The 124696-nt window shown below is 29.6% G+C and overlaps 12 protein-coding genes across 24 annotated transcripts in view; 7 read left to right on the forward strand and 5 right to left on the reverse strand.

The window, feature by feature from the left end:
* Nucleotides 1–10876, reverse strand: part of LOC106772511 (protein RST1) — a 12621-nt gene extending 1745 nt beyond the window's left edge. The window contains exons 1-23 of one of the 4 annotated variants that reach the window (XM_022781305.1): nucleotides 10442–10876; nucleotides 9579–9863; nucleotides 9374–9457; nucleotides 8982–9258; nucleotides 8361–8626; nucleotides 7954–8137; nucleotides 7677–7864; nucleotides 7462–7562; nucleotides 7287–7362; nucleotides 6224–6355; nucleotides 6061–6142; nucleotides 5857–5929; nucleotides 5368–5527; nucleotides 5128–5258; nucleotides 4947–5038; nucleotides 4651–4769; nucleotides 4361–4576; nucleotides 4166–4243; nucleotides 3769–3951; nucleotides 2457–3350; nucleotides 2055–2351; nucleotides 206–865; nucleotides 1–75 (exon numbers count right to left, since the gene is read on the reverse strand). The exon at nucleotides 1–75 is cut by the window's left edge and continues 76 nt beyond it. In XM_022781305.1, the coding sequence (XP_022637026.1) occupies nucleotides 1–75; nucleotides 206–865; nucleotides 2055–2351; nucleotides 2457–3350; nucleotides 3769–3951; nucleotides 4166–4243; nucleotides 4361–4576; nucleotides 4651–4769; nucleotides 4947–5038; nucleotides 5128–5258; nucleotides 5368–5527; nucleotides 5857–5929; nucleotides 6061–6142; nucleotides 6224–6355; nucleotides 7287–7362; nucleotides 7462–7562; nucleotides 7677–7864; nucleotides 7954–8137; nucleotides 8361–8626; nucleotides 8982–9258; nucleotides 9374–9457; nucleotides 9579–9863; nucleotides 10442–10837 (5049 nt within the window). In that variant the 5' untranslated portion in view covers nucleotides 10838–10876. Of the gene's footprint in view, nucleotides 76–205; nucleotides 866–2054; nucleotides 2352–2456; nucleotides 3351–3768; nucleotides 3952–4165; nucleotides 4244–4360; nucleotides 4577–4650; nucleotides 4770–4946; nucleotides 5039–5127; nucleotides 5259–5367; nucleotides 5528–5856; nucleotides 5930–6060; nucleotides 6143–6223; nucleotides 6356–7286; nucleotides 7363–7461; nucleotides 7563–7676; nucleotides 7865–7953; nucleotides 8138–8360; nucleotides 8627–8981; nucleotides 9262–9373; nucleotides 9458–9578; nucleotides 9864–10441 lie in introns of all 4 variants that reach the window. The other 3 variants (XM_022781309.1, XM_022781314.1, XM_022781302.1) reach the window with 3 other exon arrangements.
* A 16499-nt stretch (nucleotides 10877–27375) lies between these two features.
* On the reverse strand, nucleotides 27376–29191 carry LOC106768361 (LOB domain-containing protein 25). Its single transcript, XM_014653477.2, has 2 exons — nucleotides 28868–29191; nucleotides 27376–27984 (listed from the first exon to the last, which is right to left on the reverse strand). Exon 2 carries the CDS (start codon nucleotides 27982–27984, stop codon nucleotides 27457–27459), a length of 528 nt encoding a protein of 175 aa, XP_014508963.1. The 5' UTR covers nucleotides 28868–29191; the 3' UTR covers nucleotides 27376–27456.
* A 4369-nt stretch (nucleotides 29192–33560) lies between these two features.
* LOC106763944 (mitogen-activated protein kinase kinase 3) lies at nucleotides 33561–37468 on the forward strand. Its single transcript, XM_014648129.2, has 9 exons — nucleotides 33561–33893; nucleotides 34016–34273; nucleotides 34581–34799; nucleotides 34891–35028; nucleotides 35174–35341; nucleotides 35655–35768; nucleotides 36015–36122; nucleotides 36496–36587; nucleotides 36951–37468. The coding sequence occupies exons 1-9, from the start codon at nucleotides 33792–33794 to the stop codon at nucleotides 37309–37311; spliced, it is 1560 nt and encodes a 519-aa protein (XP_014503615.1). The 5' UTR covers nucleotides 33561–33791; the 3' UTR covers nucleotides 37312–37468.
* Nucleotides 37469–38215: 747 nt separating this feature from the next.
* LOC106765486 (denticleless protein homolog) lies at nucleotides 38216–42531 on the reverse strand. 3 transcript variants are annotated; one of them, XR_001376036.2, is made up of 17 exons: nucleotides 42251–42530; nucleotides 42066–42178; nucleotides 41239–41347; nucleotides 41066–41127; nucleotides 40932–40970; nucleotides 40739–40835; nucleotides 40541–40628; nucleotides 40350–40413; nucleotides 40202–40278; nucleotides 40050–40128; nucleotides 39720–39796; nucleotides 39543–39627; nucleotides 39393–39464; nucleotides 39242–39309; nucleotides 39125–39173; nucleotides 38518–38992; nucleotides 38216–38433 (listed from the first exon to the last, which is right to left on the reverse strand). XR_001376036.2 is itself a non-coding variant. In XM_022781318.1 (16 exons), the coding sequence occupies exons 1-16, from the start codon at nucleotides 42315–42317 to the stop codon at nucleotides 38612–38614; spliced, it is 1524 nt and encodes a 507-aa protein (XP_022637039.1). In that variant the 5' UTR covers nucleotides 42318–42531; the 3' UTR covers nucleotides 38216–38611. The 3 variants fall into 3 exon arrangements, 2 of the variants coding, with proteins under 2 accessions (XP_022637039.1, XP_014505621.1); XM_022781318.1 differs by having other exon boundaries at nucleotides 38216–38992; nucleotides 41066–41124; nucleotides 42251–42531; XM_014650135.2 differs by having other exon boundaries at nucleotides 38216–38992.
* A 1441-nt stretch (nucleotides 42532–43972) lies between these two features.
* LOC106777462 (polynucleotide 5'-hydroxyl-kinase NOL9) lies at nucleotides 43973–49767 on the forward strand. Of its 4 annotated transcripts, XM_022781324.1 has the most exons (11): nucleotides 43973–44043; nucleotides 45253–45300; nucleotides 46382–46650; nucleotides 46739–46772; nucleotides 47320–47489; nucleotides 47626–47809; nucleotides 47903–48083; nucleotides 48322–48421; nucleotides 48981–49108; nucleotides 49392–49493; nucleotides 49637–49767. In XM_022781324.1, the coding sequence occupies exons 3-10, from the start codon at nucleotides 46392–46394 to the stop codon at nucleotides 49443–49445; spliced, it is 1110 nt and encodes a 369-aa protein (XP_022637045.1). In that variant the 5' UTR covers nucleotides 43973–44043; nucleotides 45253–45300; nucleotides 46382–46391; the 3' UTR covers nucleotides 49446–49493; nucleotides 49637–49767. The 4 variants fall into 4 exon arrangements, with proteins under 4 accessions (XP_022637045.1, XP_022637041.1, XP_022637048.1 ...); XM_022781320.1 differs by having other exon boundaries at nucleotides 49392–49641; XM_022781327.1 differs by having other exon boundaries at nucleotides 48981–49057; nucleotides 49392–49641.
* Nucleotides 49768–56440: 6673 nt separating this feature from the next.
* Nucleotides 56441–57492, forward strand: LOC106767329 (cyclin-dependent protein kinase inhibitor SMR6). Its single transcript, XM_014652194.2, has one exon. It carries the CDS (start codon nucleotides 56685–56687, stop codon nucleotides 56991–56993), a length of 309 nt encoding a protein of 102 aa, XP_014507680.1. The 5' UTR covers nucleotides 56441–56684; the 3' UTR covers nucleotides 56994–57492.
* A 16860-nt stretch (nucleotides 57493–74352) lies between these two features.
* On the forward strand, nucleotides 74353–77025 carry LOC106765513 (sirohydrochlorin ferrochelatase, chloroplastic-like). 3 transcript variants are annotated; one of them, XM_022781345.1, is made up of 7 exons: nucleotides 74353–74428; nucleotides 74782–74857; nucleotides 74981–75198; nucleotides 75302–75363; nucleotides 75822–75932; nucleotides 76032–76144; nucleotides 76508–77025. In XM_022781345.1, the coding sequence occupies exons 2-6, from the start codon at nucleotides 74817–74819 to the stop codon at nucleotides 76128–76130; spliced, it is 531 nt and encodes a 176-aa protein (XP_022637066.1). In that variant the 5' UTR covers nucleotides 74353–74428; nucleotides 74782–74816; the 3' UTR covers nucleotides 76131–76144; nucleotides 76508–77025. The 3 variants fall into 3 exon arrangements, with proteins under 3 accessions (XP_022637066.1, XP_014505658.1, XP_014505665.1); XM_014650172.2 differs by having other exon boundaries at nucleotides 76032–76124; XM_014650179.2 differs by having other exon boundaries at nucleotides 74357–74428; nucleotides 74782–74853; nucleotides 74961–75198; nucleotides 76032–76124.
* Nucleotides 77026–77412: 387 nt separating this feature from the next.
* Nucleotides 77413–81166, forward strand: LOC106766940. Its single transcript, XM_014651738.2, has 7 exons — nucleotides 77413–77586; nucleotides 77677–77817; nucleotides 79079–79153; nucleotides 79277–79503; nucleotides 79798–79845; nucleotides 80481–80676; nucleotides 80763–81166. The coding sequence occupies exons 1-6, from the start codon at nucleotides 77469–77471 to the stop codon at nucleotides 80670–80672; spliced, it is 801 nt and encodes a 266-aa protein (XP_014507224.1). The 5' UTR covers nucleotides 77413–77468; the 3' UTR covers nucleotides 80673–80676; nucleotides 80763–81166.
* A 1308-nt stretch (nucleotides 81167–82474) lies between these two features.
* Nucleotides 82475–86842, reverse strand: LOC106776537 (cysteine-rich receptor-like protein kinase 42). The gene is made up of 6 exons (XM_014664053.2): nucleotides 85582–86842; nucleotides 85213–85320; nucleotides 84739–85086; nucleotides 84053–84287; nucleotides 83661–83805; nucleotides 82475–83099 (listed from the first exon to the last, which is right to left on the reverse strand). The coding sequence occupies exons 1-6, from the start codon at nucleotides 86366–86368 to the stop codon at nucleotides 82722–82724; spliced, it is 2001 nt and encodes a 666-aa protein (XP_014519539.1). The 5' UTR covers nucleotides 86369–86842; the 3' UTR covers nucleotides 82475–82721.
* Nucleotides 86843–90401: 3559 nt separating this feature from the next.
* On the reverse strand, nucleotides 90402–99673 carry LOC106774062 (polyribonucleotide nucleotidyltransferase 2, mitochondrial). Of its 2 annotated transcripts, XR_002667984.1 has the most exons (17): nucleotides 99264–99673; nucleotides 99019–99174; nucleotides 97781–97951; nucleotides 97469–97594; nucleotides 97230–97391; nucleotides 96954–97073; nucleotides 96532–96669; nucleotides 96244–96406; nucleotides 94899–95024; nucleotides 93626–93756; nucleotides 92927–93146; nucleotides 92761–92844; nucleotides 92350–92429; nucleotides 91868–92011; nucleotides 91124–91753; nucleotides 90829–91037; nucleotides 90402–90730 (listed from the first exon to the last, which is right to left on the reverse strand). XR_002667984.1 is itself a non-coding variant. In XM_014660892.2 (16 exons), exons 1-16 carry the CDS (start codon nucleotides 99567–99569, stop codon nucleotides 90933–90935), a joined length of 2862 nt encoding a protein of 953 aa, XP_014516378.1. In that variant the 5' UTR covers nucleotides 99570–99673; the 3' UTR covers nucleotides 90402–90932. The 2 variants fall into 2 exon arrangements, 1 of the variants encoding a protein (XP_014516378.1); XM_014660892.2 differs by having other exon boundaries at nucleotides 90402–91037.
* Nucleotides 99674–101907: 2234 nt separating this feature from the next.
* On the forward strand, nucleotides 101908–111594 carry LOC106774537 (isocitrate dehydrogenase [NADP]). 2 transcript variants are annotated; one of them, XM_022781362.1, is made up of 15 exons: nucleotides 101908–102264; nucleotides 102353–102396; nucleotides 102898–103007; nucleotides 103889–103926; nucleotides 104142–104219; nucleotides 105191–105244; nucleotides 105327–105428; nucleotides 105512–105594; nucleotides 105696–105799; nucleotides 106263–106331; nucleotides 106415–106530; nucleotides 107136–107170; nucleotides 107277–107419; nucleotides 108118–108240; nucleotides 110907–111594. In XM_022781362.1, the coding sequence occupies exons 1-15, from the start codon at nucleotides 102036–102038 to the stop codon at nucleotides 111001–111003; spliced, it is 1425 nt and encodes a 474-aa protein (XP_022637083.1). In that variant the 5' UTR covers nucleotides 101908–102035; the 3' UTR covers nucleotides 111004–111594. The 2 variants fall into 2 exon arrangements, with proteins under 2 accessions (XP_022637083.1, XP_014517055.1); XM_014661569.2 differs by having other exon boundaries at nucleotides 101909–102264; nucleotides 105506–105594.
* A 5870-nt stretch (nucleotides 111595–117464) lies between these two features.
* LOC106758244 (phosphoenolpyruvate/phosphate translocator 2, chloroplastic) lies at nucleotides 117465–121355 on the forward strand. Its single transcript, XM_014641206.2, has 9 exons — nucleotides 117465–117961; nucleotides 118262–118384; nucleotides 118489–118641; nucleotides 119800–119885; nucleotides 120041–120125; nucleotides 120238–120357; nucleotides 120464–120541; nucleotides 120750–120879; nucleotides 121045–121355. Exons 1-9 carry the CDS (start codon nucleotides 117632–117634, stop codon nucleotides 121119–121121), a joined length of 1182 nt encoding a protein of 393 aa, XP_014496692.1. The 5' UTR covers nucleotides 117465–117631; the 3' UTR covers nucleotides 121122–121355.
* The last annotated feature ends 3341 nt before the right edge of the window (nucleotides 121356–124696 follow it).

Here is a 124696-nt window from a genome sequence, read left to right on the forward strand (position 1 = left end):
CTTGATCTTAGCACAAACCTTTTTCTGGACTTCAATAGATTTTCCAGCAGTCTGAACAAACTCCTCATGTGAAACCTGTGAATTCAAATGTGAGACATATTGTAAGAGATTACTAATATTATCGTGACAGATCTCAAAGTACTTTTCTTGAAGGAAAAGCCGGATGAAGAGATATTGTACAATATATCATGTATGTACACCATACCTTCAGGAAATCCAATAGCCAACTTTCTGGAGCCTTCCCTAAGCATCTTACAGCCTCAGACCATTCCTCCCCAGAACTTACATCCCCCGAAACTGCACTTACTGAAGATTGAATTGCTGGTAATAAAGTAAATAGAACCTCCATGCACCTCTCAATATGAGATATGTGACCAGATGTATCTGCAGAAACCTCATCTAGGCATTCATAGAGACCTTTCCAGCATGAAATACATAACAAGCTTTTGTGGTAGGTGCCCGACTCTGTGTGTGATGTAAAAGACAGTAAGTGATTGCTCACATCACCAAATAGTTTCTCAAGCCTCGAGTTTGAAAATACTTTAACAAGGTCTGCTAGATGGTTTAGCAGACATGACTGCAGATTTATTTCAAGTGTCCTGAATCTGGAAAAGTCAGATAGCTCATCGAGAAAAGTTAGAAGCGAATCAAATTGATTTGCATGAGCCATTGCAAACATTGTGCATTCCTCCCTAAGAGTTCCATTCTTGAAAGTAGAATCTTTGGGTAGCAAGTCAACATCTTCGACATCATATCTCATACAACGCCTAATAATTGATCCCCAATCCAAACTTGGCAACCTGGGAGCTCTAGAGAGACACCTTAACACAGAAATGACTCTGTCTTTATGTACAGCAGATTCAGGCTTAATTTAGACACAACAAAATGAGAACAGTGAGAAATAATAATGAAAAAACATATCACAAAACTATTGTAATAGAAAATATAGATGTGTATGGGAAGTTTATCATATACAACCATGCTAAAATCAAAGAAAAAAAAAATTAAATAGAAGCAGAAGTTATTACTATGTTGAATTCAGTTTACACAGTGGCACAAAACAACGTAAAAAATAATGAAATGACGAATAACATAGAATAACCAAGACCAAGAAAAATTCTAAGATGATTTTATTGTTTCAGCCAGTAATTACAAAGGGCAGATGAACAAAGTGTGATATTAAATTCACTGACAAGACTTAAAAGGAAAAAAAAAAACACTCGTTCATAAACCCCCAACCAAATGTTACCAGGTAAAAAAATAATACATGGCAGAATATTTTATTTAACAGAAAAATAAAACAAAAACTTATTATGGTTATAGGAATAATAAAATCATTGGCTTTTAATGATTTCACAAGGTTATTACATTTAAAAAGGGAGGGAAAAGAAATTTATCAAACTTAAACATATTATTCATGAATGATTGGTATTTGTGATATGATTATTAAAGAAACTAAACTTCAAGCCCCAACAACTAGATTTTTGTGAACACTTAAAAATTTTATATATAATCTTGACTTCATGACTTATGGATTTGAAGCTGCTTTTGTGATTAGTTTGATTTTCAACTCCCAAACGTGAAAAGAAAATCTGTTTGGATAATACTAAAAAGAAAAACTAACCATCAACCTAGAAATTAAACTGCATAGCAGCACCCTTCCTATCGAACAAAGAAAGGAAAATAACCAGAAAAAAAAAAAAACGAGTTAACCACATGATTTCTTAGTATGGTATTGAAGTAATGGTTTAGAACCTATCCTAACGAAATTTGTTGTTTGTTGGACATATTTTTTCACCTGCTATTATGTTGCTATCAAACCATCCATTAATGTCTAGTCTTACGCACAAAATGTATATATCTTGTCATGAGAGATGTGTGATGAAAGTTCCACATTGACTAGTGATAAGTGGGTACAAACCTCACTTTACAAGTCAATTTTGTGGGATTGAATTAAACTTAAAATTTATTTCTTAAATGCTGAGAGGAAAGCAGTAAAATAAGAAAATGAAGAATACATAAAAATTTACACAAAATTTGGACAAAACATTTACCTCAGTGTATTTGAAATCCATAAGCCACATACTAAGCTTCAAAACAACATTGTCCTCAGAAAAACTGTGGGAAACAGATTTTGAACTAGTTTCAGCTACAATGCTATCACTATCAATCCTCACAAGTTCTTTAGACCATAAATGATGCCGAAGGAAGGCAAGCACCCAGGAAGCAAACTGTTGTAGCTGCGGATTATCAGAATTCTGTGCCACGAGAAACAACTCTTGCACCAAAGATGTCAAGTATGGCTCAAAATCAGAACTTGAAAGGAGAGGGCCCACTACTGAGGAAAACTCCTGTTTTTTTTTTACATAGAGAGATATTTAAATATGAAGCAAGAAAAAAAGAATAACAAATACGATGAGATAGCTGGTACCATATTTATCAAAAAGGTAAATTACCTTCTGATAATCAGACAGCCCAGTGTACTTTGGAAAATTCATGTTAACCAAAATTTCTGCACCTGCTCCAATAGCATTAACAACTCCCAGCATGCCACCAAGATGAACAAGAGAAGGGAAAGGATTCAAGTAACATTTCCTGAACAGTTCCAGTAAACATTTAATGCGTTCAGCCTCAATAGAGTAAACACCTTCATTCAAAATACAAGAAAGTACTGTCCCTGCTCCAACACATGATGCCATCAGCATACTATGGTGCAAAATGCCAGACGATTTCACGGAAATTAACTCGGAAATGAACTCTTTAAAGCCAATCACAATGTGGTCCAACTCAGCATAATCCATCAATTCCATTCTCTGGCAAAAAGCTACTATAGTGGGAAGTGCAATACAGGATCCAAGTGCTAAAACAATTTCAGATTCTTTCCCCTGGAAAGTATTTTTTTCAACTAGTGAATGCACATATGGAAGCCATGATATTACCAAGTTCTTTATCTTGATGACAGTCTCTAACTCTCCAGCTCTGTATATTGCACTAATAGAGTTAGCTAGACCAAGAACAAGTCCAGCAACACCCCAGATATCTTCTTCCAAGTCTTCAGTGTTGTCAGATAACTGTTCATATACTTTAGAACTTATGTCATATGATCCCAGTGGAAAGCATGAACCTAGATTGTCTAAAATATCAGAAGAACATCGAGTTCTCTGTCGTATCATTGTAGCTAAGGCAGTAATAATTCTTCCTAGTAATTCAGATTCTGGAACCTTCTCTGTTTCTTTCATCACAGTAGAGGTAGCAGAAGTTTCAACCCTGGTAAGAAGATCTTGGCAAGAAAAACCCAATCCAACGCCACATGCTCCTTTTACAAGGGAACTTCTGCCATCAAAAAGAACCTGGAAGTTCACGCAATCAGTGAAATGCAATGCCAAAAAATCTTATCAACAAGTTCCTCTAAAGATTGAACCAAAAAATTAACAAAAATGACAGGATAATCCATTTAAAACTTTGATTATATATTCCATGTGTGTAATAGCATTCTTCCATCCAAACTATACCACTACAAAGAAAATTGTGAACCTAAGTGTGTTACAATCTCTTAATATAATCCCATAAGTGTGTTACAACCTCCAAAAGAATTTTCGACTGATGAAATCTAAGGGGAAAAAGTGAACTTACGAATAGGTCCAGAAAAACTTGCATTGGATCCAAAATATCAAGAGAAATTAATAAAAAAAATGCAATAGCTTTTTTAATATTCAAACTTCCTTTCATCGCCACTATAATTTAATTAAAAATACAGAACAGAAATACCTCAAGAAGTCCAGTGATGTTATGATATCTCTGTTTATGATCTGTTACATGAAGGCAACTAGAGATTAATCCTAGAGAAATTGCAGCAGACCATTGGCGGTGTTCATGTTCATGTTGGAGCAACCATTCCAAAAGAAACTTTGAAGCAGCAGATTTAACTGTGTGAACAGAAGGGGGCAAAACCTGATAATAGAAAGGCCAAAGTTTGTAGCAATCAAATGTTATTATAGTAGTAATACATAAGATACTTTGCTAACTACATTATTAGAGAACTGACTCAACACATGTTACTTATGAATACAGTTTGTGTTAAGATGCCAATCTGTGGCACAGATGATAACTGATCAGAATCTTTAAAGATTTTAAATGAGTGCAGAACGATAGAAAACGTTCTCACCTCACAAAGTGCACCAATAGCCAGTGCAATATTTTCAGCAGCTCTGGGTATAGCCTCATCCGCCATAGCCATCATACTCTGCACAAAAATCGTGTAACAAAACCTATATCAGACATGACAAACTTGTGCATTCAATACAGATAATTGATAAATAGGTAAAAGGATGGTTTGTAATGACAAAAGACCAATCTTGACCTTTAAAATGTCACTAGCAGCTTTAGAAGTTTTATCTAGGACACTCAATTGTGACTTAGCATCGTATGAAAGTGTGTAAGCCTTCATCCATCGTCGCACAAAGCCTTTCCATGATTGCACTGCCATCAGTGCAAGCAAGATATTTCTTGAGAGCTGAAGAGAAGCAGCTACTTCCACTAGAGCAATTTCATACCCAGTATGTACTTCTCTTAACCTCTGAATACTTAAAATATCAGATCAAAAGTTCATTTAAATCTAAGCAGAATATATGTAATCTGTCAATATCTTACTTTGGATGTTTGGTGTTCATTCACATCTTTAGGAGTGAAAGAAAAACATACTAAGGCAGCACCAGGTAATTCTCTAGCTACATTTAGCTTTCCTGTAAATAGATGCTTAACATCAAAGCCTGTGCATATAACACAAGAAAATACATATAATAAACCAGACAGAGTCCGCTAAGCTATTGATGACAGAAAACTTGATTTTAGCATTTCATTTTATTTTTTCCACCATCAGGTCTGAATTTCTTCTTGCAAAAGTTATTGGGAAAAGAACACAAAATGGAAAACTGATAACTCCATACCTGAAGAGAATATAACCTGCGGAAATACATTCATCAATTTTTCAATCTTGCTTCCTGTAACTCTTTTTGTCTTGACTAGTCTTCGGCGATTTCTAAGGCAAATGGATAAAAAAAAAAACAAATTCAATCATGCTAACATTATACCGTCCTATATAAGTAAATTGTAAGATGCAATGGTTACATGTGCTCATATGCTATTATCTTGACATGAAAATCCTCCATAGCTTTGAGAACGTTGGGATTTGTTTCAGAAAAGAACAACTCTAAAATCATTTTTTTGAAATCTGGAATACTGTTTTCAAGTTGGGATACCTGGAAAGTGATAACAAAAACAATATTAAAGAAAAAGTGTAAAGTACTCTTTTATTCAATAAAACAACAGTCCATTCATGCAGGGAAACATTTGCATAGGTGGATATACTTCATATTGGGAAAGTGACTCCAGGGCTGAAATTCTAGCTTTTGCCCACTGTCTATCTTGACTGGAGGTAACTACATCCCATACAATTAGCAGCACACTCTTTGATGCTTCTGAATATGCTTCTGCATCCATTGCACCCCATCTTAGCAGAAGGCAAAGGCTGCCATAATACAGGAAATATCTTTAAATGAGACAACGAATGAAAATTCATGACTGGGAAATTATGTATTAGTTTATGGAGAAAGAACACCTCAATCCAAAGACTATACGGAATCAGAGTTTATTAACTGAAAGAAGATATATATGTAAAGCAATATGTTGTTTAAGAAAATTCATGATGCCCAAGATGAAAATTTAGAAGTTGTCAGTGACACTTAATGAGTTGGGAAATAACTTACAAATTTCCTTTTCCATAATTTACCACCATCTTTATTATAATCTATGTCAACAACATATAAGTGTCTACAAAGGAATCTTAAACATGCTTACCTATAAGCAAGAATAGGATCATCTTGGTAACCTTGCACATGCCTTGCAATGACATCCCATGCAGTGTAAAAATCTAAAGAAGCGAATATATCTGATCAGAAAGCCATTTAACAGATACATGATCTAGCATCAAACTATTGTAAATGCATAAATTACTATTCCTTGGTATGGTATTATTCCACAAACATGTTTAAAAAAAATTACCAATCACATCAGCTTCACAAAGGAAGGCAAGGCTTTGCAAACCGAGAGCTTTAATTACATGATCTTGGTTCTCAATGCAAGACTGTTTATTCCAACACCAAACTGTGATTTCTCATCAAAGCATGTGCTGCAAAAAGATAATCAAGAAAACAGTAGTGCATACCGAAACAGACAAGATGAGATCAACACCCCTATCAGCACTTCTATGGCAAACATCTCGGATGGAAGCAGCCCTGCTGATGTCAATTTCTCTCTCTGAAGTGTAATTGGTGAACCCTTTAGGGAGCAAGACACCCTGCATCAAGAGAAATGCAAAAAGAAAATTATGGGAGGAAATTTACTGTAGTAAGATTTTGAAGGCATGGCAAGGGACTGTAAAATACTCAAGCATAATTGGAATTTCAGTCCGTAACAAAAGTCTAAGAAACATGTTGCATGGACAAATGTTAGAAAGAATGGGACAAACAATATGCCAAACGGTCAGATTATACAGTAAATTTGTAGAAAACATTTTTTATGTATCCTTGCATGGGTTCACAAGAATATATCACAGAACAGCAAAAATTGTGGTTTGTGTAACATGTTTACTTAGCATCAAAATCTTATGGCTCTAAATTTGATCTCTGCTAGGGTGCACATGTCCTCTCCAAAAATATGACGTGTGGCATCATCTTTTGCCAGAAAGCAACTATCATTCCTGCTACTTACAAGTTAACTTCTAGATATCAAACAATTTTAAAATTAGAACAATGCACAGAAATTTAAGAATAAATAAATAGGTTATATTCTACCAGCTAGCTTTCCAATCCAAAAACAGAGTTTAGACTCACCATTTATAGATATGTCAGGATTATCTCGGATTTTAATCATCAAAGTCAAGTAAAAAGCCTAGAAATTACGTTATTTAGCTTATTTATCTACAAATAATTTTTGCAGCAATAAATTCTACTCTTAAGAACAGTGGAAATATTAATCATGTGTAGCACACCATCTTAATAAATAATAGAGTTATAGGACAGAATACTCACACTACTTCAATGTGTTTAACTTCACTTAAGAAAACTTTTCACAAACAGTTACAATTAAATTGAGTTCACAATTACATTTCTTCAATCAATTACAATTTCAAGTCATCTCATCTTCAGCATTAAACAATTATGCATGTCCACCTAAAATAATACTTATGGCAATGGAAGAACAAGGAAAGTGTGGAATGAAAAGCTCACTTGCAAACTCCCAAAGGCTCGATCATTAGTCTCCCAAGTTCGACAAAGCAATCTAGTGGCCGTAGAATGTAATGAGCTGCATCAAAAACAGGACACTACTAAGAAAGAATAATATAATAATAAAATAATAACTTTTTTAAATAATCAAACAAAATACACCTAGTGATGTACCCACACTTTTGCATCTTTGTTGAGCATCGGCAAGATAGTTTGAACAACGAGTGGAACCATTGCCGAGTGTGAAGCAATTGATGGCAGCATTTCAAAAATTTTTAACTGCAAAACAAAAAACAAAAAGTAAGAGAGGAAGAAAAATACTTCATATATGATGGGAGGCAAAAGAACAAGGAAAGTCATGCAATAAGTGTCATTACAAAAGGAATAAGTTACCAGCATATCATGGCAATTGACATCACTTCTTCTGAATATATTACTGTAAAACATAATTGTTAGCAACAAAGGAAGTCCTAGTTTGGGATCCGCAATGGCAATGGAAGACAAAGAATCAACTGAAGCAGCACCCATTGACGGATGTATCAATAAAACATTAAGAACAGCAGCAAGTAACAAGGGCATCTCTGCAAGGGTAGACATTGACATAAGTTTAATCTCTTGCATCCTTTAACACAACTATAATTCCATTTCACAAAAAGCCAATAGATTATACCATTCAGAAACATTTCCTGAGAATGTGAGAGTGGTAATGAAGATTTCCGTCGGTCAACAATTGACAGAAAGAACCCTCTTAAATGGGAAACCCAAGATGATGGTCTATCATAAATTATTTCACTTTGGTTCAATCCCGTTAAAGCCAACTTCAGAAGGGAAGTTCTGGAAGAAGATTTTCCATCCTGAAAAAACATATACATATTTCAAAAAAGTCTATTATTGCTGGGGTAGAAAACTAGAAATAGCTACCATATAAGTTATATACTGCCCTTTTTCCAGTCACATAAATTATGAGTTCGTATATATCCAGTCAGGACTACAGCATATAAATGCTTCTGTCAAAAAGTACATACAATTTGCATAGATAATATAACAAACTTTTAAACAGAAAAAAGAATGATATACCGCACAAAATACCTGATACCACAGATGACGCAGAAGTCTCAAAACTATACTTCCTGGTGTGCTGAGATAATGAACTCCCTCCTCAATGATTGGTTTGTTTTTTGGAGCCACAAACATGTTGGCAAGGAGCTTCTCCAAGAGGTGAAGCAAATCAGTTGCCAATCCTTTAACAGATTTGGAAGGGGACGACATGAGACTGAGAATGGGAAGAAGAAACAAAGTCTCTTCAAATAATAAAGAGAATTCAGTCCCACTGATAGCCGCATCTGCATAGTTAACAATAAATAAATTATAAAAAAATGATGATATTAAGGACAGTATCGAATGAGCATAACTTGAGGGATTATTTCACGAATTCAAGCAAAGAGCAGTAGCCAGAAAAAAAATGTTTCAATGGAAAGAGTATGCAAAAGCAGTATCCTGAAAAATTCATAAACTTCTGTTCCTTGAAAATATGAAATATAAACACTACAGAGATCGACTTAGAACTCCATGAAAAATGCCAAAAACAAATGTAGCATTTAAAATAAAAAAAGAAAAACAGTAACCTAAATTTATCATGTGCATTCAACTTGCATGAATGCATAGACTTCAAAATCAAGGCAGTTATAGAAAACATACCACTGTCACATTTCCACTTCAGGATAAAGAGAAGGAGTTTCAGTATAGAAATATGTTCATGTTCAAGTTCTGATTGAACAATGATTATGAATAATGATAAAATAATTGATGACAAGCCAGGTAACCATGGTAACCCAATATCTTTCTGTACAGTTAACAAGCGCATAAATAGTTCACATATGGGCTCATGACCACCAAGATGCCACTGAAGACATGTAGATAGAGAAAGAATTGTTTCCAGAAATTCAACAGCACACAGTTGAGCTTCAGTTATCAGCTGCTAACAGGGATCAATAAAAATACAAGAGCAAGGCATTAATTTAATTGAAGTAGGAAATGTCATCATAAAAGCAATGAACGCAAATGAGAAGTTTAAATTACAAGGGACATACTGATTTCTTTCCAGCCAAAGATTTCAGTACAACTATATACGCCTCCACCATATGTTCTACAATAAATATTAATTTCCTGTAGTCCTGAGAAGGTCCAACAACAAAACAGCAACAAGATAATCATTTCACTATGCTAACAAAACATAAAAAGAAAGAACTAATTTAACACAACATATCCAATGCTTATTCTAATAATTATACTTACTTCAGATCCCTCATGCGGAAGATACTTAAGGCACTCAGTTAGCAGCCTAAAAACAGGCATGGACTCGTGTGGAAAAGAGCAACATAAAGTCAACATCGACGATACCAGTTGCATGGCAAACAAGGAAGAGGATGACTCCGGACCTAACAAATTTACGATTGAGACATCCAACAACGGCCTTAAAAACTCACAAACGCGCACCATTCCCACCTGCTTATTCTGAAACATAAATAGCAACACCTGCTGCAAGAGTTCAGACTGAACCTCTGGCCGGCACAACAACACCTGCCAAACATTAAATAAAATAAAATATCACATTTCATTCAAGACTCTGGAGCAAGGTTTCACATAGCACTTGCAGTCACGATCCATAACATTGTGAGAAATTGCATGAAAATACAGTCAATGAGGGCACATTTGCAGTCACAGCCGTAGTTTGGAACCTTACTTAGAAATTAACTTGCACACCAAGTTATACAAAATTCTCAGGGTTTATTCTTTTGCTCCCTTGTCAACTATAACCATGTTTGCAAATGATAACGGTGATCCATCACACTGAACATTTTCTATCTAACCAATAATATAATTCACAAAAATCATATAGCTCATGAAAAGTATCACTCTCCCTCTCCATATCCTTCTCAATCATTTTCTCAATGAATTTCCTCAATGCACTTTCATTTCCATAACTATCATCGAGTTTCTATGTTTTAGCTTTTTCGGCCTAACAAGTGCATATTTGAATGAAATAAATTAATTTCGAAAAATCCTACAATCATTTTTTTTTTATCAAACACAAAGAAAACCTACTTAAAATTTATTCAACTGAATAATTTGCACGTTGAGTGTGGTGAGTAACTAACCCTAACGAACGGGTGAGTGTGAGCGGAAGAATGAGCATAATGTGAAGAGGCATTGCTGCGGAAATCGTGGCGAGCAAGGAAGCCCAATCCCTTGACGAACACGGGCACGAGCTTCGGGTCGGAGCCTTCAAGCGCAGCCTGGAGCTCGAGCGAGGCGAGCGAGACGGTGACGACTGAGTCTGCGGCGAGGCGGCAGAGGTGGCGGACGGAGTGGTCGACGACGTGAGGAGACGGCGACGAGAGGCAGAGGAAAATGGCGCGTCTTCCGGGTTCGGATTCCGGGTCGAGATGCTTTGGTGCGGATCTAAGCTTAGAGAAAATGGACTCAACAGCGAGTTTTTGGAGCCCCGGTTGGGGAACTCGGGTCTTCTCTAGAAGAGGACCGTAAGACTCCATCAGAGTGAGAAAGTTAGTTAGCGTCTCACTGATTACTTTATATTCACTATACACACAGAAAATTTGATGCTTAGTGTTAAATACATTTAAAATCAATGTATGGATAAATATGAATTAATTTCACTCGTGAATATATAAGGTATTATATTTATAGTCAAAAAAATATGATTTAAGTTTAAAATATAAATAAAAATAAAATATTTATATAACATATTTAATAATATAATATATCTAATACTTAATATATTTTATAAAACTCAAATTTTTTTTTCTTTACGAAAATTTGTTTAATAATTATACAAAATTTGTTATTTTAGTCTTTTAATGTTTAATTAGGTGTAATCTTAATAAAATTTTAAGAATAGTTGTGTTAACCTAATATCTCATTTAATAGTGTAAAATTATTAAATAAAATATTATAAATTCTAATAATGCATATTAATACAATTATTCAGAATAATTACTATATTAACATATAATATGTACATAATAACTAAAAACTATAAAGTTCTTCTAAAACTACAGAGTTTCTCGGAAATATAAAGACTCCTATACATATAATCTAATATATAGTCATGTATATGTGTTTCAAAATTTTAGTCGGCTTGTCAACACCTATCTTATCGACGTTACATTATAAGAACAATTTTAAAATGTTATTCAACTCCTCTTTAACTGAAAAACTTAAAAAAAAAATTGTGATTTGTCTTAGAAAATAGACGGGGAAATAAGAAAAATAATTTTGTATATTGGTTAAAAAATATGAAAATAAAAAATGAGATTTGTTGAACTTTTGTCTTACTTTTTATCTTAACTTATTTTTTCTTTATTATTATATCCTTTATTTCAAGTTTAGTGCTATATTAATTGAGTAAACCAAGTATTTTCTAAAATATAAAAGTGTAAAAAAAAATTGTGCTAGTAAACGAAAATATAAATATTCACTTACAGCATTCATAACACATACTTATTTAAAAAATTAATATAAAAGGAGTGAGTTATAAAATTTTAACGATGGTAATAATAATCTCAAAATATGTTAAAGTAATTATGTGTTCTGGGTATTAAAAAAAGTGTATTAATTTTTTAAAGTAACATTGCATTTTCAGAGGAAAAAATGTATTAATTTTGACCTACTCAAACATTATTTTTTCCAAAAAATTGGAAGTGTCTCCTGAATGTAAATCTTGTTTTCTAAAAAAATATTTTGTATTGAAAATATTTTATTTAAAAATCAAAGCTGATCAGTAATCTTATGTATTAAAGATCCCATATGAATTAAAAATATAATTAAATTATAATATGTAATTGGAATATGATTTTATAGAGTTAAGTGAGTTTAAATTTTAATTTATTAATCTCACATTAGAGTTTAATCTTTTACTTTTATGTGATCTCTCCCCAAATCTTTCTTTTTGGTCCCCAAAATCTAGCTATTTAGCTTTAACACTAATAGACAAAAATATAAATTGCCAAAAAATTAAACAAAAACCAAAATACTTAGAACAAAACCATCAACTTTTTTCATGGAATAGTCAAAATGAGAATCAATTCCACAAACTTCAATATATGAGTCACAGCCCAACAACAAAAAGGATAAATTACTTCAAAGACAGCTAAGATAAGTAATTTTTGGTAATAAATAAATAAATAAATATGTATATTGAGATTCCATTTTAAAATTATATGGTTAAAAACTAAGTTTTCCATAAAAAACAAACATAACAAAAAGTTAAAAGTACTTTCTTTCATAAATTAAAATTAACTTACAAATAAAAATGAGCAAAGTAGAAAGTATATTTTTATGTAAGTCAAACTATAAATAAATTAATTTAATTCTTTTTCCTATAATTTCAAACGACTATTTTACAAATAAATACCACACCTTAATTATTACGAAATAAAAAATCATTACAAATTTCGATTGCAATAACTATAAATTCTAACTGTTTTGTATATTCAGAGGTGTTAACTTAATCTATGGTTTATGGGTCAATCCTAACTCATTTTTGAAAAATTTCTATTTTAAAAAACCCTTCAATTGAGGATAAAATAAAAGTCTCCTCTCCAAGAATCTCTCTCAAATAGATTAGGATAAGGATTAAAGTAAGTTTAACCACTAAAATAACATTAAAAAATATAAACTATAGATCATGTAAATTTGTTTATCTTTTTCTTAAATTCTGATCATTTAACAGACTTTTCTTACCATTTTCTTCAACATCAATAACTATTACGATATATTTTAGGATTTAATTGAGAATCATCGATTATACTTTTGATATTCATATAGTTTGGATTATTATTTTATTAATCATTAATTTTCATTCAAATCTTAACAAACCATACAAATATAAACATAGAAAATATCCATATCTAACGGATTATATCTTAATGCAATATATACGAGAATAATTTTGTGAGATGGATTAGTTATCAAATAAATACTTGTATAATTATATTTAACGGAAATATTAGCCGATAAAGTTCTAGTTATAATTTTATTTAATTATTATTATCTATGAATTAATTTCAAGCATACAAAGAGATTAATATAGATAGGTATTGAAAAAATTGTATTTTTTTATGCAGGTCAGATTTCAACTCGACTGATTTGAACCAGACTCATGCGAGTTGAATCTATTGTGAGTCGGATTGACCCACCAACCCACCTACCTATTTTATTTTATTAAAATTTAATTTTAATTTTATAAAAAAATATTTATTATTATTTTTCTACATGAAAAAATTATTTAAGTTTCCTATTTTAAAAATAAAATTTGTTTATATTTAAATTATAAAAAGTTTGAAAATATCGTACTAAACTTATTGAGAATAAATAATTCTAGTATGCATTTGTTCTTCATTGAAAATGTTTTATCTGTACCTTACCCGAGTCTATATATGAAATGGTTTTTTTTTCTGTAATTTCTTATAGCAATCTTTTTTATTTCATAATAAACCATATTTAATTCATAGAATTGGGTTAAGAAAACTATAAATTCAGAATTATATGAATTAAAAACGGAAAAAAATATATCCAAAGGCTAATTTAAAATCCATCCAAAAGCTATTTAAAATGCAAACATGTATGAAATAGTCTAGATTAAAATCCATCCAAAGACTAATTAAAATGCCAACAAAAATCCCGGATTTGCAATTTTTTAGAATTTGATATCATTTAACAGAAGCTCCAAGTAATTATTACAATAAAAAATTGAAAGTAATAAGTGATAAAAAATGCTTGTAAATTTAGAGAGAGAAGGGGTTTTAGTACCACAAGACACTCGTTATAGATATCCTGCTTTATTAGTTGCCAGAGCAAGTTCAAAATATATAATGGGGAAGAAGAAAACTAATATTTATATATAAAGCAGGTTCAATATATGACATAAGAAAGTTATATTTGATGCTTAATCTTAAATCTTTATTAACGTTAATATGCATTTGACAAATAAAAACCAAGCAACTTTCCCAAGATTAACATTTAAACTAATGAGAACAAAGGTTAAAAACCCCTTCGAACAATTTCTTGTTGATGGAAGCATTAATGGATGTTGTTAGTGTTATAGAAGCTATAATTATTGCTGATTGGTAATCACAGTGTATTGACATCGATGGGGTTGGTTTCATTCCTAGTAAAATGTCTGTTAAGAAGTTTTTCAACCACTCAACTTCACTATCAGCCATCTTTAAGAGCGACAAACTCAAATTTCATTCTTGATCTTGCAATTATTGTTTGTCTGGCTAATCTCCATGTAATTGCACCACCCCCAAGTGTGAATACATAACCACCAGTGGATTTTGTCTCATCTGAATCAGAGATCTAGTTAGCATCATTGTACCCTTCTAGTATAGCGGAAAATCCACTGTATTCAATGGCATAATCCATTGAACCTCTTAAGTATCTCATAAGCCTAGAAAGTGCATCTCAATGTTTTAGATTTGGACATTGAGTGTACCTACTTAGTCTACTTACTGCATAAATAATATCAGGTCTAGAAAAGCTCATTAAGTGTAGTAAGCTCCCAATTATTTAGGCATACTGAGGCTAAGATAATGAATCTCCTCTATTTTTTATTAATTTAGAGTTAACATCATAAGGGGTACTCATAAGTTTGAAATCATAACACCCAAACTTCTTAAGAAGTTTCTCAATGTATTGTTCTTGGGATAGTAATATACTATTTCCCTTCCTTATGATTCTAACACCTAAAATTACATTGGCTTCACCCATGTCTTTCATTTCAAAGTTTGATCCTATAAACAATTTAGTTCTAGCAACAATTTCATTACATGTACCAAAAATTAACATGTCATCCACATACAAACATATAATGACACAATCTCCATTTTCAAATTTAGAGTACACACATTTATCAACATCATTAGGTGAAAAACCATCATATAACAATACATTATCAAGTTTTTCATGCCATTGTTTTGGTTCTTGTTTCAACCCATACAAAGATTTTAAAAGTTTACAAACTTTATTCTCTTGACCAGGTACAACACACCCTTTAGGTTGAGTCATATAAAACTTTCTCCTCAAAATCACCATTCAGAAAAGGCAGTTTTGACATTCATTTGGTGTATCACTAGCTTATGAATGACAGTTAAGGCTAACAATACTCGAATAGAGGAAATCCTAGTCACGGGGCAAAATTTTCAAAGTAATCTATGTTGGGTTTTTAAGTAAAACCTTTTGCTACTAACCTTGCCTTATAGTTCTCTATAGATCCATCAGGATGATACTTTTTCTTAAAGATCCATTTATAACTAATGGATTTTGCTCCTTTAGGAAAATCTACTAAGGTCCAAGTATTATTTTTTTTGAATTGATTCAATTTTAGTCTTAATGGTTTTATCCCACTGTTTTGCATTAGGAGCACTGATAACTTCTACAAAGCTACTTCGATCATTATCAACTAGATAGGTGTAGAAATCATTACCAAATGAAGTTTCCTTCCACTGTCTTTTACTACTTCTTAATTTCTTACACAAGGCTTCACTATTATTATTATCTATAAGTTGATCCCTCGTTGCGCCCATGTCGTGTCTCCATCGCGCCATTGATGATCCCTCAAGGTTGGTTGTCCGCGTTAGACAAAGAACCCTGGGCTAGGTTGGATGCACGACTTGAAGCAAGACAGAAGAGGAAGGAAGCCTCCTTCTCGGCAACGCGAAAAAAAATGGGAGAACATAGAGGAGCAGCGCAACACCACACACAAAATAGCTTCTGTCTGAAAATGCCTCTATTCGCAAAAGGTAACCCTAAACATATGTTATTACTTCGGTTATTTTTTTAACCGGGGAATAAGGGTCTACGACCTCGAATCTATAAAGAACCGATGCCTAAACCCTCTTAAAAAAAATTCTAGCTATTTTATGTCTCGGTTCTTTAAACAACTAAGGTAATAAACCTTTGCGATAATTACAAAAATGTCACCGCGCCAGTTTTAGGCATCGGTTCTTTTTGAACCGAAACATATACGTTTGTGATAATTACAAAAATGTCATCACGTTAGTTTTAGGCATCGGTTCTTTTTGAACCGATATATATACGTTTGCGATAATTACAAAAATGTCATTGTGCCAGTTTTGCTTCGGTTACAACTAAACCGATGTCAAATGTGCGAGTTAAAAGCTTTTGTTTTTACTAGTGATTGTTTGAAGCTTCAAACACTTGCCATTAAGGTTTGATAATTTAAACTTATGAATTTTAGTTGTCTTTTTAATTACTTTCATTATTATTAACTCAGAAGTTATCATTTTTTGGTTGTTGTAGGAATTCAAATTATATAATTCTAGTCTGCTTTATCAATAATAAGGTTTTTATTTCAATTAAGAAGTAGTAATTTTAAAATAAAAAATATTAATCACTTTGAGAGTATTTAACCACAAAGTAATGATGTTTGATCAAATTATATGAGTTAATTAGGTTAACTATTGTTAGCATCCAACTTCGTCCGGGTAAGTCAATAAAAATAAAAAATAAAAATAAAAAAAATAAAAGAATAATAATTAATGATGGGTAAAGAAAAAAAAAGGAAGAAAAAAAATAAAATAAATTTACAAAAAAAAAATGTATATAATTCCCAAACTTTAATTTAGCCCAAAAAATCCAGGAGTTTTATGCATATCTTCAAGACACATCGTTAGAAAATATTTTTGAAAATTTGATTTTTAGATAAAGGAATGTTTTAATATAGTAATAATTTAAATCAATATTATGACAATAATTATAGTGATATTCCCAGTGATAATTATAAATAATATATTGATATTATACTATAATTTGCTGCGTCAGTTTCTTTTTAAAAAGAGAAAAAATATGATTTTAAAATTTGAGAAAGTTTCTGACAATAATTATAATCAATGTCTTGAATATTATTTGATTTGTTTTTTCTTGCAAGCAAGACTATTTCTTTTCCTATTTTGTTCATTGAGAATTAATTCACAATTAAGGCAAGATTAAAGAGAGGAAAAGAGTACAGAGGAAAATAAGTTCTCACCGAATAGGGGTTCTGTCAACAGAAACTAACAAGGAAGAACTAGGGGAGTACCAAAAACTAAAAAGGTAAGTCACCTTTACCGCCTTCTTTTTCTTTTTTTATTGTACTTTAAAGTTTTTTTCTAAAGGTATTATTTTTTACTACACAAATAACGTTTGTTTAAAAATCATAAAACCAAGTATGCGTCGGTCTATGGCTGGTTTCTTTCCTCTTTTTTTCCACCATCCTTAAAATAAAAAAATACAAAAATCTTTAAAACAAAAAAATATCAATATTGTTAAACCAACCTTTTTTTAACATAATTACGTGATCCCTAATTTTCCATCATAAATGGTGAGATACTTAGGAGCAACGTCAATTCTTGTCGGGTTCACTTTTCAAAAATATAAAATCATCCACAATAATTTCCAAACAAATTTACAAACCTAGATAAAGAAGTACGTGACCCTGATTTCCCATCATAAATGAATATAACTAGGAGCAAGATCAATCTTTGTCAAGCTCATAAAACAAAAAATATTTTTGTTTCTTAATAATTTCTTTATATTATTATTTTTAGGGAAAATTAAATATTTTGGAAAATCATGTCAACTTTGTACATGTAATTAAGGGTACTGCTTTTGGACAAAACGCAAAGCGTGTTAATACCTTCTTACGCATAACCAATTCCTGAACCTAAATATCATGTCTTATGTTATGGTTTTTCATAGTTTTTCCAAAATAAATTATGATGGCGACTTCCAAAATCTTTTTCTTAAATCCTTTTATTTTCGGTTTCACGTTCTTTCGCGATTCCGATTGCGACAACTATGAATTCTAATTGTTTTATATATTTAGAGATCAACTTAATCTATGATTCATTGGTCAACCCTAACCCATTTTTTAAACACTCCTATTTTAGGAAACTCTTCAATTGAGGGCAAAAAAAAGCCTCATCACCAAGAGTCCATCTCAAGTAGATTAGGATGAAGATTAAAGTGGGTTTAACCCCACTAAAAAACATTGAAAATATAAACTATTTAGGTCATCTAAATTTTTATTTCTTTTTCTTAAATTCTGATCATTTAACACACTTTTCTATCCATTTTCTTCAACATCAATAATTATTACGATATGTTTTAGGATTTAATAGGAAACCATCGATTATACTTTTGATATTCATATAATTTGGATTATTATTTTATTAATCATTAAATTTCATTCTAACCTTAACAAACCATACATATATATAAAAGTAGTAAATATCCATATCTACGAAAATATATACGAGAATAATTTTCTGAGATGGATTAGTTATCAAATAAATACTCATATAATTATATCTAACGGAAATATTACCTGATAAAAGTACTAGTCATAATTTTATTTAATTATTATTACTTATGAATTAATTTCAAGCATACAAAGAGAATAATAGACAGAGAACCATCATTTATACTTTGGATATTCATATAATGTGAATTATTATTTTATTAATCATTAAATTTCATTCAAATCTTAACAAACCATACAAATATAAAAGTAGAAAATATCCATATCTAACGGATTATATCTTAATGCAATATATACGAGAATAATTTTGTGAGATGGATTAGTTATCAAATAAATACTTGTATAATTATATCTAACGGAAATATTACGTGATAAAGTTCTAGTTATAATTTTATTTAGTTATTATTACTTATGAATTAATTTCAAGCATACAAAGAGATAATAATAATTTTATTTTTTTAAACATAAATATATTAAGCACTAATAACAATAAATAAGATAAAATTATGTATTTTTTGTTTTTCTATTTTACTCTTACAAAAATTATTTCTTCAATTGGAAAATCATAATCATATATATCAATATTATTATTAAAAAAATAAACGACCAAATATAATTTTTCCTTTTATTTAGATCTACATCACCTTATTAGCAATTAAAATGAGATAATATCCTGGTATATTATATATATATATATATATATATATATATATATATATATATATATATATATATATATATATATATATATATATATAATATTATGAAAAGAATTATTCTTAAATTATTGTTTGTTTATGATATTGTTAACGAAATATTATATCTCAATTTAAATTTAATATGTAGTTTATATATTTAAACTAGATCATTCATAGAATTTTAACTACGAAAAATAAATATTTATTTTATATAATAAAAAGGATAATTAGGTAATTTTGATCTAAAATGTAATTTGATATTTTTATAAATTATAATATTTTTGATAGAGATAAAATAAGAATAAATAGTTATAATTTTTCATTTATTCATAGGTATTATTTTATTTTATTAATATAAGATAGAAATAAATTAAATAGATTTTATTTTATGTTAGTTTATATTTTATTTGCAGTTTTTATTATTTGTAATTAGTTTAAGATTCTATTTATATTTATTGAAAGGTTATTAAGGTATGATGAAAATCAATTACACTGAATTGAAAAATCCAATCTTTTGTGGTTTTTTGAACGGTTTAGGTATTTTGAAGAATGACTGATTTGATAAGTAGTCTTCCAGACGAAATCATTTGTTATATTCTTTCTTTTCTTCCATCTTCACAAGTTGTTGCAACCAGTGTTCTCTCTAAGCGCTGGAATTTTCTGTGGCGTTTTGTTCCTTCTTTGGATTTTTACATCGATAACAAAGATTTTTGGTATAGCTCGCTATGCTCTTTCTTGGTTGGTCGTGGAGATCAACCCTTCTATAGAATTCGCCTCAGATGTTACTCTCCCTTGGGTATTAGTGAAAGTATGGAGATACAGATTCAGACTGCACTGAGTGGAAGTCGTAGTGTTCAAATCCTCGACCTCTATTGTCGTTGGTCGAACTTTGTCATTCCATCTGTGGTGTTTAACTTTAAAACTCTTGTAGCTCTCAAGTTGGACTGGACATGGGTGAAATGGGTTTCTTTTGTTGATTTGCCCTTGCTTAAGATCTTGCATCTAAAAAATATTATTTACCCACCAAAAATTTATCTTTTAGACCTTCTTTCTGGATGTCCAAATCTTGAGGACTTAAAAGTCAAGAGATTGGCTTTTGAAGCTAAAGGAAAGTTTAACCGATTGCCCAAGTTGGTTAGAGTCAACATCTATGGAATTTTACTTCCATTGGAAATATTTAAGGACGTTCAAGTTTTGAAATTCGATTTGGTAATGCTTGTGATATTTATTACTTTCCATCTCAAAGGGAAAAAAGGAAAAAGTTCTTTTTTTCGACAATTTTTTGACAATACGTACGTGATAATTTTATAATTGGTTCATTTCAAATGTTTTTTTAAACATAAATTCAAACGGACTAATAAAACAATGACACGTATTTTGTTGTCAAAAAAATTGTTAAAAAGAGTTGTCAAAATATCAGCAACCAAGGAGAAAAGGGGGTTTTCTGATGTTTTGATATAATTTCATTTTTCTTGCAGAGATGTCGACCAATACTCTACATGAATTTTGACTTTCACAATTTAGTTCAACTTCAATTGTATGTGGGCCTGGATTGGCTTCGGGTGATCTTCAAATGGCTCGATCATTGTCCCAAGCTTCAAAGTCTTGTCATTAGCTTTCTTAAGGTTTAATGATTAAGTTTTTCAAGTGTGGATTTTGTTGTTATATTTCTTCAAGCATTAGTACTAATCCAATTTTTATGTTCCTTGTTATCAGATCGATGTTCGTTTTTATCAGACCTTAAATTTACCAGATGATGAAGAAGATGTTTGGTCATATCCACAAACTGTTCCTCCATGTATTTCATCACACCTTAAAACCTGTCGTCTTAAACATTATCGTGGTTCTGAATATGAGTTTCAATTTGCAAGATATATATTGGAGAATGCAAAATATCTACATATCATGAAAATAATGCGCAATAGACACTATATACGCAATATGCCTAATGAAGAAGATATGAAAAGAAAATTAATCATGGAGAGGTCAGATACTTGTACCCTCTTGTTTGAATAATTAAGGATTGTGTTTTTTTATCTGTCTTTCTATTTGTCTACTTTTTTTTTTCATCTAATGAAAGTTTGTCACATTTTGTCAGAATTGTTTGTGAAAATTAGTTGCTGTTTTTGAATTCAAACTTCAAGTTTGTAATATCTAATGATCTTTGTTGAATGTATATCTATTATGGTAAGTTTTTAATTTCATAAATAACATTATTTATGATTTTTATCATTAAACAAAATCGATGGAGTAAAAAAGAAACGGGAAAGAATACTTATTTTCACATCCATGAATGTTTAGTAGTTATGTTTATGTTTGAAAAATTATACTTTTACTTAAACATGCTAATACCACATAATATTTGAAAAAAAAAACAGTATTTATATTTCAATTTTGAAAATATTAACAATCAAAAGAAGAAGAATTTAACTCATAATAATAAAAAGATATTTTTTAATTTTCCAAATATCAACTATTGAATGAAACATTAATTAACCAAATAACAAAACTTTGACATACATACATATTAGTGTCTGCTATGAGCGAGTGACACTAATACTGTTTTTTATATCAACGCTAAAAATAACGTATATAAATATAAATTGTATATAATTATAATAAAAAAATACAAATAATCAGCTACTTTATCTCCTTGTACATGATTTTTTATTTTATTTTTTACCAAAAAATCTCAAAGTTATCCTTTTATATTATTGTTTCTTCCATATAAAAGTAATGATTCTCTCCTACAAGGTGTGTAGAATCTAAATTAATAATCAATTATAGTAGAAAAATAACACACCTAATTAAATTTATGCAATAAAATATTTTTTACCATAAAATTGTGATAAAGTTTGTAATTTTTTAAAATGTGTAATATGTATATATAATTTCAACAGTTTTATGAACATTAGTTAATAGTTTTTGTGAATTTAAAATATTTTATAGTATTATTTAATTACAGATAATAGCATATAATATTTTTTACCAACCATTGTTTTAAAAATATATTTACGTTAATATTTAACTAAGTGATAACTCATTTTGTTTATATTTAACTAAGTGATAACTCATTGTAATTATTCAAATTCTCACATTAGTAATTTTTTTTTCTTCAGAAAATGTTGTATTTATCTCACATCAATTCCAATGATAAATTGAATAAATATTGTTAAATAATCTATTATATTATTTTAAATCAACATATAAAAATAATTTTTGAAATCATCTTCAATTATACTAAGAGATGGTAAAATAGGTTGGGTCCGAACCGAACCTGCTAATCCGAGTAGAATAGATTAGGTTGAAAATTTCAATTTGTGTGTTCGTTGGCCTTTTTTTTAATTAAAAATTTAAAAATAAAAAAAAAATATTTTTTTATATTATATTTTTAAAGGTGAAAATATATAATAATATTGTTTTTAAATAATTTATACTAACTAATTAAATTTAAATTATGAGTTATAATAAAATAATTTAACATATAAATTTAATAATTATTTTAATTTTTCTAATTAAAAGCATTAATTAATCCAAAAATATTTTATATGATTAAATATATTTTAATATTTATTTATATGTACATATAAACTAATTTTAAAAATAAAAAACTTTAAAACAAATTAATAAAAAAAAGTAAAAGATTAATCCGGCTTCCTCCGTTAACCTCAACAAATTATCACTAATCACCCGTTTTTATTTGATAATTCAGTCCTACTTGATTATTTTTTGCCAATCAATTCGGATACATTTAATTATAATACAAAATTTATATTATATTTTTCTTTTATTTCTTTTACAATTTTTTATTTTACATTTTAATGTAACTTCAACTTTTACAATATAAAAATAATTTTTTTTCTCATATGTTTAAATTATTATTTAACGTTCTCTCATGATGCATTACCTCATCTTAACAACTTTTAGAAGAATTATAAAATTATAGTAAATTTAATTTAATAAAAAAAATAAGTTAATTTCATTTAAGTCAACAATTATAAAATTTGTTGTGGAAAAAATTCTCTTTGTTCAAGTCTACTCTGAAATATCTCTTAACTCGTGAATTCGGGAAGAAAAATAAAATGCAAAGGATTTTTAGAAACTTTACAAGGCAGCAAGAGAATTTGATTTTATAAAAAAAAAATGAAACCAACATAATTTTATCCACAACAATTTTTAACTTAAAATATAAATATATCATTTTTCGTTGACTTTGTTTTGCCAAACTTGATAATATTAACAAACAATAAATATTTTAGGAAAAAAAATTAAAATTTTAATTATAAACATTCTCATATAAATTTTAGGGTTAAATATGTTTTTATTCCCTATACTTTGAGGCGATTTTGGTTTTAGTCCCTCTTTCAAACTAAGGTACAATTTAGTCCTTCAACTTTAGAAAACTCTGGTTTTAGTCCCTTTTATCAATTTTTTTAAATTTTATTTGTTGTTTCAAGCACGTTTCATTATAGCATTTGAATTGTTTATACTATTTGACACATTCTTGCTTCAATGTTAACTGAGAAACACGTTTGAAACAACAAATAAAGTTAACAAAATTTGATAAAAATGACTAAAACCAGAGTTTTCTAAAGTTAAAGGACTAAATTGTACTTTAATTTGAAAGATGGACTAAAACTAAAATCACCTCTAGGCACTAAAAACATATTTAACCTGATATTAAAAAAAAATCCAATATGCTATAATTGGTATCAATTTCTAAACTTTTGCAAAGGAATGAAAGCTAATTCATGGTCATTTTCAAAACTTCAAAAACCTTGATTAGAAAAGTTTCAAAACATCCATCCTCGTTAAACATTCAATCCAAAACATAAATTAGAGTTTCAATTCCATCAATTCAACGTATCTACAATTTAACAAAAAAAAAAACAATTAAAATCAATTCAGCCTTCACTATTCATATGTAATTAAAAAAAAAATCCAACAAAACATAATCCATTTAAATTAACTATATTAACCTTTATTAATTTCTGGTTTACTCTTAAAAAAATAATTAAGATTTAAATGTTAGCTTCATCATAAGAAATAAGCTACGTATCACTATAAATTTTTTAAAACTTATATTTTCATACCAGAATACTTTTCAATTAATCCGAACTTCAACGCTTGTTTTAATATTTTGTAACAAAATTACAATATTTGTTCTCAAAACTTATCATAAATAAGAAACTTCATTTTTCAATTTTTGATTTCGTACTCTTTCAATTTAGTTACAAATACTTTTATCTTTCTCCTCCCATGTTTTTTTTCTATATTTCTTATCCAATCTTATATTACTCCAAAATCTTTTTTTCTTGGTAAAATTTAATCATTGGTTATAATAAAATCACACCACACATTCACTAATATATTTACACCATTCACATTCATAATAATCAAATTTTCACTAATAATTTAGGAAACCAAAATAAATATACTTCAATTAAAAGTAACTTTAATATTCAATCGATATTAATGTAAAACTATTAAAATTCATTATTCAACAAATAATGTGAAATCATATGTATCAGTTTCTTAAAGTTTTATCGGTTACAATTTTATCTTTAAAAAACTCGAAAAGTAGAAGAAAATATATGAATATTGAAATTGTTTTAAGCTTCAACTTTTAAATAACGTGAAATTATTAGATGTGGTAGGAACATTTTGCATATACATATTTTATCAGTCAATTTTACGTTATACGTGAATAAATATATATAAAACAAAACAAATATTCTATCCTTGATCACCAACACAACAATTTTAACATTGCTCTCATCGAGAAAACAAATGAATCTAACAAGCCAGACCGAAGTCCTATAATGAAGAACATTTGTGTGTGGGAACAAACTTAGGAGGAAGAAAATGTTGAAGAAAGTTGGTTGTATATATGGAAGCAACATATGCACGTTCCTTGTCCCACTGGATTGAAAGTGGAATGACCTAATTGTGATCACATGCGTGAACAAGAACACAACAATCCCCTTACTAGATCCTATATCCCTAGGCATCTGTGCCACTTGATTCTCATAATCATAATGTTGAAATACAGGAAAGACATGCAAATATTTCCTTGCCCAAAACATCATATCTTTCATTAATATTTAATTTAAGGTATAAATGTTTTTTTTCCTAAGTTAAGTTCTGATGTTGAGTTTAGTCCCCGCTTTTAAAAATGTCAACCTTTACTCTCTATGATATGAAAAATGTATTAAATCAATCTTCATGACAGCACTTAATGAGCAACAAATCACAAGTTTTCATACCTCTAGGTATCCAATATTTTATGATTTGTTAAGGGAAAGTGTTATGAACAACAAGTCACTTAATGAAAAACTTGTATTTGTTAACTAATAGGACTTATTTGATACATTTTTCATATCATAGGGACTAAAGGTTGACATTTTAAAAAACGGAGACTAAACTGAACATCATAACTTAACTTAGGGACAAAAAAAAAGGTTTAAACCTTAATTTAATTCTTTCTTTAAAAAAAATACATCAACATAACATGCATAATTAAGGAAAGTCAACACCATAACACTTTCACTTATTAGCATCATCACACACACCCCTTATATTCACATTAAGTCTTTTTTTTTTTTATAAAAGATGAGAAAAAAAAAGAAACATATCATCAAATGGTAATTATATATACTGAGAATTCAAATATGAATCTAATTTGATATTGAATAAAAAAAAATCTATTAAATTTAAGTTTTATTGATATTATGTTTTCATGTGAAGATTTGTTACGTTTTTTATTTTGGTTGAAACTTTAAATAGTATAAAACGTTTGACTTTTTATATCGGTTAACTCTCTAATCGATGTAAAAAGTCTTAATCATATACAAATTTATTTCTTTTAATAAACTTTTTATACTATATAAAAATTTGACTTTTTATACTATTTTGAAACTATAAAAAAATGTTTTTATGCTGATTAAAAAATCGATATAATATAAATTTTTTTAATCAGTATAACAATGTTTTTCTAACATATATTTTATAAAATAATAATTAGAAAAAAAAATTATATTTAATATTTGTAAGGGTTGAGATATATAATAAAATTGACATTTTTTATATGAGAATAAAAGGAATAATCTAGACATATAATCATATAAAATAGTTAAGATTTAAAGTCACACATCATCACTCAAAAGAATGGCACAAATAAAAAAAACTTACATATATATAATTTATGCAATTTTTTTTTATTTTAATATATAATATTTATTATTCTTAGTTTTATATAAAAAATTATAAGTGTAGAGGTTCATGGAAAGTGGAGTGCATGCTTGAAAAGGTTGATAGATATGGCCATTTTGAGAACTTCACCTAATATATATGTATATATATATAAGTAGGTACATGGAAATTGCATTGCAGTGCATGCTTGAAAAGGTAGGTGAGTGACATTATATATTATTGAATTATATAACATCAAAATATTAAATATTAAATATTAAATAAAAAGTAAACCAATAAGATTCCATTTGGCTAACACCCCAACCTTAAATAACTCTTGTCGATACATGGCTTCTAGTGAGTAGGGGCCCTTTTATATATAATTTAATTTTCTCAGACAAAAATATAATAATTGAATATCAATTAGTGGTCAAAATTAAAAGACACAAATCTAACCATTGCCAATCAATCACAAAAATCATCTCAAGTTTTCTTTTATTGGTTTAAGAGTATGAGTTTTTTTTTTTTTTTTTTAATTTGAAATTGTTTATGTCATTTAAGATATTACCAAAGACAACAATTTGATGTACATACATCAATTTGCATTTAAGTTTTTTTTTTCCTTTTTTTTTTTAAGTTTGAAACAATTTCGAATTTAAACTCTAAATTTACTTTTGTATAACTTTTTGATTGATCTTAAAAATATGTTTACACAACATTTTTTATATAATAAAAACCCAGTTTCATATAAAACTTGATTTCTTTCAAAAACTTCAAATACAATCAAAAGATACACTTATGATTTTACTATATATTATATCTCACAATATCATACTATATTAATGTGTATACATACTTGACAACATATAGATATATATAATATACACAGAATAAGACCAATCATCCAAGACTTTACAATAAGAAAACCCTAACTTGAAATTTGTTATATATCTCCTCTGGGGTAGCCATTTTCAGAATGATCATTGTTCCAATTAGCAGAAGAATAATAGAAGCTTAAACCAGAACCACCACCACCACCACCACCATCATCACTGCTCATCTTGCTTCTTCCTCCATGATGATGAGCACTACTGCTACTACTGTTTGGCATTTCACTGCAAGTGCTGTAGCGGATCAAATCAGCATTTGTAGCATCAAGCTCCTTTTGGAGCTTGAGAACTTGCCTTTGCAGCACTGAAATGGCACCAACACAACCATACACAGGATCTTTGATCCTTGCTTCTGCCTCATATGCCAAAGAATTTACAGCATCTTCTCTCTGATAGGGTTGCACCTCGTTCAGAATCTTGCTCACGTTGCTTGCACCAAAGATCTTGTGCACGTTTGCAAACTTCTGAGGCTCCTCTGGAGGAAAATATGGCGCAAAAATGCAGTCTGGCATGCACTTCCTCCTCAGAAACTTGCACGCTGCACATGGAGAATTCGAGTAGCTAGAAGAAGAAGCCATCATCTTCACTTACCTCAAAACCACAAAAAATCAACAACAACAATCAATATTCAAAGTTCTAATAACAGATCATATTAGTATATTTTGAAGTAATCAGCTATTCCAGAACATAATTAAGCTCTTCCATGTGTATATATATCTGATTAAACTTAGGGTTATGAAGACTTTTCCTGTTTCTTAAAGCACTTTGCCGCTGCTATATACTTTTTGAACTTTTTTCATTAACTTTTTGTAGCAAAGTCTTCTTTCAGACTGAGTGCTATACTATTCACAGATTCTCAGTACCCAGAATTCTTTTTCCTTTTTTTGTACACAAGTATATGAAACAAAAAGAAATCAACAAAAACAGATATAAAATATGATATATATACACATATATTTATATATATGCATGAAATTCTCTACATATATATATATATATATATATATATATATATATATATATATATATATATATATATATATATATATATATATATTCCTTAATTAACCTGTCTCTTTCCTGCAAAATTAATCTCTCTAAATCTGTAGGTCTAGCCTTTTATATATGTATGTGTATAGCTGAATTAAAAGTGAAAAAGGTACACCAACCAAGTAGCTTTTGTGTATGGAATTTTTCAGAATTTTCATATCTTTCTATTGGATGCTACACCAATCAATCACCCAGAATATATATATATATATATATATATATATATATATATATATATAAATATATGCATGTTGTACCTTTCACAAGAATTGAAAAAACCAGATTGAACCTTCTGATGAAGACTATAATTTATAAGTAAAAGTTGGAAGAAACTATAGCTAGCTAACTACAGGTAGGTTTGATTGAAGAAATTAAGAGAAAGATAAATATAATATATGTAATTTGGATGATTACCTTAAATGTGGTGCAGGCTTTGGTGTTTGAAGATCTGTTAATTGTTTAATATTTGGGTATGAAAAAGCTTTGCACCTAACTGAGAAAGAGAGAGAGAAGGTTTTCTGGAAAGTGACTATTTGATGTGAGAGTTGAAGGAAGAACCCTAGTTAGTTGCAAGACAAGATGAGAGAAACCCGCAAATTAATAGTGAGACAACAGAAAAACGACATGAGAGAATAGAGAGAATAGAGAGGCAAAGAGCATTTTCTTGTGAGAAAGAGTGGAAAAAGAAACCAAAATCAACAAAGTGAAAAAGAATGACTATGACAAAACCTTTATAATAATGTCAAACACTGTGCAAAATACTCAATGTTAATTAATTGATTAATTCATTAATTAATTAACATGCATTATATATATAATTAATCCACCCCACATGATCATAGTAAATAATTTATGAATTATAATGTAAAAGTTAAAGACTTTTTTTTTTGTTTATATAGTTTTCTAATCTCAAATTTTGAGAAGTCGTTATCAGTGACAATTAATTTGTGGTTGATTGAGAGGGTAGAAATTTTATATTGCCAACATGTAAATATAGAAAGTACTAATTAAATATTTTTTATAAAATAAAAAATTATGTAAAAGTGATATATATAATATATATGTACCCTTTTATATTATTTGTCTTTATTATATAAGCAAGCTTAGCCGTACGTGATTATACTAAATGTTTATAATCAATTTAATTAATTAATGTTTATTTGTGTAACTTTGGTAAAATTAGTTTTCGTTTTTAAATGATTAATCAATTGATTCTATCAAACATCGCTTTAGGAAATGAAGGGTTTAAAATTAAACTTGTTCTAAAATTATTATCCTCACTCATTTTATATGTTAATTTTATATTAATTTTCCCCTATCATGTTCTTCTTTGCTTCCCAAATTATTATGGCAATGACACCACTAAGCAAGTAAGTACTAGCTAGGAAACCATTAAGATTTAATCACAATTTTTTTTTTCATTTAAAAAGAGAAATATATATTCATAATCCAATCATAAGATATACCTAATTTATATGCAAAATCATGATATAGTTATACACTATATATAGATTAAAAAAGTTTTATGTTTACATACAACCAAAATTATTATCTAAAAATAACAGAATCAACCATTAAACTAATATTTGATGAGAAAATATAGCTTTAACTGGTAAATTTAATAAAATAAAATTTATTGGCCTGTCCTATATATATCATATTTTTTATATATATGACGTATCATCTATATAAATATAGAATAGAATCAATGACACGTTTCCAAAGTTTCTAGTTTTGAAGCATATTCTGTTAATTCTGCTGTAACTTGTACACGCAGGTATCTAGGTTTTCTTGATTTGATTAGATTAAAGTTATAAAAAGAAGAATAAAGTATGATTAAGAATTGGTAATTTATTATTAAAAGGTGATTATGAACAGGTGAAAGTCGGCAGATTGTTGAAAACAAAGTCTAATTCCTTGTTTTGTCAACTGTCTTTGGGACTTGGATAAACAAAAATTTTTTATATATAAATTATTAAACGAATAATAATATCTAACACACTTTTACATTCATTTGACACAGAATACAATAGTAAAATGATTTCAAAAGTGTAAAATTTTGTATTTAAAAAAAATAAAAAATAAATAAAAATAATATCAAATGAATGTAAAAAATGTAGATTTCATTTTTTTTTTATAAACACACAATTCTCTTTGTGTATTTTTTAAATATTTATATTGTATTATAAAAAGTTAATATAGAAAATAAAACATTAAGAAGTACTTGATATTTCAAAAGTTAATACTATTATATTTTTTTAAAAATATAGTAAACAATTATATTATAAAAGATAAAATAAGAATAAAAATTGTGTATACAAAAAAAGTTATCTTTTTTTATATATAGATATAGATATACATTGTATAGATTTAGAGAATTATAATGATTTAAACAACACTATATTGAGATATATGTATGGAAGAAAAGAAAACAAAATTGATAAAGTTAAAATTAGTTAATATGAGATTTGCAGATTTTTTTTTGTGATTTTTCTAGATGTTTATTTTTTATTTTTAAGTAAGTTTATTTTAATTTGGAGAATTTTCTCTCTCTCATATTTCTTTCTTACAAGTTTTTATAAGAAACATGTATAAACATATTTTAGGTTTGAATTTTTATCAGTAAAAAATATAATTGAGAAGTGAAAAATATATACGTACAGGGTTTTTCTTTTTCTTTCTTTTTTCCATGATTTTTTATTCTTGTAAATATAAAGGTGAGAATGTTGGTATGTTTATTTAGAAAATGTTTTAGAGTATATTCTTTCATAAAAGAAATCATTAGTATATTTGTTGAGGTCTTTAATGAAAAAGTTATTATGTATTAAAGAAATATTTTTTAATATAGAAAAGTGATTATGAATAAAAAGAATTTAACTAATATTTTATTAGATAGTACATACTAAATTAGGTTCTTCACCTTTACTGTCTTATCTTTTATGTAGGACATCCATTTCTGTGAACCTTTATTCTAAGATATCTCATGCAAATCTTTGTCCTCTTAAATTGTGTATGTACACTGTGTTGTCCTCAATTATTGCTCATTTTGTGAAGAACAAAAAACAACACTGTTTGGCTTCCATTATTGGTTCTATATCATTTCACCTCTCAGCAAAAACAGATTCATAAAAAATTGTCAGATAAAAATAAAATAAAAATAATTGTACTATGGAGTCATGGATATATTGTTCATAATAACATGATAGATCGTACTAGAAAAAAATATCAATTGTGATTAAAATTAGTTAATCATTTAATTATTTTTAACACTATATTAAATTATCCTAACTTATGTAAGTTACTCAAATAGATAACACTTAAAAGATAATATACCTATAATGATAATTATGTCACTAAATTTTGTGACTTTGTAGTTGCTTAATGAAAATATTCTCCTCCAAGGATTATCAATTCAGTGATTCTATGTCCAATGACATGGTCTCTCGTTTAACAAGTTTGCATAATTTATAAAAAGGGAAAATTTACAATTTTGTATCACTCTTAATTATTACCAAATTCAAACCAATACCACATACAAAATTCAAATCATGCCAATTACGAATTATACAACATTAATAAGCTCAATTAATCACAAATGCAATACCATTGAGATAACATTCTCAAATTTTATCATACATCTTAAACTTGTAACATGAATTATCCTACTCAATTCACATCTTAACTTATCAATTTCATAAATTCAAATCATAGCGACATAATTTTAAAATCAGCATCAATCAATTGCACAAACATTATTAGCTCCCTGTGAATCAATTCAAACAACTCTAAAAACACCAAACTCCTTTCAAGCTCACAAGATTCTCTGTCTATACTAGAACAACACAATCACAATCAATTTACACTATTAAGACCATTGATCAACAAAGAATCTTAAAAAAACTTGAACACCATATGAAAGCTAGAAAAACTCATGCAAAGGAAAAAACGAACAAACCAAACAAAGAGGTTGAAAATCAACTTACTTTATAGAAGAAACTGATCGAAGATGATTGAAGAGCTTGATGTGAGAATTACTTTAATCATCTGAAATATTCAAATAGAAGAATGAAGAACGAGAAAACTTATAAAGAAGTGAGAGAGCTATACAAAAGTACTTTCAAAAAATTAATGTATTTTTAAATAATAAAACTTGTTCATAAAAATTTATATTTATATTTTAATATTAAAATAATAAAATTTTACTATTTTAAAAACATTAAAAAGGTATCATTTTTTAAAAATTTTACAATATATATAAAAATTATATTTTAGAATATATATATCTGAAATACTTATTTTATATTTTAAATTGTATAATTTGAAATAAAAATATAATATTTTTTATTTCGATTTTTTATTACATATAATCTAAAATGTTTATGAAATACACAATCTAATTTAAAGTAAAAATTTTAAAAAATATATAATTTTGATTTGTTTCATTAGAAGTATGATAAATATTTCTGATATTATTATGGAGGTAAAACAAGAAAACATGAAAGTGCAGAAAGCAATTTCGAAATAATAGAATCAAACGGGTTTTGTTTCCAGAACAGTTTTATAGCTGTCCAAAAACAAGATAAATCTTAACACATACACATTTACATATATATTGAAAAATTCAAAATGTATGTAAATAACAAAAAAATTTAACTTTTATTGTAATTATTAATATAAGTTTTCATTAAATTTTATAAAAATTCATTCATAAAAAATAATTATAAATAAATATTTTATTTATAAATAATTAATTAAACTTAAAAAACAATTACAACATGTAAAATATAAAATAAAAAATAATATAATAAATTATATTAATAAAGACATAATTGATAACAAAATAATATATATATATATATATATATATATATATATACTAAAAACCACAAATACATAATAATTATAAAAGGATTTTTTTTTTATTAAGAGTTATAGATAATATACAATCATTATGCATTATATTAACTTATTTAATAATTCTCTTAACTAAAATATCAGGACTTATCTCAGTTTTGATTAACTAAAAATGTTTATTAATGTTATAAATACTAAATCTTTCACAAGATAAAGAAACAGAATAGTATAAATACTGTAATATTTTGATTTTTCTTGTGTTAGACACAAATCCACGGTTTCTGAGTACCCTGACGTTTCTTTCTAACACACCGCTTTGTTACCTTGAATCTCACGAACACATTGTGTTCCTTCCCACCCCAACTACCCACGCAAAAACCTTAAATTGCACGCTGGAACTGAAACCCCTTTTAGCTTTTTCGCCTTAGATTAAACCACAAAAGGGTCGCATTCAATTTTATTTTTCATGTGAATCATCAAAACAATGTCTGGGTTGGAGGAATTGAGGAAAAAGCTTGCACCTTTATTCGACGCCGAGAAGGGTTTCTCTTCAAGTTCAACCTTGGATCCCTGTGATTCTTACACAGTAACCCTCTCTCTCACTGCTGTTCAGTTTGTATTGAAATGGGTATCAATGGTTTTGTCTAATTTCGTTCTTTTTTGGGTTATTGTGTTTTTGGGTTTTGGTTGATTGGTTCAATTGAGAAGTTTTCGGATGGTGGAACTGTGAACTTGTTGAGTAGATCATATGGGGTTTACAATATCAACGAACTTGGGTTGCAGAAGTGCACATCATCAAGGTCTTTGGATGAAACCGATCACAGTGAGAAAACGTATAAGTGTGCTTCCCAAGAAATGAGGATATTTGGAGCAATTGGTAGTGGTGCCAGTAGTGTTGTGCAGAGAGCCATGCATATACCGACTCATAGGATTCTGGCATTGAAGAAGATCAATATCTTTGAGAAGGTTGGTAGTATTATTCCTGCCATTGATTCTTGTGGTGTTTCACTGTAAAACTCATGTGGGTTACTTGTACAGATTTTTACACTGATTGTGCTTGAAAATTGAATTCTCTTTACAATTGCTAAAAAAGCATGGATTGTTGTAAACAATACATATGTTATCCAGCTCTGTCTAAATGTGGTATTATATTGATGCAGGGTTGGATAGTACACTCTTGATCTTTGTTTTCAAAACAGTTGACACTTTGTTTTGGCAATAGTTGTTGTTATCAGCTGTTTTCTCAATGTCTGTAACTTTTTGTGCCAATTAGGAGAAAAGGCAGCAGCTCCTTACTGAGATAAGGACATTGTGTGAAGCACCTTGTTATGAGGGTCTTGTGGAATTTCACGGAGCATTTTACACCCCAGATTCCGGACAGATAAGCATAGCTTTGGAGTATATGGATGGAGGATCACTTGCAGATATCTTGAGAATGCATAGAAGGATACCAGAACCTATTCTATCCTTCATGTTTCAGAAGCTACTACATGTAAGGAAAACGATCTTGTATTTGAGGTTTTCAGTTTTTGCTTTCAGAAAACGCTAGGATATGTGACTCTTGACCTTTTATCTTTTGGAAGGGTCTAAGCTATCTGCATGGAGTAAGACATCTTGTTCACAGAGACATAAAGCCTGCCAATCTATTAGTAAATTTGAAGGGAGAGCCAAAAATTACTGACTTTGGTATTAGTGCTGGCTTAGAGAATTCAGTGGCAATGGTTAGTATATTCTATCTGTGTCAGTATGTTGTCATGTATTGCTTCCATAAAATTGTTTTCAATATCAATAATTTCATTGTCTGGTTGTTATTACAACTGTGTTGTGAAGTTCATGTTCATAAAAAGGAAAATTGCTCCTTTGCAGTGTGCTACTTTTGTTGGAACTGTTACATACATGTCACCTGAGAGGATTCGAAACGAAAGCTATTCTTACCCGGCTGATATTTGGAGCCTTGGGCTTGCTCTTTTAGAGTGTGGGACTGGAGAATTTCCATATACAGCTAATGAAGGCCCTGTCAATCTTATGTTGCAGGTGTGTGTGCAATACATACTGAAGTTATTTGTTTTCTTTTGTTTGTTTGAACGTAAATGTTTGTTTGAAAAGAATATCTTCGATTGCCATTTTATTTACATGTATTTTTCTTATTGCTTGTATAAAAGCTTGTGTATATAATTTAGCTTTGTAATAATGCAATAGATTTTGGACAAATGTGATGATTCATACCATGTGTTGTAAGGCATACAATGTAATCAATGATAAAGGAACATGTCCTAACCCTGTATGAAACTGATTTCATGCATGTATTTCTTCTCGCTGCAATTAATTGTACTTAATTTTGTGTCAGATTCTGGATGATCCATCACCATCACCATCAAAAAACAAGTTTTCACCAGAATTCTGCTCCTTTGTTGATGCTTGCCTGCAAAAGGATCCAGACACTAGGCCAACAGCAGAGCAGGTGAGAGAAATGAGATAAACATTAATGTTATAAAACCATATTGTCTAGCATTTGTGCTATGCAATTTTGTGGCTGTTGATGCTGAATGTTCTGTAACACTTCACCTAAAACACAAATATGTTGGTGATCATTCATTTTTTTTACACTATGAAATTTGCATATTTTCCTAATGCAGCTTATCTTGAGACACTTCATTGGATATATTGTGATGCCTTTAGTTGATGATTCTGTGTTGTCCTAATGCAGCTGCTTTTGCACCCTTTTATCAAAAAGTATGAGAATGACAATGTAGATTTAGCTGGATTTGTTCGAAGCGTTTTCGATCCTACACAAAGAATGAAGGACTTGGCAGACGTAAGTGGCTGCTAATTTCTATCTCTGGATTATTTAAACTGGCATGCTTATTTGATTCCATTGTTGTGAGTAAAAAACATAAAACAATGAGTGGCCATTATCTAGTGTGGAGAAGTTTTGGCTTTCACAGGTTGCTTAATGATAATATGAGTAAAGTTTGCAATGCTCAGTTTAGGCCATCTTGCAAACTGTCTAAATGAAATGACGCTCTTTTTTTTATCTCAAGCATTCGTTTGAATTACCAATGAAGAAAAATTAGAAACTCATTTGCTTGTTTTGCATGGATACTGTTCTTGCTGTGTTCACTGTTTATGTCAACATTTTAGAGAATTAGAGATGCTGCAATTTTTTACTTTGCATTTTTCCTCTCCAGATGTTGACAATACATTATTACTTGCTATTTGATGGACCTGATGATCTGTGGCAACATACAAGGAACTTATATAGTGAAAGCTCGATTTTCAGGTGTGTACTGTCTTTTATGTTTTATTTGTGCATCAAGAAAATGTCACTTGTAACACTTTACTCTCTTTTGTTAAAAAATAGATTTTAAGTCTAACTCAATTTCACAAAACCCACTTTTAAGATAAAATTCACGTCCATTTATATACTCTAAATTGATCTTAGTTTTAGTCAATGTGAGACTTTCAACAGAAAACAACTTGCCGCTGTAGGAGTAGCAATTTGTATTAACTTACCTATGTTATGCATATGAAAATGATTTAGAATATTAAAACAAAAAAATGGATGGTGACATTTTATAAACTTGGTTCCAAGGTTTCTTCAAAACCTTAACCACTAACAACATTGTACTTATACTTTTTGTAGTTTCTCTGGAAAACAACATTGTGGTCCAAGTAACATCTTTACATCTCTATCAAATATTAGAGCAACACTGGTTGGTGAGTGGCCTCCGGAAAAGTTGGTGCATGTTGTTGAGAAGCTTCAATGCCGTGCTCATGGTGAAGATGGAGTAGCAATCAGAGTTTCAGGATCCTTTATAATTGGAAACCAGTTCCTCATATGTGGAGATGGCATTCAAGTAGAGGGGTTGCCAAACTTCAAGGATCTTGGAATTGATATTGCTACCAAAAGAATGGGCACATTTCATGAACAATTCTTAGTGGAACCAACAGGTCTTATAGGATGCTATTCCATTGTAAAACAAGACCTATACATTAATCAGTAATGTTATATTAAGTTGTGCTGTGTCACTCAGAATTTAACACTCTTCACACGAAGTGTCTTTGTTTTCAGAGAATCGTGTTCTCTCACGTGTAAAGTATACAAATTTTCTTGTATCTATGTTCTGAAAAATTGTTGATAGTGATATGAATTCTTTTAAATGTAACGTGTTTTCCTGTTTCAGCTCATGTAGAACTTCCTTTCCAAAAGTAGTTATAGACAACATTTTTTGACAACATTTGAACACCATCGTATGTGTCATTGTGTGATTGATCCAAATGACACAATGACACCACCATAGACCAATCACACAATGACACGTATGATGATATTCAAATGTTGTCAAAAAATGTTGTCTAAGTATCTTTATCCTTTAGTAAAATGTTTTACTTAGTTATACAATGTTTTCGTGTATAAAATATTTATTATTATGACTGAAAAATACATTTTTATTTGATAAAATTTTAAAGCATTATTTTAGTCTTCATAATATAAGGTAATTTCTTTTTCCATTCTAGCATCTTAATTTTTTGACGATGTCACTTTAAAACAATGAACCACCCACAGATTTTTTAAGACCATATTATTTTCAATCTAAGTATTTAATATTCCTCCAAATTAGATTAACAGATTAATGTGGTATATAAAATCCCTAAAATAAAATACGGGATGATCTTAATTTTATTGAAGTTTTTTCTTAAAATAAAGGTCAAATTCAAAATCCTTATTAAACTTTTTCTATTTTTGAAAAAATTCCTTAAATTTCTAAAACTGTCAAAATCAATTTTAGCTTTTGGATAATTACCATTGTTTTTCTAATCATATCATTAACAATATATATTAAATGAAATTTGATTAAGAATGAGTGTACACTATTTGAGTCAGCATCACTTTTTTGCATACTTGTATTGGGTAAAACATGATAGTCAGGTTTCATATGTAAATCAAGTATAATACAAACACACTCCATTTGTTCAATTATCTCTCAGCAAATAAGCAGACATTTGTCCAGCTTTTCATGTTTTCATCCTTTTGCCCTCCCTTCCCAGCTTGATCTGAATTTGGGGTATAAAACAAATGTGGTTGCTATAACGAATCCTTTGATGCACTTTACATTTCAAACAACCTATGGAGACAATAACATATTCCTTAGATCATGTCTACATCTGCAAATAACGGGATGTATGCAACCACAGAAAATGAAGCTTACCCAAAATCATGGCTTAAGAGATTCCAAGCCACCCATGCAAACAATATGTGCAAAAGCCTTTTACTTGATCACAGAATTCTGTTGTTTAACAAGCCTACAAGGTTCTTGGAGATGCTGAAAAGTAGTCTCTGATAGTTCTTTTTAAGGAGGATGGAGGGTTCAATACAGATGAGGGGCTCTTCAAAGCAGATTCAGGGGTTTTTTGAGAAGCTGCATTAGGATCAAATCCTGAGGAGGAAAGTTGGTTCGTGTGGCCTTCAGATATGTTCACTTTGGGTGGTGTGATTGGAGTGGGTGAGGAAATTGGATGTAGCTTATGATCGGGTGAAAAAGCATCTTCTTCTGTTTTAGAGTACCTTTTGCCATTATTTAAAAGGATTTTGCACTCTGTACTAGGAATTGCCATTACTCTTCTTCGAACCGCAGATGCACATTGTGTTCTAGAGACGTAACTGTTTTTATTCCATATCCGAACCTGAAAATGACATATTGAGGAAAATTGGAATGATGAAAGAAACAATTTGAGGCTTTTTTAAAATGCAATATATGTATTAAAGTCAATTAAATTTCAAGGTAAATTAATAAGAAAACAGTTGGATTAGCTTACTGTAAAGTCATCAGAACAAGTTGCGAATTTGCCAATTTCGGAGCTACACCTGTCAAATAATTAGTGTTAAAATCTAATGTTAAAGAGAACTTAAACCACACCAGGTTTCAGAATTACCAGTTAACTGCTGTAACTTCACCATCGTGGGTTTTCAAAATGGTAGGATCTTCCATAGGCTTGTCAACCTGAATTTTGAAAATTTAGTTAAATTATATAACATATGCATCAAACCTAATATATCATAGTAATTTATAAGTAAGAATCAAACCTTCCAAACATAAACATTTCCATCATCACTAGAACCACTGATAATATTTGATGCATCAGGACTAATTGCAGACTGAAATTACACACATTAGATAGTTAGGAGTTAGTACAAAAATTGAATGCAGAAGATTTAGACAGATTCAATTCTCACCTTTACAAAAAATGATTCAATTCGGCATCCGGAAAAAGATTTTAAAGGCCCTTTTTCAAGTTGTAAAGTGTTGTATAAATAAATTCTGCAAAATAGAAAAAAAAAAGTAAATTTTATATTTTGACATATATTCTTAACTTAGAAAAAAGAAATATAAACACTAACAAAAGATGATACCGGTTATCCATGCAAGAGGCCGAAAGAAAAAGTCCACTTTCATCTTGGGACAAACTAGATATTCCGTGCAAACTTTGCTGAAATGAGAGAACACTGTCATAAGACTCTAGACAATATCATTAAGTTTTCCAATTATAAAATTGTTCTAATGACATGAAAGGCATAATACACCTAACATTTCCTAGCACATTTACATTTTAACTTTAAGCTGAGGCTATAATCTTTTACTACACTCAAGAATGATGATCCAATTTATCTAATACCATTAATTAGTAACTCAGAGAAAGTATAAAAAACATATTTTCCCTTTAAAGCAAAGTTCCAACCAACCTTTTCAGTTGACTGAGGACATGGACACGTCTGAGTAACACAATTTTTTAAATTTCTGGTATCCCAAAACTTCAACACGCTGAAATAAACCAGTTCATTAATCAAACCAATCAATTCAAGTAAAAACACTGGAAATGAATTTTCCAACCAACCTATCCACTGCACCAGCCGTTGCTAGGGAAACCTGGTCCTTGAGATAAAGAACAGACGTAATGCTCATGGAGGCGGCCTGAAAATTAGGAATTGTTAGAAAAATTTAGTTTGTAAGATACAAAGGAACCGGGTCCCTCAGAAATTAACCTTTCCCCTTCTAGTTCGTCGTGCTTGGGATGAAACATGTGCTCCATTGACACCATCCATTGAACTAGCAATCAAATTATAATAAATTAGTTTTAAATAAAATATAAAGTTCATTAAAGTCTAATAACTAAACGATCAAGAAACCAGTAATTTCATTAGTTATTCAAATTAAAAAGAAAAAAGTCACTTACCATATGCTAACTTCTCCCCGTCTAGTGGACTTGCATCTCAAGTCCCAAATACGAAAGGAACCATCTCTAGAACCAGAGACAATAATATCTAAAAGTTTGAAGAAAATGAATATCAACACCTAACAAATCAATGTGCGGTTATAAAAGAAATCCTTAGTTCAGGCATAAACCCGTGATGTAGGTAAAACGAAACATCACCTGCATTGGTTGGATGGGGACACAAGGATTTCACACTTCCCGTATGCCCCATCAACACTCCAAGACATTTCCGTTCTTGAACATCCCATAATTTTATCTGTAAACATACCATAAAAATATTCAATAGAAAGATCTCTTATGAAGAAAAGTCCATTAATCAACCATTGCTATGTGATGTTATAGAGTGACTTACTGTTTGATCACCGGAAGCAGTGAGAATCTGCATATCCTCCTATAAATAATTACAAACCAAAGTCATGTACAAATCACTAAAAACAAATAGTTTAATGTATTGAATGAAGTAAAAGATATATGAATTACACGTACCTTAATCCAACAAATATCAAAAACAGCATTCTGATGCGAAACCCAATCGCAGATCTTGTCTTCTGAATTAAAAAGCAAAAAGTTTCAAACAACCGACCACAAAACTCTGTCACTTTTATATTTTTTTCATCATATAAGTCAAAACAAATGAAAAAGAAATAAGAAAAAAATACCTGTATTTTCTTCAAAGTTTGAGGTAACAGGACATTTGCGACGAGTATCAAACAAGCTAACATAACCGTCTTCATCAGACACTGCAAGAATGTGTGCAAATTTGGTAGTCTGCGAGACAAAATAAATAAAGAGCCCAAGTTATATTTGCAGTTTCATCACAACGTTTGATATGGTAGAAAATTGCAAATAAATCCAGCCAATGGAGCTGCAACTACAATCACGGTAATTTCTAAAACCTCAACAGCGCACTCAATTCTAGTAAATTGAAGACAAATGAGACCAGTGCAGCCAGGATAGAGGTTGAAATGACTCCAAAAACCCTAACACAGCAGTCAGTTTCAAAAAACTGTAGATGAAAGCATCAACACTGCTAGCATCAACACTACTAATCACTATGACTTTGAAAACGTAAACACACAATCAAATTCGTAATAAATTGCCTATGTATGCACATGATGTCGCCACATATTTGGTTTCGTGTCGGTTTAAATCAACACAAATCCATGTTTCACACTCAAAGAGAAGTTTCTTCGAATATCTTCCATATTTTTTTTCACATCAATTCAAATCTTCAAATGTCAATCCGAACAGACACAGATAGCACAGTCAAATGAAACTGGATCATCCGCAATCACAATCACAATGACTTCAGAAACCTTGATACTGCAGTCAACGTCGTAATAAATCAAAGACCAAAGCAGCTGGTGACGAAATTGCTTCAAAAAACCGTGACGACGTGGCAAAAACCGCGGTCACAAACACTTATACAAAACATTGGAAGAAGCCAAATATAGAGTAAAAGTGAAAGGCTCATTAGCGAGAATACCTTGCCGAAGGAAAGAGAGAGGGGAATGGTGTCTTCGGCGTTGTGGTGTACGGCGACGTATCCGGTTTCGTCGAAGGCGGAAACGAATCCGTCCATACGCGGTCGTTTACGAACTGCTCGGACAGAGAAAGAGAGTAAGAAAAAGACTTGAGAATTTTCGAGCAAAAATTGAGTTCGAGAAAAACCTCGGAAGAGTTCTCTGGAGGCAATGTGAGTGAAGAGAGAGTTAGAGCTTCGAACATCCATGGCCATTGAGAAAGGAAGAAGACGAATAATGAAGAAGAAAGAGATTAGGGATTAGGGATTTGATTTAGGTTTGGGAGAGAAGGAAAAAGGAGGGAAGAAGAAGAACTATATTTGATGGTAGAGTTTGGGCGCCATCAATGAGAGGGAACATTCGCGGGAACGAAATTTAATTCATTTTCGGAACATTAAATAAAATAACAAATAAATGTTGGGTTGGGCTTCCTATCCGCACCTCCAAACTTTAATTAAATACCTATTTTACCTATAATTAAAACGTTTTTAATTTTTTTAAAACCAAAAAGAATATTAGTGAAATATTCCTAAACGGTTTGTTTGTCAGCAGTTTGAGACTTTAGGTTTTGTTGGTGCGTTCTCTTTCTCAGGTTTTTGCTTCATATTTGTGCTTCATCTTTCTCAAGCACAGAGCTTCGTTTTCCGATTTCACATTGTCCTTCTCTTTGCTCTCTTTCGCAGGCAGAGGCACAGGTTCTTCTTCTTCTTCGTTCAGCTTGTTTTTACACCGTGCATTCAGGCACACGTTGCTTAAATTCGTTGCTCGCGTTTGTCCATTTCGGGTGCAGGTTGGTTGGTGCCTTTTTTTGCTTTAAACCGGGTATATGCTAATGTTATTTGCATGTTAGCCTGCTTGTGCTTGAGTCTGTAGATCAAGACAACTTCTGCATATATTGTCTTAATTGACAAATTTCTGTTTCACTACCTGGGATCTTTTGCCTTGGGTTTTACTATAGATTGCATATCTTGTTCTACTTATCCTGACTGTTTTATTGGTTTCTTAATTATTTTCATATTCTTAATTCGAAAATGCCCATATAAATGGTGACACTTCTCTTTGTGCGTTTCTATTAGTGAAATATTGTGTCTTTTGTTGAACTAATTTGGATATGAACAGGAAAATGTGTTGGCTGAGTCTAGGATGATGATTCCAGACTGCCGCAAGCACCTTGATGCCTCTCTGACAGACTTGAAAACAATATTGGTACTTTTTATTTCTTGTTTCTGTGCTTGTTGTATCTCTCAGTTTCTGCTGTCATTCATGTTTTTTGTAACCTTGACATTCTCAGCATTTGATGCCTTGGCTCTATCATGAAATCACCCTGCTAACTTAGTAGTTTTCACTGTTGATTGGTCTGATAGAAGGTGGTGCCTGTTAGTGATGTATGTACTGTCACCAAATCAATTGGGATAGGAATATATACCTATCTTACTTATCATTCCTGTCTTGCTAGTTCAATGTTTAATAGGAATGTGTGTTTAATTGAAAATAAAGAACTATTGACTGGTTGGGGATTGTCGGATCTTTATTTGAAATAAGAAGAAATTGCAATTAAAAAGACTTTCATACTGTGTTAAATTATTTTGTATTTTTAGAAATAGTTTCTGCTAGTATTTTTATTGTTTTTATCAACTCACTTGTGTATATTTGAAGTTGGAGCTTCAAAACAAACCGATTTATTTTTATTTATGCTCAAAACTCTTTACTTTTGTCCCTGGGGGCTTTACTGATTTAAAAATCAATTTGATATGTTTAATTTAAGCATTTGTTGAATTGGATGGTAACTTTTTATTACGTTGGATGTGTTTGATGTTTTTACTGTCTCACCTTAACTATTATTTTCTTTAATTTCATGAAAAAATTGCAGGTATTACGATTTCGAATGGTGGCATGTAAAGACTAATCACAGCTTAAGGTCATCCAATATTAATAACAGAGGTGTGTTTGTAACTTATATAAATATCAAATCTATCCATCTCTATTTGTTTTTTGTTTGAGTATTTTTTCCTTTTTTATGAGTGTATTAAACTAAACCTCTCTTTATTAAAATTTGTTTGAGTATTATCCATCAGCAAAACAAGGCCCACTTGCCTTTTGATTTCGCCTTTTAAAATTCATAAATTAACTTGAAGTTAATACTAACTACAAATTTATAAGCGTATTTGTAAACCTAAGTTAAAATTCATATATTTAAAGTTGCAATGACTTATGGTAAGTTAGTAGACCCGTATAGCATGGAGTTACGGGTCTTGGCTCCTGAATTTTTTAATTTATATTTTTATATACATGTACGTTAAAACTATTCCTAACAATAATGAATGTCTAGGAAGGTAAAGCTTCATATACCAAATGATTTTTGAGATAATTTTTCTTTTCATATCAAATGTACTATTTTATTTAGTATTATTTATCTAGACATAATGCTACATTAAAAAAAAATTAAAAAAATCATGAGTGTATTTGTTTTGCTGATGAATAAAATGACCCATGTTAGTTCCAAAAAAAAATTTATTTTTAATTTTATAGACTTACATTTGATTATGAGCACATTTGAAATTTGATTAATGTGAGTTGTTTTAAAAAACTATATTTGTTGGGAGTCGATTTCTTGGATCAATTCTTCTATCGGTAGATCGCATTCAACCTCAAGGTGCTATTCCATAGTTTATGGGAGTCAATTTCTCGTTAATAGCAGTAGGGAGATATATATTTTCAGTATAGTTTTGACAATGTTTATACATAGCATTCAAAATATGCGGTATATCCACAAACAGACTGGATGATTTGTTCATTTTAGTCAATATTGAGCTTTAGAATATTCATATATCTTGTACTTGTTATCAGATCTTGAGCATGTTCTCAGTTCAGTCTCTGTTTTACACTTCTCACAGTAGAAGCTAAATATTGAATTTTTTTTTTCTGTTCCTGTACATAAAATTTATTAAGAAGGAAGATCCATGGGTTGACCCTGACTCATAGGGTTTTGGCCCCAGAGTTAGGGTCAAATCCCATTATATGGACTTGTTTGACAGGTCCCACCTATTTTCTTACTACACTCCCATTCCGTATACGAAATATCTGAATTGCTTTTATGGTTTTTTAATTTTGCCCTACTTTTTTCCTTTCTCCTTTTCCTTCCCTGCGCAGTTCCTTCTTCCCGCAACCTTTGTGGCTGACGCTGCTCCTCCTATTGAGGTTAGTTTTTTTTTTTTTAAACTGATTTTTCCTGTGAAACACATTTACTAGACCTGCAACTATTGGTTTGATTTCTTATCACTATTATATAAATCTGCGGTTTTGGAGTTTTTCCGTGAAATTCTTTACTTATTTGGTATGGTATCTTACTCAAAGTGTAGTATAGTTTTTCTCGTTGTCTTTTAATCAGAATTTGGAATATTTAACGGTGCTGGTCATTATAAAACTGCGTAAATTGCTTGCTGTCAATATATTTTAGCTTTTCTCTATCTTCTGGTATAATTTTTCTATGTTGAGCCATCCCAAATTTCTATTATTTTACTAGCACTGGTATAACATATTGTAACGTAATTGAACTATTCTTTTTCGTTGTACCCATGATTTGAAGATGGTGGCACACCAGCTTGCTGTCCACAAATTAGTCTTTCATTCGAACCTTCTTCAGAAGATCTTAATACGAATGTTATGCAATCAGGAATCAGTCCTTTTCAGGAATTTTACCATCAAAATTTCTTTCTTCATCTTTAATGAAGAGAGAACTTTAGGAATCATTCATGCAGTTCCAGCACAACAAACGATACTTAGGTTAATTAAAAGTTCATCAAAATTTCCAGCTGTGCTAGCTAGTATAAGTTCATCATAACTTATGAAAAGAAAAATTAATGGTTGAAGCTAATAAAAAATATTGAAAAATATGAAAATAATTCCTTTGAATAACCTTTTCTTGTACTAAATGCCCTGATTCCATGTAGTTTTAACCTGGACAGCTAGATATTCTGCAAGTCATCGGACTCTTAGGCTCATATTGACCATTTGATTTAAAATTAGTTTTGTTGGCGATTTTGTGGAGTTATATTAAAACCACTTTTAAGATTGAATCTTGTCTAAAAAAGTCAATGCATGCCATATTTCACTTGTATTTCTTTTGAAACTAATTTTGGAGAAGAAAGTGTTGTAAATTTTTTTTGGAGAAATGTTGGTTTTAAAACTAATTTTGAGATTGTGCCATTTGGAAATTTGCATGTCTCACGGGCAAAATAGAAACGGCCTAATCAATTAAAACAGTCTTGCAATTTTACAGAGAGAGAGAGATGGATTCTTCTCCTTCACAGGACATATACATTCCGAAACAATGGTCAGAGGCTGTAGAATACATTTCTTGCAGTTCGACACCTATTGTTTTTATATGTGGTGCCAAAAATTGTGGGAAGACGACCTTTTCCCGTTATCTTCTAAATATCCTCTTGCACAAATACACCAAAGTAGCTTATCTGGATACTGACGTTGGCCAACCTGCGTTTACTCCTCCTGCTTTTCTATCACTAACCATTGTTCACAAAGTAACTCCAGGTTGGTTTTTGATTCCCTGTCTTAATCTTTGCAGGAAAACGTATTTTACAATTTATTTCAAAATTATTCATTTTTTTATTTATTTTAGATTTGACAGTTCCATGCCTGAAAACACCAGAGAGGTATGTGCTATCTCATCTCAATAATTTGGGATTTGTTTTTTTAATTTTTGTTATGTTACTTTGAAGCTTTGAAACATTTGACAAGGCTGCGGATTTGTGACAGCATTTAACATCTATTCAGTATTCATGTGAATTGGAGTGTGTAAAGTTTTGGCATGTTGTATTCTCCGATTATAAGTTATGTCAAGATGATTGCTACCAATGTGTATTTCATGCTTCTGGATTAAGTAGAACCGATCTTGACAACAGATCTCTGTCATACAAAAATAGAAAAAATATTATACATTGACATTTTTCATATGATTTTGTCTTGTACATGGTTGTTCTTTTTTCTTAGGAAGCTGTAAAAGTCTAGGGTCCCACCTCTGTGTCTCTTTTTAGGGAATGGAGTGGTTGGGATTCGGGTCATTTCTGATTGCTGTGAAATTTTTTGTAAACTGAGTTGGATGACATTTTGTGCCTTGGACCTGTGTCAGCCAATTTGGGTATTCCATGATTAAACATGTGATGGACTTGCTGGTTATCTGTCATTTTTTTTTTGTAACAGGTGTCTTTTCTTTGGTGACGTTTCTTGTAAAAGAGATCCATCAACATACTTAAGTTATGTCTTTGCTATTTATGATTATTACCAAAAGGAGTATAGCATCTCTGTGAAAGGAGAAAATCCTTGTAATATCAAGTTGCCTCTTATTGTGAATACTCCTGGCTGGGTGAAAGGTAAGCTCACTTTTTTCAGCTGTTAGTCTGATTCTTGTTAATCCTGCATTTGTGCTTGAAACTATTTCTTTCCTAGAATTGTAATAATATGTACTCTATTATGGTACTTTGTTCCATGGTTTCTCTGGCATTTCAGGTGTTGGTTATGATGTATTAGTGGACATGTTGAAATATATTTCTCCAACACATGTAGTTAAGATAAGCACATCCAGCGAAAATAAGAATCTTCCTGCTGGAGAATTCTGGTTAGATGAAGAACATGATGGAACAATTAACCTAATTGAGATAAATTCAGCTCGTCAGGATTCATTAAATAGATCGTAAGTTCAAATCTGATTGAAAGTTGTTATCAATTGCAGCTGCAAGTTTGGTCATGCTTTAAGTAACATATAATATCCTTATTTGTTCCCCAGGGTACTTTTTCAGAAGGATGCTCGTCCCCTACGTGATTTACGAATAATGGCTTATTTCAGACAGTGTTTTTCTAGTGATTCAAATATTTCTACTATGAAGGAACTTGCACATGCCTTGGCCTCTCACTGTCCTTATGAAGTTCCCATTGCAAGCATAAAGATCAGGCATCTTCATTGTGAGGTTGGCTTAAGTTTTGCTTGGTACCTGTTCTGATTATGAGTCATACCACACCTCAGTGTGGTCATTACCATTACCTTGTTACTTTATGATTTAGAAGTTAAAGTTGCATATATCTAAACCTTCACTGGCACCACAACAGTGGAGTCTTGTGAATGAGTTGCCCTTAATGAGTTTGGTTTTTGATGCATTCAGTCAATTTTTTTTTTATAATTTTAATGATCTACCAGTATGTTTGTAGGTCCCAAGCTCTGAAATATTCTTCAGTTTGAATGCTACTATTGTTGGCTTAGCTGTTGATTCTGAAGGACCTGAAAATTTACCTTGGTGTTTTGGCCTTGGTAGGTCATTTAACTTCCTGAATTTGAAGTGTTTCATTATATTCTGTTCTGAAACAGCGGATGATTGTTTACTGAAATACTTCAGCAGCATTGAAATTTTGGATTAAAAAGCTAATAAGGTTGCAATAGTAAAGCAAACTACCTGAAAATGCCCATTCTATGTTTTACAAGTCTTGAAAACATCAAATGCCTAGTAAACAAAATGGTAATGCTATTTGAAAGAAATGGTATTATTGAACTTAACCAATTTCAAATTTTGTAAGACAAAAGTATTGTGAACTAAATGTGCATTTGTGAGTTAGCTTGTCTTGTATATCTGTCTATTGGTTGTGAGAAGTTTACCACTGTCTCAGCTTTGCAATGACATATAAACTGTAGTATATCTGGAGAGATCTCTACCTATCTAGGCTATCATGCTTCCAAAGATGTTGAAGAGAAAGAATAAAACAAGAATATGACTATCACAAATCAAAAAGGCTATTGTTCTAGTTAAGTAGTTATGCATTTGATAATTATAAGCAATTCATTTTTTAACACATCTTGATTTCTTATGTTTCAGGGATTGTGAGAGGCATTGACACAGTAAAAGGTGTGCTCTATGTCATTACTCCTGTGCCACATAGTTCCTTGGAAAAGGTCAACCTCTTGCTACAGGGTTATATTCAAATTCCCTCTTGTTTGTTGCAGGCAAGATATTGTTTTACATGCTTTTTCTTTCTTCTTAACATAATATTATAGAAATGAAAGATAATATGTTGAAGTTCATTCAATCTGCTTTCTTTCTGTTGTCTCAGCCTATTCTGCTAGTTGCTAGAATGTGTTCAGTTATTTATATCAGTAGGTTTATTCTTTGTTGCTGATGGCAGCTATTAGACGAGCAGATATTTAACACGATAATTATTATTATTTCTGACTGGAATTCATGATTAAGAAATATATGTTTCTTATACAAAAAATGACTTATTTTCAGGTTCAGGAATGCATCTCACCATACATGTCAGCAAATACTTTGGCTATAAACTAGTTATTCATGTGTTAGCAAAGAGAATCATTTCAGTAGCATATTAGCAGGGTAATAGCCATTATAGTTTACTTATATTATCATTTTTTCTTATTTGCTAATTACAATTTTGTTTACTGTTATTTATATTTATACACAGTAGATGTACATTTGTGGATCTTTAGCATTGAAATTATACTCTTGATTGCTTGCAGGATGATTATTTCTCTTGGAGTTTGAGATTTTAGTATTTTTTTTTTCATGGTCGATTAATTGTGATGGTTAACTCTGGCAACTGTTCTCTGCGTGGAATTCTAAATTTTGTCATTAAATTATTAATGTTTTTCTGCAAATTAAGTTCTTTACTTTATTTTTTAATAATTAATAATTATTGAATAATCATAATGCATTTTTATCAATTGTAAAAATTTAGAAAATAACATTTTAAGAGATAGTAATTTAAAAATAATGAAACTAAATTATTTTAATATTAAGCAATTTTAATATAAATAATTTTGCATAATCTAGTTTTATTATTTTAATATTTAATTTATATTTGATTATTTAATTTAAAATTTATATGATTATTATTTTTTAAATATTAAATATTTGATAATATTATGTTTAATAATTTTTTTATAAAAGTTAATTAAATAAAATTAAAATAATAAAAATAATTTCAAATTGTCTATGAATAGAAATAAATAATTAATAAATTATTGAAATTGATAAATTAGTCATTAATATTAAATATAATAACTATGAATTATTTTATTTTTAAAATTTAATTATGATTAAAATAAATAAATAATAATTTTTATTGCAATGTATAATTCAAAATATATTTTTGAATTTGAAAATAATTTAAATATTTATTAATTATATCCATAAATGTGAAACAATCATCTAGTCAAATTTATATGGTGTAAGAAGAAAATTGTATTCTAAATTAGGTCAAACAAAGATTCATTTACAAGATAATTGTGTAGATGTATTAGTCCTAAGTACATCCAATCATGCAAAAATACCTTTCACAAAAAATATCAAGGTTATACTATAGTTAGTGTAAAATTTTGTCAGTCTCATGAAAAATATTTTACATATTATTTGTTAAAAGGATATTTTACATTCTTTTTATAAAGTACAATGAAAAAATAAATATAGATTTACTTTAAAAATAAATTAAAGATTAAAAATATATTTAACTATAATTTTAATATTATTAATTAATTCTATTTGATGTATAAAAAGAACTGTTAACGCGTGAGATGTACCATTATTTTTTTAATAATATGCAAATGAATGATATGCACTGTGCAAATTTCAAGAGTCATCGGTTATATTTTACATACTTAATAAACTTGTATGCAGTGTGTCTTACTCTTAACTTTTCATTTCAAACAAATATTAATTAGTAGCCTAACAAAAGTAACAATTTTCAATGTTGGGGCAGAAAAGGGAAAATAAAATTTATATAGAAAACGTCTAAACCAAGTTTAATATCACTGTGATTACAGATAAATTTATCTCAGTCTTAACTTGAGAGGTACAAAAACAACAAATAAAATAATATTTTGTGGGTAAAATTATAAAGGGTTAAATATGTTTTTACTCTCTATATTTTGGGACAATTTTGATTTTAATCTCTCTTTTAAACTAAGGTACAATTTAGTCTTTCAATTTTAAAAAACTTTAGTTTTAGTCCTTTTTATGAATTTTTTTTAACTTTATTTGCTGTTTCAAATAAAACCAGAGTATTTTAGAGTTGAAGGACTAAATTATACCTCAGTTTGAAAGATGGACTAAAACCAAAATCGTCCCAAAATATAAGGACTAAAAACATATTTAACCCAATTATAAAAGGAATAGTTTAGAATGCCTTTGTGCCATAAGAAATATTTCACGCAACATAATTTCAATCACAATAATCATTCCAACTTAAAATTAAATTAACATGTTTTATCAGTGTATTATTATTGAGTTTAAATATGATTTTACTCACTTAATTTTCAATAAAAGTTAGAATTAATCTCTTTTTAAAATTTTGGATTAATTTAGTCTCTCATTTTTAAGAGTACATGGATTTAGTCTTTTGATCAAATTTTGTTAAATTTATTTGATATTTCAAATAACGTGTTTCTTAATTAACATTACACACCTCTAAAGTTTTGTGGTTTAAATTAGGTCTAAATTTGTGGATATAACCTCTAAAGTTTTGTGGTTTAAATTAGGTCTAAATTTGTGGATATAACTAAGAAGAAGCTTCTTCGAAACAAAAACAAAAATCATACTGAATTATTTGTGGGTGTTTCTCATAGGCCTCATTGCTATTTTTTGAGATAAAATCAAACCATTTGAGTTTTGAAAGAAAAACAAAAACACAATGAAAATAATTGATAGTTCAAAGCAAATTTTATTGTTGCCTTTTTTTCTACCATTCACTCTGTTAAAAATGGGATAAAATTTGATCCATTAATCACATAATATATATATATAGAGAGAGAGAGAAAGGATCCATTTACTTAAGAATTAAGTAAATGACTTAATCTTCCGTTTCTATTTTATTTTAAATTAATGGTTTACATTAATTGTATATTAAATGTATTTGATTTTTATCATCAAATTATTAATGTTTTTAGTAACAATTAAATGTTATAACAATTATTAAAATAAAAAATTACTAAAATTTATATGAAAATTATAAAAAATTGATATAAAAGTATATCTTTTTAGTAAGTGTATAGAATTGTGTGATTACATAGCATTCAACGATAATTATTATTTATTGTAGATAGTTTTCTTACAAAAATAAAATATAATGAAATAAATTATATTTATGGAGATCGAATAACAAACTGTGTACACTGAATATAATAATTAAAATGCCACCTTTATTACTAATTATAAATATAATAAACTATTAGTAATTGTTACAAAATATAAGTTATACTCAATTATGTTATATAATCAATTAATATAATCGGTTCTTTCTGTTCAAGTATAAGTAATATTTACTTTTTTATGATTATTTTACTTGGTTAGGAATTATCAAATTATTAGTTTCGACGACCAACAATTTTTTCTTTGAAATTCAAAACAATCATTTAACAATTCGTTGTAAAAGATAAAATAATTATAAAAAAAAGAAATTTTTATATTTATATCTTATTAATATCTTTTTCTAAAAACAATCTTATTCAAAATTAAGTCAGATATTTAACTTATTAAAATAATAATCACACATAAAAAATTAATCTTCTAAATTAGTAAGCCTATCGACACCACACTTAACACTATAACTATCCAAATAAGTTCAAAATTAACTTCATAGTTTCATCCAAAAAGGTAGAAAAAAAAAATGAGCATACGAAGAAAACTTAAAAATATGTCAGACTTCAACTTTTGGAAACAACATTTTCATATAAAAAAAAGAAAAAGAAAAATCCGATAAAAAAATTCCACAAATCTTATAGATTAAACACCAATCCATAAAAAAACAAGTAGAAGAATTTAACGTCATGCTTTTTCGAATTACATTCACCCTCCAACCTTTTTAAGTATTATATTATCATTCCTTTTGCATATTACATACGTATATGATTCGAAAAACATGATAATAATTTCAGGATAATTATATATATATATATATATATATATATATATATATATATATATATATAATACATTTTTTTTCTATTTTTTACATAATTAAATAGTTATTATTCAAAGACTACAATTTCATGAACTTCTTCCGTTTTCATTTTTTAATATATGTATTTTCTTCGTATTTGTCTATAGTAAGATGAATGAGGTTTAGATGTTTAAAAGATACTCTAATTCTTAAGAAGTTAGATTATAATCACTTCTATCATTAATACAAACGTAAATAGATTGATATTTATAATATAATTTAATATTCAGATTTTTTTGACTTGAATCAATAATCCATTTATTTTAACTGAGTTAGTATTTAACCATACTATATTAAATTTCAGAAAAGGTTGTACATTGTTAATTTTAATAAGTCGACTTATATTTAGTCAGACCAGTTAGTAATAATCAATGAATATATTTAGGTATAAACACTTGGAAAATTTCCTGTTATGTTAAAAAGATATTAGTAATAATCAATGAACAATATTTATATTTGAATATTTAGAAAGTCTCCTCGTTATCTTAAAACAATATTAGTAATAATTAATGAATAATATTTAGATATAAATACTTAAAAAGTCTTCTGTTGTCTTAAAACCATATAAAAAGTTAGAAAGCCTCGTGTTGTCTTGAAATGATGAGTGCGAAAATTACTAGGTATTATATAATTATGTAGAATTTTGTAAATTGGAAAACATATACCATATATTATTGAGTAAGTTGATACAAAAGTTTACCTAAAATAATTAAATAAGATGTTAGAAATAATTTGTGCAGAATGCGTGTGGTGGGTACCCTAATGGAGTGTGGTATTGGTCTCTAATTAAGAGTACCAAATCAATGTGCCTACCTACTTTATCAAAAATATCAAATTCTATAGCCATTTAATTCAACTCATGCTAAATAAATTTATACACTTTCATCTATTATTTGCTAAATTACCATAGTTGTTTTTTCGAATAATTGAGTTTAAAACACCAACATATTTCACACTATTTTTCTTATATCTAGTTATGATATATATAGTTAACTAGGAAACAACATAGTGTTATGTTTTTTAGCATTCATCAAAGCTTTTAGCCTCTAAAAAGGTTACCATTTTGGTATCATTATTTTTTTATTACGATGTTACTGAAAAATATATGTTAATTTTTATCTTTTTTTTTAGTTATCTAACTAAGTATTTTATTTATTTTTTTCAATCACAAAAAATAGCAAAGTGTGTTTACAAAACACAACTTCCTTTTTAAAAATTGTGATTTCAAACATCATTTAACTTTTACTAAATATTGAAATTTTATTTCGCAGTAGATTTCAATTGAAAAAACAAATCTACTATTTTATTTTAAAATACAATTTAACAATTCAAAATTTAAATTGTGGTAGGATTCACTACTTCAACTAAATTTAGCTTCTTCATTTTTTTAAAAAAATTGAATCTAATAATAATAATGATAAGATTTAATTGTACTTTTAAACCCAAAAATTAGGCTAAATTAGTTTTGGTCTTATAAATTTAAAAATAATTTTCTCAGTCTCTTAAAATGGAAAAAGAATTTAAATGAGTTTTTTTTCATGAGTTTAAGAATTTAAAAATGTATTCAAACCTTCAACTCTAATGTCTAAGAACTAAAATATTTTTAAACTTTTGGCAAACTGAAATTATTTCAAAATTTAAAGATTAAAATCAAAGTTATCCAAAAGTTTTCAAGAACTAAAAAGTATAATTAAACCTAATAATATATATAATCTGAGAAAAGAATTTAGGATTTTTCATTTGGCATTTGGAAAAGAAAACTAAAATTGTATGTATGACAAAATTGAATTTCTTGGTAATAAATTTATAATTGCAAGTACAATGTATCCAAGTTGTAAATTTTGAAATTGTTGATCTCAATAATTTGGAAAATAAATTACCCATTCAATAAATGTGGTCATTGATTTCTTATCCAGAATGTTAAATATGATAAATGCAACACTAGAACATACATATTCTAATCATATATATCATATATCAAAATTTGAAATTTTTTAAAAATTTCATTAAATTTTACTGTGAAAATGACATATATGAGTTTACCCTTTTTGAATGACATAGGTTCTGAGCCTATTGCTTCCTCTATGAGTAAATGTTTTTCTAGTTTTGTCAGCACTGTTCTACAATCAGAAGCTATTTCAGATCTTGCGTGTGATCCATGGAATATATTTAATTAATTTTATAAATAAAAAATATTTAATCAATTTTGTATTTTTTAATTTATTCAATCTCCAAGATAAAACTAAATACTATTCAAGTTTATTCATCTGATGAAAGAAGAATATTAAAATGATGTGTTAGACTTTAGATAATTTTTTTTTTCTGTGTTTCAAGAACAAAAATGAAAAAGAAAATAACTCAGTGGAAGTACTTCTTATCTTATTTCTTTTTCGTTGCATTAATATATTATGGCAAATTATGATTTTTTTTACTTTCTAAAATGAGAATTTTATTATATAATAATAATAATAATTATTATTATTATTTTAAACCTGATCTCTTGCTTTGAATAGAGTGATTGGATTTCCTTGTTATTTGACAGGTGCACGTGCAAATCAGTGATACAGTCATATTTTTCTTTTTACTTTGGTTGATTCTCTGCAAATCTAGTTTTATATTACTTTAATTTATATAATTAATTGCAGTTAAAATTTAATTCAGAATAAACTCAAATATTTAAGGTACTTTTTTTAAGCAGTACAAAATATTTAAATGAATTAAACTCAAAACAATTATATATTCCTGGCATTATAAAAAAAAACATGTGTAAATTTGGCCAAATTTTAAATTACATGTATTTTTTTGCCTTTTTATTTTAATTAAATGATCATATATTTTCACATATTCATTCATGTTAATTGGAACAAAAGAAATATCTCATATGGTGAATAATTTTCCTTAGTGCAATCTTAAGGTAGCTGGAAAATAAATAAAATACAATCTATAATAAATAAAAAATAAAGATAAATTAAGTTTCAATTTAATAATAAATAAATGGAAGCAACAATAAATTTAAAAGTAATACAAAATTATAACTTTATTTATTTTTAACTAAAATTTCACACAAAATCTTTCAAGGTTTAGCCACATCAAACGACGTCGTGTGACTCATTACTTTTACACTGATATTAGTGTTAAAATGTTTAAAAAAGCATCACTTCCTATAAACTTATTAAACAAATAAATAAAATTAAAACAAAAAAAAGGGTAAAATAGGAAATTTTCCCAAAAACCAAAGGCGGGAAAAAGAGCCGTTGATGCCCAAACCAATGAAAATTTGGCGCCAAAATCTCATATTGACTCTGCCCGTAAAACCCCGGTCACCCCCTTTCTCTCTCTCATTCTCTTCTTCTTTTTCCTGGGAAAATTCATATTTTCCTACTGAAAAACTCAGATTCAACTCTCACACTCCCTTTTCTTACTATCATCTTCCCTTTTTCTTTCTTCATTCCTTTTGATCCTTCAAGACAAAAACTGAAAAACCCTTTTCTGTTATTCCCTCTTCCTCCTCTTGTTCATCCAAAAGCTGTAACCTTTAACTCAAGCTTCTTCTCTTCCGTCCTTTTACCAACATGGGTTTCTCTCATTCAGACTTGGAATCAGAATCCAAGAAGTGGGTAATTGCCGGAATCACTGTTCGGTCTCTCAAGCCCATCAACACCAAGCGCGTTAATGGCGGTGACAACAAAGACGAAAATGGTGAAGAACTTTCCACAACACCCACAGCTAAGGAATCAAGAATACCAGACAATTTATCTTGCCCGCCGGCGCCGCGGAAGTGCAGACCTCCGACCAGGTGTGGTGGTGGCAGTGGCGGTGTCAGAGAGTTCTTCACACCACCTGATTTGGAGAGTGTGTTCAAGTGCCATAAAGCCAAATGATTCTACTTCATTCAACTAACAGCCAACAGGGTCTTAGAAGAGAGAGATTTGGGTAGTGTACTTTTATTTGGAACTCAAAATTCAATTTCTATATATATGTATATGATAAAGTAAGTGATTTCAGCTGTTCATGATGAGAAAAAAAAATCAATGGTTAGTTTTGCAGACATATACTTAAAAGTTATGTGTGTGTTTGTTTCATTACTTCACATACATGGTTTATTATGTATGTGTTTGTGAGTTCATGAATGATTGGAATTGCCTGCTTTGTTCTGATGGGGGTGAGTTTTTTTGTTCTGAATGCTTGTAATTGCTCTTTCTTCTTTTCCTAGGTTGAGAAACAAGAACTTGTGTATAAAGTTTGAAGGAAAAAGGGAATCATATTTAGAAGTTAGAAAGGAGGATTGAGTAGGTTTTGCTTTGATTTTTTTGTTAGAGACTATTATGTAGTTTATTTACTAATGAGAAGCTTTAAATATATCTTGAGATTTTGCTGCTATTTTGGTGAAATGAAATGAAATGAAATCATTGTGATTCTGATAAGTTGTAGTAGAGTGACAGAATAAGAGGGTTTTGCACTTGACAAACATGAACTATGAGTTGCTTTGTATTGGGTGTTTTTTGCTTTTTAACTGTGTGACCCTTTTGTGCTGTGAGTGAAGATTCTGTTTTGGTGTAAGTTTTAGCCTTTTGAAGAGGGTCTGGTTGTAGTTTGGAGCAGCTATTGTTTCCCTTTTTGGGTTAGTTTGGTTGGTTCTTCTATGCTTTTATTGCTCTATTTCATGTGCAATTGGATATACCTAATTGTTTGGTGTGTTAGACCAAAAGGACTTAATTCTCAGTACCTAATATTTCCATGCTAATTTTTTTGCTTACATTAATGTGAAACTGTCACACACACATGGGTGCAGAAGTTGGAGTTATTGAGAGCTGAAAGTTCTAACAAAATTTTGGTCCAAATTTTCATCTCCTGAATATGTACTAATTTGACATGTTGGGTCTTGTTACTCCAAAATCTGAAATCTTCTGCAGAAGAAGAAACTTTCTCTGACTCAATTCTTTCTCTTTGTCATAAATTATGTTTCTCTCTTTTGTTCTGCTCCCACCATGCCTCAAATATTCTCAAGAAATCCCTCAAGAAACGGATGATTTGTTTTTCTTGTGTTTGGAACTGCATCAAAGATTTGAGTTTTAATCCAAATTCATATTCAACTATGCAAATTATGCAGAAACAATCAACTCTTGCTTCAAGGGTTGATGTATGTTAGAATATCCAAAAAAAAAACATGGAATTAGTTTTTGAGGAATAAACACATGTTTATTTATTTTTTTTCTAAAAGAAGAATCTTTCTCATATGTTAAAATATGAATCAACTAATTCAAATATAGTAATGTTGAATACATTTTTAGCTACTATTAATCTTAAGAAAGTACTTTTTTGTTCTCTTTACAGGCATTTTAAAAAAAAAAATCTGCCGTTTCTAATTAGCATTTCATTGACAAAAAAACTTTTTAAGACTTTTTTTTTCAATTTTGTTATTTATTTAATTTGGTCCCAATGTAAATAAAAAGAATTAACTAAATTTTTAATCTTTGAAAATGCAATCATGCAATTCTCATAAAGTTGAATCAAGTTTTTCAATTTCAAAATATCTGTTAATCATAAGATTGTATAAGCCTTGATCATCAATTTGTATTTTGGGTAAATTATAATTGTTAAAAAAAGATTTACTTATCATTGTAGAACAAAATATTTTTATGGGATTTGACAAACATGAAAAAACTAAGATAAAAACATGAAAATTTAACAAAGTTATTGTAAGTAGACCATTAAAGTAAATAATATTTACCCTAAAACTACACAAATTATAATTACCTATCATCATCATCATTATTATTATTATTATTATTATCTTTTTTTTTTTTTTTTTCTAAAGAGTCGTACTCCTTTTTTACTTCTTGTGGTTCCTAGGTTTCAACTCAATAGTTTTTTTCCACTAAGTCCCATACACAAAAGTTGTAAACACAAGCGTGTTATATGGTACATGGGTGGGTCAAATTCTCCAACTAGCCTAAAGCTACCTTACCCATGCAAAAGAAAATATCTTTTCAATAGTTTAAGATCATGGGGTACAAAAAGTTTGTGAATTTTCGTAAAATTTAGTTAATACTAAAAATGTGCATGCAAAATATAATCTTGTACAAATTAGTGATAAAATCAATATACATAGTGAAATTATTTAAATATTTATATAAGTATAGTTATATCTACACTATAAACTTATACTTTGTGTCAAATAATCGTAGAAATGTGTTATTCAATTGTTACTTTATTAACACATAAAAATCTAATGAAAAACAAAGGGTAAAATTCATTTTAGTGATTAATTTTTAAAAAGATAATGATACTTTGACAACATTTTTTTTATAATATTTTAACATCATTTACGTGTCATTTTCTGATTGGTCTAAAATTACTTCACAATCAATAATAATAATAAATATTATCATAAACCAATCACAAAATGACACATAAATAATATAAAAATATTATCAAAAAAATGTTATCAAATGTATTATTATTCTTTTCCTTAATTAGTTTTATTATTTTGATTACGAAAATACTTTTCCATTGCACAAATCGATAGATGATGACAAATTAAAATGAATCGTGTTCCTCCCATGTACCTTTTTACACCCTCTGCAACTCTTGCTTTAATCTTCTTCTATGTCCCACCCAATGTTATTATTTATTTTCTATGGCCCACCTACTTTAGCTTGTGCTCTTGCACACCACAGCCAAGGTGATAACACTCCTCAGATTATTACAAGTGGAAACAATAATTAAGACAAGTACATAAGATGATTAGAATCCTATGCAATTGCCACTGTTCCAAAATGTATGGTTTAATCAAATATAGCAAACAATCTCAATGACCCTCTTGCATCTTTAGTGCTTGCATGATTTTGGGTATTAATTAGATTTTTTGGTTCCTATCATGATAAGAATCTTTGATTAGTTTAAGGAGTGAACATGAAAGAGTTGGCATGTTTAAAAGTTGATGTTGTTGTTGTTTTTGATGAAGATGATGATGATGATAGAGCTTACCTAATATGAGGTTCTCTTTGGTGTTGAATAATGAAAAAAGGGTTTATAGGGATTAGGGTTTTTTCAAGAAAGCACATAGCAAAGTTGTAGTAAATGTGGTGATTTTAGATTGCTCTTACTTTGTCAAATTGTGGTCATTTTAGAATTGGATATTTGCAATGGGGTTTCTACCATCATGGCATAAATGGGTACCACATAATGATGTTTTACTATAAGGAAAAAAAAATTAAAGTAAAAAAAAAAAAAAAACAATAAAATTTCTCATTCATATCACTTTTGACTTTGCCCCTTGCTTCCTTCTAGGAAGCATATCTTTTATCTAATGAGATTTTTGTTTTTGTTGCATTTATTTATGAGATCACATTCTTAATTACATGCCAAATTAGTTAGCTATGACTAAAATATAGAACCTTGTAGTTTTTATACATCAATGTGCTTCTACTTGTCCACATCATTCATTAACCCTAATTTAAATTCCATTGAATCTACAAAGTAGCTTGTGCTAGGTGTCATATGATGTCATTTCTATGTAAATGGAAATGGAAAACAAACATTGCATTCTTTCTATTTAATAAACAACTATAATTCTCATTATATTAATCTTATGAAATAATGATATAATGACAAATCTTTACATTTATTTGAGAAATGTTATAAAAATAAAATAGTTATAACAAAATTTTTGTATTTTTTAAAAAATAATGATTAAAAATAATGTCAAATAAATATAAAAAAATTGTATGTGTTAAACTATTATTTTTGTTTAAAATGAGTTTAAGAAAAATGTAATAACTTTAATTCAAATAAAAATGTGTTATGCATTTTTTTTTATTTAGTGAAAATTAGTTTTAGTTTGACTAATATGATTTGAATTTGATTCAAACAACTTGGTTAAAATTTTAAAGATAAATCTATAAAAAAGGATTTATTAACTATATATTTGTGACAAAACAAACAAAAAGTAGATATTAAAAGCGACATCAAAACTATTTTATTTTTAAAATTTATCCTTTTTACTAAATTTTAACAAAACATGAACATATATTCATCTTTAAATGATAACAAATTATGTGCTTTTATTTTCTTTTACTATATTAAGTTTCTGAATAGAAATTATGTATCAAAAAAATTAATTGGCACTTGATAGAAAAAAAAAAAACAAGAAATGATAACATCACTTCATTTAAAACACATTTTATTTTATTAGTTTAAATTTGCAAAGACCCTTCAAAACGAGAAAATATATCATTAAATATGAAATGAAATACAATAAAACCATTGGTTTTAATCAATTTGAAACAATAGCAATAAAAAAATAAAAAGTGTGCATGAATTGATACTAGTGACCGATTTTCATAAGAGAAAGTATAAAGTAACACTTTTGTAGCTTTCAAATTGGAACTACCCAAACAGTCCTTTTCGTTAAAGATACAACTCCTGAATTATTATAATTTATCATCATGGACTGAATTTTTTTTTTTTTATTGCATTATTTTGTGGTTGTCAAAATCGTCAAACCTCTTAACTAGTTTTTGGATTATATATTCTTTTTGTGGGGACCAAAAATATATTTCCAAAGACAAAAAATAAAAACCACACATGCTCTATTCTTCAATAAATATTACTTAGTGGTGGTGTTATGATATTGTTTCTAATCTTATATTATTTATTATTTAAATTATTTGTTTATTGATATGATTAGTGAACCTATTTCGATGTTTATTGAGTAAATCCAACACTAAATATTGAATTCTTCATTATAGCGATGTTTAACTTTTTCCTAGGTTAACACAAATAATCGTCTTTAGTCGAGTTTTAGTGTTTGGTATTTTGACGAAAGATTTTCAAAAGAAATTAAACTATGAACATATCTATATACGATGTTACGATATAATTTTTAATTTAAAACATTAAGTTTGTAAAGGCAATTTGTTTATATTCAATATGTAATTCAAATTTACACTGGAATTTTTATCATTAAACTCGTAATATTGTATCATGATCTATTTATATCATTACACATTTGGTTGATAACAAGAGTTTTAATTAGGTTGATTAGATGTGTTTCAAGTGAGGTTAATACGGTTTAAGTTGTATTATGTCATTCGAAATCTAAAAATTCAAATACTAGGTTAGACATTTTGTTCAAACCATTTAGAAATATCTAAAAAAAACATTATGATTATGATGTTAAAGTTAGTTTAATATTTGACAGTTGATAATTAATACAATAATAAATACACATAAATTATCTTTTATTTTAAACTTTTATTTTTGAAAAGGATGTTAATCTAATTACGATCCAAATATAAGTAATAATACTTTAATTTTAAATTTACCAAATTAATCTTCCAAAATCATTTATAGTGATCAATTTAAATTATGATTGGCCAATCTATTCTATGACCAATTGATATTGAAGAAGTCACTTATTGATAAATTAAGATGTAGTTAATTGTGTGATTTGACCAAACAATCGAATAATATAATTTATCAATAAATAAATAAAAATTCATGATAAACCCCATCATCCCATTTATCCTTTGAATTGATGTGTTAACTGTAATTTATTTATTTACTAGTAGTTTGGTTTGGTGGGGTACGGCTTTTTATTCTTGTACTTAATTAGCTAGAAAATTAAAAGCATTATGTTTGAGTGCAAGACAAAGGTAATGTTCAAAAATTTAGCATTTATTGTGTTTTCTACCACAAACGTTTGCGTCTCTTGTTGGAATTTCTGGATGGATATGAATATATATATATATATATATATATATATATATATATATATATATATATATATATATATATATATTGGAAATGTAGTTTTTACATTTGATAAATGTAGTTTATGATGTAAAATAATATTCGAATTTGGTCTATAAAATAGGATATGTATATATTATTTTTGGGGTATAAAAAGGTAGACATAATATACTCAAATCTTTTGACACCGATAAAAAAAAATTATGCTGTGTTCATATTTATGTATATTTTAGCTTGACTTATCAATTCTTTAAGTTCTTTATGTTTTTATGTTTTTTCTTTTTGTAATCACTTATTCGATATATATCTTTATATTTATGTATATATTAGCTTGACTTATCAATTCTTTAATTTCTTTATTTATTTATGTTTTTTCTTTTTGTAATCACTTATTCGATATATCTTCATTAAATACTTATTTCGTGGATTTCTCTTGGTTTTGTTCATGCTACATATTCTCAATTTAACTTTAACTTCCACGATGTTTATTTCATCAGGTTTTTTATTCTTAAAATTAATTTCTCTTAAAATGTGCTTTAATTTTATCAATATTTATCTTTAAAGTAGCCTGTATAGTTCTTAAAGTCACATGTTTTTTGTTATTTAAATTCAAATATAAAATCAATAAAGCGATGATGTTTTATTTTGTGTATTAAATTTGGAAAGTCAATTTCTTTTTCAAATAAATATAGAAAATATTTTCTTCTAAAAACTAATTGTTAGCACAATTTTAGTCGGTATTAATTACACAAAGAATAATATTTTAGTTGATATTGATTTGTTACATGAATTTTCTAACTAAAAGTTTAGAAGAAATGTCAAAATTTGTGTTTATTGTTGATGTGAATTGTGAGAAGTTGCTTTTTTTATTTTTTTTAAATTGTAAAATGATTGGTCATGATTTATCTAATTGTAAAATATTACAACAAGATGTTAAAGCTAATTTTGATGACAAGAAAATAGTTAGTGCAAAAATGCAACAACATTATCGTCTCATGAGTAACATTGTTATGTCTGGAGAATTGGTTCATGTGACTCAATCTATTCCAATGATGGAGCTTGAAGTGCACCATGTGGTAAAGTTTGTGGTAGAACATGTGATGCAATAATATGTGATGCAATAGTCGATACAACCTGTTAGTATGTTATGACGGTAATTGTTGCTCAGTCACATTTGTTGTTGTGGTTTAGCTTGATGATTTTCATATTATGAATGAATCTTCTTTTACTAATAATCTTGATATTTCCAGCGATCCAATGAAGTTTGATTCCTTAGTCGGTATGCCTTCTCTAAAATATGTCACTTCCATTGTAAATATTTTGTAGGGCTTACAACAAACTATTTCACACCATAGTAATTTGGATATTATTTCTAATTGACGGCTAAAAAAACCCATCTTATGGATGAATTCAAATTAGCTTTTAAATGAATTGATATGGTTCATGAGGGAAAAGATTTTGATACTCCGATAAATGATGACCTATTTCAAAATACTAAAAAACGTCACAGGATAAACAAAAAAAGAAATTAATATTAAATCCTTTAATTAAGGACTTCTAATAAACACTAATGAGTTTTAGTAAATCATATTTTCTAAAAAATAATTTAAAATATTTGATATTACTCATTAATTTATTTTATTTTTTATTATGATCAATAGTATCATGGTTCTCTTATTAGCGTACTTATTTCTTCCCCCTTTTTTTTTTTCCTTTCAAACGTCTCTACCAATTTCTCATCCAATTATCATTTCTTGCAAAATTAGATCCCAACTAATGAGTCTATGATAATTTTCATCCAACATATTTCAATTAGAATTAATAAATATATTTATTCTAAAAATCCTACAATTATTTTTTCTTATTTGAATTAATATCGGTTAATTTAATTGAGAAAAGTATTTCTCTTGAGTTTGGTTCATAACTAGTTTTTTCATATAGTTTGGCTATGATATTCTAGGTCTCTACTATTTTGGTAGAACACCACCTCTATAGTTATTAATTGGATTTAAAAAAAGAAAGAAAACTTATAAGTGGGGAAGTTATTATAAACCAAATTTTTTTTTTTGATTCAAGTATGATTATATTGTTCTTAAATATTAATAGTTGTTTATTAAAAGGAAATTGATGGACGATTTACATTTATTTCTTAATTTGATAATGATTTGGAAGGATTAAATACAAAAATGTGTTTCTCTACATTTAAAGTTCTATTATTGTATACACTATTGTGATAATGGTTTAAGTTAGTTCAATTATTAAATATAATGATGATGTAATGTTATATTGTATTGATTTAGATGATTATATATTGTATACATTATTGTGATATATTCAATCAAAGCAATAAATAATTTGTAATTAGTGACCATATGTATGTTCCTATATTTAATAAATATTATAGTTTACTATTAATGATGTAGATCATGCAAAGTAATATATTATGTGATTCTCTTGTAGATCAAAATTTTAGGTTGGGTAAAATATTTGTACTTAAAATGTTTTTTTTTTCATAATGTATCTATTTATTTTTCTCTATTTTAGGAAAAAATAATAACAAATAAAATTTACTAATTAAAGAAAGATGTATAGAAGGACATTGAATTATAGTGAAGTATTGACATTAAATGATATTATTATTTTATTTAGAAGAAAGAAAAATTAGAGAAAATGATAAAAGATGGTTGAAAAAGTGTTGTTGGAGTGAAGAAGAAATATGAATGTAGAAGTACAGAGTTTGCAGATAGGGTTTTGACATATAGTGTGGTATGACAGTGCAGAAACCCTAACTCTGCAACCATTTTGCAGTGACTGTGACTTCTCACCATGGATTCTAGCTTCCATAGCTTGGTCCATACTCTACTACTATTATACCTTTCTACCTATCACTTCCACTTCAAACATTAGATCATAATATATTACATTATATATACATTAATTAATCAGAATAATCATATATAAAAACAAATAAATAATGAATAAGTAAGAAAATGATATTTTTATCATCTCAAAATATCGTGAAAAAATATATAGCAAAATATCTTTTTCTATCATAATAATATACCGTAAAATATACATACTTTCATTTTATTTGATTATATGTATAAAAATATTATTTCAATATTAAGTATATGCATTTATTTGATTATTTTCTACGTACTACACGTAAATAAAGTCTATAATGTACTATACATTTTACTCTAATTGATTCCTCATTCAATCTTACCACACACATTTAAATAGGCATTAAAAATCTCATAGTGAAAATGTTAACAATTTTTTGAGATAATATTATTGAATTAATTATCGTATTTGAAATATTGTTTCAGAGTTTCGAAATTTTTTCGTTTTTTATATTTTTAAAAGATGTCTAAAAAATTTGAAAAGAAAAATGAAATTATACTTAACTTTTACTCTTAAACATATAAAACTATTACATAATTACTCTAGGCTAAGCACGCTTAACCATGGAGTTCTTATGAATTAGGTTACCGAAAAGCAAATGCATTTGTTGATATGAGTAGTCAGATCAATTCCTTTAAGCTATCCTTCAACTCTAGATCCCTCTCATTCCGGTGTATGTTCGATTCGTCCATGTACCCCTTCTACTGGAAGCCTGCCAGGAGCCGCTCCTTGTCTGTGCCCCCTGCACCATGCCTCTTGCACCGGCGATCACTCCTCACCCTCGTCAGTGCCCGGGTGTCACATTAAAAGTGTTTAAAATTTGGTATTTAAATTTATTTTTTTTATTTATTTAAAAGGTGAAAAATAAGAGTAGTTTGAAATTTGAAGGAAAATAAAAGTCGATGGGTAGTAGGTGGAAGATATGGTAGAGAGAATATGATAATTGGTGCATTTAATTGGAGAAATAATAAATAAATAAAAAACAGAAGAAAAAGTAAGAAGTAAGTATTAATTGGAGGAGAAAAAATGGTGGAAAGAAGAAGAAGAAGAAGATGAGAAGGAATCCAATGTATGAAAGAAAGAGAGTACAAGAGACAGATACACATGGGTCTCTAAGGAATCCTAAGCATATCAAATATTCTAAATTTGGAACCCAACACCAACGTAATACCATAGTCATCACCATAGTACTAACTTATACTTTAAATATAAAATATATTATATATAAATAATGTTTCTGTTTTAATTAAGTTATGAATATTCTATAAATTTAGGTATTTTCCATTAAATTTTTATTACAAAAATTATTTTATTAAATATCCAATCTTTTTTATCGTCATATAAATATATTACTAACAATATGACATTATTTTTATTATTAGGAATAATAATCAAATTATTTGGTCGGTAAAAAAATTAAATAAAAATACTTAATTAAAGATAAAAAATATTTTCAATTCTCAACAAAATATTCAAATCTATGAATTGAGTTATTTGTTTGGCCACGTCCTATACAATATTTGATTATTTTATTATTATATTATTATTTCGGCTGTGATGACGCGGTTTGAGTCACATCCTGCCCGAACTGCCCGTGAAAATTTGAAGCAAAGCGAGTTGGCGCCAAAACCGTGAAGACAGACAGAAACGATGTTTGTAGCCCGCGAAATGCGGGCTGTGGCGGCTGCTCTGTCCCACAACAACAAATTTGGGTCTGTTTATTTACGTAAATGCCCTTTGTCCTATAGCATAAGGGTCCTACGTCCTACGCATCTCAGCATCAATGCTCAATTTTTAAATCCTTTTGTATAGTTTATTCAAAATGTTAGTGTCAGACCGATTTAATTTAGAGATAAATGTGTTATAAATATCTGTATTTTATTTTTTAAATTATAAATTATTTTATTTTTGAATTTTTTTGAAAGTTATGTTAAGAAAGTTTTTAAAAGATAGTGTGTGAAATATCTTTCGTATAGTAAACAAAAGTTTTGTAATAAATTATAACATGTTCCGATAAATTTAATAGTTTTGTATAGTTTGAAAATTAAGATTAAGAAAAACTTATATATATTTTTCTTTCCTAAATTTCTAAATTGTTTTTTAAGAAAAAAAATTATTATAAGAATTCTAGACTATATATATATAAAAGATTGATCTAGTTATTTTAATAAATTTAAATTTAAAAGATAATAAAATATTCGGATATGGCTTGTGGAATGATTTACATAACTTTCAAACTTTTTGAAACAAAATAATGTATAATTTAAACTAAAAAATAATTTTTTATAGTAATTTGAAATTGAAAAATATATTTAAACTTGTGAATTTATAGAAGAAATAAAGCTCGAATGTTTTAAATGTTGTGATTTATTTATTTTATAATTTGCATAATGATTTTGATATTTTATACAATTAATCATAAAATTTTGAAAAATTGATGAAAGGGGTCTGAAAATGGTAAATTTGGCAGAAAAAGTGTCTGTGGTGTGGGGGAAATGAAAGTTGTGAATATTATTGAATCTGATTGAGAAAGGATTAAATAATAAATAATAATAATAATAAAAGGTGTGACAGAGGGAGAAACAGAGAGCAATGATAGTATATAATGACACTGGAGTAGAGGATCAGGACCTACCTATACTCATCTCATCATTGACATATGCTTTCTCCCTCACTTCCATGTAATATAATAGGTAGGTTTCATTCTTCTATAATCATAATAATTTTATTTTAAATATTTTATTCATAATATTTATTTATTTATTTCCAAATTGATTACTTCCTCTTTCATGTTTCTCTTATGCATGTTGAGAAAATAATATAAAAATACCTTTTATTTGCACTCTTTATATATCATATTAGGTTAATATTTTTAAGTTTTTAAACCTTTTCAAATTGGGAAATTCGTTTTTATCTCAATTTTTTTTATATATTTTAGTTTTCATACTTTAAAAACAAACGAAAATAGTTTTTATTTTAACTTTAACGATGCTAATTTTTTTTATATATCAAACAATACTTTATATTAGCTTTTTATATTTGGACATCTCAAATAATATAAATAATTCAAATATTAAAATGAAATTTTATTTAATATATAAAAAATAAATATTATATTATATTATTTAAATTGGAAGGAAAAATGTTGATTTTTGAAGTTTATTTTGATTGACCCACGTACGAGAGGAGTAAGTCATTGTAGAATGGAAAACATAATGGAGACATGAGAAAAAACAAGAAAAGCTAGATTGATTTGTGCATTTTGTCTATAATACTTATGAATATGATTTCTTGTTCTTTTTACTCGTGACAAATTTAATTTTTTTGTCTCTTTTATTTATCACCTTAAGAAAATATTTACATGAATCAATTTTAAAAGGAGAGTTGAATATTTTTTTTTTTTCATTTTAGAAACTAAATTGTGAATTAAATCAAGTTTAATGAAAAAATTAATTTTAGGTTAGTTAATCTCAACTTTGTGAGTACGTAAATTATTAATGGTTTTTCTTTTTAAATTTCTCCTATGAGCTCGTGGACTTTAAGTGTATTTAATTATCACTTATGACTAAAAATAAAAGAAGTTTTCTAGGAAAAATACAGGGTTTTAAATATATTTTACCTTCCAACATCTTTGTCCTTACATAGTATTTTCAACATATTATTTATGTTTTATGGAATCTATTTAATAAGGAATTTTTGTATGTGTGTGTTATTTTTAAGGGATTTAAATAGTTTACATGAATATTTAAATTAAACTTTATATAAATAGTAAAGTCGTGTGTTGTTTTTATAAGAGATTTGAATAGTCTATCATTAAAAAAATTAAATTATATTTAAACTATTTTATTATTAAATACTTTATATGAATAGTAAAATTAAACTTTTTAAATTAATTATAGTTCTATTGTTTGAAATAAGTATTTGAATTATTATTAAGTGTAAAATTTATTTTAAAATAAACTGTATTTAATAATATAAAAATTTAGTTCATGGTGTTTTTGGTTTATGTTGATCGAAATTGTTTTTTAATCGACTTTTTCAAAATAAGAAATATTATTAGTATCACTACATTTAAAATAAAAGAATTGATTACTCATCTTTATTATACTATTTTAATTATTAGACTTGAGATTAAAAGATTAAAATATCAAGATAACTAATGCTAGTTTTAGTTAATATATATAACAATTATTTTAATTGACATTTATTAAATTTATTTTTTGAAAATTGAATTATATTCAATAATCATACTGTTGTTATAAATGCAGGGTATCTCTTCTTTTGTAAACCAGAAACTATATTATGGTTGTCTTATTTCATAACTATTATTTCATCTGAGTGATGCTCCAAAAATAAAAAATAAAAAATGTAGCAAAAAGTGTTCGATCTCTGACAAAAAATATGCCACAAAAACAAATCATCGTATGGTTTCACCTTTAATTGACAGCTTGGAACGTAATCGATTCCAAAGTAATGAAATCAATTCTAGAATTTTGTGGGATGGTTACAACTTCACATATTTGATTCCAAACAGTTAGAATAGGTTACACCTACAACCGTATTCGATTATGATCTTCATGCATAGTTCAGTTGTATCTGGAATCGGTTATAATATTTGTTTTTTTCTTCTTATTTTCGTGACTTTTTGGTTCGTCAAGATCTTAAGTTCAAACCTCAATCTTAAGTTGAATATTAAAATATTGGTTTAAATTTCTTTTTGGTCTCTAAGTTATAAGTGAATGTTCAGTTTAGTCTCCGTTTTTTAAAATGTAAATCTTTGGTCCCTAAGTTATAAAAAATGTATCAAATGAGTCTTTTTTTTTTTAACTTGAAATACTGTTTTTGGTTGTTTCTTAATAATAACATCACTTTAGATTGCTCTTTGTTCTTTGACCATGACCATAAAAAAATGACTCATTTGATACATTTTTTATAACTTAGGAATCAAATTTACATTTTTAAAAGTAGGGACTAAACTGAACATCCCCTCATAATTTAGGGACTAAAAAGGTTTAAACCTAAAATATTTGACGTTTTCAGAGAAAAAGTAAAAAAGTAATGTGTGTTCAATTATTTTACAATAAAAATTATGAAATATTTATTTTAATCCTAAAAGTAAAAATATATTTTTTAAATTGTATCATAATTATTATAAATATTTTTTTATGATAAAATTTAATACCACAAGACAACTCATGATCATCATTCAGTAAAGAAAACAGTGCAATGGCCCAAAGTATATTATAATGTTGGGCCTTATTCATGGGCTTGGTTAGTCCCACAAACACCATCTCAAATAGAGGGGTGGACATAGTTATCCAGCAACAATTCATTTCTAAAATACTTTATTTTAAATATAAATATAAGATTTTAATTAAAAAAATTATTTAACTATTATGATTCTTTATTAAATTACTCTGGTTTTTATTCAAATAGTGGTTTAGTGTTCCAAAATTCTAAAAAAAGAGGTGGGCTTAGTTATCCAACAATAATCCATTTATTTTAAACAAAAAATAAAACAATATTATTTGCTATAAAACATATACGTACTTTATGAATAAAAACAATAATAATAATATAATGATTAATTTTCATAAGAAAAAGTTTTTTTTAAACACTTTACTTTAAATATAAATACAAGATTTTAATTATAAATTTTATTTAATTATCATACTTCTTTATAAAATTAACCTCGGTTTCAACAATGGTTTAGCCCCTGATCTTAAATTTTGATAATTCTAATACTCAAACGTTCATATAATTATGACTAAAAGTTATTTTTACTAAGGAACTACAATTTAAGTTTAAAATTTAGTAAAACAAATTGAATTTATTTATTTTAATTATTTTTGTTAACTAAGAAAATAACAGCTAAAGTTAAAGTTGTTTCCATGCTCAATATATGTGACATCCCATAAATTATATGGTACAATATAATATAATAGGATATTATCATTATAATCAGTATGAAGATATACTAAGAAATTATAATCAGTACAGTCATCCAAAATGAGTTGTAAACTTAAAACTTTACATACAAAGAAAGTCTCTCGTAATGGTATAAAAATGTCTAACATAAAACCTGGAAAAGTAGATACTACAACAGGATTATAAAGTCTCTCAAAATATATATAGATCTAAGGACAATAATCAGAAACTAAGTAAATACAAATAAACTAAAACGTTCCTCAAAATATAGTAAAGGGATCTAATAAAAAGGGTCCTAAGAGGTAGTGGCTGGATCCTCTGTCTCCAAAGCTTGCTCNAGGGAAACATCATTTGACTCTGCTCACATCCAAAGGATTGGATGATCATCGCAAGGGGGAGGGCAAACACATACAACAAACACAATGCAAGGGTAAGCTAGGTATAAAAAGCATGTTATAAATCAAGTATATCAAGCATGTAATACAATAATACAACACAAACTATAACTGAATGCATTTTATTGATACCAAGGACAGACCACGTGATTTGACCGTCCGGACTAGTATGAAATGTCGAGTTCCAGGGGTTTGTGCACTTGTGGTGGCCCTACTGCTTTGCAAAGCCATTGCCGAGGGGTTTCACCCGACCACACACAAGTGTAAGTCCAACCAAACTCATCTTGGCCCATATAAAATGGAGACACCTAAGACTAGGACCTCCTCCTATTCTCACCACATGACTCATCACTCTCTAATTGAGCATGGATGGTCATTAGAATGTCAAGGTAAACCCCATCCTGAACTCCGGCCATTCATACGGTCAATCACGACAAACTACAGGGCCACCATGTAACCTCCCTTGAGGATCATGGAATTACGTCCAATAACCATATTTTTCACTTTGAAACTTATCTCAAGACATGAACCACCAATTACCATGATATTATCACATTGAATCCATATAAAACCATGTACATGTAACTCTTCAACTTTACTTTGCATACAATCATATATATAACACTATTTACACTTCAAAAGAACCACAAACGATCCAAATCCAATGAACTCATACTTAGACAAGGAAAATGACTTTGAAACCATCACCAACAGTTCCGGAAGGGTCTAAAACCCCCAGAACGACCTAAAGAACGTCCAAAACGGACATCTGAAACCCTCTAAACTATCAAAAACAAAAGCAACAGCAGAAAAGGGCGCCCGGGCGCCATATTTCTGGCAAAACGCCGAACCAAAGGGCGCCCAGCCCCCTTTTGGGGCGCCCAGGCGTGGATTCTGCAGATTTTGCAGAACTCACCCACTCTCATTTCNTTTTAGGCCTTTTGGTGGATTTCTAACACTCCTAACTTGATCTATGTGATGAATCAAACTTGCCTAACNGGTTCTAAACATTCCTAACATCATTTTCTAGTAGTTGTTCATAGAATTAANATCAATTACTTCAATTTCATTCACTTAGGGGCTCAAACTAAAATTTACCATTTGAAATNTATTTTTGGTCAATTTAGTGCTCCTAACAAGTCACAAATGACTTAACTAAGTTATCACAATGGCCTAACTCAACCCATGCCCTCTAAATCCCAATTTCACCATCTCACTTCCTCTATCCTAACCTAAACACCTTGCTTAACTTACCTTTTTCTTAGCAATCTGCATAGCAATATCCCTAGTACTCCATTACTCAATTACAACATCATATTTCATTCAATTCAACTTCAATTCATGACATGCACAACCACAAAGTTCACAGACTAAACATCACATATTCTAGCATATACATTCATCTCTTTAATTCAACAACAGCACATTCCAATACACCATTTACACATGCATTAACTCAATAATTTTTAAACACAATCAATACAAACAGCTAACATTCATCAAATCAGAAATTAAACCTAGCCTCCCTTACCTGGAAATCCCAAAGTGCAGCTCAAGATTTTTCCTCCGCAGTTTCTACATTCTCAAGGACTTCCAAAAACCCTAAAGACCACAAGTAGTGATCAAAGACAACTCTTAGAGCTGAGATTGAAATTAAATTGAAGAAAAGGACACAAAAGACACATGCAATCAGTGAAATTGTAAGTCTTAGGTTTCCTAACAGCAAAGAAAGGGGAAAAACAACTTACTCGATTAAACTGAAAATTTGATCGGTGCGACTCAGAGCCTGTGACGTCAAGATCGTCTATGCACTTTCAAAATGGAATTCCAATGGCTCAACGGGAAAGAAAGGTAGGGAGAAGACAGTATTTTGAAAGAGCAAGAGGTTAGTGAGAACTGGTTTGGGAGGAAATGAAATGACATGATTTCAGAAAGTGTATAATGGAGCTACTGTTATGGTTTAATTTTCTTAAAACATAATTTTATTATTTTACTATTATTAAAAATTTATATTTTAATTTATAGGTTATTACAATATATATATATATATATATATATATATATATATATATTTTAATATTAATTTTCAATAACAACAAAAAATCTGATAAGAATACAAATTTGTCATGTTACTACATAAGATAGATAGAGTAGACATGTTATTATTTATTTATTTAATTTAATTTCTATATACAAATAAAATAATATTTTTTTTAATAGAGTGGATAATATCATAATATAATATAGTTTATTCTGTATTGGAACATTTGATAAGTAGAACCACCCCTTTCGCAACCGCGGGAATGTTGGTAGCCATTCCTTGCCATTGTCAGGTTCGTTGTCTTTCTCTCTTTTCTGTTTTTAGGTATTCGATTAGAATGAATGAAATTCGCAATTGTATGCAGCATGATGATTGTAAAACTGAAATTAACTTATTTAGTAAAAAAAATTAGCTATTAGAGATGTTAATCTGAACAAAAACCCTCTGCATAAATTAATTTTAACATTTTGTGAAACTAGGTTTTTTTCCTTGTTAATGGAAGAGTATGTTTAAGATTATAAACGAAGTGATTTTGATATAAACTTGTCTGTATGGCATAGTTGTCATTTATTAATGTGTTAGTTCATTTTCTGAAGTAAAGAATGGTGGAAGCTATATTTTGATTATTGTCTCTCTTTGTTGCAGGAGTGTTGTTGAGTTTATTGTGATTAACTATTCTGATGAAGTCTCTCTCAGTTCAATCTTATGCCTTCTTCTGTAGGTACTTTTTTGCTATAATTCTTAATTAAGTTTTTGGGTATCTCTTTTCTTTCTCTTTGTATACAACATCTGAAATTTCTCCTTTTGCCCCTTTCTCTTACTAGCATTGTTCTTGCTGCTACAGTTTTTCTTCATATGAAACTGGAACAAACCCTAGATGTCTGCCCATCAAGTCATCAAATTCTATCTGCTGTTCTTCCAAGCCTCGAAATTTGAGTGGATTTTTGTGTCTGAGCACTCCAAATGGTGGCTTCAGAGAAAACTCTGGTGAAGTTGGTCGCGGAGATGCAGTGATAATTGTGGATCATGGTTCGCGTCGCAAAGAGTCCAATTTGATGCTTAGTAAGCCAAACCCATCTATTACGTATCTATGTTTTCTGAAATTGATTATGTACCAGGAATGCTTTAATTTGATGTCTAAATGTTGTGTTTTTTTGAATGTCAGATGAGTTTGTGGAGATGTTTAAGTATAAAACTGGTTATGAGATAGTGGAGCCTGCTCACATGGTAATTTTCTATAATCTTTTGAGTTTTTCATCATTTCAAGCATAGAAAGAGTATATTAAGATAAAACATGAAATCTGAATGATAGATAGATACTTGATTCTGCTGTAGCTTACAGTCTATTTATTAATTGTCATCTCTTGCATGAATTTTAGGATAAGGCCTCTTTGGTCTTGAAAGCACTCTCTAGCATGTGAACTAGTCTAGCATTATTTCAGCATTTTTAGCGTTTTCATTGAGCTGTATGGCATGCACAATAAAACATAATTTTCATTGATGAGGAAATAGTGTTGAGTTTCTTGACTTTTCTTCATGTCTGATCTGGAATCTAGATCTAAATGTTAGAAATAGCAAGAGTAATAACACAAAATTCTCTGTGCATTTAGACATGTCATTTCTTGAGAAAATTGTAACTATGGACCGAATTTTTTATGCTTTATAAAAGTATTATACGTTTGCAGGAGTTAGCAGAGCCATCAATAAGAGATGCTTTTCAATCTTGCGTTCAACAAGGTGCAAATCGAATTATTGTTAGTCCCTTTTTTCTCTCTCCTGGAAGGCATTGGAGTCAGGTAGGTCTACATGAAACTCATACCTTTCTTGTCAAAACGATCCTTTGATTTCATGAGGATAGAAAATAGGCAAAAAATTTAAACGCCTCTATTACACAGGACATTCCTTCCTTAAGCGCTGAGGCAGCGAAGGAACACCCAGATGTGTCGTACATTGTAACTGCACCCCTCGGATTACATGAACTACTGGTGGTATGATACAACTATCGCATGTATAATAAGTTTCCCTAATTGAACTGTTAAACATTTTGATGCATCTTTTTTTCGCCTTTATAAAGTTTACGTTCATCTGTTGGAACCTAGACTGTGTAAATTCTGTGTGTAAAGTATCTAATTTGATGTGGTTTTTTAAACGTATGAATTGGATGAAATTCCAAACACGCTAATTTGCTTAAGATTTCAACTATCCTCTCTCAAAGTGTCCTAACCATGTTGTGGCCATAGCAATGGTTGATGTAGTTTTTCTGTCGCCAATAGAGCTTTTCACATGCTTCTGTCCTCTATGAGCATTCTCTCCTTTTTCTCAGGGTTGTATTCTGTATGTCATTTTGAACTTTAACGATCTTGTGCTGCAGGATGTTGTGAATGATAGAATCAAGCACTGCATAAAGCATGTGGCTGGAGATGCAGATGAGTGTTCAGTCTGTGCAGGGACTGGAAAATGCAGGCTCTATTAGTTTGTGAAACTAGACTCTTTTGAATACTGTTTCTGAGTTAGATGAGCCTGGGAAGCAAGGAATCTGTAAATTGAGTTGCAATTGTTCTGAAGTTGTGAATTCAGTGAGGTTATATGTGGATTCTAGCAGGTCAAACATTGCAGTTCCAAGAGCCAATGCAGCAAATGGGAAGATCTAGTCTCCAAATCTGCCAATGATTCATTAAATCGATTGTTCAGTGGTTGCACAAGCACATTCTTTTCATTTAAAAGCAAAATTGTTCTTATCCACCATGTCATGCTTCCCAAATGTAGTCAAGTTGATTATATTTAATATAGTTAGATGAAATAATTTGCAATGGCAAATTATCAATTATGCAGATCAAGTTGCAATGTTATGTTATATATTTATTCTGATGTCATGTTTTATTTTTCTTACTCTAAGTTGCATCAGTATTTAACAGTAATGTAAAAGTTTCTCTATACAAGTTCCAAAAATACGAATTATATCTCTTATTTATCGTTGTAATAATAAAAATGAGACTAAATTTACCTAAAATAAGCATATACAGTTTTTGTTAACCTTAATGTTGAGAAATTTAAGTGTTAAACTTTAAGGTAGGAATATTTCGAATTCAATTATAATTAAAAAAAACACGGATTTGAATATAAATAAATTCTAATAATTATATTTTATTATAATAATATCATCCTAAAAGTGTCCTTTAATTAACTAATTGAGATTTTATGTATTGAATATTTTTTATTAGATGATTAATAAAATTAAATAATATCAATTAAAAATAGTATTAAATTTTCTGAAAGTGTTCTCCGTGCAAGACTATATGGTCTACTGCTGATAGAAGAAAGAAAGAAAGAAAATGAAGAGCCAAACGCAGTTTCCAAAGTTGGTCACTCTGTTCAGATTCGGCGTTCCCATTTCTTCTTCTCCTTCTTCAATATCTCGCATCAATCACATTGCTCTGACTACTACAATCAGTATCTTTCTTCTTCTTCTCTTTCGATTTCAACTATTGCTCTCTCTTTTCTTGTTATAATTTTCCTTCTCTTTTCTAATCTTTGATTCAGATTACCGGAAATTGAAATTCGATTCGCTGAGAACTCTACTGAAAGCTAACAACTTCTCACTCTCCCTCTCTCCACGCGCTTTAGTTGCTCTTTTCCCTCCTAATGTTGTTGTTAATTATCTATGCAATTTCCGCGTTTATGGTAAATCAACGCATTCTCTTGCTCTCTTCTATTCATCACCTTTTCAATTTTAATTAACTGTCAACATTTTATTACCTTAATTTTAGGTTAATTTCCAAGCATGCAAAAATTTACAAATGTTCATTTGTCATAATCCATCTTTGCGATCCCTTTTGAAATAATTATTGTAAAAATTAAGTAATTAACCATTCACATTGAGTTGTATATATCTATTACCTCTTTGACTCGCTACGTGGTCAGTCACGGAGATTAGTCTTCGGCCTTACGAATGGCTACCGGCAAATATTGCTATGCATGCGGGAGCTTAATATAGATAGACTCTGATGAAAGATTATTTAGAGAAAAAAAGTTAATTTACAACTGAGATTAGTGAAATTTAATAATGTTAATCAATTCAATTCCTACAAATAAAAAAATGACGTATGTCCTTTAACCAAAGTGATCCAGTATTTAAATCGTATCTTGCTGATGTAATAGACCATGTTAAGAGGGCACACTCACATTGTATGCATTCGAGGTCTGCGATAGTGTTAATCAATATTTTCGGTGATGCATAGTCAATATACAAGAAAAGAAGTATGTTAAATGACTTTTAGTTCAGTGTGAAATTAATTATTTTTGCTTACATTTGAATTAGGGAGAGTATTACGCAATATAGAATTTTGTTTTCATACATTTATTATCACACGTGAATATAATTTCATACATTGATTTCAAAGCTGTCGGTCAGTTAAAGCTCTTGTTAAGGATGATTTATAGGTTTGTTATTGTAAATGTCTACAAAATTACCCCACACTGATTTCTGATTAGTTGGTGATGTAAAAACTTCTTGGATTCATAGGTTTCGATGGAGCTAATGTTCAACATGATTCATTACTTTTTACTGGGATTTTGGAAGTTTCTTGGGCGACAAAATAGAAATTGTACAATGCAAAACTAGCACTGTGTATCCATTAGCCAAAGCCTAGAGATGAAGTTTACTTTGCTTATTATTAGGATTTTAATTTTCATATAAGCTTGTTTTTGTATAATTTCACTTTAGCTGTGGAAAGGTTGTTGCTTTAGGCCGACATGAAAGAAAATGATAGCTTTAATTTGACGTTTCTTGTGTCTGGCACTGTAGCATGGTGATATTGATTTGATTTTTAAGTGATGATACCAAAGAAATATCTTAGATTTGAAAGTTGACACACCTTTCTGATTATCTGTGAGTATTATCAATTTTTATGTCTTATGATGCTGTTGTTCGTGCATATTCTAGGCAGTTACATTTGCAGTGGAACCCTTTTAGGTGTTTCGATGATATCTATACCAGTTATAGCTCATGCCATGGATGGTGAGCTGTCTAGTTGATTGGTATTATATACTTTTGCTTTTATGTTTGTTTTCTTAGAAACTTTTTTTACTTCTTTTTTTTTTCTTTCATTAACAAAAGACTATTTTTATTTGTTACATGTAGCTGGGGATGCATTGGTGAATGATCATGAATTACAGGACCTTGCAGAGGAGGAAGAAAATGGGCAATATTTGTGGAGATTAGCTAGAAAATTTTGGCTTCCTATTTTTTTCTTTATCACGGTGTTGACAAACTTGGATGACTCAATCACAATATTTTGCATTAAAGTTACTTTATTCCTCCTCAGCACAAAACCCAACCCTTTCTCTGTCTATGTATTGGTTGAACAGGTTAGATACTGACTGCATTAGTAATTTGGTGTAACTAAAGAATTTACTTAAATTATCTTCTAATTTTTTTCCTTCAGCTTTCAACATTTTCAACTTGGTTTTTTAACATAGTTCATTGGGTAACTCAAGTTTTCATTATGTGACAAAACCATTTTTTGTAAGAATTTTTGTGGCCTTAAGTGTTATCCTAAGTCTATTCTATTTTGAATAACAATATTTTTTTTAAAATTGATAGTGTTTATATGATTATATTTTGCTTGACCAATGTTTTAATTATAATTTTGTATATTGCAGCTGTGTCAAAAGTGTATGAGCCAAGAAGGTCGATTTCTTAAATTAAAGGTGCATGTTCATCTCATATCTGTTTTTTTCACTTTAATTCTATTATCATTTTATGATAAACTGAAGGAATAGTGGAATTTCTTTTACTGTGGCACTCAATCATAAATTATATTATTTAGAAACTAGTTCCTTTTTTCTTCATATCTGCGGTCTTCAAATAGCAAATTGAGGTCGCTAAAATTTTGTTTGTTCCAGGAACTAGCATGCATGTTTGACTATACTACAAATATCATATATTTTTACACTGAATCTGCAGTGTTTATTGAAGTCAAAATACATGGCCTTTTGGTCTTGCTTTGTCTTTAAAAACAGTTTCTTGATTTATAAGATTTATTCGTGCCTTGAACACGTTTGATAGTGTTTGCTTCTTCGATTCCATTTTATTTTACAAAAAATTGTCCCCTGAGCACTTGAGCAAAGGCCCTTGAAAAAAATATAAGGTAATGAGAGACCATCTCTCAGTTGTTTCCTTCTAAACACTTATTTTGGAAACAATTTTCGAAACCTAATAGATTTTGGATTTGAAATTAGTGTGGAATGGTTTCACAAAGCAATCTTTTAAACACAAAAGAAACATATAATCAAACAGATCCTAAGATCTTATTTTTGGTTTGCATTTTATATTTGATTCGCAGTCACTGTATGCCAGCAAAGTTGAAGTGCAGGACTATAAACTTCTTTGCTTGGCTGCTGTTGAAGTAAGAGATCAAAAGTTCACTTTAGTTGGAGTTCTGGGTAGCTGGTGGACTTTGCCACATTTACAATTTTGGGAAGCATTCTCTCTTGTCAGAAACAAAATTGGAAGTATCTTGATGAGAACAACTTAACCAGGTAAGCTGCAAATTGTCGTAGCATCCTATATCGCCCCATTTCCAAGTATTTTTGTGATGATGTTAAGTTAATCATTTGAGTTTTAGGGAGTTGTTTTTCCCTTCTGGAGCTTCAACAAAACCATTGAAGAAGAAAATGGGAGACAGGAAGAATAGATGAATGATGAAATAGACTGTTACTTGCAGTTAAGGTAGCCTGTCAAATACGAACTGTCTATGCTAAAAAGTCATGTTGCTTAATGAGTTTCACATGCAAATTTTCTTTCCTTGTTCTTGGTTCTTTTTTTTGGTGTACAATGACGAGATTGAAGATAGAATCTAATGTTTCATACATTGTACTCAAATCTTGCACAACTAGTGAGTTTCAAAAGTCATGTTTGTAAGATATGGACATGTCAAGTTTTGTCAGACTCAACCCCTATGCTTCCTCGGTCACTCTTTAATATTTGAAGTAATTTGAAGTTTTAGTTGTTTGAAATTTTGTCATTTTACAAAAGAAAGAAAGTGTTGTTTTTTTTTTTTTTAATTTTACTATTGCCTTTCAATGTATATTGGGTAGAATAAAAAAAAGTTATAAAAGAATGATATATTGATGAATATATATTTTTTCTGTTAAAAATATTTCATGATTCTTTTTACCCTTATACATTTCTTCCAGTGAATTCTTTATGGGAAGTGTTATTTATAGATAAAAATTAAAGTTTATGGTGTACTAAATAACTTTTCTTCTAACATTTTTAACAAATATTTTTTAAGAAATTGTTAAAACATTTCAAATGTGTAATTGTTTAAACCGTTTTTCAATGATAGATTTCATACATTTATTATGTGAGAGTAACTGCGTTTACGGATCGTTAATTCAAATTTTTATACCATTACCTAGGGAATGATTGTTTCTTCAAATTAATTCGAGTTATTTTAGTTTTAGTATTAACGTAAAAATTAACTAATCTTAATTACATTTAAGTTAATATGAATTAAGTAATACATATTATCCAAAAAAATAGGAAAATGTGAAGGATGGAGAAACAGCAAAAAGAAAAAACTATGGAATAAAATTTTCAAGACACATTTAAATTATTTTTCCTATTACTATAACTTCTTAATGGAAAAAAAAAGAACAAGTGAATAAATAAATAGCATAATTTTTTTTCCCTATCATTGTTACTTCCTAATAATGCTCTTAAAGTGTTTTTGATGCCAATTTGATTTATATTTTATAAAAATAAATTTAAGCAGACCTAAGTAAAAACAAAGAAATAGATATAGGAATTGTCCAATATATAAAATGGTATGCAATGATTTAGAGGTAAATAATTAGTTCCTAATGCTTTTTTTTAATCAATTAAAATTAGGCTGATTTTTTGGTCCTTATAATGTTATAAATTAAATTTTCATATTTTTATTTTTCAATTTTATATTGTTTCATATACTTTCATATAAACTTTTACTTTTAAAGCAAAACCAAATAATAATAATAATAATAATAATAATAATAATAATAATAATACAATGGAAATAAATATTAGAATATAACATTTTACTTAATCATATATTTTTACTTGACAACATTGCATGTATTTAAGTAGAATTTCTTTGAGATTATCCATTTAAAATGTTATGAATTTAGCACCGTTATATTGTTTAATGTAGTCTAGTATTAAATTTAATTTACTTTGAATTTTACTAATTATTAAAATTTATCTAAAGATACACTATAAAAAAACACTTCTTAAAATATGGGAATATAAAGTATTCTTCTTTTTAATTAAAAAAGAATCATTATTATAAAAAGAGTAAAAATGAATATATACAAAAATATACATATATAAAAGAAAAATCTCTCTCTATATACTCAATGTCCAACCATGTCATTGGAATTTACTTGTTTAATATGATGAAAAGTCTCTATTGGAAAATCTCTTCTTGCTCTTCTTGGTTACTATGAGGCAATTTGAATCCATTTTGAAGATAAAACTTGATATATCTATCCTTTTCTTTTAGTAGGTTAGTTGAGGTAACATCAAAAAAATGGAATTTTGGGAATCAAGCTTCCAAAATTGTTTCTTCATTTTTGGATGACCTAATTAAGCTGCATGAACTAGAGGACTGAGAGAGGCTATAAGACACACCAATCTTTTGAAATGTGTTTGATGAGGAGTTATCTATGCTAAAACCTAAAGGAGCTGTTTGGCTGAGCAATCTAGAGTTCAAAAATGGAGGTTGTTTTGGTATAGGCACATCCAAATTTGAATTGCTTAACATGCAAGCAACTTGAGCCATGGATGGTCTAAGGGAAGCAGAAGCTTGTGTGCAGAGTAATCCAATTTGAAACACCCTTGATGCTTCTCTTTCAGGAAACTCATCTCCCAAGCATGGATCAACAGCTTCAGCCAATCTGTTTGATTGGTAAAGTTTCCAAATCTGGTGCAGAACAACAATCATTCTACATCAGTAATCACAATTGCAATTGGAACAACACTTTCATAGTCTATTTGGACTTATCATACAACATAAGCACTTCTATGTCTTCTTTTCTGAGAAGTATTTCTAGAAAAGTTTGTGTGAGCAAATTCTAAGTCCTTGAGAGAGCTTATAAAAATAACCTATGATGTATCAATTAAGTATTTTCATTTATTTCAAGAAGTTCATATGAAAGTTAATCATATTTGTTTTTAATCATAGAAATTATTGGATTTATCGAAGAAGAGGTTCACTCAAAACATACAATACCAATAAGATCTGAATCCAATTATATAAGGAATTGACATCACTTTCTACTCAAAATCTTAAAACAATGGATCTTCACCTTTATGTACTGTTATACTTTCTGTTATACTTTCTCATTTTTATCCAATGTAGAACTTAGACTTACACTTACAGTTCAATCAGAAAGAGCTTTATATATCAGCATTAAGATTATAAACACTAGTTCATTCAACAAGGGTTTAATTAAGCTTTATGCAGTTTAGGCACTAATCTTACTGTTTGCAAAAGAGAACCAGAATCCTCACGGAAGACATTGTTCTTCCTGCCACTTGCAGTCTCCAGAACAAGCACTCCAAAACTATAAACATCTGCTTTATCTGTAAGTTGTCCTTGAATAAGATACTCAGGAGCCATGTAACCTCTGCTCCAAGAAATGGGCAAAAAAAAAAGAACTGGTGTCACTTAAAACTATGAAACCTGTTAACAAAATGCATAAAAACTACACAGTTTCAATTATCAGCTCATGCTTTTTTCTTGAATGGTTTCTGTAAATGATAACAGTGCTTTCCTATTACAATACATTCCATATAATGAAGTGATATGCACATTTGAAAATGTAGGTTTGAACCTTGCATGCATGATGTGATGTGATAAAGTCAAAGACTCACAGTGTTCCAGCAATTCCTGTGCTTAGATGTGTTTTATCAGCACCAAAACACCTTGCAAGACCAAAATCTGCAATCTTGGGATTGAGATTCTCATCAAGAAGAACATTGCTACTTTTGATGTCTCTATGGATGATTCTTATTTCAGAGCCTCCATGAAGATATGCAAGCCCTTCTGCAATTCCAACAATTATTTCAAACCTCTGCTTCCATTTTAGAATCCTTGTTTTGTCCTTTTCTGCAAAGCAAATTAGTGTATCACCTTACTGAAACTGCACATAAGAATTTGATTTTCTCTTGCCCTTCCTTCACTATTTGCATCAAAGAGGTTGATCTTATGAAATCAAAAAAAGGTCTAATTCTTATGAAAAACAAAACACCATATATATGACACACTTTCATAAATAAGGGATCAAGAAAGAGATTTTAATTTTGAGGGGCAAAAAGGATGAACCTTGTATGAGATCTGAGTCCAGCTACATAAGGGATTGACACCATTCTCTACCCAAAATCTTAAGACAATGGATTAATGGATCTTTCACTTTTATATAATGCTCTACTTTCTCATTTCTAAATGTAAGACTTGGACTCACACTTGGATTCTCAGTAGATGAACCAGATATTTAACTCAAGTAAGAAACTAATTGAACACATAGCACAATATTTTCATTAATAGAGAGAAAGGGTACCAAAAATGAAATGGTCTAAGCTCTTGTTAGGTAGGTACTCATACACAATGAGGCTCTCAGGGCCTTCAATGCTACAACCCAATAGCTTGACAAGGTTCTTGTGATTCATTCCACTGATTAAATTCACTTCATTGAAGAAATCATCCACCCATTGTCTATTATTGAAGATCAATCTCTTAACAGCAACATCTTTCCCGTTTGGAAGAGTCCCTTTGAACACAGAACCAGCTCCTCCTTGGCCTATTTTTCTTGAAGTGCTAAAATAATCTGTGGCCTTCTCAAGAGTTTCATATTTGTAATTCAAGCTAGAATTCTTCAAATAAGAGGGAATCTCAATGAAGTCGTTTTCTGATTGGTTCAGGAGAATATGAAATCCAACATCAGAAAAATGATCAGACAATCATTCTAAATAGAGAAGTGGTAATAAGTATATATATGTAATTGTTAAGACAATAATGTTCTACAGAACTTTACTTTTTCTCTTTTTGGTGAAGGCCACATAAGAGACCAAAAGAGAGAGAACTAAAACAACTGCAGCCAAGACTGAGACTGCTGTAATGATGGTTCTTTTTCTAGCAGAATCTGAAAAATGAAAACATGGACAATGGCATCAACATGTGTGTAAAATAAATGACTAACATGAATCTGTCATCTATGAATTAAAATCTAGGAACTGTTATAGTAGTTGAAATGCTGCATTTCAGTCACAATGATAGAATAACAAATTCAACTCTATCTTCTTTCCCTTATCATGTATTCTATAAGCAGTGTGGAAGTATTGAAAGTGCATGATAGAAGATTTTGATATGAAAACTTCAAACTAGTACAATACAACACTCTTACCATCTCCTTCACCATGTTCACCTCCTTGATTGTAGAACTTAACAGTGGAATATCTCAAATAACAGCCAGAATTCAAGGCTCTCCCTTCCTTCTTAGGCAAACACCCTCTAACCTCATTTCCAGCTTTCTTCAAGCAATCACCACACCCTTTTTCTCCAACAGTTTTCCAGCACTGTGCCAAGGCATAAACTCCCTCATCTTCTCCCACTGCAAACCCTCTTCCCTCATTCACTGCCACCCTCACCACATTCTCAACCACTTTCCCAACACTCTTCCCAAACACCAACCTCTCAGCCTCACCAGCCACACCACCATACTGTGTGGTGCAGTTCACCGTGTCCCTCAAAGGGTCAGTCTCCTCAGAGTAGAAACTGTAGTTATCATAGCGAAGGAAGCAACCATCAAGGTAAATATGACCAGAAACCGAAGGGACACAGCGAGGTAGCTTGGTGCGACTGGCTGCAAAGCATTGAAGACAATCAACCTTGGAAAGATCTTGGAAGCACTGTGCCAAACCATAGATCGGAGAGGTTGATGACGGTTCCTCAGAATGAATGCCCCAGTTGCTTTTGCTCACAAGCTCTTGCAGCCTTTCCATTTCTTTGGTGAAAACAGGAACATAGTTACTACTTGGTGATGCCCTATGAGTGCCACAGTACAACCCCACTTCAGAGATTCTTGGATCAGATACTGCTGAATGTGAGAAACACAAGAGGGTGGCCACTGCCAAGATAACAACATCAAAAGCTGCAATCTTGCACTGGTTGCTGTGACATTTGAAAGACATGATGCTTGTTATCAAATCCTTCAAACTGGTTATGTTCTTGATTTCCTACAGATTCCTTATATTGCAGACAAACAAGACTGATGATGATAATAATACAGTCACATTTGTCTAATCTTTGATATTGGAGAAAATTATAGAAAAATACAACTGATGCTGTCACATTTGCCTAGTTTTGTCCTTATCTTTGATTGATAATACAGTCAGAAATATGGTTGTGATTGATCACTCAGACTTAAAAAAATCTTCAAGTTGCAGCTTTTGATTGTTTTTATAAAGCTTTCTTGTTGATGTTCTGCAAGAAATTGTTGAGTCTTCTTCTTGTTGTGTGTTTTCTGATATTGAGTGAAAGAAAAGGCAATGAGAGAGACAGAGACAGAGAAGGAGAGAGAAAGTTTGCGTGTTTTTGGCACCTTTGACTTTTCATTGTTCTTGTGTTACTGTCATCGTTTGCTTCAGTTTCTAACATCATCACTGTGACAGCATAGTCACTTGTGGAATGTTCAAACCAAGCACATCAAACATTCATTATTAATAATGGCTTCTAATAGTATCCAAGGTTTTAGATTTTCTGACATTTTTTTGGTAAATTTACTGGGAATTATAAAATTGTTCAAACAATAAGTAAAATCCATAAAAAAAATTATATTTTTAAAAATTGTAATCAATAATTACGGATATATTTGTTTTAAAAAAATATATATGCAATTTTTTAATATTTAATTAGTAATTTTCTACCTATAGACTAAATTTATGCCAAAAAGTCATTATATATAGAGTGAAGAAAAAGAGATTTATATAGTTTGTGGTAAATAAAATAAGACCATTTGTAAATTTACATAATTATATGATTATTTTTTAATTGAGATATTGTATGGTTATTTTTTGATAGAAATGATAAAATTATGTTTTCTCACCAATGAAATTGTTTTAATTTGATGGGAAAATTATCTTATTAAAAAATAATTTTAAAAGCATATAGATGAATAATAAATTATGATTTTCATTTACTAATTTATTTAAATTAAAGTCAAGTGCCACTGACAAATTGAATTTACTTTTTCTTCTAGAAAAGGGAGAAAGATCGTGTAAAAGCTTTTATGGAGTTGTCAAAGGGAATATTGCACTTTTTTTAAAGATATTGATTTGACTCTTTAATATTCTTTGATTATCTAACAAAAACGTATTTTCTCCTTTTAAATATAAAACATATTTTTTATTTTGTTTTTTGGTTGTCTTATTTTAATTTTTTTAATTGGTGCTTTTATTAATTAATCTGAAATGCCTTTAACTAATTTTATTCCTAAATTATAAATGGTCTTTTTCACTACATATCAAAGAATATAGTTTCAAAAACAAAAATTCTATTATTATAAATTGTTTAATGATGTTTTTCGGAAAATAATTCAATTTTAAACAAGTTTAATGCTACTGAATTAATTAATTAATCAATCAACTTTATTATGATAATCTTTATTGCAACTGAGGTCAATCTTTTTGTCAACTATTTATTTATTTATTTTTGCTTTTGTGTGTCAAAATGCAATGTTTATTTGAAAAAGAGAGTTTAACTTTTGAGAATTATATTCTTATGGAACAAGTTAACATGCTTTCTAGAATGTTTGAAAAGACAAGATTATAAAAATAAAAATAACATATTTCCATTTTACTCCTTAAAATCTGATTGGATGTTTGACTATTTGCTAAATAGACCTTTTATTTTGTGGCTAATTTTGGATTTGAATTACTTATAACTTTATTGCCTAAAAGTTGACCATAAAAGAAGAAAATGTTTCAATGAAGAATGTGAGTGGACTTATGTAGAATATACGTAGATTTCTTAAGAAGAATTGAAGCATAATAAAGTCATACAGGACAAGTTTGAATAATATTAAAATAAGAATAAAATTATTAATTTTTTTTTCCAAATATAATTTTTGGTTTCACTAAAATAAATTATGTTTAGATTTAGTTTATCTACTATTGTTTTTCATTTAAATGTATCATTTAAAATCAATTATATAATTTGTAAAGCATTTGAAATATACAAAAAAAAAAATAGTGTACATTAAAACTGAACAGACTAAAAATGAATAAAGCTGAAACTAAAAAGAAATGTTAGAGTTAAAAAATATATATTTTTTATCTATTAAAGAGTTGATGAATAGGTTCGATTTTAAAATTATTTAAAAATATTTTTGTTATTTTAGATTAACTTAATTTGTTAGTAACTCAATAATAAAGAAGAAAGAGAAAATTATTATAATTTTTTCAAATATTGTTTAATTTTTTATGATAAAATGATATTTATTTAATTTAGTTTTGTTAGGAATTTAAAGATATATATAGTAAAGATAAAAGAAAAAGTTACTCTACATAAAAAAACATATATTTATTATTTTAAAGTTTTGAATTAAAAATCATCTCAAATCTGTTATATAAATTTAGTTCAGACTGAAAATCTTTGATAATTTTTTCTCAGAAAAACCTTTTAAGTTATAGAATCTTAACTTTATGTGCATATTAATCCAACTTGAAACACATCAATGATATTTGGTTGGTGAAGTCTCCTTTATTTAAGGTATCAATGGCTTTTCACATTAGAGTAGGGTCAAAGTTTGTATGTGAATATGATAATAATACTTTACAAATAAAAGAAAAAGAAAAATTTATAATGTTAAAATTTTAAATGTAATTTTAAGTTTTATATTAAATAAAAATAAAAAAAACTAAAACGTCATATAAGAATAAGCATTTATTAATTTATTAGTTCAAAATTTAAATTGCAGAACATAATTAAGGAAATCAAATACCAAACTCAACGAGTTATAGAATTAATTTTGATAACAAGTTTATATTTTTACTTGTTAAAAATAAAAAAGTGACATGAACAATAAATTATAAGCTACGAATGCACAAGAGTTTTCTGACTTTGAAAGCAGTATTTAAATAAGCTGTTGTTTCTGACATTTGTGATTGTTGACTTAATAGTTAATAGTTGACCACATTATACACCAATAATAATTATATATTTTGACTGTCGAGTCAGGATTTGGTTACTACTGTTTACTTCGGATCATAAATGTTAGGATTAATTCAAAGGTTTATTATTATTATTATTATTATTATTACTATTATTATTATCCAAAAAAGAAAAATTGGTATATTTTTTAGTTGGTTATATTTTTATATGCGTGCGTAATAAAAATAAAAATATAATAATAATTTATTTGATGTATCAATCAGTTGTAAATGTTGAACTTTTTTTTTCCTTAAATTACAATCTTGGCTGTGGACAAGAAAACAATTAAAATAACAATTATCTTGAATTGTGTTTAATTATACAAATTACATAACTTTAAGAAAGTTGTGATTGACTATGGATCTTTTAATTCTTTTAAAAAACTATGAATCTTTAAATTATATTCATTGAGTTGAGTCATTTTCTTGAAATATGAATTTAATTAAGTTATTTTTAATACTTATTTTCTGAAGTCATATTCTTTAGAGACAAGTTTTCGGACTTATTCCAACCTCCCACCAAACTTAACTTTTATATGATCAATCTTAGTTACGTGCTATATTGGATCTCTCTCACTATTAAATAATTATATTAGAATTAGAAAAATAAATACAATTAACAAATCTTTGGTCGAAATCGTAACATTAGTTATATGAATTTATTTCAATTGTGAAGTTTTTAATATGCTTAAGTCAAACGATTCTTTCAAATAATAAGCACTTCACACATCTTCATCATTTAAACACAACACATTCTACAAGTTTTCTATTTTTCATATAAAAATAAAATTTTCAAATATACCTCTTTCTGGAGGGATACTTGTTAAGCGAGACAATTCATTTGAATAAAAAATATTAATTCTTAAATTTAACCAAGAATAATCAGAATTATAACATTACATTTATGGATCTTTTTATCTTTTTTAACTTTAACATTATCTTTTCTTACAGCTAAAATTTATTTCTTTCACTTTTACACCAAAGAAAAAATCACCTAAACACTCTGACACTGAAATTTCAATGAATGAAATTCACTGCCAATGACCACATCTATTAATAGATGACAGGTATTAATGTTTTAGCACGAAAAACTGCAAATTCTGCTATTGAGCAGTAAACTCTAATGATAATACATGGTAAAGGTTAAGAGCATAAGGAAATTTTCTTACCACCAATAAAATTATAACACTGTTCGTGCTTATTAGCCTTTACTCTGATAACATCAATCTATAATTTGTTGTGTCAAGGAATTGCAGTTTTTTCTTCAATCATGCAGTATCCTGGAACCAAGTCCATGCCTTCCATCGATCACAAAGTTCATCTCTTCTAACTCACCAATTGCAACTGATAAAGAAAAATTTTGGTAAATTAATTTAATCACTACAGAATTTTGAACCTAAACAGCTGCACCGAAATCATCGTCCCTGCAAGATGAGCATTACCATCACTTTGCCATATATTCAAAACTATTAACCACCTTAGATTTGAATATTCCAAGCCATGGCAGGGTAAATATATGGACTCTCATAAGCGACCAACAGGGAAGTTATTTATCATCAGCTAAAGACAATACAGGAATTCCCTTGTTAGAGAAGCTTGAGCACACCACTCGCATCTCATCGCCTATTTTAAAGTCCCTACTATTATTTTCCTGCACGGTAGAACAGTAACAGGTTAGCAAGTGAATTGAATGGCTCATGGTGCAGACAAAAAGACAATACAAAGATGGATTGCTACCTCAAACCGGTACACTCCTCGAACTCCTCCACCCAAATCCAACACAAACCCCTGTGCACGAATTTGATATACTTTAGCAGTTACTATGGTTCCAACTTCAAGATCTTTTGCAGTTACAGAAGCCTTATCTTTTGTCTTCTTAGCATTAGTATATGGCAAGGGACCTGAATGAGAAGTTGAAGAATCGATAACATCTTGAGATTTACGAGATTTTGATTTCGGTGCAGAATGAATTGCATTTTGAGATGGACGTGATTTCGACTTGCGATCCAATTGGGCCCCATTATCTACACGAGGAACTTTGGAAGATTTCTCCTCTTCATCACACTCGGAAGCACTACGTATTACAATTACTGGTACTTGGGAGGTTGGGGATTTTGCTTCACCCGACTCAGGATCACCTAAAGACGACTGAGAAGCAGAATTTTGTTGTTCTTGTACTCTAGACGCATTCCCGTCTGTTTCTTTTGCGGACGTAACAGATCCTTCAGTTACATCATTAGTCTCCAATATTCCAGGACGAGGAAAAGTTGCTTTAAGGGATAATTTGATGTTACCATAAACATCTTGGCCTATGCACATCAAAGAAAGCTTCTGGCCAACAGAGACAACCTCTGAAACTCGGGAAACCTATGTATGCAGTCATTAAAGACAAATTATTACATACAAATTGTTTTGCCTATTGCCAGACCCAACACACGACCCTTAACGACAACCAAATAAAATAGTTAAAATCATACATACAGGTTCATATGACAACTCAGAAATGTGGAGTAAGCCTTGGTGGCCACCATTAAACTCCACGAAAGCGCCGTATTCTTTTATATTGCTGACAATACCTGTGTAGATACCTCCAACTTCAATTTCACGGCCCACAATAAAATCAATCTGACAAACAAGAGGATTGAACTTCAGAATGAAAGCCATTAGGAAATAAATGAGGGTGACATTTCACCATTTGTCATCAATATATCCACGACTTAGCATGTATATAAACAAAATGAAGAGCCACACATGACTCCCACCGAGTAGTATATATGAATAAATGTAATTAATAGTTCTTAAGGAAAGCATTACTTCATGATATTACATTATCAATTTATCAGTGCATCAGTATTTCCTGATATAGGATAGACAATTATCTCACTTGTGACTAAAAGAATAAGACTCCAAACAAAAAGCACGATTGGGTAAAAATTAATGGTTCAACAGAATGGAAGAAGTACCTTTTCTAGTACTTTGTCCATTACAGATTGATTCTTAGCAACTACTGTAAGTTCTCCATCGCCTACAGATATCCGTGCACCTGATTGGAGTGCATGATAACATGTTCAGTAAATTTGATCTATCACTCTAAGTGTGTGTGTGTGTAATACAGCACGCAGAATTCAGTAGAAATCATAAAAGACAAACGTGGGACAATATATCAATGTATAGTTTAAAAAGAATTTTTAAAAAACACTGCAATCAGTGACAAGATGAAGAAGGGTCAAAGCTCGCAGACCCAAAAACTATGAACAAAATGAATCCTTCTACAGTTCTACCTCAAAGCATATCAGAAACGGGAAATATAAGACAACTTCACAATTCAGTCTAAATGGCAGGGGAGACCAAAGATATTTAAAAGTTAAATTGACCTGTTTCCTCTTCAATTTTTTTCTTTAGAGCGCCCATTGGCCCAATTAGGCGACGAATAGCATCATTGTTGTACTTTAAGGTGGCTGCATCATCAGAAATAAATTTCAAACTTTGGGACATCATATTTTATCAAGGAAACCTACTAGAAAAGTTAAAAATGTCAACCTAGTCGTGGAGAAGTACTGTCATTCTTGTTGCGAGGTATACTAATTTCTTGTTCCATGTGTTCAAGAATGAGAAGACGAGCTTTGTGTGCAGGTTCTAAACATTCACAAACGATATCTAGAGGAATTCCTGCTGGTTTCATATCCAACTGACTAGCAGTAACTCCTTTTCGAGTTCCAGCAATTTTGAAGTCTATATCACCCAAATGGTCCTCCAAGCCCTTAGAAAAATTAAAATTAACACTTTTGCATGAAATCAATAATCTTTTTTGTTCAAAAGTAATATAGAATAACTGAAAAACACAAGATGCCATAAAACGTAAAGGTAAACGTTGAAATATTTAATATTATTGAAACACATATTTCGATTATCAAAAGTAGGAAACTAGAATATCACAATGTAACTATATTAAATTATATATTCTTAACAAATACGCAAACAAAATTCATCACTTCTTTAACATATTTATTTGAAATTAAAAAACATTTCAACATAAATTAAAAAAATTCAACGTAAATTAAAAATATAGAAATTGTTCAAAAAAATTGACACAAGTTATTATTCAAAATGATAACAAAAAGGCCATGAGTAACAACTTGAACTTGAAGGTAAGTATAGTTGTTAAATTAATAGAGTATACATTCCAACCAAAATAGCCAGTATATAAAATAATATAATTCAACAAGTTCTGGAATTTACCAGAATATCAGTCAATATGCGATAGTCTGCTATTTTGCCAGTGGATGGATCAAGCTCACTAACAAGACCCACAGAAACCCCGGCAACATGTTCACGAACAGGAATTCCAGCCTCCATCAAAGCCATACTACCTACAAAATAGAAAGATTCACTGTGAATTTTCTCTTTATTTACCGATGGACATTGGCATGTTCCTTGCAGCTGATCAAATTATATTAAATGGCATACTTCTCTATTGTTTTGTGGGTGTGAACATGGTAGCAAGTATCGTACTATTCACTATACAAATCAATAAGAATCGCTCGAAGACTTGTTTTTACTCCCGTATTGTGTTCGTGTCGTATGAATCGATAATTGAATTGATATCAAATTGAATGAATCGCTCTGAATCGCAGCTTGAATCATAACATCCACATGGAGAAATGTCACTCATCGTGATACCTCTCACAACGAGTACGCTTGCTGCAGCAACTCTCACAACGGCACCTCTCATGGTGTAATACCTCCCATCGATGGGGAGAAGCTGACGAACCTTGCAACAGCAGCATCTCTTTCGGTGGCTACTCACGGTAGTGATGGCAACTCCCAGGGCATCAAAGTGGCTGCCAATGGCACAACCTGGCCTTCTACGTGTTGATTAATAAAGACAGATAACCTAGGGTTTTTTAGTAGGTTGGAAATGGGTCTGGTTTTAACCTAAAGCTTTAGCCCATTTAGTTTAAAACAATTAAAAGGCAATTAGTAAATGATAACTCCCTCTAAAATTATTACTGCACCCAAAAGAAAAATGGTGACTATGGAAACAGTCACTGCACCCATAAAATTGTTTTTATGGATCAAATATTTATCAACCCGTATATTTTTTTTCAACAAATGAGTTGGGTCATACAATCTACCCCAATCCAACCATTATAACATTAACTTGATTTATTATTATATAACCATTCTTTTTTATTGCTATTAATTACATCTTTACATGTTTGTATGTTTTTTATGTTATACTTTTTAAATGTTTGAGTCTTAACTATACAAAATGATTTGCGATACAAAACATAAGCTCTCTAATATGCGATACAATTTGCGATTCAACCACCATGGTTTGCCCACCTAGTAACAAGCTACAACTTACATCGTACATTCATTTTGACTCTTTTTCTAATAATGATTTTTTTTTATTCAAAAAGAAGAATACTTAATGTTTATGAAGCTTAAACATGAATATGGTCATAAAATGGCATTACAAATTCTGATGTCGTGCATTAAAAAAGTGTACCTCCACATACAGTTGCCATTGACGTTGAACCATCTGAAGCCATCACTTCAGAGTTGACACGAATGGTATATGGAAAATCTTCTTTAGGGGGCAAAACAGCAAGAAAAGCTTTCTCAGCAAGTGTTCCTGCAAAAGTAAGACGACAAAAAAGAAACTTGTTAATTAATGACCTTTTTGATTGCCAAAGCTGAAATACAATCACTTCTATCATTAAGAACAATGTGTCTTTCTGGTTTCCAAAATAAGTATCCCTGTTTGGTCAGCCGTTAATTATTTTATCTCAACTGATAATTTTAGAGACTGTCTTTTCAACATTGAATGGTAGATTCTGGTGTTTAGTATTTCATACACAGACTTTTGGTAATTTCCTCTTTTATTATATAGTAAACTATTTTTAAAGTTTGAGAGAAATCATACAAACAAGAATTTTATTCAGTGTAAAAATGAAGTCAGTAGAATAGGATGAGAATCAGTTTTGTATAGCTGGTCAAGTATTGCAGTAGAAATGTAACTACTTCAACTAACTCCCAAACACCTGAACTAACAGAAAATTAGTTAAACGATACATTTGTCAGTAACTACTACCTAACAAATATGCTGAACACTAACTAGAGGTTTAAAACTATACTCCCAAGAATTAAATTTAATTTTCAATACTGCACACGATCGTCATTCATTCCACCAAAAAACATTGAATATCCATCATCACAAAGGCAGAAAAAACAGATAGGCAGAAAAGATCCATCAGTCATGGATCTCTCTTGTTCACCCTCAAATAGCAATAGAAAAAGCTTTACCACCAATATCCCAAGATAGGATACCTAATTAAATGCCCAAATAGATAAAATATTCCACTTCTGTTATATGGCCACAATTCCCCTTTTTCAGTAATGAGGAAGCAATCCAATAGTAATGTCTTAAAATAAAGATAAAACAGCATAGGTTTAAGTTAAAGACAACATTAACCATTATCTTTCCAACTGTCTAATTCTTAAACATTATGCACACTAAACTAAATTAGAGGGATATAGTGGCCGAAACCATTCCTAAATTTGTACACTATCTTCCAAAGTGACAGATAATAGTGAAGGGAGTTAGAACTTCTGAGAAAGACACTTCATTTTTTTTTTCTTTCAATAAACCTATCTCATTGTTTAAATTTCAAAGTAGTGTTAAATTAGAACAGCATTTTTCTTTCAAAAAACAAAAACAAGTCCTAATCAATTATGTATTGACATTTTGAAGGGAAATGTTGTACAGAGATTGTACTGTGGAAGTTTAGCTATTTTTCAAATATGGGAGATCACAAGAAACTTTGGATAATAATTATACGTTACACATTTACCATGACCAACTTCACGCCGGTTTATGCCACCATGTTTACCAACTTCATTTATGCAGAATGGTGGAAAACTATAGTGAAGCATAAATCTCTTTGACGGAGGACCGACAACAGACTCCAAGCGTTGAGCATCTGTAGGTGCTCCAAGTGTTACTGTACAAAGAACCTGTCAATGACATCAACTTACACCACAGCAGATAGAACTGGAACTAAAAAAAATATACTATTTCACATCTTCACATATGCCTGACTTTCAACCACCAATAACAAAAAACATAAAATGTATTTTACCTGTGTTTCTCCACGGGAAAATAACGCAGATCCATGCAACACGGATATACATCCAGCTTCACAATACAAAGGCCTTACTTCATCCAGTTGTCTTCCATCAACTCTGTTTCCTTCTGCAATAATTCTTTCACGAACCACCTAAAATGACGAATACTTTACCGAGTGCAAATAAAATACCCCTACATTCATTTTCAAGTTTAGCACTAAATATTTTATGACCAAAACATCTCCTTATTTCGTTGGAAACTTTAGAAGATGATGAATCAGACCAATAAGATAATTCTTTATTACTTTCTATTTACTCAAGCAATAGCCCTAGTGAGTTTCCTTTGATATTTGCTCCCTACTTGTAATCTTAAAATGAAAAAGGTAAATAGGCATATTAGTCTCTAAAATTGTAAACTTATCGCAATGCCCCATACCTTCTTCCTTACGGTATCTACAGCCTTTGATAAGACTTTTAAGCTTTCTTCATCACCTTCTTCTACAAGCACTCTCTTTACATCTTGGGTAATATTGTCCAATGCTTCCCCACGTTCAAACTGGATGAAAATACATAACAGATAATCCAAATGTAAAATGAAGAAAAAACATACTTATTAAACAAGAAAACAAGAGAGAAAGAATAGAACACCTTCCCATAGTAGGAACTTTCACAAAACATATTAAACAAGAAAACAAGAGAAAGAACAGAATACCTTCCCATAGGTAGGATCAGTAAAAACAGCTTTGATAGGTTCCTCTGCTATATTACGAACTTTGTCCATTGTTTTGTCAGACAGCATAGACAATTTGTACTCCTTCTTAGATTTACCAGCTTTAGCAGCAAGTCTGATTTGAGGTTCAATATACTTAATTGCCTGATGAATTACAGCAACCCATCTCAATAACATTCATATAACGAAAGAATAAACCAAGTAACAAATTTCAAAATCACCTCTAGATGAGCCATCCTTAACCCAGCTTCTAGGTCTTTCTCAGATATCTCACAAGCTTGCACATCAATCATCAAAGTTTTGTCCATCGTACCGGCATACACCAAGTTAAGATCACTCAATTTAAGCTGCAACATCATAATTAGAAGCCATACAAGAACAGAAAAGAATGGGTTAACAGAGATGAACAGAGTCAAACCATTCAAATAGGCATTAACAGAGTCAAAATCTAACTAAGCTACAAAAGAAAATTCCATCAATAAAAAAAAAATATTGCATAATCACTTTAAACAACATAGTTTGCTCTAAATTACCTCATCCGTAGTAGGATTTACTATAAACTTCCCACATATCCTACCAATTCGAACCATTCCAATGGGACCGCCCCAAGGAATATCTGATAACATTAAAGCAGCCGATGTTGCATTAGCTGCCAACACATCTGGATCATGTTCTCCATCCGAAGAAAGAACACTTGCCGTTACCTAGTAAGTGAAATATTTATTTTTTATTAGAAAAAAACCCATCACAAATAAAAATTTAAAAAAAAATAGTAAACAATTTAATTAGAAATACAGTTTGATAGTAAATGTCTTTTCCACAAAAACGCAGTTACAGATTGTCATGTATGGTAAATTAGCTGTTTTTCATATTAACTACTACTGATTCTAATTGGTTCACCGTGTAATAACTTTCACAATGAAAGTGTATAACAATACCATTTTTAATCACTGAAAGAAATTTAAGAAAAAAATAACAAAGTATCTAAAAATGCAATATGTCAATCACTTTAATCTAAAATTCAAGAAGTCGTATCACTTTAGTGATTATGATTAAATGTCTTCATAACCATTGTTGAGAGAGAAGAATATGAAGAAAAAATGAAAAGAACTTCTCCATAAATTGTAAGTAACATATACATCAGTTAATATGTAACTTTATTACAAATGAGCTTCTCTAAATTATTGTTTTCAACTCATGCATGACGTTAGCTTATAGTAAACTTTATTTCGTCTTTCCCTCTTATTTTCTTCTACGAGTGGTTAGAGAGAATTTTTTCCAAATAGACCCTATATTAGCAAATGTTTAAAGATCAAAGTAACAAAGAGTGGTTTAGGTTAGGAGCTTATCTTCGAGTAACTATTTTATTAATGCTAAGTATCCACTCTTTACCTCTTCTTGGGAATATGACTGACAGCCTCCTCCCAACCACATAGTTCCATTTACAAGACTTCAACCTAAAATCTTAGTCTTAGTTAAGGAATCCGAATCCAGTCCCATTAGAAAGGTTAACTTGTTAGTTTGTTTCGAGACCTGTTTCACATAATGTGGACTAATTTAAGTTTCAATGACTAAAGTGACAACATTGAACACTAATAAGAATGGTGTTTTACAATGATTTTTAAGTAGTTGATGTTGCAAAACCTGCCTTAAAAGTTATACTTAGTCGTTATTTCTAATTGGCATACGTTAAAAATTCTTCGCATTGTAAATGCATAACAATTAAACTCACAAAAGAGCGAGTGGGATAAAATGATAGCAAAATACGCACCTGAACCTCGTGGTAAAATCCAGGAGGAAACAACGGTCGAATTGGCCGGTCAATGATTCGCCCACATAAGAGCTCGCGCTCTTTAGGAGCACCTTCCCTCCGCGTGAACGAGGTCGGAATCACGCCTTGCGCGAACTGCTTCTCTTGATAATCCACCTGTTATCACGAGCGACGTTTTCATCATGTTTCATCGAGCCATTTAATGGAATACTACATGAGCAAGAGAGAGTAGCAGAGCCACTTACAGTGAGAGGTAAGAAATCGCGAACAGCGTCACCTTTGGCGGAGACGACGGTGGAGAGAACGTTAGTGTTTTCCATGGTTAAAACGACGGCGCCGTTTGCGAAGCGGGCGAACTTTCCTGTCTCGAGCGTGATCACGCGCGAGCCGATCTCAAATTGCTCCGTGAAGGTGTCGAGGTGTTTTGTCTTAGTGGTGGTTGCGGTGCCGGCGAAGCCTCGGCGGCCGGAGCAAATGGTGCGGAAACGGAAGGTGTGCCATGTGAGGAAGTACGGCGGTAGTCTGCGGAGGAGTGGGTTCGCTCTCCTCATTTGGAATGGTGAAGGAAAAAATGAAACGTAGGGTACAACACCAACTCGCTTAACTGAGAGTTATGTAGGGTTTAACAGAGAGCTACCCAGGGCTTAAGAATTTTATCATTTGTTCCCTTAACAGGTTTAGGGTTTTTATTACAATAAAATAAATGATACATTAACATCTTTTTGATATACATAGTGTACTTTTCTACATAATTTTTTAATTAATATGTTGAAAATGGAGAAATGAAAAAACAAGCCAATCTTAGCCCGAAGATGTTTTACTCTTGAGTGTAATCATTCCTCAAGTCTTTTTTTTTTTAAATAGATCTTTTATTTTTTTTTCATTTTTGTAAAAATACTCTAATTAAATCCATATAGTTAAATTGAGTCAATAATGTTAAATAATCATTGACGTGGTATGCTGATATTAGTATTTTAAATGATCTCACAAATTGTTAGAGTGTTTTAAATGACATGACAAGTTTTTAGGTGTTTAAATTGACATTGGTCGATTTTAAAACTTTTAATCTAATTTAATGGTATGGGTGTAATTGAAACAATTTTGTAAAAATATGAACTCAATGGAGACGAAAAAAAACTAAGAAATCTATTTAAGATTTCCAACCCAAAAAAAGGACACCGGAAATTATTAGACCTTATTCTTACTTTTTCTCTTTTCTCTTATTCTTTCAATTCCATATGAGCGCGTCTTTCATTATTATTTTGATGTCTTTGTTCATACTTTTTTTTCTTCATTTTCTCTTTAACTTTCCTTCTTCATCATCAAATGAACACCCATATCCAATGTCTAATCTTCATAAATTATTCTCTTTCATTGTCATTTACCCATGTTCATACCCTTCATCATCATCACACATATTATCATCTTTATCTCTCTTCCTTTCATCGTTTTCTTCTACCTCCATACACGCAAAAACGCAAAGTGTGGAAAAAGAGATTTATTCATAACTCCCTTGGTTAGGGACTAGTCATCGTCTTAACGCCATTTGTTAGAGTCTCTATCATCCTCCAGTACAAACATTGTCAATAACGCCTAATCTGATCATGCTAGGAAGGGGTCTAACCACAAACTCTCATTCGCACCACTGTGAGCACTCTTTGTACTTGTCTTTTATTGCTAGCCTCTTGTCAAATAGGGCATTCAATCTCATCTTGAAACTACTTATAACAAACACAAAGGAAGGTTTTGTATTGATAGAGCAAAATGGCCATGTGTTAAGAGATTAAGAGATAGTAAGAATGTGCAAGAGTACACATTAAAGAAGGGATAATGCTAAATGGCATGATTTCATGTGAAAAAGCAATTGGTACGATAATGTCCTAGCTCCACGATGTATGATCAAGCTAGTCTTGTCGAGTTTAACATTATTAATGTCGAGCTCCATAAAGCCTAGTCGAGCTTAACATTATTCCTGTCGAGCTCCATAAAGTTCGATTGAGTTCCTCGTTTCAACCTATAAATGTGGTGGCTTACCTTTCTTTATTTCCATTTTATTCATTTCTTTGTTTCGACATTTAACATTTTTATATAGTATTATTACACTACTCTACTCGAGCTTAACTACACATCCTCTACAAAAAAAATCATGACAGTTCAACTGAGTTTGGCTAAAAGAACTCGGCAAGTCGACTAAAGGAGCCCGACTAGAACATGTGTGATGAAAATTAACTCTGAGAATGGATGAGTATGTTGTTAACACGCATTTTGCCTAGGGTGTAGGTTTAGTAATTGCAATGTGTTGATCGTTGAGTATAAGAAAGATGACTAAATCATACATGAAACATAAGTGGGAAGTAGTATATAACAATTGGGTAGCAACATAAAACCTTTTGTACAAATTTAACATAATTTAATCCAATCAAATTTTATACAACAACTAAAAATATGTTATTTCTATCTACCCCAAACATCATCACAATAACCATATCAATTGAATTGCATGATTGTTTATGAGAAAAAAAAAAACATGACAAAAACATAAGTAGGGAGCAGTGAACAAATAGCCAACAACATTGAGTTTTTTTTTTTTTACAAATTTAACATAATTTAATCAACAAACCTTTATACAACAACCAACAATATGTTCTTACTGTTTTATCACAAACATCATTACAATTATCATATTAGAACAAAACACAGGTTAAAATTGAATCATTGTTATGAAAAAAAAATGAAAAACCAAAACATAAGGCTGTTTCAAAATCTCAATATAATTATTTTGTATGGTGCTTTAATAGTAAAATAATGACATTTAATCCTAAATGACATTTAAAGATTAAAAATGTATTTTAATCCTAAATTGTTTTCTAAAAACAAATTTATCTCAAGAGAGGAAAAGTCACGTAAAACAGCGGCACCTTGGGGAAAACGTTGAGGTAAAGCGGTTGTAGCTTGTCCATCAAGCTGTAATCACAGTAAGCTCCAAGAGACTCAGTGAGTCAGAACTTCAGAAACGGATGCTAAGAGCAGCAGCGCTTCGGTTAAGCGCTATCATCACCATGCCTTCTTCAACCTCTCTCAGAAACCCTAACTTCCTCATTTCTTCAACTTCCACATCGCTCTTTCGCTCTCGCCTTCTTCCCTCCCACACCCTCTCCTTCTCCAATCGCCTCTCGCTCCGATGCTACGCTGCACGCGCCGCCTTCGACCGACTTCCCGTTCTCAATCCCATCGTCGAAATGGACGGTAACTTATTCGTACTCTAACCGGACCAGCTCTAGCTTTGCATTCTTCTGTTTCGTACGCGGTTTCATTGGCTTTCTTTGTTCCTTAGGTGATGAAATGACCAGGATTATATGGAGCATGATCAAGGATAAAGTACGCATGCCTCCACTCTTTTAGTGTGTGTGTGTTTATTTATTTATTTTAGAGGAAGGACAAACAAAATGCATCCATATGCAATTTCCTAAGTGCTTTTAATACTGTTCTTCGAAAGAAATTGGACTTTCAAATTGCGTTCCGCGCTATTGAGATTTGAATAAAAAGTTCGCGTAGATCATCCTTATGACATTAATTCTGGCCAAAAATAACGTTTAAAGCTATTTCGGAATTGCATAGTGGCTTTATCCATTAATTAGTATCAGGAAAAACATACGTCAGAAGTTGACTAAATATAAAGAGTATGCAAGTCAGGACAATTCTTACCTCACTATCCAGTTTCTGGACTTAGGTTAGACTCAAATTCAAATGATCAAAAATAGTATTAGAGTCTATCCTGAATTTATGAAAGGGACATCTGTCATATCCTTCTTAGACCAAGTCCAATAGGGTTAGGTGGTTTTGGATTTTCTTTTAACGTAGTGATTTTGTGCACTGCAGCTTATATTTCCTTACCTGGATTTGAACATCAAGTATTTTGATCTTGGACTTCAGAATCGTGATGCTACTGATGACAAAGTTACGGTGGAAAGTGCTGAAGCCACTCTCAAGTGAGTATTTTTTGTATGAACACACGTGACATAAAACATGCATTTTTCACTTTAATGATTTATACTTGATTCTTGTTGCTGAGTGGATGTATGGCAGAGTTAGGTGCCTTAAAATGGAGGTGTAAAGAGAGTTAGAGTTTAGATTAGCATATTTCTGGATGTGGTGAGAATTTGAAGGCCAACGTTACTTGTTTAGGCCTTGTTTGGGATGGTATGTAGTTGTAAGTTTCAATGTTTTAAAAATCTTGCAATGACTCTCAAAGGATCCTTAGTTTCAGAAAAAAGAAATGCTTTTAGCATGAAAAACATTTGCTGGGAGCCTGGGATACTTGATAGGGGGAAGCTGTTTGTGTTTGTGACATTTGATTTTCCATCAGGATACTCAAAGTCTGAGTATGTGTGAGATAATTTGTTTAGGGTCCCTGGTTTACCTTCCTCCTTCAACAGTTTTTTATTGGTTAGGCATAAAAATTTTATTTTATCACTTACAAGAAAGGAGGCAAATATTTTGTGGCAATGACATTGTTCTGTTCATGCAATCTTTTGGTACGTTTGGTAGGAGTGGAGCAGTTGCATATTTAGGAGGGTTTTACTACCCGTAATACACTTACATCAGTGTAGGATTACATTTTTGGCCTCTTTGTGGTGTTGTGCCAGTATCTGTTTTGGGGGATCTGCCATTAGTTACAGACTTGTATAGGATTTCACTGCCTTTCTTACTTTCATACTTTGTTTTCACCCAATGTATTTTTCATCCATCTTTATTGGCTTCCTTATTCTGCTTTTTAACTATCATTCTTTGTCTTTAATGAAACCGTCCTTTATAAACTAACATTTGAACCCCATTTCTATTCCTTAATTGAAGCTGATTTTTGCTGCAGGTACAACGTTGCTGTGAAATGTGCAACAATAACTCCTGGTTAGTTGTTTTTATCTCTAAATTGATCAATTATTCTATGTCATGATTCATGGATCATCAGGCTTCTTTGTTCCACACTCGCAATTTGTGCTAAACTTAATGCACTGGTTTATTCATTTTACTTAGTGAATGCAAGTGGATACTAGCGCATAATCTTTATTCATTTATAATTTTTGTGTAAAAATGATACCATCTTAACTCTTCTAAATTCTCAGATGAGGCCCGAGTCAAAGAATTTGGACTGAAGTCTATGTGGAGAAGCCCCAATGGCACAATCAGGAATATTTTAAATGGTTTGTAATCAGCTCATTGTGTTAAATAAGGCATCAAATTCAATGTTGTACCCATTGACTTTACTACAAGGATGGCCTTTTCCCCACATGTCTCCTTCTTTGGTGAATGGAACTTAGATGGCCATATATTTAGGATCTTAGTTTTCCCAGGAAAGTATTGGTTTTTGTGTGAAAACTATTGCACTTACAGAATTTCGATATTTGATTGCTTGTTTTGGTGACATGTACCTGTAAGTGTTAAATTTTTCATACCATTGTATATATTGACATAATTATTCATTACTTTTGATAAATAACTTTGTTTTTCTTTTGACATAATTCCAGTTATATCCTTGTTTTAACATAATAGTATTTAGCTAATATAATTTAGCTTGTGTTTTTTCGAGTTTATCATCTCAAAGCACATCTATATATCGCAGTTCATTTATTATCTCTGATTGTAACAGTTTTGTTGCTTTTCTTGTCGGAAAAACTGAAATTTGTCATGACTTTCCCCTTGTGAAAAAAACTTGACATATGGTGATATTCCTATATTATTTGATAATATGATGCTCTAAACGATTTTATATATATATATATATATATATATATATATATATATATATATATATATATATCAATTCACTCACTATAAATATTTTTGCTACTGGTTGTGAACTTACTAAAATCAATATTATAGGTTCACATTGTCATTTTTTAATTGCCAAGAGAGGGAAATTCCTATAGATCAGGGTCAGGTTCTTGAGTTGTGTTTACACTTAAAAGTCTAAATATCTTGCAATTAGTTTTACCTGCATCCTGTATAACATTATATGAATCCTAGCAATCAAATTGTATTTTATTTGAAATAACTTCACAACAAATGTTCTCAACCCAAGTTAATTAAGCTTGGTTCTTTGTTGACTATATTACCTACTTCTATTAAAAACGTTTGCAACCTTTTCTTTGTGGTATTTTTCCTTTCTTTCTAGGCACTGTTTTCCGTGAACCAATAATATGCCGCAACATACCGAGAATCATTCCTGGTAATGTCTTAACACTGGTGTGATCCTTAATAGTGTTGAAATACTGCAAAGCACCATTTAGAACTTATTCTTCAGTTTACAGGATGGAAAAAACCCATATGTATTGGTAGGCATGCTTTTGGTGACCAGTATCGTGCCACTGATGCAATAATTGGAGGACCAGGGAAGCTCAAATTGGTATTTGGTACGATAATTTTCAAAGCCTTGCATTTAGAATATGTCACATGTAGTTTACAAGCTTGTGTTATATAATTTATTTAGTCCCAGAAAATGGTGATGCTACAACGGAGCTTGAAGTTTACAATTTCAAAGGACCTGGACTAGCACTTGCTATGTATAATGTTGATGAGGTTTGCTTCATTTAATATTTTCAATGTGTATTCAGTACTATGTTTTAAAGAAGTTGCCTGTTATTTAGTTGTATTTCTACATTGGCTGTCCTAATATGCAGTCCATTCGAGCATTTGCTGAATCATCAATGGCACTGGCTTTTGCAAAGAAATGGCCTCTTTACTTGAGCACCAAAAACACAATTCTAAAGAAATATGACGGCAGGTGATTATTATAATATTATATCACTGGGTTGATATATATATATATATATATATATTAGGTGCTTATCCCAAGTCTCAGTTAGAAATTTGAACGGACTTTTACAGTTCTGTTGACAACTGTACCAACAGTTGGTTATAGACATTGGACAACATTAAGAATGGAAGGGAGACAATAGCGGGGTGGTTAAAGAGTTCGAGTCAGTATTGGGAGGGGGAACCAGGACTCTCAGATTTCTTAGGACTTTTGAGACTATTTCTACCCTCTGGATTCTTGCAAACCAATGGTTTAGATTTAGGTTTAAGAGTGATGTTTGATAAAACTCATCTTTTACTATCATTTTATCTTTATTTTTTTTCTAGTCTTGAAGTTTCACCTCTGGTATGATAAACTTCTTTGTAATTCAGTCAACCTTTCTTTTTGTTTGTTATTATTGGAGGTGATTTATAGTTTGAAATTATTACAGGTTTAAGGATATATTCCAGGAAGTGTATGAAGAAAGGTGGAAGATAAAGTTTGAAGAGCACTCAATATGGTTTGTTTTGATATTTTACAAAACTATTTGCTTTGATGCATTACATGTGCATATAGACGGTTGACACTTTTAAGTGACTTCAGGTATGAGCATAGGCTAATTGATGACATGGTAGCATATGCAGTCAAGAGTGAAGGTGGATATGTTTGGGCTTGCAAGAATTATGATGGTGATGTCCAAAGTGATTTACTAGCTCAAGGTAATATAGGTTGTGGAGAGCTTAACATTTATCTCTGAAGTGGAAACTTGTTAAGTGTGTATGATGTCATTGTCAACAAGCAGTCATTGGTTGATTTGGTAGCCCTTCCTGACATTTCTGGTTATCCCAAACTGTTTAAGTTTCACCAATATTAAAAAGTATTATATCCTAGTCCGGTAGTCCTGGCCACTTGGCTCCACTAGTGTAACATTGGGTATTTGGAATTTGGGTCAGCCAAGCCATGGGAGCTCTGTTTTTTATCAAGGAGACGAGGACCCTAAATGGGAGGATTTGATTACAATGCTAGCTAATATTATTAAGTAGACTAACTTTGCTAAAGGCATAATTATTAAAGTTTTGGTTATTACTGATTAGCTATACCTTAATAAATTGTGAACTAGAAAATGGCCTTAACCCAAAAGTAAGTATTTACCTGTTCCTTGAATATGTATATGTTCTGATTTGGTTGCTAGTTTAATTTTTTATTCATGTCTTTATAGAATGCCAAAGGGAGCATTTGAAGATTTAGGAAATTAATTCACGTGAATATTTTGACGTACTAGGAGGTATCTTTTAAATCAAGTTTCTTAAATTCTTGTGTGCAGGATTTGGCTCATTGGGTCTCATGACTTCTGTACTGGTGTGTATTAGAATCTTGCTATTTCAGCATTGTTTTTTTCATTTACGTTGCTATCTCTATTTGGTTATTTGATATCATACTTAGGTTTTCAACAAAAAATTTGCAGTTATCTTCTGATGGCAAGACATTAGAAGCTGAGGCAGCTCATGGAACTGTAACACGACATTTCCGGCTTCATCAAAAGGGACAAGAAACTAGTACAAACAGTATTGCTTCCATATATGCATGGACACGAGGACTGGAACACAGGTACTTTGTTTCTTGATTCAAGCTTCAAATTCTAGTGCATCATGATATACGGTGGAATTTTGGCCTTATGCCAAATTCTTACCCTGATAACTCTGCTTTGGAAGCTTTTCTGGTTAATCACATTTCTATGTGTAAGTCATCATCTCAATTGTGGCATTGTTTCTATGCTAACTTGGATTCTATTTCAATAGTGACTAAAACTTGAGAATTTTTATAGACGAGGTGTATTGCGTGTTCTTATAAGTGAGATAATGAAAGGCTGGAAGAACTGATACTTTTATGCTGATTCTAGAATGTCTGGATGAGAATTAGTGAAAACAGAGCAATTGGTCTAGGAGATGGGAAGGAAGCCATCCATATGGTTTGTTTGTAGAGAGGAGGGAGAGGAAAGAATTAGTTTTGTATGTTTTGTTTGAGGGAGAATATAAAAAAAATTAAAATAGTGAGACCCACTTTATTATTTCTCATCTATTTCTATTCATCTCTCTATCTCTCCTTATTTCCTATCAAATGAACCAATTTACACAAGTCTCAAAAACTTTTTTTTTTCTATTTCAATTAGGGAGGCACCATTCTACTAGATGGGTTGAGTTTCTCAACTATTTTTCCTGAACTAACCTGTGTGCGTCTTTTCCACTTATGTTCCCCCGTCCTTTTTTTTTGAGTCTGTTATTGACATGATTGTTATTATTTACCAGAGCCAAGTTGGATAATAATGAAAAATTACTGGATTTTACTAAAAAATTGGAGGCTGCATGTGTTGAGACAGTGGAGTCGGGAAAGATGACTAAAGATCTTGCAATTCTGATTCATGGACCTAAGTAAGTGAATATCTTTCTTTCTTTCCTCTGCTTACCCATTTGAATAAATTTAGTATTACAGAGAAGTTGAAAAATTTAGTATTGCTACTTAGAGTTATACTTCCTTATTCTTGTAATTAAGGTCCCTTTTCTACAAGTTAATTTATGAAAAGATTTATTTAAAGTGAAAATAATCTTAAAATTTATAACATGAATTTAAAATTTTCATTCTTAAAAATTATAAATCTTATTAAATTAATAAAAAATATTTTAATTTTAGTATATGTTACCTGACACTTTTTTTTTTTTGTTTATTATATATTTTACAAACAATTAACCAAGGTAACTGTACAAGACATCTTACAAGTTCGATGATATTTTTTCTTTTTCTTCCTTTTAGTAATAGCTCACCTTTTTTTAGGTAATTACAAATCTTTAATCTTAATTAGCTAATATATTTACAATTAAATTTATTATTAAGCATAAACAGTTTCACTGTTAATTTATTTATTTTTACCATTAAAATTGAAATATTTATTATAAAGTTTAATATTTTACTTGAAATTCTCTTCATCTCGTTTTTTGTCTCTTTTTCTCCTATCTTTGCATTCTCCTGAAGATTTAAGTCAATTCTTTGAAGGGTATAATTGATATCAAATTATTACAGCAGACAATATTGGACTCCATCATTTCATTATTTTCTCTTGATTACTCTGCAACGTCGTTTATTTATATATTTTTTAAATTTTGTTTATTTTGTTTTATACATCACATAACAGTTATATAAATTGTGAAATCGAAAGTATCCCATATGTAAAATAAAGAAAAATCTATGATTTTACAATGACTTAATTAAGTTTGAAGTATCTCACAAATAAAGTTTTTATTAAATGTTTTGGTATATTTGAGTACATAGTTTTTATATTTTTCAATTGAGTCACTACTCTTTGGTTTTTCCTGTTAATTAAGTGATGTACTTGTTACCTTATTTCGTTATTTTGCTTACTTGCATGTGTTAAAGAAATGTGAGATTTTGTAGTTTACATAATATGAAATAGTGAAAGAGATGAGGAGAAATCTCCCTTATGTTAAATACACACATAGGGTTCTCTATTTATAATAGAAGAAATATGAGTTAAGCCCAAAATACAAATAAGTAATAATAACAAACTAACTAGAAGATAAAAGAGAAATATAAACTAAATATAATATCTCTAACACATAAAAATGATATTCCGATTAAAAATGACTTTTATTGCTGTTACTGAAACCTTGTTGGATAACAAGGTTATCATGCTCCCTCATGGCTTTCACGTCATCATTTGCAGCGACCATTGATGTAACTATCCTCGTTATCTAACACTGTTTTCAATAAGAGTGTTAAAAGTCATTCATAGTTAACATTAACCATAATATAAATTCTCACATTTCTTAATAGGTGGAGACAAGTAAACCAGATAATAGTCCAGCTATCCAATTAACAAAGGAATTAAATTGTAGGGATTCAATTGAGAAATATAATTTTTTTGAAGATTCAATAGAAAAAAAGTAATTAGGAACTCAATTGAAAATACCAAAATTTATGAGTCACTTGAAATTTAATTAAGCCTTTAACAAATCAGTAAGTTAGAAGATTTATATAAAACAAAATTAGCTAAGTTTAGTTTTATACATATGTGTGTGTGTGTGTGTGTGTGTGTATATATATATATATATATATATATATATATATATATATATATATATATATATATATATATATATATAATATGATACTTGATGTAAAATGCATCAACATCATTGACATACCCGGGAGGGGTTTGCTAATTTACACGCACTTGTTTGTCAGAAAAAGTGAGTTAGCAAGTTATACCTTGGGTGTACTTTAAGAACAACGTAGTTACACCCACCCCTTTAGCAAACAAAGTCTTGAGTGTATATTTAAAATGTATACTTATAACTTGCTAACTTACTCCTGGGTGTAAGTTAAAGAAACTATTTTCTGTGTGCAATAGATATAGGTATATTATAAGATTATAGGAAAGTTAAGTGACTTAAGTTTTTGCTAATCCATGCAATGTGCGATAAGAAAATAATTTTGTAAAATTTCAGAATTTAAATCAAGGAAAAGAGTAGGGGGAACCAAAACTGCGGATCAAAAAGTAAACGGGACCAGTTTGCAATTTATCCAGTTTATCAGTTAATGAAAATTGAATATTGGTGAAAATCTAATGAAATTTGAAGAAGTCATGTTTGTTTGTTAAAACCTGTTCGTTTCTTAGTATTAACCCACTTGATTCGGATTTATCTATTATCTATAACTATTAATAAAAAGAAAGACAGAGCATATAGAGGATTCTTGTAATATTTTTTTTTTTGTAGTGTATATATTATTTTTCTTAAGTATTTTAATTTAGTAAAAATGTTACTAACATTTAATAATAAGGATTTTTTTGGAAACCATGTTGTTATATACATTTTATAACTGCTTATATTTATTTGTATTGATTTTTCTATTTTAATATAAGTTTTACTATTATTATTTAGTCTAATAATTATTATGATATTTAGTTTTTAATTATATTTTTAATTTCATAAAAATATATTTTGTAATGTTTTGGAATAATGTAAGTTAAAGTACTACAAGTTAAAGTGGGTTGCGTCCTGATATTGAGCACAATGTACAGGGTATCAAGGGAATTTTACTTGAATACAGAGGAATTTATTGATGCTGTGGCACATAATCTTGAGACAAAGCTCCAAGATCCTGTAGCGGTGGTTTGAATGAAAGAAAAGCACATGCTGGAAATTTTGAGTGGTGCTTTATTTTTTAAGCCCAATGATAACTATGTTGGTTGGATTCATGGTCCCTAGAATGTCAGAAACTTTACTTATTTGGAAAGGGGTTGTCCTCACAATTTCATTTTAGATTCTGTCTTTTGTCCTCTGCACACCTGTCCCATTCTTGCACACCACCATCAAAGCAATAAAATGGTAAAATTCCAGAGGATGGTCCTGCAAAATTTGGAAAGTTCAGTTTTCTGGTGAGAAAGAATGCAGGTCTTCTCAATATCATGCTTTCTCTTTCCATTAACCCTTTGTCATGTTTTATAGGGAGGAATGTCACTTATATGCCTTCTAACACACTGTTTTCGTTCGGTGGAATTCATTGAAACTTGCAAAATTATGAGTCATTATGCATAAATATGTTTTTGGTTCTTTAAAAGTTCATAAACTTTGTATTGTGTCCTTAATATTCTTTTACATTTTATTCCTACTTGGTTTTTTGTTTGTTTTTGTATTAATAATCTTTGTTGTCGGATGGTTTGATGAGATGTGTTATTATATAATAAAAAATAGTGGTAGTTATGACTAGGATGACAAATGAATGGGTCTCCATGAGTATTGTACAAACTTATTTTGGTTTTAATGGAGAATTTCTCTATTTTTATGGAGAATTTCTTGTGAATATAAATATAGATAATATTTAATATTTTAAATTGCGTATAATGGACATAAGTACGCATTTGTTTCCCTTTTTAGGCAGAGCTTAATACATGTCTCTATGCTTGTTTATATCTGTGTTTAAAACATGTAATTTATTAGGTGATTTAGAAAGTGTATATTAATTTTTTTGAGTTTTTCATTATGAAACTTAATTTTAAGGTAGATTCTTTTTATTTTTTTATAATTATTTGATTTTCTTTATCTAATTGCTGTTTTATTTGATATTTAAATAATTATACTTTTTTTTCTTAACATTTTATATTAGAGAAATAAATGTGTATAATTTTTCCATAGTTGATACTATTACATTTTTTATTGTGTGATCTTTGTTTTCATAAAAAAAATATTTAAGTAATATTTGAAGTAGTAAATAAGTGGGTGTATGCATAAAAATAGGGATAAAGATGAATTTTTATTTCAATAAAAGGATGAGGCAGTTAAAGTTATATTTTGAAAGAAAAAGGTTGTGTTTTCACTTCATTTATAAGAGTTAATCTAATACGAAGGATGAAAAAAAATACTAAAATAAATTTTCAGAAGTTAAATTTAAAATCTAAAAAACACTTTAAGAATTAAAAGTAATTTTCTTTCTTAAAGACCAAATACAAATTTTTTTAAATACAGCAAAAACTAATTTTATTTTAGCAGTGAATTAAATAAAATAATTGATTAAACTGTAATTATTTTTAAAGAGATATTTCTATTATATTTTGTTAAATTTTTACGTAATTATCTAATTCCAATACCATACTAATTATATATGAAAATAAATTTCATAGGACCCTTAAATTTATGCTTATTTTTTTTTTTATTAAAACAAATTAGTAGAAATACATCTACTATACTATCACCTTGCGTTTGCATTTCATATACAATAAAAAAAAGGGTAACTACATATTCAATTACTTAGAAAAATGTACAGGAATATAGTTATAAAAAATAATATCACTTCAGATTATTGGGACTATAAACACTATATTTTTATTGTGACAGCTGCAAGCATTACTGCTGTTCCATGCATCAACCCATCCCTACCATCCACCAAAATCAATTTCGATTATTAATATTTTTCTAAATACATAACATTGGAAAACACTCATTTATGCCTATTTACATATAAGACGGTATCATAATGAATAAAGTACGGATTTCATTATCTCATTCTCATTGTTTATTTCTAGTTTTATATTATTGCCAATAATTTATAATTTTCATTAATTTTAAAATAACGTATAAAATGAGACAGAAATGTCTTAATAATTAAAAAAAAACACAATTATAAAGACAAGAACCTTCATGGTAGTCACCGGTATTGGATTTTCTTTTCCTTTTGTCTTTTTTTGAATGAGAAAGCTGGATATGATGCATGAATGGTGAGTGTTTTCCCAAGCTTTGGGACCTCTTTTATATCATTCTTTTAAGTGCCTTCCCATCTCACATATTAAAAGTACTTCAAGAATCAATTTTATTATTCAAGTACATTTTATCTTACACAATTATATCTTCATTTACCAATGCATAAAATAGTTATATTTGCTGTGTAAAAATTAGAATTAATTTATTTTTAAAATTTTAGTCTAATTTAGTTTCTCAGCTTTAGAAATGTGAGGTTTTTATTTTTTTAATCAGATCTTGTTAAGTTTATTTAACGTTTTAAATTTATTTTTGAATAATAATTGAGTTGCTTAATTTTGTTGGTACGTTTTCGAAAACTTTAGTCTAGTTTAATCTTTCAATTTAACAACTGTGAAAGTTTATTTAGTTTTCGTAACCAAACTTTGTTAAGTTTATTTGATTTTTTAAATATATTTTAAAATAATAATCGAGTTGTTTTCAAATATTTTTTGTCCGATGTTAATTAAGAAATATCTTTTTGATTAAAGAAATTAAATTCATACCATTTTAAAAATAAATATCTAAGTTAATACAAAATTTAAAAAAGAACTAATTTCAATTTTTATTAAAGTTAAGAAATCAAAATATATTTAATCGTATAAAATTTGACACATATACTATTTTTATTTATTTAATTACGTAATTCCACGTATTGATGAACTAAAATGGCAAACGTATAATTCTGACGGACTCAATTAAATTTTAAGAGATTAAAATCTTCATCAAATCGATATTTTTTAATTTGATTGTTGAACTTAGAAATTCATTTCTTTTTTATGAGAGTGGCAAAACAACTAGAGACACTATTTTACCAAAAATGCACCAACGTGATATATATAAAATCTGTTTTTGTCTTGTTTCTCTCCACCATTATTATTATTATTATTATTATTATTATTATTATTATTATTATTATTATTATTTTTGTTATTATTATTATTATTACCTACCTCTCAGGAATGGCCTACCATGTGAGATTGAAAGAAAGCAGCTCGTGCCTATTTTAATGGCTGAAATTTTGGTTCCCTAATTTATTTATATATATATATATATATATATATATATATATATATATATATATATATATATATATATATACATTGTTGCTTTCTGAAAAATCATTTTCAAGGCAATACCTCTTCATTATTATTTTGTTTTTTTTCAAAAACAATAAAATATAGTTAAGTTTTTATATAAGAAAGTGTTTATTTGTTGTAAAATGTATTTTATATTGTTTTCAAATAATTTTAAATTATTTTAATAAAAATACAATTTTATAGGGTTATTTCATAAACAATAATGTAAATATTATTAGAAGAAAAATAATAAAGATTGTTAAAAATTAAAATAAATAAAATGAAAGATACAATACAAAGATATTGTATCTTCTTTACATATAATTATGTATTATTATTTGTAGAAAAGAGACACTTTATTTCTCTATTTTAAGAAGAGAAATAATATTAGTAACAGTGGTTATATAAAAAATAATAAGTGGTACTTCCCTTTTAATATTTTTTCTAATTTCAAATATAATTAAGAGTAAGACAAGAATATTAAATTGTATTTCTTTTATATATTGTTATCATTTTTCTTTAGTTTTTTTTAAATATGATTAAGAATAAAATGTAAATATAAAATATAAATCAACACGATATAGATTTACAATAGGATTTGCTTGCGCAGATTTTTTTTTTTTTATTATACAATGAGTTAATTTTTTATTTTATATTAATTTTAATTTTATTTATTTATTATATTTAATATGTAACCTATAATTTGAATAACAATAACATTAAAAAAAAACACATGTGAGTGTAACTATAAGTTATTTTTAACGGATTATCTTTATTATTGTTTCTCTGTTATTGCTACAAAACATAATGATAATTTTAAAATTAAAGATAATTTATATAAAAATGAAATACGATTATCACATGACTATATATTATAATTTATTAATAATTGAGTATTCCGAAAGTAGCAGCTAAAATACAAATACTTTTATTTTGTATTTTTGGATATGAAAGAAGGTCAATTTTGGAATGTGTTCCTTTGGATTTGTTTGAGATTTTATTTATTTATTTATTTATTTTTAACACTCAAAAGTGGTCCACTTTGTAGCATTCTTGTATTTTCTGCAATTAAATTAATTTATGAGGTGTGGAAAAATATATATTTTTTTCAGAGCAAAGCTACATTAACTAATGAACTAGAAAAAAACATAAAATAAAAAAAAATCTTAAAAAAATTAATTAGATTTTTGTAACGAAAATTAATCATACACAGAAATAATATATACATGCTAGATAACAGTATATTAAATAATTTATGAGGTTGTGGGCTTTTGTATTATGATAACCAGTTTTATTTTTATTTTTTAATTTATTTACTTATTTATTAAACTAAATCCCTTCCAACCCTTATTTTTGTGTCTTCCTTTTCATTTTTTAGAAAATAAGTTCTTTATTTACTCGTTTTGGGTCAATAATTTACTGAAATAAAAGTATGAAGTTGATGATTATTTAGATTATTTCATTACAATGAAATATGATATTTTCAAAACAATAAAATAATATTTTATTTAATTATAAATTGACTAAAAAAAAGAATATATGTTTTGACTCAGTTTATTTTTTGAGAAAAGCTTTCTAAAATTTTTTTTAAGTATAATTGTTCTATGAAATTGAAGTAAAGACGAAAAGTAATGAATAAATAAGCAATATTTTATTAATATTTAATCTTTTACTTTTTCATAAATTAGCACAATATACTGTTATTTTATCTTAATTAATACTTAATATTTTAATAGACCTCTCCCTTAACTTGCTGTTTGTAATCGAAGAATAAATCTACACCACTGATTTAAATTTAAATTGAATCTTAGCCTCAATAGATTATGTCTAAAATATTTTATATGAAATGAAAGATTAAAAATTAATGAAAAATCAGAAAATAAATTAACTACAGACATGAAAAAAAAACAAACAAAGAAACTAATATTTTCTGAGAATGTTTCGTTAACATTATATTTAATGTAATTTTTATTTCAGTTAGAAAATTAAGACGAGTTTAACTTCAATTTAAGAATTTCTTTTATAATTTTTAAGTCAAAAGTGAATTTTTTATTTTAATTGATTCTGATAATTAAAAAAAAATGTTCATTTCTTTTTCTAGAAAGTAACATAAATTAGCCTTATGAAATGTACCTAAATTTTATTTTTCTCATGCTTCTTGGTTATATTTAAAAGTATTTCTTTTAATCTTTGATAAAAAAGAATATCATAAAGTCATTAAAGATGATTCATCTTTATAACGTGTTGTGATAAATATAATATATTTAAGTATGAGATTATATTATATATAATAATATAAGTAAAAAAAATGACACTCCTTTTCATTCCCTCGTTTTCCATGCTTAATATAAAATTTGACTTGAATAATCTATGACTTCTCTTAGACCATCTCACCATATATTAGTACTCTTTTGTCCATTACACTCGCTGCCTCATTCTTATACACTGTCATGTTTTGATAATTTAATAATTTTTTTATAATAAGATACGTGATATTATTTTATTGATTTATTTTAATTTATATTTAAAAAATATTTAAAACAAATTAATCACAATCTATTATATTGTTAAAAAATCATTATCCTTATAATATATGTAATTTGTTAAAAATCTAAAAATAAAATGTGTACTATGTCTCCCGGTCGACCAATCACATAAAAAAATCAATTCTAAAAATCTAACAATTAGATAAACCGAGTTATTGTGAATTAACTTTATGACATTTGAATTTAAAGATTTTACCTTTTAATTAATAAAGTAAAAATATATTTAAATAAAATTAAACAATTTGATCAGTTTTAATCAAAAATTTTTCTCAAAATCTATTAATAAATAATATAATCGTATTTATTGAATATTTAATATTTAAACGTAATAATGAATGAATAATTCAAAACTAACTTAAATATTAGAATATCTTTAACATTTACCTAAGACGGAAAGAAGTAATGTAAAGATAATATAAATGATTGGTTTAAAATTATGAATTTAATTGATATCATCTATCAAAATCTGATATCTTCATCTGATACAAGATCAAGTGGTGTTAATCTTATTTGTTCTTCTGCATGAGAAGTTACTTGATAAGTAACTCTCAAACAAAAAACAGATATTTTCATCTTAATCTATTCACTAGAAGATCTTATATTATATTACTCATAAGCTGAAACAGAATCTTGTTTACATACATCTCTGTCTCAAATTCTAAATTAGAAAAATACGTTTGGCTATATTGAACACGTTTTCGTGGAATTAGGTAAGCATTTTACGATCCGAGAGGCTACCCAATTTGCTATATATGGTATTGTTTGATGTACTTCTGGTCTGAGTTTGGAGAAGCAACGTTTGCAGACCAAAAGTGGTGAATTCTCTTTCTGTTCATGCAACTGTTTTGTCTCCCCATTCTCTCTCTCTCTTACCTTTTGTGAACAAAAATGCAAACTCTTCTTTCTCTTTCACACTCTCCTTCAACTCCACACTTTCCAAACTTCACACCAAGGCCAAAGTTCCTTCCTCAATTCAGCTCCTTCAATACCTTCTCCTTGCCCCCATCTTCTCCTTTGCAGCTCACTGCCACAAAGTCTTCACCTTTCTTCATTTCTTCTCCCAAGCTTGCATCTTTCAGGCTCCTTGCTGCTTCTATCTCTGATGCCAGAAGTGATGAACCAGCCAAAGCTAGTGGGTTGGTTAAAACCCTGCAGCTGGGGGCCATGCTTGCCCTTTGGTACCTCTTGAACATCTACTTCAACATCTACAACAAGCAGGTTCTTCATTTTCATCCACCATTTGGGATTCAAAAAGACTCAATTTTTTCACTTATAGGGATCTGGGGTGTGGAAATTATCACTGCTGCTCTCTCAGATCTCTGTATCACACGTAAAATTTGGACTTCATGGCAAACTATGAACAGACACAATGATTTGAAACCACCTGATATAACTAACTTCTACATGTTTTTAAAAAGTTTTATCACGTAGAATTGGATATAGATTTGAAGTTTCAAACACAGGATTGCATTAAGAAATGTAGGGTGTCTTTACTTTTTTTCCTTTCTTGTGTATTAGGTTCTAAAAGTCTATCCATTTCCAGCCACAGTTACAGCATTTCAATTTGGCTTTGTGTCATTGGTGATTAATTTAATCTGGACTTTCAATCTCCACCCCAGACCAAGCATCAGAGGTTCACAGGTACTTTGAATTAGGAGGTGGAAAAGGGGTGCTCCATCAATTTGTGGGGTCATCACTCTCATTTCAAAGCATTAATTTTATTATCATATCTGTGTTGTTTGCAGCTTGCAACACTCCTTCCACTGGCTCTGGCTCACACATTAGGGAATGCCTTGACCAACGTTAGCCTTAGCAAGGTTGCTGTATCTTTCACTCACACAATCAAAGCTATGGAGCCTTTCTTTACTGTTCTTCTTTCTGCTCTTTTCTTGGGTCAGGTAATGTTCAAGTCTTCACTTTCTTTCTCTTGTAAAATTTGAAATTTTCTTCCTTGATGCTATGCAAGTTTATAATTAATTCATGGGCTTAGAAAGACTGAGTTTTTTTTTTTCAATAGTTACATGAAATCTAGATTTGCTGCAGTTAATGATTTCATGTAATCATACAGTTAAAGTTTGGTTTCCTAAGATAAAAAATCTGCACCTTAAAATATCTGTTTCATTAATAATGGGCCAGTTAACAAGTGTTTTCTTAACAGAAATAGAAAAAAAGCCACTTATTTTGAAAATATGCAGACTAAACAAACATATAAAAAAACCAAAAAAATGCTTATTTTATTAAATAAGCACTTACTTTATACAAAATAAACACAAACAAACAGGTCAGTATATACCAGCTTATGCTTTTAATATATGACCTACCCATCAACCCTTTATCATGACAAAGTCAATGACCAGTCCAAATTTTACAACAGGTAAACTACACCTAATTTGAGTGGTCCAATGATTCAGGGTTAGGTTTGAGTAGTACTCTAGGCACTAGTTAACCACCCTCAATTTGGAAGTTTTTTCAGTTATTATTGGGGTTTCTAGCATCTTATCTGCTAAGATTCCTTGTTAACCACCCATTTGTGAATGGTAAGGAGGTTGAATAAGGACCTTGTTTCTTTCAGGGAAAATGATTGATATTGGTGCCACTTTTAATGCTAACCACATGACATTTTCTTTGAATAACCATGTTCCAATGAAATTTAGAAACATGTTTTTTTTTTTTTTTTTTTTTTTTTTTTTTTTTTTCTCTTCTATCATTTTTTCATTTTGTCTTCTTATTCATCCAATCATCGTTACAAAAACTCATTTTTATTATTATTTTACTCTATTTTTTATATGACTTTGTCATTCTTCACTATGGCTTTGAGTTGGTTAATATAGAAGTGAATAAACTTATCACATGCCTGTTTGAGATTAGATGACAATAATATCAGGGTATACACATTATATTTTTCATCAGCAATGCTAAATCATAACTATGTGAGCACTTTTGCATATTGTTAAGGTCACCAAGAGCTTCTGCTTCTAATCTACACTATATTGTACTCATTCATGTCAAAATGCAAATAATGTAATGGTTTTGATGTTCTTACCTTCAATGAACAGATGCCTACTTTCTGGGTGTTTTCTTCACTTATACCAATAGTTGGAGGAGTGGCATTGGCATCGATGACTGAAGTCTCTTTCAATTGGTAAGCAATCACCACACTGAAACTCTTGCAGATTCAAAGTTCCTTCAGGGACAATGTTGAATAATTCGGATACTGATCACAGAATATAACATTTACCAAGATTTTTGGTGGTGTAGTATTGATTCAAGTGTTTGACATGTTCTGTCTCTAAACAGGATTGGCTTCATCACTGCTATGGCAGCTAACGTTACAAATCAATCAAGGAACGTTTTGAGCAAAAAAATGATGACTAGTGAAGAGGTAAGGAATTTCTTGATACCATTTAAGTATTTGTTTGTGAAGCTGATTACTGCTTTACTTGATGGAACTCTCTGACATTATTCTGTTGATAATGTGGCTCATCATTTGACAGGAAAGTTTGGACCCTATCAATCTCTATGGAGTTTTAACAATGATTTCCTTCATGTTGTTGGTTCCATATGCCATACTTATGGAGGGTGTCAAGTTTTCTCCTTCATACCTGCAATATGCAGTATGTGTACAAATTTTCTGTTTTTAAAATCTTTGTTTTTCCTTGATAAGAAATTGAAAAAGAGAAAAAGATGCTAACATTTAGTATTCTGTTCTTTCCAATGCAGGCAAGCCAAGGGCTTAATGTTAGAGAGTTATGTGTTAGAGCAATTTTTTCTGCATTCTGCTTCCATGCTTACCAACAGGTAATCAACTTCTAGCATCTGCACGTTGGAAATTCAAGTATGAGTTTAAGTTTCATATATTAGATAGAAATAAAAAAGTGAAATACCATATAAACACCGGTTAACCAATTGTCTTAAAGGTTTTGCCTTAACGATTTTGGGTTGATAACGATGTCAATCTCTTATACGGTTAGACTTAGGTCTCATTGGTATTATATCTTGATTGCAGGTTTCATATATGATATTGGAGATGGTGTCACCTGTGACACACTCAGTTGCAAACAGTGTAAAGCGTGTGGTTATCATTGTTTCTTCAGTCATTTTCTTCCAAACTCCTGTCTCTCCTGTTAATGCACTTGGTAAGTCTCCAATGGCCAAAATATTGGCACATATGTCCCACAAATTTTATGGTTGATGTTGTTAACTTTTTTGTACATTGAAAAGACATGCATATGGACCGAAATTGCTACAACTTGGAAGGTTTCTGATGACCCTTTTTCCTGTGGTGTTGCATGTGATAACAGGAACTGCTATTGCTCTTGTTGGAGTTTTCTTGTACTCAAGGGCAAAGAGGATGAAGCCTGTGCAAAAGACAAACTGAGGCACCATAACCCTTCCAAAGAAAGGACGCACCAGGGGAGAGGGAAAACGTAAATATTGTAGACACATGACAACAATTGTTTTTTTTTTTCTTTTTCTTGGTACCAACACTACTACTTATAAATTGAAGCTCAGTTTTAGTAAATAATAATACATGAGTTTAATTGGTGCCCGTATAACTTCTATTATATGACTTTTTAATGTAGTATTACAAAGAGTTTGATGGTTATGTACATATTATTGGTATTAATATGTTTAACTTTTCAACCAAATATTTAACTTGGTGGAATCTTCAATAAAATTGATGGTGTGTATGTATGTAAGAAGTTGAATAACTTTTATGAGTTTTAATTTCTTATCATTTTTATGATGATGAACAAATTTTGATAATTTTAAAGAAAAGTTTAGAGAGAAGCTCGAGAGTTTGTATCTAGAGTTCAAGACTCACTATTTTTTATACTAATACTTTTTTTTTTTATTAAATTTGTTAATTTTGAAAAGAGACCTCTGAAAAAGGAGATATTATTTTGAAAAGAGATATAAGAAAAAGATAAAGTACTAATGAGTTGTGAATAAGTTTATAAAAGAGATTATGATACTAGTTTAAAAAAAAAAATTAGATAACGAATTCATAAGTCACTCTTATATTTATATATTAGTCGTTTTATTTATTTTATTTAATGTAAAATTTTCAACTCATATTGAATCTTAATAAAGTGTAAGGCTCTTTGCATAATCTAGCTCAACTATAAAATAGATAAATTTTAACATATAATTATCTACTTCTATGGGTACCAAACTTATCTTCATATTACACTTAAGATTAAGGTTGAATTACTTATTCATGCCTAATTAATCATGCCTTAGGAGTGAAAAAAAAATCTAATTTTCTCAATCAAATCACCTTTTGCTTCATTCCAATCCATTTTATTCAATCTACATTATAATTATTTTGGATTGGATATCCATTCTTTAAATCCAGATTTTCAAATATGAAATATCTAAATATCTTTCAATTAAATTTTAGTTGGCTTGAGTTGCCGATCAAAGTGGAATGGCCCAGAACGAAGGTCGAGATGAATCAATCCAAGTCAAAAGTCAAGACATGTAGACTCAGACTTAAGGTCGAGATGACTCAACTCGGATAAATGCTTCAGTTGAGTCGGCTCAGGCCAAAGGTTGTAACGAGTTGATCTATGTCGAAGGTCGAGACGACCAATCCAGTTCAATGGTCGAGCCTTTCTGACTCTGATCAAAATTTGATTAAATTTAGTCATGTCAACATCAATCGAAATTTGATTGAATTTAACTGAGTCACTCCTGTCCATTTTTTTTTTCTAAATTCAACCAAATTGATCTCGACTGAAACTTGTCCAAATTCAATCAAGATTTAAGTAAAATGGGTGAGATAATTTGACTTGAATCAAAGTTTGAAATCAAAGCCTATAATAAGACTGATTGGACCAAATTGAAAATGGAGACAAATTTAAAACTTGATCTATATATTTGGATCTAAATTTTTAAAAAAATCTACACTATTTTTATTGCAAAAAATAGATTTAGATCCGAAATCTAATCCAATTATTTGAATCTGATTGAATCTTTAAAAATCCAATGCATGTATGCCGTACCTTATGGAGATAACTTAGTGCATAGTTATTCAATTATGCTTTTCGAAATAACTTTTTTCATGTTATTTAAATTCAGCATTGCTAATTGATTTGTCATTCATGTTCGTGTAATCAAATAATAATAGCCACTCCTTTTTGGATAATTATATTTAATATTTTTTTAAGTAGTCATTGCTCATTTTTTTAGTTGTTTAATTCCACACTAAGATAATATTAAGAATATAAGTTGTAACATCTCAATAAATATATAACACCAGTTACAATTCATTTTAGGAGTTATCATGAACAATAAAGAAGAACAGTAGTGAATATACAAAGAAGTATGAGATATACTGGAAGATTAAAAACCGTACGACAGTAAGATTAATACAACTTTTACAAAATAGACCAAACGGTCTTGAATACAATTCATTGACCTCTCGGCCAACACCAAAAGGTTCCGTATACCGGACGACTAACTAACTAAACAAAGAAAGTAACTATCCTAAGGACCGGACGGTCCTGCATAATTCTCGGGCACAGCCTCCAAGGGTTGTTCTGCCTGCCCAACATCCTCCAGAGTAGCCTCCAAAGTATCCTCTAAGGTATCCTCTGCTCACACCCAAAAGAATGATCATTGCAATGACGAGGATAACCGAACGGTCGGATACGGAATCGACAACATAGACAAAGACGAAACAGATAAGGGTAAGCTTATATAAATTTAAATAACTCATTTCGTCATACAAATAAACATACAAAGCAAACCAATCGATCATGCAGGCATACAATTCCTATACAGGCATACTAAGTGGATTAACTTAAGACCGACTACTACGACATTGTCCAGACGGTATGAACCACGTAGCCCGACGTCCCTAGCACCCGGTGTGGTGTGGTAACTGCCTTTCCTTATCAGCTGCCACCCGAGGTTAGTCCTCAAACAGTTATCTGTTCGTATAACCGCGGACCTCCTGCCATTCCCACACATGAGTGACCTTTCTCTACCTGAGAAAGCGCCCTCACGGAATATCAGGATCAGGACAACCAAACCAGGGTCTGACCATGTTCATACTTTACCAATCATCACCAATTCATGAGACATTCCTCCATTGGAATTCCCTTACTCAACCAAATTCGATATATGTTCATTATCACTTTCAGACTGGAAGGATGTCAAGAAAACGACCAGATTATCAAAGATGGAATAAAAGAGAGAATGAGACAAGGAGGCATGACCGAATGGTCCAATAAGAACTAAAACTGGATGCCATAAAACATTTATAATAGTTGACCGGCCGACCTGGCATGAATAGAACTAACCATCAAAGACTTAACACTAATAATGACCGGACGGTCTGATCAAAGGTGAGACTGAATAACAGAAGAATGTCAAATGGTTGGTCGGAGGGTCCGACAAAGAATAAGACCGTACCCCAAAGGATGGACTATAAGTGATAGTCATCCGGACGGTTTAGCAAAGAGTGTTATAAAACAAGTACTAATCATGGTCGAAGGCTGGTCTATGACCGAACACTTCTCAAACCGAACGAACTAAGAAAAGAGAAACTCTTTAAAGGAGTAAAAAGACTTTAGTCAAGTAAACCGGACGTTTCAATAATAAAGGCTCACTAGACCATTCAGTCATTAAGTGACCGGACGATTTCAAAAGGAAGAATATCAGATTTGCAAGTGTTATAATTTAAGTGTCAGCCTAAGGCCGAACACTTGTAAGGCCGAACGCTTGGTTTATGACCAGCGTTCTTAAATAACTATCAATAAAACCATTAGAGGAAACCAACTAAATTTAGTAATCACACTAGGCCGATCAGTTCGAACAGACCGAACGGTAAAAGGGAGGACCGAACGGTCCTAATGACCTTTGATCACGGATTTACATTTTCTTCTAAGTTTTATACATACTCATATCAGTGCAGAATTCATAGTTCATACTTATCATACAACT

This window comes from Vigna radiata, chromosome 1 (genome assembly GCF_000741045.1).
Source record: "Vigna radiata var. radiata cultivar VC1973A chromosome 1, Vradiata_ver6, whole genome shotgun sequence".
NCBI classification, from domain to species: Eukaryota; Viridiplantae; Streptophyta; class Magnoliopsida; order Fabales; family Fabaceae; genus Vigna; species Vigna radiata.

Bases quoted from the DNA above. Each gene is read 5' to 3' on its own strand.
- LOC106776537 (XM_014664053.2), bottom strand. From the start codon at position 86,368: ATGTCTTTCAAATGTCACAGCAACCAGTGCAAGATTGCAGCTTTTGAT. The intron at 85,087-85,212 runs GTAAAGTTCTGT...TGAACCAATCAG, and splicing joins CTTCACCAAAAAGAGAAAAA to AAAACGACTTCATTGAGATT. The intron at 83,806-84,052 runs GTGAGTCTTTGA...TTCTTGGAGCAG, and splicing joins ACAGGAATTGCTGGAACACT to AGGTTACATGGCTCCTGAGT.
- LOC106766940 (XM_014651738.2), top strand. From the start codon at position 77,469: ATGAAGAGCCAAACGCAGTTTCCAAAGTTGGTCACTCTGTTCAGATTC. The intron at 77,587-77,676 runs GTATCTTTCTTC...TCTTTGATTCAG, and splicing joins TGCTCTGACTACTACAATCA to ATTACCGGAAATTGAAATTC. The intron at 79,504-79,797 runs GTTAGATACTGA...TGTATATTGCAG, and splicing joins TCTATGTATTGGTTGAACAG to CTGTGTCAAAAGTGTATGAG.
- LOC106777462 (XM_022781324.1), top strand. From the start codon at position 46,392: ATGGATTCTTCTCCTTCACAGGACATATACATTCCGAAACAATGGTCA. The intron at 47,490-47,625 runs GTAAGCTCACTT...CTGGCATTTCAG, and splicing joins TACTCCTGGCTGGGTGAAAG to GTGTTGGTTATGATGTATTA. The intron at 49,109-49,391 runs GCAAGATATTGT...ACTTATTTTCAG, and splicing joins TTCCCTCTTGTTTGTTGCAG to GTTCAGGAATGCATCTCACC.
- LOC106774062 (XM_014660892.2), bottom strand. From the start codon at position 99,569: ATGAGGAGAGCGAACCCACTCCTCCGCAGACTACCGCCGTACTTCCTC. The intron at 95,025-96,243 runs GTAAATGTGTAA...TTACTTTTGCAG, and splicing joins CCGGCGTGAAGTTGGTCATG to GAACACTTGCTGAGAAAGCT. The intron at 92,845-92,926 runs GTTGACATTTTT...CTGATGATGCAG, and splicing joins CAGTACTTCTCCACGACTAG to CCACCTTAAAGTACAACAAT.
- LOC106765513 (XM_014650172.2), top strand. From the start codon at position 74,817: ATGAAGTCTCTCTCAGTTCAATCTTATGCCTTCTTCTGTAG. The intron at 74,858-74,980 runs GTACTTTTTTGC...TTGCTGCTACAG, and splicing joins TCTTATGCCTTCTTCTGTAG to TTTTTCTTCATATGAAACTG. The intron at 76,125-76,507 runs GTATGATACAAC...CTTGTGCTGCAG, and splicing joins GATTACATGAACTACTGGTG to GATGTTGTGAATGATAGAAT.
- LOC106767329 (XM_014652194.2), top strand. From the start codon at position 56,685: ATGGGTTTCTCTCATTCAGACTTGGAATCAGAATCCAAGAAGTGGGTA.
- LOC106768361 (XM_014653477.2), bottom strand. From the start codon at position 27,984: ATGATGGCTTCTTCTTCTAGCTACTCGAATTCTCCATGTGCAGCGTGC.
- LOC106763944 (XM_014648129.2), top strand. From the start codon at position 33,792: ATGTCTGGGTTGGAGGAATTGAGGAAAAAGCTTGCACCTTTATTCGAC. The intron at 33,894-34,015 runs GTAACCCTCTCT...TCAATTGAGAAG, and splicing joins ATCCCTGTGATTCTTACACA to TTTTCGGATGGTGGAACTGT. The intron at 35,342-35,654 runs GTGTGTGTGCAA...ATTTTGTGTCAG, and splicing joins CTGTCAATCTTATGTTGCAG to ATTCTGGATGATCCATCACC.
- LOC106758244 (XM_014641206.2), top strand. From the start codon at position 117,632: ATGCAAACTCTTCTTTCTCTTTCACACTCTCCTTCAACTCCACACTTT. The intron at 120,126-120,237 runs GTAAGGAATTTC...ATCATTTGACAG, and splicing joins AAATGATGACTAGTGAAGAG to GAAAGTTTGGACCCTATCAA. The intron at 120,542-120,749 runs GTAATCAACTTC...TCTTGATTGCAG, and splicing joins GCTTCCATGCTTACCAACAG to GTTTCATATATGATATTGGA.
- LOC106765486 (XM_014650135.2), bottom strand. From the start codon at position 42,317: ATGGCCATGGATGTTCGAAGCTCTAACTCTCTCTTCACTCACATTGCC. The intron at 40,129-40,201 runs GTTGGTTGGAAA...GGTTTATTTCAG, and splicing joins ACGGCTGGTGCAGTGGATAG to CGTGTTGAAGTTTTGGGATA. The intron at 39,174-39,241 runs GTAATTCTGAAA...ATTATTTGACAG, and splicing joins GAAGTTACAGCAGTTAACTG to GTGTAGCTCCGAAATTGGCA.
- LOC106774537 (XM_014661569.2), top strand. From the start codon at position 102,036: ATGCTAAGAGCAGCAGCGCTTCGGTTAAGCGCTATCATCACCATGCCT. The intron at 105,429-105,505 runs GTACGATAATTT...TAATTTATTTAG, and splicing joins GAAGCTCAAATTGGTATTTG to TCCCAGAAAATGGTGATGCT. The intron at 108,241-110,906 runs GTAAGTGAATAT...CACAATGTACAG, and splicing joins ATTCTGATTCATGGACCTAA to GGTATCAAGGGAATTTTACT.